Source organism: Microtus oregoni, unplaced genomic scaffold (assembly GCF_018167655.1).
Source record: "Microtus oregoni isolate MIOR12 unplaced genomic scaffold, Mior012 000005F_ref0000423, whole genome shotgun sequence".
NCBI classification, from domain to species: Eukaryota; Metazoa; Chordata; class Mammalia; order Rodentia; family Cricetidae; genus Microtus; species Microtus oregoni.
In genome coordinates, this window is record NW_024543064.1 from 460365 (window position 1) to 602273 (window position 141909).

A 141909-nucleotide genomic window follows, 5' to 3' on the forward strand; every position below is an offset into this window, starting at 1 on the left:
CTCGGGAGGCAGAGGCAAGCAGATCTCTGTGAGTTCGAGGCCAGCCTGGTCTACAAGAGCTAGTTCAGGACAGGCTCCAAAAGCTACAGAGAAGCCCTGTCTGGGGGCGGGGGGGAAGAAGGATGTTTGGTGGGTAGTGCTAAGACAGGATGGCCATTCTACCTCAAGAAGATATGGGCAAGCCAGGCAGTGGTGACGCATGCCTTCAATCACAGCATTTGGGAGGCAGAGGCAGGTGGATCTTTGTGAGGGTTCAAGGCCAGCCTGGTCTACAGAGCGAGTTTCAGGACAGCCAAGGCTACACAGAGAAACCTTGACTCAAAAAAAAAAAAAAAAAAAAAAGAACAGGTGGAGCAACCAGCCTCTCCTTGCTAGGCCCCTGAAAACAGTCACTAGAAGACCCTTCTTTCTGAAGGGCATGAGACACAGAGAAGGTAACTTCTACATAGCTAACACATAACAGCAAAGCTAGCATCACATTTGCAATTTGTTTTTTGGGGTTTTTTTTTGTTTTTGTTTTTTTTATTTTTCGAGACAGGGTTTCTCCGTAGCTTTTGGTTCCTGTCCTGGAACTAGCTCTTGTAGACCAGGCTGGCCTCGAACTCACAGAGATCCTCCTGTCTCTGCTTCCCGAGTGCTGGGATTAAAGGCGTGCGCCACCACCGCCCAGCTTGCAATTTGTTTTTTGAGATGGGGTTTCTTTGTATAGCCTTGGCTTTCCTACAGCTAGCTCTGTAGACCAGGCTGGCCTCAAACTCACAGAGATTTATTTGTCTGCCTCTGCCTCCCAAGTGCTGGGATTATAGTCTTAAATTTGCAATTCTTTTATGTCAGTTTCCAAATCTCTAGGGTTACAAGCATGTGCAGTACTATTCCTGGATACCTCCTATCCTCTTTAAAAAAATATATTGTTCGGGGGCTGGAGAGATGGTTCAGCAGTTAAAAGCCCTGCTTGCTCTTCCAGAAGTCATGAGTTCAATTCCCAGAAACCACATAGTAGCTCACAGCCATCTGTAATGAGGTCTGGTGTCCTCTTCTGGCTTACACGCATACATAAAAACAGAACACTGTATATATAATAAATAAATCTAAAAAAAATTATTGTTCTAAATTGGGCATGGTGGTGCACACCTTTAATTCCAGCACTCCGGAGGCAGAAGCAAGCAGATCTCTGCGAGTTCAAGCTAGCCTGGTCTACAAAGTAAGTTCCAGGATAGCCAGAGCTGTCACACAGAGAAACTCTGTCTTGAAAATAAAATAATAATAATTATTATTATTAACATAAAATATTGCCCTAGATGAGGTTGTGCATACCAGCAATCCCACTAGGCAGATAGAAACACAAAGATCAGGAGTTCAAGGGAACCCTCAATTACGTACCAACTTCTAGGTCTACTTGGGCTACATAGGAACCTGTCTACAAAAAAAGGGAAAGACTTCTTTGCCTGATTCAAAACTCATGGAAATATGTTTGCCTTGCTTTCCCCAGACACTTGGTATTGGTGAGTCACAGCGCATGTTTTGTTCCCACCTGGGACTAGGACACCCAGCATCGTGTCCTGCAAAGATAGCAGTGTTACCTCATAGTAGTTCAGGAGATGCACAAATCTGAGTGTGCCCAGAGAAATGGCAGTCAAGCATTACGTGGACTTCCTGAGAGAAGACAACTCTGGAGTACAGGATCACTAAAAGGTGAGTGTGGACAGTAGGACTAGGATAGAAAAGGGTCTTAGTGTGGGGCCAAGAAAACAGGGTTTGGGTAACAAGCTTCACTTGATTGACTCAGCCTTCAGAAAAAGCCCATTCCCAACCTGGCCAGGAAAGGCTCCAAAACTGCAGCAGAACCCTGTCTCAGAAAAAAAAAGGGGGAGGAAGGAAGGAAAGAAAAAGCCCATTCTTCCACTCACGCCTAACTGCAAACCTTCTTGGTGAGAGGGCGGGAACAGATATTTGTCGAAGGGAAAGGATCTGTAACTCATCTCATGCTAGGCAGGAAGATAACATGTTCACTACATAGCTATCTTGTAGATGCTGTAGTTATGTATAGTGACAGAAGCCCACTCAGTAGGCACAAGAGGTTAGTTGGCAAAAGGAAGGAGGGCCTTCAGGGTCTCTGTACAGGAAGAAAAAAGCTTCCTGCAGAAGACCAAACAGAAAAGGACAAAGCTTTGCCTGAAATGCCCCTGTGGGCCACAAGAGGGTACCAAAATTCTACTCTAAACAAGACAGAAGGTTCTAGGGGCCTCATGGTCCCTAGTACTTTTCCCACTCTTCCGAGACAGAAATAGAGTAGGATAGGGGTTTCTCAGGGGTTTTCTAAAAGACTTTTTATGAAGCTACACAGCTTCTTTCAAGACATTGACTAGAAGACAGGTCTCAAAAGTAAGGGCTGGGCCTGCAAGATGGCTCAAGAGGTATTCGTTGCCAAGTTTTACAACCTGAGTTTGATTCCTGGGACACATGTGCACAAAGGGAAGATTCAGCTCCTTCCTGCAAGTTGTTGTCTTCTTGCCTACACACACACACACACACACACACACGCAAACACACACATGTGCGTGCACAAATAAAGAGATAAGCAAATAAATAAATGTGGTTTTGATTTTTTTTTTTTTTTAAGATTTATTTTTGTGTGCATGTTCCCAAAGAAGCCAGAAGAGGTCACTGGCTCCTTACAGCTGGAGTCAAGGGCCTGCCCAAGTGGGTTCTGCTCAGGTCCTCTGGAAAACCACTGAGTCATTTCTCCAGTCTCTGCTTTTGTTGATGTTTTGGTTTCTCTTGATTTTTTTGTTTTGTTTGTTTGTTTGCTTTCAGACAGGGACTCTCTATGCAATCCAACCTGTCCTTGCCATTTAGACCAGATTGGCCTTGAAACCAGAGATCCTCTCACGTTTGCCCACAGAATGCTAAGACTAAAAGTACCAGATTGACTTCAAGACCCTGTACAGGCAAGGATATCTGCCTTTCTTTTTAAAATAGGTTTATGTAAATGTGTTTAATCCCAGCACTCAGGAGTCAGAGACAGGTGGATTTCTATGATTTTTGAGGTCAGTTTGGTCTACATAGCCAATTTCAGGCCAACCAAGGCTATACATAATGAGATCCTGTATCAAAAAAAATTTTTTTAATTAAGTTTTTAAAAATTACAATACATAATAAATTAAATAAAATAGTCTTACTAAGCTTAACACAGCATGTTTAAAGTATACGCTACTAGATTTTTACACAGGTATTCAGCTAAGATGTCAATCTCCCAGACAGCCAATAGCCTGTCACCCAGAGCTGATTTCTGCCCTAATGATTCTTCTCTCCCCTTCCCTCCCCTTAAGGCACCATTGCCAATTTTCTGTCACTATGAAGTGGGTCACCTTGTCCAGAATTTTATGTAAATGGAATCATACGTTGAGGTCATCTTTCTGGAATAAGCACTCTGTCATCAATGAAAGGAGAAGAGAGATGTACCCACCAGTAGACTGAAGCCGTGCTAGCTCCTGGAAAGTCTCCTATCAGTTTGCATTCACTCTTATTTTATAGTCTAAACCTGCAGCACAGGGCAAACAAGTAGGCAAAATTTCGTTTTGTTTCGTTTTTTGTTTGTTGTTGTTGTTTTGAGACAGGGTTATGTAGCTTTGGAGCCTGTCCTAGAACTTCCTCTGTAAACCAAGCTGGCCTCAAACTCACAGAGATCCACCTGCCTCTGCCTCCCAAGTACTGGAATTAAAGGCATGTGCCACCAATTGCCTGGCCAGCCACAAGCAAGATTTTACAGAAGCATACTGACGCCAGGTTGTTAAAGGCACAACAGTCTATTGCTTCGGCTGTTTCTTCAAGTCATTCTGTTCCAAGTGTCAAGTGAGGTCATTCTCGGCAAATACGCAGTACAGGCAGTGCTTTAAGTAAATCACTAGGTAAATCAGTAAGCTGGTAGCGGATAGCAGGTCTTTTATACCTTATTCTACTTCATATACAGTATATATGTGCTTGTACTGTGTGAAAGAGTAGGTAAATCAGTAAGCTGGTAGCGGATAGCAGGTCTTTTATACCTTATTCTACTTCATATACAGTATATATGTGTTTGTACTGTGTGAAAGAGTAGGTTTTGCTTGTTTTTAGGTTCGTCCACACTATTGCATTTATCAAAGTTGTTTTTGAGACAGGGTCTCACATTGTGGACAATAGCCTCAAACTCAAGGGAATCTTGCTGCCTCAGACTCTTGAGTTCTGAAATCACAAATGTGAACCCCTACAGTTGGTTTACATTTATCATGTTTAAAAATTGGGGACTAGTGTAGAGAGCTGCATGGAGCTGCACCTAAAAGATGGTGCGGGCTTCCACTCTCCGAGATCCCAAAAGTGCTCTCTAGGATAAACAACTCCTTATTTGGCTAAGGCCAGACCCTTGCGAACATCACCCACTGATCACAAGCTGCTTGCGTGAGTGTGGACCAATGAACGGCGCCCACGTGGCTATCTAGGGTTGGTAGCCAGGCCTACTTAAGGGCTGGGGGAGGTTTGCCCAGGGAGAGAGAGAGAGATTTCTTCGATTGTCAAAAGTCCTGAATAAAACTGCCTGTAAGAAGAGCTCCAGTGTCACGTCATCCTTGCTGGACGAGGCGGTCATGACAGACTAGGTATAATGGCCCAGCACTCAGAAGGCAGAGACAGGCAGATCTCTGTGATTTTTGAGGTCTGACTTGATCTACCTAACAAGTTCCAGGCCAGTCAGGGCTATACAGTGTCCCATATCTTTAAAAAAGAGTAAATAAAATTCTATAGTTCCTTTTTTATTATTATTTTATGTTAATTGGTGTTTTGCCTGCATTTGGGTCTGTGTGAGAGTGTCAGAAGCCTTGGAACTGGAGTTACAGACAGGTGTGAGCTGCCATGTGGGTATTGAACCTAGATTCTCTGGAAGAGCAGCAGAGCTCTTAACCACTGAGCCATCTCTCTAGCCCCAAATTCTATAGTTTCTAAAGAGAGGGTCTCAGGCTGGCGAATTCACAGAGATTTGCCTGCCTCTGCCTTCTGAATGCTGCGGTTAAATGTAGGTGTGCTACCATTATTCTGGCTCTATAGTTTCTAAAGAGAGAGTCTCAGGCTGGCGAATTCACAGAGATTTGCCTGCCTCTGCCTTCTAAATGCTGAGGTTAAATGTGGATGTGCTACCATTATTCTGGCTCTATAGTTTCTAAAGAGAGAGTCTCAGGCTGGCGAATTCACAGAGATTTGCCTGCCTCTGCCTTCTGAATGCTGAGGTTAAATGTGGGTGTGCTACCATTATTCTGGCTCTATAGTTTCTAAAGAGAGGGTCTCAGGCTGGCGAATTCACAGAGATTTGCCTGCCTCTGCCTTCTGAATGCTGAGGTTAAATGTGGGTGTGCTACCATTATTCTGGCTCTATAGTTTCTAAAGAGAGGGTCTCAGGCTGGCGAATTCACAGAGATTTGCCTGCCTCTGCCTTCTGAATGCTGCGGTTAAATGTGGGTGTGCAATTCTATAGTTTCTAAAGAGAGGGTCTCAGGCTGGCGAATTCACAGAGATTTGCCTGCCTCTGCCTTCTGAATGCTGCGGTTAAATGTGGGTGTGCAATTCTATAGTTTCTAAAGAGAGGGTCTCAGGCTGGCGAATTCACAGAGATTTGCCTGCCTCTGCCTTCTGAATGCTGCGGTTAAATGTAGGTGTGCTACCATTATTCTGGCTCTATAGTTTCTAAAGAGAGGGTCTCAGGCTGGCGAATTCACAGAGATTTGCCTGCCTCTGCCTTCTGAATGCTGCGGTTAAATGTGGGTGTGCTACCATTATTCTGGCTCTATAGTTTCTAAAGAGAGGGTCTCAGGCTGGCGAATTCACAGAGATTTGCCTGCCTCTGCCTTCTAAATGCTGCGGTTAAATGTGGGTGTGCTACCATTATTCTGGCTCTATAGTTTCTAAAGAGAGGGTCTCAGGCTGGCGAATTCACAGAGATTTGCCTGCCTCTGCCTTCTGAATGCTGCGGTTAAATGTGGATGTGCTACCATTATTCTGGCTCTATAGTTTCTAAAGAGAGAGTCTCAGGCTGGCGAATTCACAGAGATTTGCCTGCCTCTGCCTTCTGAATGCTGCGGTTAAATGTGGGTGTGCTACCATTATTCTGGCTCTATAGTTTCTAAAGAGAGGGTCTCAGGCTGGCGAATTCACAGAGATTTGCCTGCCTCTGCCTTCTGAATGCTGAGGTTAAATGTGGGTGTGCTACCATTATTCTGGCTCTATAGTTTCTAAAGAGAGGGTCTCAGGCTGGCGAATTCACAGAGATTTGCCTGCCTCTGCCTTCTAAATGCTGAGGTTAAATGTGGGTGTGCTACCATTATTCTGGCTCTATAGTTTCTAAAGAGAGGGTCTCAGGCTGGCGAATTCACAGAGATTTGCCTGCCTCTGCCTTCTGAATGCTGCGGTTAAATGTGGATGTGCTACCATTATTCTGGCTCTATAGTTTCTAAAGAGAGGGTCTCAGGCTGGCGAATTCACAGAGATTTGCCTGCCTCTGCCTTCTAAATGCTGCGGTTAAATGTGGGTGTGCTACCATTATTCTGGCTCTATAGTTTCTAAAGAGAGGGTCTCAGGCTGGCGAATTCACAGAGATTTGCCTGCCTCTGCCTTCTAAATGCTGCGGTTAAATGTGGGTGTGCTACCATTATTCTGGCTCTATAGTTTCTAAAGAGAGGGTCTCAGGCTGGCGAATTCACAGAGATTTGCCTGCCTCTGCCTTCTGAATGCTGCGGTTAAATGTGGATGTGCTACCATTATTCTGGCTCTATAGTTTCTAAAGAGAGAGTCTCAGGCTGGCGAATTCACAGAGATTTGCCTGCCTCTGCCTTCTGAATGCTGCGGTTAAATGTGGGTGTGCTACCATTATTCTGGCTCTATAGTTTCTAAAGAGAGGGTCTCAGGCTGGCGAATTCACAGAGATTTGCCTGCCTCTGCCTTCTGAATGCTGAGGTTAAATGTGGGTGTGCTACCATTATTCTGGCTCTATAGTTTCTAAAGAGAGGGTCTCAGGCTGGCGAATTCACAGAGATTTGCCTGCCTCTGCCTTCTAAATGCTGAGGTTAAATGTGGGTGTGCTACCATTATTCTGGCTCTATAGTTTCTAAAGAGAGGGTCTCAGGCTGGCGAATTCACAGAGATTTGCCTGCCTCTGCCTTCTGAATGCTGCGGTTAAATGTGGATGTGCTACCATTATTCTGGCTCTATAGTTTCTAAAGAGAGGGTCTCAGGCTGGCGAATTCACAGAGATTTGCCTGCCTCTGCCTTCTAAATGCTGCGGTTAAATGTGGGTGTGCTACCATTATTCTGGCTCTATAGTTTCTAAAGAGAGGGTCTCAGGCTGGCGAATTCACAGAGATTTGCCTGCCTCTGCCTTCTGAATGCTGCGGTTAAATGTGGGTGTGCTACCATTATTCTGGCTGGTCTTATGTCAGCTTGACACACAAACTGGAGTTATCTAAAAGGATGAAAACTGGATTGAGAAAATGCCTTCATTTCCTAATTAGTCATTGATCAGGGAGGGGCCAGCCCACATGGGTGGTTCCATCCTTGGCTGGTAGTCCTGGGTTCTATAGAAAAGGTTGTGCGCTTTCTCTGGCAGCACATATGCAAAAAAAGAAAAAGAAAAGGAAGGAAGGAAGGAAAGAAAGAAAAGGAAAAGGAAAAGAAAAAAAGAAAGCAGGTTGAACAAGCCAGCAAGCAGCTTGAGTAAACATTAAGAGGCGCCACCCCTGGCCTCTGCATCAGCTCCTGCCTCCAAGATCCTGCTCTATTTGAGCTCCTGTCCTGGCTTCCTTCAATGATGAAGCGCTGTGGAAGTGTAAGCTGAATAAACCCTTTCCCCCACAGCTTGTGTTTGGCCATGATGTTTTGTCACAGCAATGGAAACCCTGACTAAGATTTATTTATTATGTATACAGTGTTCTGCAGGTCAGAAGAGGGTATCAGATCTTATTACAGATGGTTGTGAGCCACCATGTGGTTGCTGGGAATTGAACTCAGGACCTCTGGAAGGGCAATTGGTGCTGTTAACCTCTGAGCCATCTCTCCAGCCCCATGCCCACAGTTTTTATGCTTATTTATTTTGTATGTATGTGTGGGCATGTACATGCCAGTGCATGCATGTGAATGGAAGTCAGAGGGAAACTCATGGGATTGGTTCCCTCTGACCATCTGGATGCCAGGGACGAAACTCAGGTCATCAGGCTTGGGGGCAATCATCCTTACCCACTGAGCTAACAAACTGGCTGTTGTGAGACAAAACTTTTCCTGGGGAGACACGACACACTTCTACTCACCCCAGATATGGAACCTGTGACAGACCAAAGTGCAGATACCACCAAAGTCCACCTTGGTGAATCAGTGAGTTTTATTGAGATCACTTACAGGAGCAGAAATGACTCAAAGACGTTAGCTGCATTAGCAAAGCCCACCCCCAGCATGAATGACAGCTCACAAAGCTAAGCACCTGGAGTATACTGCACACACAGCAGACAGCTCAACAATTTGGAGAGTGTCCTTTCCAGGTGCCTCAGATGACCTAAACCTCTTCCAAACAGCTTGGCTGACTTCTGCTTCTTCTCAGCAACTGGTTTGGTCTGAGAGACTTCTTTTGCAGCTCAGCTTGCTGAGCATCTTCTTTGCAGCTTGGCTCTACTACCTCTGAGGGGGACTCAACTTTAATTGCTTACTCTGGCCTAGTAAATCTGGTCAGTTTCAGGGACTTCCTAAAGCTATTTTGTGTAGACTGAGACTACACTTTTGTCTCCTGGCCACCCAGACCCGAATAATCTCACAGAAACTATATTAATTGCAACATTATTTGGCCAATGGCTCAGGCATATTCCTAGCTCTTACATCTTAAATTAAATTAACACATTTCTATTAATCTATATATTGCCGTGAGGTTGTGGCTTACTGGTAACGTTCTGGCACCTTTCTCCTTCAACAGCTACATGGCATTTTTTGACTCCACCTATTCTCTCTATATATCTCTTTTTGGATTTTCTGCCTGACTTTACTCTGCTAAGCCATTGGCCAAACAGCTTTATTCATCAGCCAATAAAAGAAACACAGATACAGGACATCCCACATCAATTTTTAGTTGTTTGCCTTCCTGTTTAAAAAGCTTCCCTGAACAACCAAGAATGTTTCAGTCTAGAAGCAAACATTTCACAATAGTGGCCCTCTCTTAAATGCTTCACTGCCTTTCGGTAATGTCACAGTCAGAGGGATAAAGCCAACACAGGTAAGAGACTACAGAACCCATTTCATACCTAAACTATAGCATTATATGTGTTTCACAAATTTTTTCCTAGTCTGTAGTTTATCTTTTCATTGTTTAAAATATCTTTTGGAAAGCAACTTTATTTATTTATTTATTTATTTATTTATTTATTTATTTGAGTCAAGATCCGCAACGTAGTCAAAGCCTCAGAACTGAGTGCGTCCTGCATCAGCCTCCTAAGAACTAGGATTACATATGCGTGCCATGAAATACAAGTGTTGTGGTGCACACCACTCTTAGAGCTTGGAGGTAGAGGCAGGAAGTGAAGGGGACTCCTACACAGCAGGGACTCCCTTCCAGACCACAGATAAAGCACAAACCACACCAAAACACCTGTTTTCACAGAGAGATCCTTTATTAAGCAGGAAAGAAAAGTTAAAGTGCCTGCTTTCTGACTCAGGCAGAAAATCAGCAGCAAATGATCTTGCGGGTAGAATTTTTAAGAGAAGAAGGGGAGATCTGTGTGAGAATGGGCTAGGATGTGGTGGTAAAGGAGATAGGGGACAAGGGAGAAGGAGATAGGGATAAGAAAAAGGGGAAAGGGGTATTTGTCCCAGAGGGACAAAGTACTGCCTCTGGATAGAGGGGAGACAAACGTGGTGAACAGGAAAATGGCAGTTCATAAAGGTAAAGGGGGAACCTCAAGCTAGGATGAGGTGTTTGATTTTAACTGGGCATCTTAATTAGGTGAGCCAAAGGGGGCTTCTGATGGCTAGACTTTAGTAGTCAGCCTCAGGAGGAAGAGGTGGCCAAATAAGGAAGTAGACCATTTGGCTAGCTTTAGGGATACTAATCTAACAGCTTTTAAGAGGGAATAGAGGAGAAGGATATAGCCTGCCTGAGGCATATGCTCTAGTAGGCTAGTGTCCAGAAAATTCAGAGCTACATAGTGAGACTCTGTCTCAAAAAGAAGGGCAATATAAACAAAAAATATGTGCCCCCACCCATAGCTGTAGCTCTTCTTCCTTCCTTCCTTCCTTCCTTCCTTCCTTCCTTCCTTCTGTTTGGTTTTGGTTTTGGTTTTGGTTTTGGTTTTGGTTTTGGTTTTAGAGACACAGTTTCACTATATAGCTCAGGCTAGCCTGGAACTCATTAAGTAGACTAGGTTTACAGAGATCCACCTGCCTCCACCTGCCAAGTGCTAGAATTAAAGGCATGTCCCAACACACCCAGCTAAATTCCTTTGCGGGGGGTGGACAGGGCCTCTCTACATAGTCGTGGCTGTCCTGAAGCTCACTATGTAGACCAGGCTGGCCTCAAACCCACAGATATCTTCCTGCCTCTGCCCCCCCAGTTGCTGGAATCAAAGGAGTATACCACCATACCTGGCTAAAACTCCTTTTTTGTTTGTTTGTTTGTTTTGGTATGGTTTTTTTGTTTGGAGGGTATTTTTTGTTTGTTTGTTTGTTTGTTGTTGTTGTATTTTTTTTTGAGTCAATGTTTCTCTGTGTAATCATCATGGCTGCCCTGGACCTCCTTTTGTAGACCAGACCAGGCTGGCCTTGAACTCTCAGAGATCCACCTGCCTCTGCCTCCTGAGTGCTGGGATTAAAGGATAAAGGAGTGTACCACAACTGCCCAGCCTGAAACTCCTTCTTCTTCTTTTTTGTTTTGTTTTGTTGTTGTTGTTTATTTGTTTGTTTGTTTGATATTTTTGTTTTTTGTTTTTCGAGACAGGGTTTCTCTGTAGCTTTGGAGCCCATCCTGGAACTAGCTCTTGTAGACCAGGCTGGCCTCGAACTCACAAAGATCCGCCTGCCTCTGCCTCCCAAGTGCTGAGATTAAAGGTGTGGGCCACCTGAAACTCCTTCTTTTAATGAAACCAGTACATCCACTCTCCTATTCTACAAGTGGTGAATGGTAAGTTTCCTGTTGACTCGGGTTTGTACTTCATCTTGTGAGTGCTTAGCAAGATGTGATGAGGATGAAGCATAGGACTTCAAGCTGTCACCCTCTCACCTGATGCTCAAACATCAGGCCCTCTGCTAACAGCAATCCAGAAAGTGCATCTGAACCTCCAACCGGGTGTTAAAGTCAGTCTGGATGCCACAGGCATCTCTGTGGTAGCCATAGATGCAGAAAGTGTTCGTCCTCCTATCATTAGCGGTCCCTCCATCTGTATTCTCTAATTATCTCAGATCCAGCCACTCTGACTTCTTTCACATCCCACGACCTCTGGGTGATCTTAGCCTGTAATCTAGCCTCAAGGACTATATTGGTGTGTACAACTTCTGCTCTTTACAGTTTCTGAATGAATTATATTGAAATTATTTTCATTGCTACATAACAAAAACTACCCAGCACTCGGGAGGCAGAGGCAGGCGGATCTCTGTGAGTTCGAGACCAGCCTGGTCTACAGAGCGAGTTCCAGGACAGGCTCCAAAGCCACAGAGAAACCCTGTCTCAAAAAAAAAAAAAAAAAAAAACTAAGTCGCTAAAAATGAAAAACACTTAGGATCTCACAGTTCCTGATTGGACCTATCAAGGAGTGGCCCAGCTGGCAGTTTTGTTGTTTGTTTTTGGGAACAGTGTTTCTCTCTTTTTTTTTTTTTTTGGTTTTTCGAGACAGGGTTTCTCTGTGGTTTTGGAGCCTGTCCTGGAACTAGCTCTTGTAGACCAGGCTGAACAGTGTTTCTCTTTAACTGCCATGGCTGTCCTGGAATTCACTTTGTAGACCAGTCTGGCCTGGAACCCACAGAGATCTGCCTGCCTCTTGTTATGGTTTTGGTCCCTTTAAGAGAGAAGCCACACCCATTCCTCTCCCCATTCGCTGAGGCAGGCTGATCTTCAGCTTCCGGCCTGAGCTCGCTCTCTTTTCCATCTTCCTCTCGGAGAGACAGCTTCGCTTCTGCCTCTCTCCCCACTTCTCTGCTTCCCCCTTCTCTCTCTCTCTCCCTCTCTCTCTGTTCCCCCTTCACCCTTCCTCCTCCATAACCCCCTGAATAAACATTCAACCTCACCCTGCATGTCGTGTCTATCCATGTTTCTGTCTTCTGCCCGCCCGCCATGTGTCTCCCTGCCTAGAACCAACCATTGCTCGGCGACCAGCACCCATCTCTGCCTGGGGCCCACTGCCTGCTGCCACATGGCCCACCACCACTGCTCTGGGACCAGCAGCCATTTCTGCCTGGGACTGGCTGCTCCCAGGGCCCACTGCCTGCCACCACATGGCCCGCCACCACCATTTGGGACTTACAGCATTTCAGCTGCCTACTGCCACGGGGATCTTGGAGCATTTTTAAGAAAGAACAACACCTCTGCCTCCCGAGCACTGGAATTAAAGGCCCAGCCTGGCTCAATTCTTACACAGAGTCTTTCAGGACAGGAAGACTTGGTATGGTTTCATCTTATATTCATTGTCATTGATATTGATAGGAGGCCTCTAGTTTGTTATGCTCTCTGTAAAAAGATTCTGGAATCAAAGGAGTAGTGTAGTAATAAGGGCGGTGGGGCTGCGTCCCCAGCACCCCAGCCGTCCGCACGGCTAGCTTATGCCCGAAATAACAACACACAAACTGTATTCATTTAAACACTGCTTGGCCCATTCTCTTCTAGGCTAATTCTCACATATTAATTTAGCCCATTTCTAATCATCTGTGTATGGCACCCCAAGGTGCGCTTACCAGGAAGATTCTAGCCTATGTCCATCCTGGGTCGGAGCTTCATCCGGGAGCGGGGCATGGCGTCTCTCTCAGGCGTCTGCTCCCGAGAGGAGAGCTGTGGAGTCTGAGCTCACTTCCTCTTCCTCCCAGCGTTCTGTTCTGTTTACTCCTCCCACCTATCCTCTAACCAATAAAATGGGCCAAGGCAGGTCCTTTATTAGCCAATGACCTTCCTCCATCAGAGTAGGTCACCCCTTTGTTACTGTGAGGTGTCTACCAGAGAGAACTACTAAAACACATGTTCAAGGCAATAGAAAGTCTTTATTAGCTGGCCGGCAACTACACTGGGTATTCAGGACCCCAGTGCACGCCCAACTAACTTACTTACTTACTTACTTACTTACTTACATCTCTCTCTCTCTCTCTCTCTCTTTCTCTCTCTCTCTGTAGACCAGGCTGACCTTGAACTCACAAAGATTTGTCTGCTTCTGCCTTCTGAGTGCTGGGACTGAAAGCACACCTGGCCCCAAATCTTTCTCAGATTGAGCTTTTAAGCACAAAAATCACATCGTGGGTTAACATACCTCAGTCAGAAGCCAAACTAGGGAAGTCAAAAGCCAAATTTAGTAGATTTAGGGACTCCAGCAGTTTCCCAAAACCTATGGACTTTGATGGGTGAGGTCTTTGTTTTCGTCTGTGACAGGTAGTAATGCCTACATGCTGGGTTTCATGACCTGAATGGTCCTTTCATCATGGCATCAGTTGTGCTAAGATCTGGAGACCTGTTACTACCATGCCCAGCATCAGCTGATCCCTCTGGTAAGGGTATCCTGAACAAACTACAGAGGACAAGAAGTAGGGCAGGAAGGTCAGGGTCTGGTTAGAATTAGCGCTCTTTCCAGAATTCTCTTCTGGAAGGGGGCTAATAAGACCAATATGACCTCCTAGGGCCCTCTCAGGTGATACTTTTCCCTCTAGCCACACAGAAAGTACTGCCCACAAGGACTGATCTCAGCAGGCCCTCACTTCCCCTTCCCTGTATATTTTTCTAAACTGAGCAGTTCCCTACCCCTCACGCAGACATTTCTTTTCTCCCATTACAGGGTTTTTCTGTGTAGCCCTGGCTGCCCTGGAACTCACTCTATCGACCAGGCTGGTCTAGAATCAGAGATCTGTCTACTTCTACCTCCCGGGTGCTGGGGTTAAAGACATGCACCACTATGGCCTGACTCGCACAAACTTTTCTTTTTTTTTTTTTTTTTTTTTTGGTTTTTCGAGACAGGGTTTCTCTGTGGTTTTGGAGCCTGTCCTGGAACTAGCTCTTGTAGACCAGGCTGGTCTCGAACTCACAGAGATCCGCCTGCCTCTGCCTCCCAAGTGCTGGGATTAAAGGCGTGCGCCACCACCGCCCGGCTTCGCACAAACTTTTCTGCCAATAATATCTTCCATTTAGTTCCTTAGTACCATTGTCCCCTTCGCTCAAGTCTAAAGGGTACAACACCTGTTCTACATGGTACCTGCTGTTCAGGATCACGGGCTCCAGCCCCTGGAAATTCAGGAAGATGGAAAGCAGTGGTGCAAACAGGGGTGACAAGACAAAGACTTACAGATTTCTCCCAGGTGTACAGTTCAGCACAAGAAGATCCAGAGACAGCCTTGGAGGAGTTGACAGATCAACCTGTTGTAGAGTTCCTTGCCTTACTTACTTCATGGTAGCCTAGATGCAGCTTCCATATGGCTCATAAGATACTCTGTGGGCTGAATTTGTGATGGGGCCATCCCCTTACACAAGGAAGTCACAGCACTCAGCATCAGCTCTGCAGGTGGAAGAGACACAGGCAGTAGAATGCTGAATTTGTGGAGTGAGGTGAGTGTCCAGTGAATTCTCTAGACTTGGTGCTTGGTCTCAGCAGTATCCAGAAGCCAGTGATCAAGATAATGCTCAGAGGAACCCAGTCTTCTTCCACTGAGTGTGCAGTACATTCTTGACATCTCAAGAGTATCTCCTGAGTCTAGGAATGAGGCGACCTTAACAGTGTGTCAAGCCGGGGATCCCCACCTGTGTTGCAGGCAGGGGAACTTAAGCTGGGAGAGGGGTAACTCAACCTGGCTAGAAGCTGGTATCTTTGTGCTTAACCATGAGAATAAATGGAATCCAAATGGCCAAAATTGTGGTTTCAAGGCAGATGAGGTCAGCCCTCTCCCAAGGGCAGCACAACTTAACACAGATCACCTTCCAGGGTCTAGAGAAGAGTGAGACAATAATTCTTCTTCTTCTTCTTCTTCTTCTTCTTCTTCTTCTTCTTCTTCTTCTTCTTCTTTTTTAAAGACAGGTCTCACTGTGTATCCCTGGCTGGCCTGGAATTCACTGACCTGAAACTCACTATGTAGACCAGGCTAACCTCAAAATCACAGTGATCCACCTGCCTCTGCTTCCCAAGTGTGGATTAAAGGCTTGTGCCACCATGTCCAGAAGCACCAGGATGAAGGAGATGGTCCAGTACTTGTTCTACGAGCAAGGAAAACTGAGTTCAAACCCCTAACATCCATATAAAAAGCCATACTTTACTGCACTGCCTAGAACCCTAGCCCAGGGATGGGGGACAGAGATTAACATTCTGAGAGTTTGCAGGCCAGCCACCCTAGCAAACATGACTATCCTTCAGTTCAAGGCAATAATCTAGAGAACCATAGAAGACATTCAATGTCATTCTCTGTCTTCCGCATGTGTGTCCATGGATACATTCTAGCATACTCACATGCGTAACACACACACACACTTTTTTTTCCTTTTTGGTTTTTCGAGACAGGGTTTCTCTGTGGTTTTGGAGCTTGTCCTGGAACTAGTTCTTGTAGACCAGGCTGGTCTCGAACTCACAGAGATCCGCCTGCCTCTGCCTCTCAAGTGCTGGGATTAAAGGCATGCGCCACCACCGCCTGGCTACTTTTTTTGTTTGTTTGTTTTCGAGACAGGGTTTCTCTGTGTATCTTTGACTGTCCTGGAACTCATTCTGTAGCCCAGGCTGGCCTCGAACTCATAGAGATCCTCCTGCCTCTGCCTCTTGAGTGCTGGGAATAAAGGCGTGCGTCACCATGACTGGCTCACACACTTTTGTTTAATTAGCAAAAAAATCCTCTCCCTGGTAATTTTCCCTCACAGAGACACATTCTGCAAAGCTTGGTGACTGTCATCTTCCTGGCTGCCCCTCTTGGGGCACCTATTATAGCTGAGGAGGTTGCACACTCTACCATCAAACAAGGCAAAGCCAACCCTGGAGTACCCGGGTACATCCATATATGCCCAAACAGTTAGTGGGGCTTGAGAAACAAACCGGGTCAGGGCTGCTGGAGCTAGGAAGTGGGAAGTGGTACGACTGAACCACACGGATCACAAGATGAAACAAAACAAAACCACACATGACTCTGTAAATATTCTTTGGTACAGTGTAAGCATCAAGCCTGAAGTCCCTGTCACACATGATCAATCCTGGCCCCGAGGATCTGTTCTGCAAGCAACAGGAGGTTACCGGAGTCAGCTCTAGTCAGTTTCCACAAGTACACCAAAGTAAGCAACACCGTGAGGGCCCCAGCTGGTGCCGGCAGGCCACCAGGTGGTCAAGTAAGTGGGGGCACACGCCGGCTGGGACACCCTCACAGCCGGTGAGGAAACAATTCATCTTGGAGAAGCACTCTTTGAAAACAGCCCAGTACTTGCCCAGAATCTCAGGGTGGGCGGAGTGCCGCTGCTACAGGGTCAGAAGCAGGAATCAGTTCCTGCAGTGGCGATCCTACACACCCCTCACTTACACACCTCTCACCTCCCACCTGTCACTGGGCCATGTAGGTTCTGCAGATGTCTCTGTCAGCCGTCTCTAGTTTTGTGTGCTGGGAGCTCTGGAGCAGGAACGCAGGATGGGAGGCAAGCCAGAGGTATCCTGCACTCTAGATCTTAGGATCTGAGGGCCACAATAAGTCTAGAGAACTGGTGCTTCATCCCAGCCCGGCTCACGTCTTTCCCATGCGCGTTCAGGATGATGGTCTGGAGCTGAACCAGGCTCGCGTTGATGCGCGCTAGTCGCCACTTCTCCACGACCAGCTTGGAGGTCTATTAGGTGGAGCAGCGGCTAAGTGTGGTGTTTAGTTTTCCCACGCTCAACCTTGCGGGTTTTAGGATGCGCTGTCCGACTCGTCTTGGGTCCACCTAGGGCTGGTCAGAGCTTCTGCGAGGGGTGAAGCAAGCGTTCGGCTTTCCTGGAATGTCCACCAGCATAATGCACCAGGCGGTCTAGTGAGCGCAGAGCTCGTGCACTCCTACAAACTTGAACCTGGAGCCTGTGCATTGAGGGCTTTAAAAAGGCAGTGGAGCGGCGGGGCCTGTGAATTCTACTTGGTTTCAGTTCCCACACTCCTCTCAGCCAATAGGAGGGCCAGGCTCTGGCCCGGCCTGTGGCCGGCCTCTCTGGCTGTTACGTGCAGCAGGCAACCCCTCAACCACCTCCCCACCCCTCCCCCTCCCCCCGCCTGACCAGTGACAAAGGTGAACCGGATGCCAAAGTCCACTACTGCAAGGGAAGAGCACCAAAAGGAGCCCTCTGGTTAGAGGGCACAGTAAGTGTGAGCCGGGTGGAAGCTCCTGGCTTACTTCCCTTCAGAGAGGAAGCACCCGGTGGATAAGGGATGCTATTCATGATGGCCTCATAGGAAATCTAGAAGGAAATTTCTCCAAAGGCTAGAAGACAAATTCTCAGGACTGTGAAGCCTGAATCCATTGTACCTCCTCCCGGTCCCACCCAAGGCTCCAGCAGTTTCAAGCCGGCCCCTTGTCTACTCAGCTGCAATGCTCATGTGCAAAGCAGTTTCCAACAAGGATTCTGAAACACAGACACTTAGGGACAAACATGGGTAGATGGACCAACACCAGCCACTGAGACTAGAGGGAGGTCAGCTGGTCCCTGTCAACTACCTGATAGATGACATCAGCTTATATAGCAGGGCAAGAGGAAGGACAACTTCATGTAACGTAAAGATAAAGATATCAGTGGTGACACAGACCAGGATGATGTCACGGAGCTAATGATATATTCTAGACTAGCCCACTACTAACTAAATCCAGCAAAGAACTTAAAAAAAAAAATGAGGGCAAGCTGGACATAGTTGCTCATGCCTTTAATCCCAGCCACTCAGGAGACACAGGCAAGCAGATCTCTGTAAGTCCGAAGCCAGCCTGGCCAATAGAGGGAGTTCTGGGACAGCCAGAGCTACATTGTGATACCCTGTCTCAAAACACCCACCTGAAAAAAAAAATTACAGCAAATTTATGTTTTTTATTTCCCAAAGGAGAATGAGAAAACAGGGCCATTATTATCTTCATGGTTGCTATTATTTTCATTCTGAATTACACTGCAGGACATACAGACATCACACACCTCAGGTTATGAATCACAGCATAGCCTGGCAGCTGCCTGCATGTATTCATCCAATGGAGGTGGCCTGAGACCACAGTGGACGCCAGACACCCTACTTCCGTCTCAAATTTGTCTTAGTAAATCAGAGAAAATAAGCGACTGGTTTGTTGGGCTAGAGAAAACGCCCTCTATTGGGTGGTTCCAAAGCCTTCACAATTGGTTCTTCAGAGGGAAGGAAGTTTTCAAGAGGCCAGGAAGAGGGAATGGCACTCCCAGAGCATTCTAGAAAGGGAATACAGTGAAGAAGGGAAAGGGTATTCTAGGGATTGCAGGACAGGGGTTTCTGGGCCCAGGATGGATCTGGGGAACCTTGAGGAGCTTTTCTGGATAATAGAGTAAGCCAGCAGTGCTGAAAAAGTATTCATTCACCTAGTGTGTGGGGTTGATGGCTGGAAGGTGGCCTCTAACCAATGACTGTTTCAGAATCCCTGAAAAGGACCATACTAGGTACCTTTCCAAAAGCTGCCTTTTTCTCTGAGGCCAATCCTAGTCTGGTCAATTCTGCTTCTCAGTACAGAAGACCTTATATGACCCCAGAGCTGAACCATACCTCGAAAGTCACTCCTTTCCACGACTGGAGATGCGTGGAGAACAGATGTCCAACACACCACACACACCACCACCCACTCATGCCTTGGGGTTTACAGCAAGGCTGGGCTGTCACGTTCTCAGCTGTGGGTTTATGCTAAGCCTTAGGAAGGGGTCTATGTGGAATCCTCCTGACCTCTGCCTAGCAGAGACTAGACAAGCAGGGAACAAAGAGGGAACCTCATCTTCTCTCTGGTTGCCCTACTGATGGTTAAGTTTAGCTTGTGAAATGGGTTGTCTTTGTTAGTATAGTAACTGGAAAGAAAAATAAGATCCTACTCCTTTAAAAATGTTTGATATTGGGCTGGGGAGATGGCTATGTGGGAAGTGACTGAAGAAGACACAACATTAATCTCTGATCTCCAGGTGTACGAGCACATGTATTCATACATCCATGTAAAATAAATACATAAACAAAATTTATATATCCGATTCTTTCTTCTAGACTCTAAGGGCACCTGCACTCACATATACACAAACATATACAAACCCCCATCCCATAGCCACATAGTTAAAAATAAACCTTAAAAAATAATCTGAGGACTAAGTATATAACTCAGTTGTTAGAGTACTTACTTAGCACGCACGAAGCTTTGGGTTCCATCCCCAAAAACTGGCACAGAAAACACACAACTGTTATCTCAGAATTTGGGCAGGAAAGACAGGAGGATCTTAAGGCCAGTTTCATAGTATCAATGCCTCTTTATGTACATAATAATGCCTTAATAAACTCTTCTAGGATAGAAATGTTTCCTACTAGCTGGGTGGTGGTGGTGGCTGTGGTGCACACCTTTAATCACAGCATTCAGGAGGCAGATCTCTGTGAGTTCGAGACCAGCCTGGTCGACAGAGCGAGTTCCGGACAGCCAGAGCAACAAAAAGAAACCCTGTCCTGAAAATAACAACATCAAGAACAATAAAATGCTTCCTATGAACAACCCCTGCCCCCGCCTGACACACTCTGATAAATATTGTCCTAAACTAATAACCAACAGTTATTGTCTTTGGGTAGCTCTGATTGCCACTACTTTGTGCAGTTTCTGAATTAATTATTGTGACATTTTCCAAGATGCTGATAAATGGAAAATAAGTTTTCTCTCATTAGTTCTTGTCACAACTTCTACGTGCCTTGTAAAGGACCTGAAATGCTGGATATTTAGGGAGTTTCAAAATGCACAGGCAGACCCTTGAGAGCCAGTCCCTTTCATTCCCAGCCAGAGTTTTCATTCAGTTTTGTTTTTTCCACTCATTTAAGGTATGCCTTGAGAAACGGAAACCGAAACAGAAAGCCGCTCTGACTTCCGGAGACTCCGCCTCTTGACACCCACAGCTCACACACTTAAAAGAGCTGACCCAGCCTCTGGCTATGCCAGGGAGCAGCCAGAAGCTGAGACAAGCATTAGTTCCTGCAAGGGGGCCTAGTGCTAAAATAAAGCCTACAGCCATGGTGAGTCCGATTTGGGACAGAGGCAGATGGGCTCGATTTTTGTTGACTTTCCTTCATTCCTTGATAGGATCTTCCAGAGGCAAAATAGTCACAATTTGAGCCATATTTGCTCAAAGATCACTACTTGGGAGGGACTAGATCCCTTAGGGCTTGACCCAGAAGGATATCTTGGTGGGTGAACTGAAACGTGATGGCTCTGGGAGGCTGGCCCTTTAGATGGGGGTGGGCTATGGGAACTGGTCCTGTGACCAGTGCTTTGAATGTAGTAACTCCCGGTACTGGTGCCAGATGAGACTCTAAACCAGTGCTTCTCAACCTGTGGGTTGAGACCCCATTGGGGTCAAATGACCCTTTCAAGAGGGGTTGCATTTAAGATATCCTGCATATCAGATATATCCATTATGATTCATAACAGTAGCAAAATTGGTTATGAGGTAGCAATGAAAATAATTTTATGGTTGGGGATTCCCAGAACATGACGAACTATATTAAAGGGTAGCAGCATCAGGAAGGTTGGGAACCACTGCTAAAACCGTGTGATTCCTGCAGACCTGGAACCTGAAGGTGAAGACGCTGAGTGAAGAGTTCCTGGTGTCCCTGACTGACTCCGCGACAGTGTCGGAACTGAAGAGGCAAATTGCTCGGAAGACTGGAGTGGCAGCTTTCCAGCAGCGCCTGGCCAACCAAAGTGGCAAGGTGCTGCAAGACAGTGGTACTCTCCTCAGCCAGGGCCTGGTCCCTGGCAGCACAGTCATGCTGTTGGTGCAGAATTGCAACAACCCTCTGAGCATCCTGGTGAAGAACGACAGGGGCCGCAGCACCATTTATGAGGTCCGGCTGACACAGACAGTAGCAGAGCTTAAGAGGGAGGTGTCCCAGAAGGAGCAAGTACAGGAAGACCAATTCTGGCTGAGCTTTGAAGGAAGACCCATGGAGGACAGAGAGCCCCTGGGGGAGTACGGCCTAAAGCCCCAGTGCACAGTGCTCATGAATTTGCGCCTGCGGGGAGGGGAATGCTATGCCTAAGGCCTCTATCCAGAGCCAATGTTGGTAATTAAAAGTGATCCAATGTAAAGTTCTGCCTCCTGTTTGCTTGTCCTCCTTCAGAAATGGCCAACTGTGGCTGCCCTTCTACAACCCCTGCTGAGGTCAAGTAAAAGAACCCAGGTCCATCCATTGTGACAGGCTTTGGGTTGCCAAGTTAGGGACAAGGATTTTGCAGTTAAAGCCTCCTAAGAGAATTACCTTCCAAACCCTTTGGGTAATTCATGCCTAGAGAACGACACTTTTTCTGGGACCCAGTTCTGAGGCTCAGCCGCTCAACAACTGGTCCCCATCTCTGTATCTGGCTCAGGGACAGGTCTGGGTAGGTCCTACCAGTAACCTAATAGGACTAGTTGCTCCCCAGATACCTTGGGAATAGTGAGGGAATGTTCTTGGACCTGCCTGGGTGGGCTGCAAAAGAGGAGGGTGAATTCTTCTGTGGGGGCTCCTAGTCCCCCCTGCACTAGTTCACAGAAGGGCAGGACAGGGCTTCACTCTCATTCCGTCAGTCACTTGCTGTTTAGGGCAGCAACTGCTGGCTAGTAAATACTCCTCTTCTGGGCTACAAAGAGGCCATAACTGGGAGGTACCTGGAACTGAGGGCTCACATGTAGAAAATCATATCTCAGATAGGAGGCACACAATTTGGAAACGTTTCATCCCCTTCCTGCCTGATATTTCTATCTCTTGTCTTTTCCTACTCTATCTACTTACTCAGGCTTTGAGGCAGCCTAAGGCACAGCAAGTCAGGACAAGTATCTCTATGGCCCTGGGGGCCTAACACTTTGAACCTTCAGACCTTTACAGAGAATTTAAGTGGAGACTCAGAAGCCCCCACTTCTGGTTGGAGTGACCCCAGATCTAACAATGCTGTTGTCCACTGTGTAGATGTGACCTCAAATCTTCACTGACCACCATCTTCCTTGAAGGCTGCCAGGGTCCTAGTGGTAGAGTCTTTCTCAGAAGGAAGAGCTTCTGCCACCCACACTTCACTCTGGCTTCTGGTTCAAAGGCCTGGGGCCCAGGCACAGTAATCCCAGTGTTGTGAAGACAAAGCAGTCTTCTCTTTTTCCTTCAACCTTCTGTAGATCCGGAGCTAGCTTGGCTCCTCTGGGCCTCAGTTTATACGGTGTACCTACCTAGCCAGGCCAACTTGGAGATACGCTGGTACCCGGGGATGGGGGGGCGGGGGGGGCGTGGTGGTGAGGGAGGCGGGGCCGCGGTAGGCTCCGCAGCAAGACAAGAGAAGGTAGCCACTGGTCGACAAGGGGCCACTGTCCTACCCAGCCAAGGCAGGTAGGCGGGTCTGAGCGGAATTCAGACCAGTCACAGCCGATCGGCCACCGGCAGGGGGCGTAGCCCTACTGGGCCACCTTAAAGCCTATAGAAGGCCCCATACTGCTGCGGGAGCTGTGAGCAATCCTGCTGCTTGACCAACCCAAGGGGAACCGGAGGTCCAGTTCCGGTAGCCTTTCCTATCCAGAGAGTCCGGCCGCTCCCGGCGCGCCCCTTGGAAGTCCCGGCACGTCGCTCCTAGATTATACATTAACCTGATTTCAGCTGCATTTCCTGGTGGAAGGACAGTTTGGGCGGATGGGGGGGAGGGGCGTCCGGCGCCCCACCTTCCCCTCCCCCCAGGGCGGCCCACCACCCACCCAGCCGGGGCCCCCGCCTCAGCTCGGCGCCGCAGTCTCCGGGCTTTGTTCGCTGCCCGCGCGGGTCGTAGGGAGCAGAGGCGGGCTGAGCTCCCAGGGGGAGGGGCGGTGCTGCTCAATTCCCGCCCCTGGCCCGCCCCCACGCCGTCCGCCCTCCCACCTCCTCCGCCTAGCTGCGGTCCAGTTCTGTCCTGCCCCCTGAACGGTCCTGCCCGCGCGCTCTCCCGGCCGCCTTCCGCCGTTCTCGGCTGCGCCATGGCCAGCCTGCGGCTGTGTTGCCCGGCCCCGCTGCTCCCACTGCTGTTGCTCATGGTGGTGGCCGAGCGCACCCTGCCCGGCGCCAGCGGGACGTGCCCGGAGCGCGCCTTGGAGCGGCGCGAGGAGGAGGCGAATGTGGTGCTCACCGGCACTGTGGAGGAGATCCTCAACGTGGACCCGGTGCAGCACACGTACTCGTGCAAGGTGGGCCCCGGCAAGACCCCACGAGACCCCAGCCCTCTGGAATCCCAGCCGGGGGCCCTTATCCCCGTGGTTTCCAGCCCCGAGGCCCGCCCTTCGCGTGCCGGCCGCCCTGCTGGGACCCCGGCCCCAAGCCGTGGAAACGAGACCGGAACGCTCCTGTAGCCCCAGCTTGAGCTCCCTTGGCTACAGCCAAGTCTGCGGGTGGGGCACCAGGTCCCGGAAAACTCTGCAGCTCAGGGCGAAAGTTACTGCGGGGCCGTTTTGGTTCTTCTCAAGGTGCCCAGGCCCCAGTTGCAGTAGTGGCTGCCCCCTCCCCCCTTGTCCAAAGCCCCTCTTGTGGGAAACAAGTGTACACCCTCGCTAAAGGGAAGATACAGGGTTTGGGGAGGTGTGTGTTGGGGACAGACTGTGATGAGGCCTCCACGAGGGAGAGAAGGGGTGGTCCGCGGAAAGGAAGGGGTGCGTCGTCTAATCCACAAGTCCGAGGAGTCTGCGTAAGGTGCTGCAGTGACTGGGTTTCGGTGGAGCAAGAACAGAGATGGGTTACGTCTGAGTCTCCCATGCACAAGGAGCAGGGGCAGGTGCCCCGTTCTCGCGGAAGACCTGGGTTTCCCTACCATACAGTAGAAGAGTCAGCTCTTATTCCACTAAAGCTGGATTTGAGAGCACCTTGGAATAGGTATGATGGGTACCCTCAGAACATCCGTTGCTGGTTCTCCTAGCTCCTCAAATCACTTCACTAGAAATAGGATTGTTCTTGCTCTTTGGGGATGGGAAGGACGGTGACTTCTTTCAGAGTAGCGTGTGTTCATGGGCTCCCCCGGCTGGGCCCCCTCCTCTCACTGCCAAGGCACTTTGCCAAGTCCCTGCAGGATTTTCCCGACTTCCTCCCCGCTGCTCCTGGGTGTGGCTGGGGTGGGGGAGGTGTGAAAACTGAGCTCCCCCCCCCATTTGAATTATCTCCCTCAATAGTTTACTGCGGGGAGGCTTGGGGGGTGGCAGGTAAATGAGGTTCTTCAAGTCCTGTAGGTGCTGCGGTTCTAAGGTGCCTAGCAGTAGCTAGGCAGGTGGACAGGTTGTCCATTGTCGTTTTGCTCCCTCCATTCCAGGAGCCTAAACCCCCACAGAACCTGAAAAAGGGACCCCTTCCTAGAATTCCTTTCCAAAAACTGTCTGGGCTCCTGGACTTGTCCTATGGGTGCTGCTGGCTACATACATCCTCCAGCCATGTCTGTCAGAGGGGGTGCCCTCAGGGCCCCAAAGAAGAAGGTGGAGGGTGGGGCCGACTTGCATTGCCCAAACTTGACTTTGTGGTTCAGAGCTGCCTTGGCTGTACAGACTCAGGCAGACTGTGGAGCAAAGAAGTGGGCCTTTACTTCCTGGGGGAGGTGTCAGCCCACACACAGGGTTGTGAAGATCCCAACTGGGATCTTACTCTTAAGTAAGTCCCTCCATCTGAAGTGTCTAGTCCTGAGTGGTAGTGAGCTAGCAGGTCTAGAATGTTGGTACTGTGTGCCAGACAAGCCCTGGCTGAGATGGACCCTTGTAGTTGGACTTGGGCCGGTTAGATCTGGGGTGGGAATATAGGTTAGGTGGTATACCTTCTTATGTGTCCTGTATCCAGTAGGTGTGTACTTCCCTGCAGCCTTGACTGAGGGGCTGACTCACAGAACTTTGAACATCTCTGCCCAAGGCTGGAGTCCACTGTGGACAATGGTTTGAGAAAGTGAGACCAGAAGAAGAGAAAGGGCTCAGGTGTCTAGTCTGGCACCCTGTCCCTATAGGACCAATACCTTTACCTCCCATGTCCATTCAGGTTCGAGTGTGGCGGTACTTGAAAGGCAAAGATGTGGTGGCCCAGGAGAGTCTGCTAGATGGTGGCAACAAGGTGGTGATTGGTGGCTTCGGAGACCCCCTTATCTGTGACAACCAGGTATCCACTGGGGACACTAGAATCTTTTTTGTGAACCCAGCACCACCCTACCTGTGGCCAGCCCACAAGAATGAACTGATGCTCAACTCCAGTCTTATGCGGATCACTTTGAGGAACCTGGAAGAGGTGGAGTTCTGTGTAGAAGGTGCGTGCAGGTGAGGGTGTACCTTTAAGAGCCAGTGGCTCGCTGATCGTGACAGAAATTTTATGGGATATTTGGGGGGGGCACACACTACAGAGGACAGCTTGCCATGGGCAGGAGAGTAACCATTCTGCTGCCTAGCTTTGATGATGTAATATTGCTCCTGGCTACATCTCTAGCTACACAGATTAGATACCCTAACTTCTGATATTAGCTGTCTTTGTTTGGTCTTGGAACCGTCAGCAAGCCGCTGCCCTGCAAAGAGACAGGTATCTCTGTTCTCTCAATTTTTCCTCAACACTCCACATTCCCCGTGAAAGGCCCTTTGCTATGAAACAAGCTGGGACCCACCTATCTTATCCTTATAGGAGTCCAAACTTCTATCTTGATCCATACATTTGAGTAAACCCCTGTGTGGGGATTTGGAAGGTGAAGGGCTGGCCTGTGTGTTCCAGAGACCCACAGTTTGTGGAAGAACAACTCTGTGGGGTTAGGCTGCCATCTTCTAGAAGGTGACTAGAATCACATGACCACCCAGGTCTCCCCTCTCTCCTCAGGACAGCCCCAATTGGTGACTGAGACCCTTGAAGGGAAATGTGGTAAAGAAGACTTTTTTCTCTCATTGCTACCACATCCTGTCTGTTCCCTCATGGCTGCCTGGAAAGGGATGTAGGACTGGGGACAGAAACTTCCTTCTCTCAGAGCCGTGGCAATGGTCATGACTTCTGGTCCTCTGATGTGATGTGATTTGCCAGCCCTGAAGACTTTCTGCTTTGATACTGTTTGGGCTCTTGAGAGATGTCTCTAGAATCCTGTCTCCTTGCTGGCCTGGGGTGTAAGAGGGGCAGGGCCAGAACTGAAAACCCTGTAGCCTCTCAGCCAGGTATGGCCAGCTCCTGGGCTCTTGCTGTGGGGACCCTATCTAGACAAGAACCAGAGATTCAAGCATTACTGTGGAAGTTTGTGTTTTGGGGAAATGGGGGGCAGGAAAGGCAGGGGGAGGATTTATATGTGAGGCCAAACGTAGATATGTCAACTTTGGGTTGAGTAGGGGGCTGAGAAGAATCAAGATCAAGAAGGTGAATTATTAATAGCTGGGTGGATCTAGTAGTCAGTAACTGAGGACTTCCCTGAGTTCAGAGGTAGGGAGAGGCAGAACAAGGTTTAGCATCTCACCAAAGCCAGCTATGCCCATGCTGCACACTCTGGTTTGTTGCTGGCAGAGCCCAGTGTAGAGCAGTACAGCTAGGAAGAAGAAGGCCTCCCTTCCTGTGCACTTGTATGTGGCTGACACTTAGGGATGCTTAGTGTGTGTGTGTGTGTGTGTGTGAAGGTGTGTGGAAGGTAGGGTGGGGCAGAGCAAGGAGCTTGGACACCACTGAAAGAAGCTTGGAATGGTGTCTTAAATCTGTCTTGGAAGCAGACCAGAGTGCAGTCGGATAAGTTGGGTGCTAAGACAATGTCAGAACTCCCAAAGAGCCATCCGTTAGGGTCTAGGATGAAAATGAGACAGCTTCTTGCCTACTCCTCCAAAACTGGGTCCATTTCCTGATCTGTTGGTGATGAGGCTTCTGAGCCTCATCCAAGGTTCTCATACTTAGAAACAAGCCCGTCCCTCCAATCTAACTTCCCAGTCTGCCTGCAGGTCCCCTACACCTGCACCATCCCACGCTGGGAACTGGGTGAAATCTGGGCCACTTCTGACTTCCTGTTCACTCTTGGAACACTCCCCCCCAGCCAGCCAGCACCTCCCCCACCCCCAGAAAGGCTCCTCTGGTCCTCTGCCTGGGAAGCCACATTCCTGGCATAACTGGGGCAGGTATGTGCCCCTCCCTTTGCATCACCTTTGGGCAAGAGTGGCTGCTGCTCCTGGAAAGGGACCTCTCACTCTGACAAAGCTAAGGGCACTGAGCATAGGCATACCCTGTCCTCACCCCGTCTCGAGAAGGTTGTTTGGCACCTCCCAGAGGCCTCCAGGAGAGACAAAAGCCTGGCTGGGGACCTACACTTCCCTATTAAAAGCCAGGAGCAGAGAAAGACAGTATTGTCTGTTCTAGCCAAAACCTGGCACAAGTACAGGGCAGGGGGCCCTGGTTGAGTGAGCCTGGCATCTGACCAGCCTGGCCCTTCTCAATTCTGAAACTGGGGTCTTGGTGACTCCCTTGTCCTGGGCCGGCCAGATTGGTTCTGCCCCCTAGGTCTCTGCTATCCAGGGTTCTCAGGAAGATACAGTAGAGGAGCTCTAGGTCCCAAGATAGTGGATAGGAGCAGTCTAACCAACTAAGGCTGGCTGCTGGTCCTGGGGTTGCCTAGGATATTACGAAGGACCCTAGACTGTTGGGAGGACTGCCCTCCAGGCCAGGCTTAGACTCCCGTTGCCACTTTTTTCCCCTCACCTCCCCCACATTCCTTTTGCTGAGGGGGGAGGTGGCCCTCCCTTTGGACTCCAGGTTCTCTACCACTCCACAGCCCCACCCACAGTCCTTTGAGGGCCCCTCCCCCAGGCATGTCCAGGCTGGAGGCTGCTAGAGCTGAAGGCTACTTGCTACCCCAACTGCCTTTTGCCCAGAGAGAAGGGCCTGCCCAGGTAGTTCCGGAAGGGCCTCCTCTCTTCCACGTCAGGGAGGTCTAGTAAGAAGTTGGCTGCAGGAATGGACTTGTCTCATCTTTGGACTCACTGAGGCAGCCTTGTGGGGGGTGGACTTTGCTTGCTGGAATCAGTGGGTGACAGTCAGGACACTATTGATTTCTGTGGAGATGGCCTCCCTTTGGGCAGGCAATAGGCAAGATGAAGCTGATGGAATTTACTCTTGGCTTTTTCCAGACTCATCCCTACCCAGAGAAAATGCCCACCCCCATCTCCCTTGTCAATTAGAAATGGGGAGGGGTGTTTTGAAACCATGTCTGTTACATGGATCTTTCTGGACAAAGCAAATTCTGTTCCTACCTGCTTGAGCCCCTTATAGCAATCCTGTGGGCATGGGACCCCCATTGCAGACCAGAGGAGTTGAGAGACCGGACACTGACCCAGGTCTAAGGCTACCCCCACCCCAGTTCAGGTCTGTGGTTACTCATTGGTTTCCTACAAGGTAAAGTAGGAGCGAATAGGATGGAGGTATTCAAAAAGGAGGTGGAGGATACACTGAGGACCACAGATTCAAGAGGGTCCTGGATCACTGATTGATAAGGACTCTGTTGTTTCCTATGCCTGGTTGCTATGCCCAAGAGGCTGAAGTCACATAATGGTAGAAAACAGCTATTTTTTTTTTTTCTCCTCCTGCAAGACTCAGGTTAGCTCTTTACCACAGGGTGGACATAGAATCCTAACCCGTTGAAGCCCTGGTAGACTGGACTAGGGACTACCACAACAGCTCATAGTAATTCTGCCCATCTGGGACAGTTACCAGCTAGAAGAGGGGTTCAGGAGGAGGCCACTGGAAGCTGAGACAGCTGGTGGGGGATCTGGGAATCAAGGGATCTCACCCCTCCCATCCTCTGCACAGGTCCTGAGAATTTCCTCTGAGGAAGACCCCCTGCAGGGGCAATTTACTAAGGAATAGAGGTGGCCCCTCCCAGGCCTGGAGGCAAGGAAGACAGGGATGTTCTGTCCTCACCAGGCTGTTTCCAACTGTGCGAACTTTATATACATATGTATGCCTAGGCCGGCGGCTGGGGGGTGGGGTGGTTTCACTATCTTGGTTTTTCTGGGTTTAGTCGAAGTGGTCAGGTGCTGTCCTGAAGTGCGTGTGAATCTCAACCTCTGCTTGCTATGGGTTCTGTTGGGTCCAGCTGTGCTGGAGGGCCAGGGTCACCTCTAGGAGTGGCTGATGTGTATTGTAAACATTTAAACTGAGGGATGGGGGCTGAGCGGTGGTTGCAAACGCCTTTAATCCCAGCACTTGGGAGGCAAAGGAAGGCTGATCTGGTCTACAAATTGAGTTCCAGGACAGCTAGGACTATTACACAGAGAAACCAACCTTGTCTTGAAAAATTAAAAAAAAAAAAATGAGGGATGTGTTTGGTGAGCTGCTGTGAGAACAGTAGATCAGGGAACTTTGTCTTTGACCTTTACAAGCCTGTCAGACCCTGAGGCTGACACAGCCAGCCCCTCTGACCTCTATCTGTTGCTAGCCTGAGGTAAGTTTGAGCGCCCTTGACCATTATGCCCTAAGTCCCAGAAAATGTAGGCTAGCATCTGCCTGTGCAGGTGCCTGTACCCACAACTGGAGGTTCCAGCATATATGGAGAAACAGAGCAGCACAGACACGATATTGGTAGAAGGGTTAAGATATCTATCCCCTACTCAGAAAAGGAAGCCGTCAGGTATAAGGATGTTTTTCATCATTAATTCCATCGGTTCCTTCTTGTACATGTCCAGTCACCATTTTACAACCATTCCCTATAGGGTTCATGGGGCATCTGCTTGGTGGCTTCCCAAGAATGAAAGGTGGTTGCTGCCACCTGGGAAAGAGTCGATAAATTGCCGTGAGTGTGAGGAAAGGAGAGTACCCACTACTCAGCCTGTCCCCTGGCTGAGAGAGCAAGCTAATCCCATTCCTTGCTGGCCTTCCTATCTGCTGATCCTAAGTTCCTTATTGCTTGTCCCAGCCTCCTTTCTCTCTGGATCTGTCTCTGCTTCTTCCTTCCTCCACTTCTAGTCCTCTATCCTCCCACTCCTTACTGCCTTTCCTTCTCATCCTCATTGGCTGCCCATCTAGAACTAAACCTGTACCCCTGGGCCGTAGGACCCCTGCTGTGTTGATCCCCTCTCCTGTCCACCACTAATCCAACTCAGCACAGCTGGAGTATTGAGCAGGGGGCAAAGTCTCCTGACTCACCAAGCACTGATCACATGTGGGAGTCACCTAGCTCCTTCCTTTTTCCTCCTGGAGATAGGTAGGGCCTGGCAAAGCTGGGCTTGGGCACAGCTAAGGAACAGGAGGGACAGCGTGACCGTTCCTACCCTCACTGCCTTTCTACCAGTGCCTGCTCAGCTGCCTGCTCTTGGTCATTCTGGAAAATTCCCAGGTCCGTGGTGGAATTTCTCAAATCTGAAAGGTTGAGGATCAGCGTTAAGGACTCTGTCCCAGTGACTGTGGCTCCACTCATTACCTAGTCAATGTGTAGGTTTCACTTCACCCATCTGACTTCATTTGAAACTGCCATGATGTCTTCCAGAAGCCAGACAGACACACCTAGCTTTCTCAGAGAGATAGAGATGAGTTGATTAGTTTGTCTGAACGGCCCTAGGTTGAGGAGCCTAGCTAGCCAAGGAGTAGAGAAGGGGCAGCTATCTGGCAGCATCTTGGCTACCCTAAAAGACAGCCCTATTTGTTAGGTTGGGAGCATATTCCTAACACTATTCCAAATTTTAATTTAATCCAAATACCCTGCAGAGCAGGATAACTGTCCAGGTGGGTGGCTGGGTGGGTACAGACAGATCTGACCTAGGCCTGAAGCTGGCAAGAGAAATTCTGGAGAAGCAGGGCCGAGTGCCTCTGTCCTGCTGTAAAGTGCTTATTTGTCTAAGGCTGAGGGGAGGAGAGAAGAGAGAAAAGACCAAACACCAGAGATCTAGGGCGGTACTGCCCTGCCTCACTGGGCAGCCAGAACTAATTCCATCAAGTACCTCTATTAACCTGAGCAATACATCCCGAGAACTCCTCACCACCAAAGAGAGTGTGAGCCTCACCCCGGCTGACCAGAGGTCAGAGGGTGGGGCATGTCTACTGGCTGGATGAGACCTGTGCGTTGGGGAATGAATGTGTGCTGAATGTCCGGATAGGCAGCTTTTTCCGTGGGCTCCTCTCTGCCAGCCAACTTCAAACTCTTTTTCTAACATTTTCTAAGGGAGTTGAAGGCTATCTAGGAAGGGCGAAGGGGTTATCTGCATGAGAATGGGACGAGTGAGCTAACCGCTGGACTCTGTACCCTCTCCAGGCCCCATCCCCCAACCTCCTCTGGTCCTGAGAAGTACCAGAGCATAGTGCCACACCCATTATGCCTGGGAATGAGGGACAAGCTTTGTGCTACACAAAGAATGTCTAGTGTGTATGTTGACAGGTGGGGGATGCCATTCCTGCATGCATGTTTGAGTGACTGCTGGAAGGCAGGAGTACTTAGTGTCTTGGCTCATATATGTGGTTTCATGTTGGTAGGGTGTTAGCCCAGAGGGGTAAGCCTGGATCAGCATCCTGTTCATTCCTGGGCATGAGACTGCTGGTTCAGTCTAGGCTGAATGATTTTGTCTAAAGATCCCAAAATAACTCCAGTAGCCTGTGCTCCCCTCCCCCCACTGGCCTAGAGCCTCAAAGGCTCTTTGTTTTTTGAAGGCATCCTGCCCCTGCAGGGGGCTCAGACACTGACTGGGGTTTGGTGGGGCCAGGCGGCCTGCCTAGTTCCCTTTCCCATGGCTAGGCCCAATAAACCTCAAGCCCCATTCCCGTGTTGCCCAGGACTGACTAGAGCCCCAGATGAGCACTGAAAAAATTATTGAGATCTCTTTAGTGGCAGATCTCAGGGTTTCTGCTTGGTGAAAGGGGGCAGGCAAAGATTACAGCAAATTTCCCAAGGTCACTTGAGGCTTCTTCTGCCAGCTCTTGCTGGAGTTCCTACTACTAGTAGGACCCAGCCCTCCAAGACCCTGGTTCCTGTGGTTGCTGCAGAGAGCACACTTGGGACATCCCAGGGCTGAAACATACCCAGCAGTGTCGTGTGGCCTGTTGGGCATTGATTGCCTAGGGTGCTTGTTCTCTGGCACTTTCTATGGGGCGGGGAAGCAAACCGAAGATGTGTATGGGCTGTACTGGGCTCTCCGATTCGAAGTTCCCCTGGCTTTCTAGGCCAAACCGGTACCCGGGGAGCTAGCATCACAGAGACTACCTCTGTGTCACTGGCCAAGGTCCAGTAGGAGCCAGAGCTCCCCTGTGGAGAGGGTGAGGCCGTCTGGGAGTGGAGTTTCCTTCAAGAGTTCATTAGAAGATTGAATTGGGGGCCACAAAGGATGGAAAACCTCTTATCATGGGTGACAAATGAATGACCCAGTGGAGGATCGCATTTTGTGCCTGGCCAGAGGATGGAAAGATACAGTTATCAACTGGGGTAGAGAAACCTGTCTGGCAAATCAAAAGGGTGTGGGCACAGTGGGAGTGCCAAGTGTCTGGCCAGGAGGGTCTTGGGAGAGATTTCAGCTGTAGGTAATATAGAAGTAGGGCCTTTTCCAGTCAACATGTGAATGAATGTAGGGTCTTAGTGCCCCAGGAAAGGCTGGTTGGCCGAAAAGTGGGACTTGCTGACAGCAGGTACAGGAGCCTGACTAGAGTTGTGAATACTGTGTTCCAGTTAGTGTAACCCAGGTGTTTGGCATGGGGGCTGTTGGTGTGATTTCAGCTGAGATGAAGACTTAGCAGGGGGAGCTATGTCAAGTGGGGATGGTGCAGAACCTGGGTACTCCCCAAGCTTGTGGATAGCTGGGGATCTTTTCCCACACAGGCCAGGAAAGGAGCTCCCTCATAGAACCTATCCCAAACCCTTTGCCCCACATGACCCTGCTGGAGTCTGCACAGTAGCTTGGGGATGGCAGGAATTCCACAGCCATTTGCATGGACTTATTTGCATGTTTTCTCATTGCTGGGGAGCTGAGTGAATGGGTGGCTTAAGATGTTACCTTCAATTACAAGGGGAAAGGTAGGTGGGATGATTTCTTTCTTTTTTTTAAAAAAGATATTTATTTATTTATTTTGTATACAATATCCTTTGTGCGTGTATGCCTGATCGCTAGAAGAGGGCACCAGACCTCATTACAGATGGTTGTGAGCCACCATGTGGTTGCTGGGAATTGAACTCAGGACCTTTGGAAGAGCAGGCAATGCTCTTAACCACTGAGCCATCTCTCCAGCCCCCGGTGGGATGATTTCTGAACCCATCACCTCACTCTCCAGCTTGTAACCCACCTGAGCACCTTACACGTCACTTGGGGGACCCCCGCCTCCATGAACAGGACAGAGCCTGCAGGATCAGAAACAACAGGCTTTAGCACAATGCATGCATAAACACAAGCAGACCTCTCAACCCAGCCAGGCATAAAGAGTGATAAGGGAGGACTGTCTCTGCCAGCACAGCAGCCTCAGCTGACCCTCCCACTTGGCTGCCTCCTGCCCACCTTCCTCTGTAACCGTCATGGGATGGGGGCTGAGCAACTGCCTCCTCTCCAGGCCCAGCCTCTGCTCCCCTATGAAAACACTTAGCGCTTTCCTACTTCTCCCTTGTTCTCCCGATTTCCAGACCCATTGCCCTCCCATCACTTGCCCCTCCCTTGGTCTCTGCCCTCTTACCACCACCACCACCACCACCATCAACCCTCTCCAAGCTTCTACCTCTACCCTAAGCTGCTCTGGCCCGTTTGTACATCTCGCATCCTGGTCTTAATCCACCCCAGCCTTTTTGCTCCCAACTGCGACTCCCTGTGGACGCTAAAGTCCCCAGAGACATCTTCCTTTGTCTCTGCTCACCGCCCCCGCCCCCTCGGCTTCCCTCGCCCCTCATTCACTGCCCCAACCCAGCGAGGACAAGAGCCGCCGCCGCCGCCGCCGCCACCGCCACCGCCGCTGCTGCCGCTGCTGCTGCCGCCGCCGCCGCCACCACCACTGCTACTGCTACTGGAGGTGGGCAGGCGCCTCCGTGATTCTTTATTCTCGCTTCAAAGCCAAGCGGTTGCTCCTCCCGCTGCTGCCATCGTGCTCCCGCCTCTGCTAGGCAGGAGCAGACAGGCCCTGCACCGGCACCCGTGGTCTCTGGGGCCTTCCCTGCATTTCAGACTCCAGAGGCTACAGAGGACAGCACTGGCTAGTGGGCGGAAGAATTGTAGCCAACAGGGGTTGCCTTGGCTCTCCATCTTCGTTTGCCTGCTTCTGAGCTCACATTTGGGATTTCTACTTGGAGAGAATTCTGCTTATCTCCCACCATGATCCTGGAGGGCTGGGGAGGGCCTGGTGCTCCCCCAGCCATAACTGGCTAAACTTTGAGATCACAGCTGCCGTCTGCTGCTCCAGGGCACCCAGCATGGGGGGAGTAGCTCCGAAGAGGCCTAAGGGCACTCCATAAGGACCCCCACACCCAGGAAGTGGGCTAGAGCTGTATCATGCCTCCTCTACCACTGGAACACAGACCCAGGCAGCAGCCTGGTGCTTCCCTGCTGGTTCGGTACTTCATGATCCCCTGCAACATCTGCTTGATCTTGTTGGCTACTTCCACGCTGGGCTTTGCAGTGCTACTTTTCCTCAGCAACTGTACGTGGCTGCTGGATGTACCCCTGTTCTGCTCACTGAGCCCCTCATCTCAGTTACCAAGGGTTTCAGGGCAGGCAGGGTCATATCAAATCCAGGGGTTGTTGCAGATGGGGTACCTTTTCCTTCTGGATACTGGATAGGTCACACTAAATTCCAGGGCCTCTTATAACCTAGTCTTAGACTTCTGATGGTGCAGACCTTCGACCTGAGTTGAAGAAAACTGTGGGAGTAGGCAAAGACGCAACAGTGCTGGGATTGGGAGTAGGGGCAAGAACTGGATTTACCCAGAGAAAGCAGGTGACTGTGAAGTTCAAGGGGCAGAGAAAAGTCCAGGGCCTTTCTGTCTGTTCTGCATTGGTCAGTGACCTTCTGAGCGTTGGTGATTATAACTAGAACCTTGAGGAGTGAGTGGGCACTGTACCTGCTCAAAGAAGCTTAACTTTTTTTTCCCCTTCTAGACAAACCTGGAACCCACTTCACAGCAGCGCCTCCTATGCCTCCTGATGGTGAGTAGCAGTGGTGGGGCAGGTGGTTGGCATACTGATAAAATGGGGGTGAAAATGGACAGGGTTGCCGGGATTAGGGCTGTCTTTTAGTGTGTACACCAGGTGTAACTGGAGCGGGAAGCTGGACAAGGGAACTTGGATCCCTTCCAGGGACTCCACGGGGGCCTTTAGGTGATGGCCAATACTCCTGAGCAGGGCCAGTCTTAGAACCTACGAGTGGAGGGATGATGTCAGAGGATTTGTGTGAGGTCTGGATGGAGCTCTGCTGAAGTCAGTCTGTTTGTGGAGGGATTCCTTTCCTTTGTCTTTTTTCCTATTCAGGAAAGGGTGGGGCTGGAAACAGAGAGAAGCACAGAAGGGAAAGTGGGTTGGGTAGTGGGGGGGAGGGCTCAGTAAAGCCAGTGACAGCTGGAAGGGCCTAGGTTTGCCCCTGGGGTGGGGGAGGAAGCGAATGGTGGAAGAGGCAGGCTGACCTTTCTTACGGCGTTGTGGGTTGGGGCCAGCCCTCCCAGAGGGGCTGCTAATACGTAGGCTTCTGTAACTAAGCTAATGATAAAGAGAAGAGGAATTGACCATGTTACAAAGAAAGCAGAGACTAGTAGGGATAGACTGTATCTCAGCTGGCCCAGCCTGGCTCCTTACTGCAAGTGGGGTACAGTTCCCAGCTCTGTCCTTGTTGCCTGCCACCCCATCAACTGTGCTGCCTGGGCACCCCACTAGTTTTTATTGAAATCATATGTCTGGTGTTATCTCATGTATGACAAAGCCGTGGTTCCTGGAGTTTTTGATTTGGGGTCAGCGGCTAAGACAGAATCTCTAAATAGCCCTGGCTGTCCTGGAACTCACTTTGTAGACCAGGCTAGCCTCATATTCATGGAGGTCTACCTGCCTATGCCTCTCAAGTCCTGGGATTAAAGGCACATGCTACCATGCCCAGCCATGGTTTCTCTTTTGACCAGAATATGGGTTATGGGAACATCAAGGAATTCTAGGATTGGGGTGTGGGTGTCATTCTGAGAATAGACCTGTTGTTCTCTTTCTAGGAAGCAGCCCTGGGTTACATAGATAGTCAGGGTCACTTCCTGGGTCTTGAGAGTAGTGGAGGTATCCTGGCGCTGGCAGGGCCTCCCTCCTTCTGTCCTATACTGGGAAGTCAGGGCTCTCTGGGGGCCTCAACCACATGTAAAACCAGGTAGGCAGTTTCCCTGGGAATGGGGAGCCCAGGCATCCAAAAGTTGGAACTTGATACAGCTGCAGGATATCAGAGGGTCTCTCCTCCCTTTTGATGGCCAAATGGGGAAAGGCCATCTATAAACAACTACCCTTTATTCCTTGAGTATATAGTGTTGGCAGACAATAGGCTTTGGGCCTAGTTGGCCAATGTTGGGGTATAATAGAAATGGAGTCTTGTAGTGAGTGATGGGTGCTTCTGACCTAATCCTGGTCTCTTCTTGTGGGCCCAAGTCTTAGTCCCTGACACCAGTGTCTTTCCTTGGGCTGCTCTCCCAAGATCTGGAAGCCCAGACTGGGTTGTGGTGTGGTGAGGCTGTGCCCCCAGGTGGGAAGTTATTATTAAGGCAATAGGACCACTGTGCGCTCTGTGACCTTCACTATTATTAGAGGTTGGTGGGTGAGTAAGCAGGCTGCCTGTTGAACTGGGAAGCAGGAGGAAGTGACTCTCACTTCTCCTCATTTTTAAAAGCGGACCACATCACTACCAGTGGGGAGGGCTGCTAGTAGGTAGAATGTGTCCTTCAGTATGGTGCATGAGGTTAGGTCTGAGTGTTATCGACTAGGGGCAAGAGGCCTAGCACTGTCTACATTCAAGATAGGGTCAGGAGGGACGAGATCTTCCTTCTTGGTGATTTCAGCTTCTTCTGAAAGCCCCAAACTGCCAGAGGTCTTCTTTCCCTTACATAAACTGCATTCCCCACAATGGTACGCGCAGGCCCCTTATTGATATCCAGCATTTACTTTGTACACTTTAGACACAGGCCATGGCTCATGGGCATCCATCTGTTCCATCTCCAACCTACCAAAGACTAGGAGCGAAGTTAAATTTACTCTCTACCACTGTGGTAGGAAGTGAATGCTTTGTCCTAGCGTCAGGATATGAACTCTACAGTGGTAGAGTGTGGAGTGAGGGAAACTGTTCTCCCATAAAGGAAAGTTCTAGGAGCCTTCCAGGTTGAGCATGTGCGTTGGCTTCTGTCAATTGTAGGATGTAGGTGCTTATGTGTTTGGGGTGAGATTAGCCATGTGAATAATTAAATACGGATCTTCCCATGAGATTTGGGCACAAACAGACTGTGATTCGAGGACTCGTGGGTGTGTGGACCTAGCAGTGACTTCTGGCCAGCCTGCCTCTGAATATCCTTCCTCTGGTCTAAACTCAGTATGCAGGGGAATGTTATGTGGCTTTGGTGCTGTATGTGAGCCCAGTGTCGAGGAACCAGGCCAGGCCTCCTGTGTGTGCAAGAAGAATGTCTGCCCCACTACTGTGGCTCCTGTGTGTGGCTCGGATGCTTCCACCTATAGCAATGAGTGTGAGCTACAGCGCGCACAGTGCAACCAGCAACGGCGCATTCGCCTGCTTCGCCAAGGACCATGCGGTAAGTGAGTGTGGGCGTGGGGGAGGGCAGTGGAAAATCAACATGACATCACCTGTAAACCCACAGGGTCCCGGAACCCCTGTGCCAATGTGACCTGCAGTTTCGGTAGTACCTGTGTACCCTCAGCCGATGGACAGACTGCCTCATGCCTGTGTCCCACTTCCTGCTTTGGGGCCCCTGATGGGACTGTGTGTGGCAGTGATGGTATTGACTACCGTAGTGAGTGCCAGCTGCTACGCCATGCTTGTGCCCGCCAGGAGCACATCTTCAAGAAGTTTGATGGCCCTTGTGGTAAGCAAAGCACTATGCATTGCTTCTCCCACACATGACTCTCCTATGTGCGCTGGTGACAGCCCCTCATTTCTACCTTCGGACCCTAGACCCCTGCCAGGGCAGCTTGTCAGACCCGAACCACATCTGTCGTGTGAACCCGCGTACACGGCTCCCAGAGATGCTTCTGCGGCCAGAGAGTTGCCCTGCCAAGCACACACCTATCTGTGGAGATGATGGAGTCACCTATGAAAATGACTGTGTCATGGGCCGTATTGGTGCAACCCGTGGCCTGCTCCTCCAGAAAGTACGCTCTGGCCAGTGCCAGACTCGAGGTTCGTGCTCCCAGGGGACTGATCCAGCCCTGCCACTGTGCCTCATTAGGGCTCACTCCTGCATACTCCATGTCCCTACTCACCATGTCAGGTGCCCGTGAGGACTCCGTACATAGTAGACAGCTGGCCGATGTGATCTCCTTTCCCGTTCCCAGACCAGTGCCCAGAGACCTGCCAGTTCAACTCTGTATGCCTGTCCCGCCGTGGCCGTCCTCACTGCTCCTGTGATCGTGTCATCTGTGATGGGGCTTACAGGCCCGTGTGTGCTCAGGATGGCCACACATATGACAATGACTGCTGGCGCCAACAGGCTGAGTGTCGGCAACAGCATGCCATTCCCCCCAAGCACCAGGGCCCGTGTGGTGAGCAACTTGGGATCCAGCTGGGAGTAGCTGGTCTTGCATCATTCCTTGTCCCAATCATACACCATTTCCATTCCTTGTCATGTACCTCCTGGAGTCCTGGGGGTCACTTGGGGGGGGGGTGGTTGCTGGCATGTGGAGGCTGTGAGGAGGGGAACCGGGGAACCTAAGAGATGGGACAAAGGCCGTGTGTACTTGGCCTTGCTACACCAGCAGGTCCTCTGGTCCATTATCATCAGTCTTGGGTGGGCAGGAGTGGATGTGGTGCTGGAGATTCCTTGTTCTGGGAACACAGTGCAGTCCCAAGCCTCGTAGATGTTGATTGTAATTTGGGATTTGAGGGACCAGTGGAGAGGGTAGAGGAAATTGGGCAGTGGCCCGCAGGTCCCATTGGGGCTGTGGGCTTCTATGGCCCTGCCTGCCTCTGCTGTCTGTCTTGGTCAGTCTTCTGTCCATCTTTCTTTCTGCATCTATCTCTTCTTGGTCCTTCCTTCCCTCTCGGCTCCGACTCTTGTGTCTTCCAGCCTGATCTGCTGGCAGGATGAGGTGACGCGCCTGCCCGCCAGGAGCCCACAGCCTGAGGTCTGCCCCCGGCGCGGCTGGGGGGAGTGGCTTGCTACTGCCTGGCCTTCTGGTCCTCAGAGCAAGTTGACAGACACCCTCTTCCCTGTGTAGTCTGTGATTGTGGGGTACAGGGTTTTCCCATCCATGGGGGAAAAGTTTCAACCCCATGTGCATGATATCCCAGGGCTGCTGGTGGTCCAGGGTCAGTGACCTGCAATGGACAGTCAGAAACTCATATGTCCCCATCCATCTCTGTTGTGTGTCTGTCCCTTTCTCTGCTGTGTCCTGTGCATCTAGGTCTTCCTCCACCATTCCCACCCTGAAGAGGGGCTGTTGCATGGGAGTGGGCTTTGTCCACATCTGGAGAAGAATGTGGACTGAGTACCACCTCCTCCCCAGACCAGACTCCATCCCCATGCCATGGAGTGCAGTGTGCATTTGGGGCAGTATGCACAGTGAAGAACGGGGAAGCTGTGTGCGAGTGCCAGCAGGTGTGTTCCGGTATCTATGATCCCGTGTGCGGCAGCGACAATGTCACTTACGGCAGCGTGTGCGAGCTGGAATCCATGGCCTGTGCCCTCAGGAGGGAAATCCGGGTGGCCCGCAGAGGACCCTGTGGTCAGTGGTGGGCAAGTGGGTTGGGTTGGGAAGAGGCTTTTGGTCAACGTGGTGATAGAGCTTCCTCCCCAGACCGATGCGGGCAGTGCCGTTTTGGATCCCTGTGCGAGATGGAGACTGGACGCTGTGTGTGCCCCTCTGAGTGTGTGGCCTCAGCCCAGCCTGTATGTGGTTCCGATGGACACACCTATGCTAGTGAATGTGAGCTGCATGTCCACGCCTGTACACACCAGATCAGCTTACATGTGGCCTCAGCCGGACACTGCCGTGAGTGGAGCCAGAAGGGATAAGCTCCCATGATTCCATCCATCAGGGACTCATGCTTACTCCTGTTTTTACCATCTCCTGTAGAGACCTGTGGAGACACAGTTTGTGCCTTTGGGGCTGTGTGCTCAGCTGGACAGTGTGTGTGTCCCCGTTGTGAGCACCCCCCACCCGGCCCTGTGTGCGGCAGTGATGGCGTCACCTACCCCAGTGCCTGTGAGCTACGAGAAGCTGCCTGTCAGCAGCAGGTACAAATAGAAGAGGCCCGTGCAGGGCCATGTGAGCAGGGTAAGCTCAGGTGACTAGTGTGAACCCCTAGACCTCAGTCTCTGATGGAGACCTCATAGGTGACTGCTCTTATTTCCTGCAGCTGAGTGTGGCTCAGGGGGCTCCGGTTCTGGGGAAGACAATGAGTGTGAGCAGGAGCTGTGCCGGCAGCGTGGTGGTATCTGGGATGAGGACTCGGAGGATGGGCCATGTGTCTGCGACTTCAGCTGCCAGAGTGTTCTTAGAAGCCCAGTGAGTAACACAGCTTTCCATGGCTCCAGGGTAGATGCACTGAGGAGAGGGTCAAGGCTGCCCTCATTGACCCCATTCCTCTAGGTGTGTGGCTCAGATGGGATCACCTATAACACTGAGTGTGACCTGAAGAAGGCCAGGTGTGAATCACAGCAAGAACTGTATGTTACTGCTCAGGGAGCCTGCCGTGGTGAGTAGCTGTGCCAAACACATTCGGCATGTAATGGCATGTTCTATGCATTTGTGCTTCTGTTTCACTGTGTGTACATGTTCTATGGTGCGTGACAGAGACTTAAGGCTATGGGCGTGCTCACGTTCTGTGGTGACTTGTATTATTCTTGTTGATGATGACGGTAGCTTTGTCTTTTGTTTTTTAATTATTTATTTATTTTGGTTTTCTTTTTGCTGTTGTTATTTATTTATTTATTTTGAGGCAGAGTCTCTCTACATAGATAGCCTTAGCTGTTCTGGAACTAGTTATGTAGACCAGGCTGGCCTTGAATTCATAGATCTGCCTGCTTTCTGCTCCTTGGATACTAGGATTAAAGGTGTGCACCAAACACTCATTTCTGTGAGCCAGATTAGGATTCTAAATGTGAGGCCACAGGGAATTAGAGGGTTACCACTAGGCACTTTCGCTCTTATAGAAAAGAGATTGAAGACAGGCTGGGAAGGGGAGTGCTTGCCTTTGAGATTTCTGAGTTCCAGACTAGCCTACAGAGTGAGTTCCAGGACAGCCAGGGCTACACAGAGAACTCCTGTGTTGAAATGGAGGGAGGAAGGGAGAGAGGGAGGGAGGGAGGGAGGGAGGGAGGGAGGGAGGGAAGGAAGGAAGGAGACTGTGCTGATTTATGTTTGTGCATATACACGTGTATATGCACAGGAATAAATAATGTTTTGAGGAATATAGTGAATGCGTATAAATGTGTCTTCATTTATGTGTACTCTTATATCTTTATTATGTGTTTGAGACTCCAGTAATGTATGTGTACATGGGGGTATGTATGTGGCTTCTTACGTTTTGTGGGTTTCAGGTTCTACATTTACTTAGTCTTTATATGTGATATGTGATTTCACCTATGACAGCCCCAGATTTTGGGTTCCCAGTGGGAACTGATGTCAAGAAGGATGACTCATGTGGCAGGAATCACTGAGACAAAATAATTGAGTTTAGGATAAACATCTAGCACATCAAATCTGAATTCTGTACACCTCTCCTCAGGTCCTACCTTGGCTCCACTGCTACCTATGGCCCTTCCCCACTGTGCCCAAACCCCCTATGGCTGCTGCCAAGACAATGTCACTGCTGCCCAGGGTGTAGGCTTCGCTGGCTGTCCCAGTGAGTACCTGAACCTGGTCTGACCATGGTCTGACAGAGCTGAACGTCTTCCCTGACCGGTGCTTTCTCCTCTTGTAGGCACCTGCCATTGCAACCCACATGGCTCCTACAGTGGTACCTGTGACCCAGCCACAGGCCAGTGCTCCTGCCGACCAGGTGTGGGAGGCCTCAGGTGTGATCGCTGTGAGCCTGGCTTCTGGAACTTCCGTGGCATTGTCACTGATGGTCACAGTGGTTGCACTCGTGAGTAACAGAGCCCCAAGCACTCCTGCCTGTCCACCCCATTGCTGCTCATATCTTGGCCTGACCAATACCTGGTAGGGCTCTGGGGCGGCAGGTGTGAGGGGGGCTACTAAACTGTAGATTCTTCCCTCTCACTGCCGCAGCCTGCAGCTGTGACCCTCGGGGTGCTGTGAGAGATGACTGTGAGCAGATGACTGGACTGTGTTCCTGTAGGCCTGGTGTGGCTGGTCCCAAGTGTGGGCAATGTCCAGATGGTCAAGCCCTGGGCCAGATTGGCTGTGAAGCAGGTGAGGACCAGGACTGGTGCTGACCCCAGGACTTCCTATGCTGAGGGTGGGAGTTCTTGAGTTGGAAGGGATCTTTTCTGCCTACTGCAGATTCCACGACACCTGTGACTTGTGTGGAGATGCACTGTGAGTTTGGTGCCTCCTGCGTAGAGGAGGCCGGGTTTGCCCACTGTGTCTGCCCAACCCTCACGTGCCCAGAGGCTAACTCTACCAAGGTAAGGACTGAAATATGTGGAGAGCGGTGGGGGTGAGGAGACCTTTCCCGAGCATCCTTTCCCTGCACCCCAGGTCTGTGGATCAGATGGTGTCACATATGGCAATGAGTGCCAGTTGAAAACTATTGCCTGTCGTCAGGGTCTGGACATCTTCACTCAGAGTCTTGGCCCGTGCCAGGGTAAGGACATGGAGCAACTACCTAGAACAAACCAGGACTTGACTGTCCTGACTCCAGCCCCTAACATCCCTCTGTTTACAGAGATCATTGCTCCTGAAACTCCCCCAGCGTCTGCATCTATGACTACCCCGAGTCATGTCCTGAGCCAGGCACTGCCATCCCCCAACAGCGACCTTCCTCTGGCTCCCAGTAGTACCACCCGTGATTGGCCCACCCCACTACCCACATCACGACCTCAGACCACAGTCAGCATCCCCAGGAGCACTCCATGGCCTGTGCTGACTGTGCCTCCATTAGCATCCACCGATGTAACCGGTCTCACCACATCAATCTTCAGTGAATCTGGCAGCGCCGATGGGAGTGGCGATGAGGAGCTGAGCGGAGATGAGGAGGCCAGTGGGGGCGGGTCTGGGGGTGAGCAGGGCCTCAGGGGCATGTGGGCAGGTCTGAGGGTGCTGTGGGGGTAGAGCCCACGAGTGGCTCCTACCCAGGGCCGTGCTTAGACTACATTTCCCCAGGACTCGAGCCCCCCGTGGGCAACATTGTGGTGACCCATGGGCCACCAATTGAGAGGGCTTCCTGCTACAATTCACCTTTGGGCTGCTGTTCAGATGGCAAGACACCCTCACTGGACTCAGAAGGCTCCAACTGTCCTGGTAAGTGGAGAACGGGGAAGGGGGTGAGCTTGGGATGGTGCAGACATACCAGGAGTACAGTCTTCATCTTGTGACAACAGGTTATAATATTCTGGCTTCAGCACTTGAGTGCGTGTGTGTGTGTGGGGGGGGGGTTGGAGATTTGGCACACATGTGCGTTCTGGTCTCAACCACTGACTATGAGATTATGCCAAGGACCCTATACCTAACCCATCTTTCTCCTTGCAAGCCAGCTTGGGGCGCCTGCTCCTAGGAATTGCCTGGTAACTGACACCAGCCCTACCCTGGGGTCCCCACTCACTAACCCCATGATCATCTGACTAACAACCCTGCTTTGTACCCCACATGGCTTGCTGTGGAGCTTGCTTCTGTGGCTGCCTAGGAGGCTAGATGGTATTGGCAGGGCCTCACTGCCCCTCCCCCACAGCTACCAAGGCATTCCAGGGAGTGCTGGAGCTTGAGGGGGTCGAGGGACAGGAGCTGTTCTACACACCTGAGATGGCTGACCCCAAGTCAGAGTTGTTTGGGGAGACCGCAAGGAGCATTGAAAGCACGGTATGAGGGTTTGTGGGGTATCCATTTAGGACAGACCCAGATGACTGACTGAACTGAATCGATCGTAATTGGGTTTAGACAGTACCTACTGCCCTCACCCATTACCTGTCCACAGCTGGACCACCTGTTCCGGAATTCAGATGTCAAGAAGGACTTCTGGAGTGTCCACCTACGGGACCTGGGGCCTGGCAAATTAGTCCGTGCCATTGTGGACGTTCACTTTGATCCTAGTAAGCCCCTGTTGACCTCATGGGAGGTGTTGGGTATGGGCTAAGTGGAGCCAGGCCATGCTCAGGGCCCTGTTCTTCTTAGCCACAGCCTTCCAGGCACCAGATGTGGGCCAGGCCCTGCTTCGACAGATCCAAGTATCCAGACCATGGGCCCTGGCAGTGAGGAGGCCTCTGCAAGATCACGTGCGGTTCCTAGACTTTGGTGAGTGCCTGTCCTGCCTTCTCTAGCCTCTGTACCTCAGTGTGCTCTTCACACCTACCTAACATTTATCCTTCCTGCAGACTGGTTTCCCACCTTCTTTACGGGAGCTGCCACGGCCAGAGCCACCACCGTGAGCCGACTGTTTGCTTCCGTCACCCCACGAGTTTACCCCAGTCACACCAGCTGGCCTGTTGGCAGAACCACAGCACCAGTAACCACACGCCGACCTCCTACAGTTGCCCCCAGCACTCACCGACCTCGGACCCCAGGCCCTCAACAGCCCCCACACAAGCCCTGTGATTCCCAACCTTGTCTCCATGGAGGCACCTGCCAGGACCAGGGTTCTGGCAAGGGCTTCACCTGCAGCTGCACTGCAGGCAGGGGTGGCACTGTCTGTGAGGAGGGTAAGGCTGCTCGATGCTGGAGGGCTCGGGGATTAGGCTAGAGGGTGAAGCCGAGTGTCAGGCGCTCCTCTAGCTCAGCTCTATCTGTTCCCTGCAGTACAATTCCCCTCTGTTCCTGCTTTCGAGGGCCACTCCTTCTTGGCCTTCCCCACCCTCCGGGCCTACCACACGCTGCGCCTGGCACTGGAATTCCGGGCGCTGGAGACTGAGGGACTGCTCCTCTACAATGGCAATGCACACGGCAAGGACTTCCTGGCTCTGGCTCTGCTGGATGGGCATGTACAGTTCAGGTGGGCATGGCTTCTGTAGGTGGCCGAGAGCAATTCAGACCTGAATCTACAGGGTGTGAAGTCTTGGGTGAAGTGACGTAGGCCTGGACCAACTTCCTAAGCACCTGTTCCCATGCCCAGGTTTGACACAGGCTCAGGGCCAGGAATATTAACCAGCTCAGTGCCAGTGGAACCAGGACGATGGCACCGCCTAGAATTGTCACGGCATTGGCGGCAGGGCACACTTTCTGTGGATGGCGAGACTCCTGTTGTGGGCGAAAGTCCCAGTGGCACTGATGGCCTCAACTTGGACACGTACCTCTATGTGGGTGGTGTCCCGGAAGAACAGGCTACCATGTGAGCAGGAATAGGCTGGGACTGACGGGGCCCCTGGTCTCTGGCTCTGGGTAACAGGAATGGGGTGGATTTTAGCTCTAACTTTGACCTCAACCCAGCCTCTGACCTTCCACCGGTTCCTGCTGTGTTATCTGTGGTAGCAAGCCTTTGACGGAACCTCTGAAGATGGCTACCCTTGACACTTGACCCTCACCCCTACCTCCTGATTCTGTCTTGTTTATGGAAATGACCACCCTGTGAACACAGTAGGCGTAGGGGCACCCCCGATCCCTAGCCCTAGTTTAGGGAGCGTGTTAGTATTACAGCTGATAATGAAAGGCTGCCTCTGACTCTGACCCCTCCTGGTGTCAGGGTGCTTGACCGGACCTCTGTGGGCATCGGCCTGAAAGGATGCATCCGTGTACTGGACATCAACAACCAGCAGCTAGAGCTTAGCAACTGGCAGGAAGCCGTGGTCTTAAGCTCGGGTGTGGGAGAATGTGGAGACCATCCCTGCTTGCCTAACCCCTGCCATGGAGGGGCTATGTGCCAGGCACTGGAGGCTGGCATGTTCCTCTGCCAGTGCCCACCTGACCGCTTTGGTGAGAACTAGCCTGGTACCTGGGCAGGTATCTAGGTGTTGTGGGAAGAGTCTCATGTTTCCCTGGAACCCCTACCCAATCTCCCTTCAGGCCCGACTTGTGCAGATGAAAAGAACCCCTGCCAGCCAAACCCATGCCACGGGGCAGCTCCCTGTCGTGTGCTTTCCAGGGGCGGGGCCAAGTGTGAGTGCCCCCTGGGACGCAGAGGTGCCTTCTGCCAGACGGGTAAGGTCAAGGAGATGCTGGGGAAAGATGACGGTCAATTCCTGGGTTGATTTGGGGTCAGGTGTACCATCCAGTTAGTAGGGAAACCAGAGCCTGCAATCCTGTCTGACATCTGTTTGGCCCTTTATAGTCCTGGAGACTGGTGCTGACTCCCGGCCCTTCCTGGCTGACTTTAGTGGCTTCTCCTACCTGGAACTAAAAGGCTTGCACACCTTCGAGAGAGACCTGGGGTTAGTAGGGCAGGAAGGTTAAGGGAAGGGAGCCAGCCTGATGAGGAGACAGTGATACCCTCTCACAACCCCACATGACCCCAGGGAGAAGATGGCGCTGGAGGTGGTGTTCTTGGCTCGTGGGGCCAGTGGCTTGCTCCTCTACAATGGGCAAAAGACAGATGGCAAGGGGGACTTTGTGTCCCTGGCCCTGCATAACCAGCACCTGGAGTTCCGCTATGACCTCGGCAAAGGGGCTGCGGTCATCAGGTGGGCCTATATATGGTAACTAGACTGGGCATTAGCCAAGGTTGTCTCTGAACCATCTGCATAGATCACAGGGAGGACCTAAAAGACTACCCTGAGGCTGGGATGTCAGTGTGTATATTAGGGATGTGAGCAGAGCCCAGAACCTATCCATACCTCTTTGCAGGAGCAAGGAGCCGATAGCCCTGGGCACCTGGATCAGGGTATCCCTGGAACGAAATGGCCGCAAGGGTGCCCTTCGAGTGGGTGATGGGCCCCGTGTGCTAGGGGAGTCTCCGGTGAGTATCCAGTGCATGAGGAAGGCCCAGATCTCCCACACCCTATCGCCACCACCTCCCTTCCTCCTCCCTCGGGGCTCGTAGCCCCCGATAGCCACGTCTCACATAACTGTTTTCTCTGTCTGCCCTGTGCTTCAATCTGTCTCCTTTCTGCCCCCACTGCTCTCTGGCTCTTGCTCTGCAACCCCCCCACCTGCTCTCCGGATGTCAGAAATCCCGCAAGGTACTGTTGGCCTCTTACCCAACTCACCATCTCTTGTACCCATTCCTAGAGTAGCACTTTCCCACTAAGATTCACGTCTGCCATTTCTGTGTGATTAATGCTGCCTCCTAGATAGTGAGGGGGTAGATGTGGGGCATCAAGAAAATGGGCGTATTGACCTGGGTCTTGGCCTACTCTGGCCCAGTGGGTGGATCATTTGTGACCTTTTACCCCATGCCTCCTATAGGTGCCTCATACCATGCTCAACCTCAAGGAGCCCCTCTATGTCGGAGGAGCTCCTGACTTCAGCAAGCTGGCCCGGGGAGCTGCAGTGTCTTCTGGCTTCGATGGAGCCATCCAGCTGGTATGGGGGCGAGTACCAGCCAGGGTTCTCCACGGTACAACAGAGGAGGGCCACTCTATATGTGGATTCTGTCCTGGGTGAGGGCTGTCTCATCAGAGAAAGGAGCAGATGTGATAGATAACGGCACTCCCTCTCCTCCTCAGGTGTCTCTAAGTGGCCACCAGCTGCTGACTCGGGAGCATGTATTGCAGGCCGTGGACGTCTCCCCTTTTACAGACCACCCTTGTACCCAGGCCTCGGGCAACCCCTGCCTTAATGGGGGTTCATGTATCCCGAGGGAAGCCACTTACGAATGCCTGTGTTCTGGGGGCTTCTCTGGGCTGCACTGCGAGAAGGGTGAGCACTGGCAGCCCAGGGCTGAGACGTGACATGGCCTGGAGATCTCATCTGAGGCCCATTTCATCCCATCTGTCTCCCAGGGCTAGTTGAGAAGTCAGTGGGGGACCTAGAAACGCTGGCCTTTGACGGGCGGACCTACGTCGAATACCTCAATGCCGTGACTGAGAGGTAACATGCAGTCAGGAGCCAGGCACTCTCTCTGCCCTCGGCTGTCTTGTCTGGTCCTGTTCGTGCATGCCATTCCGGGTAGAGGTGTTAGATTCTCCATACCCCTCTCAGCTCTGGCCAGGAGGGAAGGCCCAGGATCTACCCTACCCCCTTCATTCTCACTATCTCTGTCTCTTTGTTTGCAAGCGAGCTGACCAATGAGATTCCACCGTAAGTAGGCCCTTGGCTCCACTCATACCTTGGCACTCACTCATATCCATGCTTTGCTCCCAGCATTACAATCTTGAGCCCCAGTAAAGGTGGAATTTCTACCGTGGGTGGAAGATGGGGTTGGGGCCTGTTTATATACCGTCAGGCCCAGCTTCCTACCTTGGAAATGGTCAGTCCTCTTCCTAGGATATACCTGCCAAGGGCCATCACCTACAACGGAGGCTCCAGTGCAAGTGTGATTTTGTGCTTGTATATATATGTATACACGTTTCTATGTGTAGTTATGTACTTGGGTGTGTATCTAATTTGTGGGTATATATGTTTGTATTATATCTATATATGCCTGTATGTGCGTGCAACATGCAAATGTGAATGTGTGTGTAGATATGTACACATGTATGCAAATGTGGGTGGGGTGTGTGTGTGTGTGTGTGTGTGTGTGTGACAGACACGATCATATATGTGCTAGGGCATTTCCGCGACTGCTGCCATCAGAAGACCCTTCATGTCCATCCCATATCACCATTGCCTCTCTCCTTGAACTACCCACTAGGGCATGTGCCCAACATAAGTGTTACATAAGGGTCACTGCCAAAACCCTTTGTGGGAAAGGCCATTGATCCCCCTGGAGTCATGCTTGCTCTTCCTGTCACCTGCACATGTTGACAAAGGGGATTTTGGCCTGCATTCAGCCTGTCTTGTCTCCTGCTTACTGCTTCCCTCTCTTCCTGCTTCTAAGCCCTGAAACTCTGGATTCCGGGGCCCTTTTCAGGTAAGCACATGGCAGTACCTGAGAGACCCAGCACATTACCTTGCCATGTGCCTGCCTCTTGTCTGCCACCTCTCCGATCAACTTTGTCTAGTTGATCGTGTCTTCCCTCTCTCCTTTGTCTCACTGTTGGTGTTGCCCCCCTGCCCACCCAGCTTGCCTGGGTCTGATCACCAGCTTCTGATCTCCATGGTAGTAGCTCAAGCTTTTGTGCTGTAACAACACCCACACCTACCCCACCTCCATTACCTACCAATCACCCTCCTGGAAGCCTCTGACCCGTCCTTTCACTTTTCAGCGAGAAGGCCTTACAGAGCAACCACTTTGAACTGAGCTTGCGCACCGAGGCCACGCAGGGGCTGGTACTGTGGAGTGGCAAAGCCACAGAACGTGCGGACTATGTGGCTCTAGCCATTGTGGACGGATACCTGCAGCTAAGCTATGACTTAGGTTCCCAGCCAGTTGTGCTACGCTCCACCGTGAAGGTCAACACCAACCGATGGCTTCGAGTCAGGGCTCACAGGTCAGTGGAGCCCACTGAGAATAACAGCGGGTAGTGATACCCAGTCACTCATGGTCACTAGTAGCCTGACTAGTGAGAAGGGGAGGAGGGAGCTACAAACAGACACAGGAGAAGCAATCAACCACTGTCCCCTGGGAGCCTGGGAAAATATACATGTCATTTCCAGAGTGTGGTATCTACAAGGCATGTGATAGAGAAAATGTGGGGCCTGGGTCCTAGAGAACGGAGGGAGGGAGGGGGCTCTTAACAGCTTTGCCCCACCCATCCCCTAGGGAACAGAGGGAAGGTTCTCTTCAGGTGGGCAACGAGGCCCCTGTGACTGGCTCTTCCCCATTGGGTGCCACACAACTGGACACAGATGGAGCCCTGTGGCTTGGTGAGTGTTTGGAGGTGGCAGGGGAGGAGATACCCAAGGGTCTCCAACTATATAAAGGATAGACTATCCTAGAGCTGACACCCATATCAACCCCATCTGGATAACAGATGAGCTAGCCAGGGCAATGTAGCACCCTTTTCTGCGTTAACCCTGCAGATCTTAGGCCATAGGGATCTGTGTTCATGTGTGGCACCCCCACTTGTATTCAGGTGCTAGGGGGCCCCATATGTTGGCATCACTGCCTGCTAATCTACTGTCTGTCCTGTAGGAGGCCTCCAGAAGCTGCCTGTGGGACAGGCTCTCCCCAAGGCCTATGGCACAGGTTTTGTAGGCTGTCTGCGGGACGTGGTGGTAGGCCATCGCCAGCTACACCTACTGGAAGACGCTGTCACCAAACCAGAGCTGAGGCCCTGCCCCACTCCCTGAGCTACCAGAGCTCCCACTCTCCGTACTGTAATTATTTTTTTATTTTTGTAAACTTGTTGCTTTTTTTTTATATGATTTTCTTGCCTGCACGTTGGCCAGAAGGACTGCTGGCCTGGCTTCTTTTTCCGTCCAGGCAGCTGTGCTGCGGAAGCAAAAGTGGTGCTGAGGGACTCATACGTAGAGCCCAGGGCTTTGGAGGCAGCCTTAGGACACACTCCTCTGCCTAAGGTACCATGTCTCGGCCCCTTGCACTGTACGTACCTACCTGTCTGTTTGTATTGGTCTTTTGGGTCTCCTAGCCCATTGGCAAACCCTACTCCTGTGTTATTAATGCTTTATTGAATGAGAACTGTGTCCCTGAGCAGGAGGGGCTGTTGGAGCTGAAGAGGCCCTTCATTAGAGCAAGTACCACTGGACCTTTTGTCGGTTTCCACCTATGCTGCTCCCCCGCATGTGCCCAGGGCCAGCCTCATCTCAGGCTAGCCTGGACCCCTAGTGCTCCCTGTACCAATGCTGTGGTTTAGAAAAATTGTAATATCGGGGCGTCATTTTACTTCCACAAATGTGTCTGCCTGTCCCAGGGTGCTGGAAACAAGCCAAGCTCCGTCTAAGTTGTCTTGACTGGCTTTCGGTTTGCCCTACCCACCTACCCAGCCACTCTTGGACGTAGCCAACCTTTCCCCAAATACCAGGCCACTTAGGAGCCCCTAGGCAGGAATGAGTCACTGTGGGACGTTGACCTCCGTGCTTCCCTGCCTGAGCAGCCAGCTGCACCTGTCTCTCGAAGGACATCTAAGCCAGACTTCTAACCATATTCTTCAAGCCTTGATTTTACTTGGTTTCTGATGTGGAAGTATTGTCATTCCTGTTTTAACTCACACCAACCATTAATCGGTCCAATGTGAGGACAACCCTCATCTGAGTGACTTTTCTGCCCAGTGTCCAGCCAAGGGCATGTACGGGGGTAGCGGAGGTGGCTATAGAGCCAAAATTGCCTTAAACTGCAGCAACCATCTGTTTCTTCACTCCCTGTCCTTAATGTCCAACACAATCATGTTGGAAGAAAGACCAGACAGATCTGGGATGGGGCAGCCTGACCTTTTTCCTCCTGTGGTAGTCCAAGGCTGGAGGGAGCTGCATGGTATCTTGTTACTAACTCCAGTATGTGTCTATGTCAAATACCATAAAATAAAGTGTGAAAACTTTAAAATAGGGGCTGTGTTTGTACTTACTAGCCTGATGGAGAAAGTAGAACCTGAGCTGGGAGTCCATGGTTCCTTTTGGCTGAGGTGTCTTATGTGGTGAACACGCATACTTCTGGAAGCAGGAGGGGAATATGAAAGCTAACTAAAAAGCCACTGTCCTTGGGCAACAAGGCTACAGTGTGTCTCTCTGTGTGTGCATGTACCAATCTGATTATAAAGAAGGGAGCTAGTGGTTGCACTGAGGACAAAACCAGTCGGGATGAGAATACCTTGGTGGAAATATATGAGCTAGGCAGGCAGCCCCTTTATCTGGTTCAGATGTGTGTATGGTAGAAGACACTAACTAGGAAGTCCTGAGAAGGAAATTATAAACGATCATTGGCATCCCAAAAAAGACATAAGTAGGAACTCTTCAAAATGTTGAGGCTTCCCCTGAGAGCAAGAAGAAAAATGGTTGTACAGCTGGCCCGGCGGTTCATTAAACTTGTGACTTTAAAACTATGCTATTCTGGTTTTGTGTTACTGGGACACCCCTGTCTTAGTCCATGTTCTGTTGTTGTGAAAAGACATCATGACCATGGCAACCCTTGTTCGCCTGTCTCTTCACTCCGTAGACCCGGCTGGCCTCAAACTCAAAGCTTTGCCTTGTCCTGGGAATAAAGGCATGAACCACCACTGCCCAGTCTCTGCACCTCTTAGAGAAAGCAGAGGGGGCTGGCTTGCAGTTTCAGAGATTTAGTCCATTATCACCACAGCAGGTAGCATGGTGGCATGCAGGTGGACATGGTGCTGGAGAAGTACCTGAGAGTCCTGTGTCTGGATCCACAAGGAGCAGGAAGAGAGAGCCCTTGGTTTGGGCCACACCAGTCCTCAGTGCCACCCCTCATGACTGAGCACTCAACTGTATGAACTTGTGGGGCTGTTCTTATTCAAACCACCACTTAGTGAGGTGGGGTCCTCCATGGCAAGGTGGGGCGTGAGCAGGTTGGAAGGGGCATTTGAACCGTCTAAAGGGGGCTGGATGGGAGAACTTGAGACCCTGCAGAGAGCGGAAGAGTATATACCTATCCATAGCGTGTGGGAAATAAAGGAGACTAAAACGGAAAGCCAGCCTGGAAGACCAGGAGATGGGGGGTTGTCCAAGAAGTAATTTCTGTGGCTGGAAAACAAGGTTTCTCTATGGAACAGCCTGGCTGTCCTTCTACCTCTACTTCTCAAGTGCTGGAATTAAGGGTGTGTGCCACCACACCTGCCCCCCTCTGGGTGTTGGGAATTGAACCCAGGTTCTCTGAAGCAGCCACCACTTTTTTTTTTTTTGGTTCAATTCCCAGCAACCATATGGTGACTCACAACCATCTGTAATGAGGTCTGGTGCCCTCTTCTGACCTGAAGGCATACATACAGACAGAATATTCAGAATATTGTATACATAATAAATAAATATTTTTTAAAAAGAGAGAACAGCGTTTCTTTGTGTATCCCGTACTGTCCTGGAACTGGAACTCACTCTGTAGACTGGGCTGCTTCCAACTCAGATATCCACCTGCCTCTGCTTCCAGCTCCAGAGTACTGGGACTAAAGGCATGTGTTCTAAGAGAGAAAGATAAAATAACAGTGAACTTGCTCTCCGTGGCTGTGTGTGGATGTGGGATTTGAGGGTGGAAACAGAACAGTAGAATGTTAATAATTACAGAAGAAGGAGCCTCAAGCGTGAGGGGCAGGGGAAATCTATATTCATCAAGCTTACTGTGTAAGGAGGGTGCCCAGCAGGTTAAGGGCCATGCCAGATGTAGCGCCAAGCTGCTTCATCTTTCTTAAGTCTGGAAGCCTATATACATCCTTTATTCAAAAGTGGGGACCACATACCTTTAGTCCCAACTCTCCCGGAGGCAGAAGTAGGCAGATCTCAGTTGGTTCAAGGCCAGCCTGGTCTATAACATATCAAATTCCAGGCTAGCCAGGACTACATATTATAATGTCCTTGTCCCAAAAAAAGAGGGGGTTGGGTGCTGGGAGTTGGGAGGAAGTTGGAGAGATGGCATCCAACTTCCAACAGTTAAGAGCATTTGCACAGGACCAGGGCTCGGTTCCTAGCACCCACATGGTGGCTCCAGTTCCTGGGGATCATTGATGGCATCAGGTATGCTTATAGTGTACATGTGTACTTGCAGGCAAACATTCAAACACATAAACAGTAGGGCATAGTGATACATGCCTTTAATTCCAGCACTTTGGAGGCATAGGTAGAGCTTTTTGAGTTCAAAGCTAGCCTGGTCTATGTGGTAAGTTCCAGTACAGTTAGAACTACATAATGAGACCCTATTTAAAAACAAAAATAGGGGCTAGGTGGAAAGATCGATCAGTGATTAAGAGCACTTGCTGGTCTTCCAGAGGACTGGAGTCTGGTGCCCAGCACCCATATCAGAAGGCTCATAGCTGCCTGTAACTACAGTTCCAGGGGACATGTAGTAGCACCTACACATATGATATAAAATGTTCAAACTTATAAAAGTTCCGTCTCCAAATACCCAAAGTCTCTAAAACTCCAAAAACTCCCTATAAAACTCAAAAAAAAAAAAAACAAAAAAAAAACCCTCCCTTTAATGCCAGCACTCAGGAGAACATGGACATCCAAACATGGGTTTGACTCCTCCAAGAGGAATGGTGGTGCCTTTAGGATCATAGAAGGATGGAGATGTGATGAGAGTCCTACTGAATACTTTAGGTGACCCTGGAATGCATGGAATGAACATGGGTCCAGATGGTAAACCGTGGCCAAACCCAACAGATGCCAATTTAATACCATATTCTTTAGTGTCTCCTGGGAATCAGATAGGTCTTCTAGGATGCAGTACCTTCTGGGCCTAACAGGCCTAATTTTCCAATAGTCCCTGGGTGAGATGGGCCCATGGTGGATTAGGAGGAAAAGAGTCCAATCTCATGAATGACTCTTTAGGCTCAGGAGATATGGATGGTATTTCCAAGAATTATCCGAATAATATGAGTTTGAGTAACCCGCTGGGCACTCCAAGGCATGAAGCAAAATGGGGTGAGGAAATTTCTTAAATCATTTTCAGAGTAAGAGTTACTCCGCCAGCATGACATGAATGTGTAAGTTATTACCAAATTTCAAGAGAACCACCATAGTCAGCCCTTCACAGAACTACTACAGAAAGCTGCTCGTCAGTGTGGAGTTAAAAAGGGAATCTCAGTCACACCAAACCAACCTTTTGTGAAGAAAGCAGGTCCAAATGTGATTCAGTGGTGTAGTACATTAAAATTGTCCTACTCAGCGGCTGTTGGCTGAAGGAGCTCCCGCAACACCTCCCCCTTTTGTTTAAGTAAGAGAGTTCTAAACCTACTATGAAATTATATACAATAAGTACAGATATCCTATTCTAACTAGCTTAAGTCTTGTATAATAAATAACTTGGCCAAGTCATGAGAGGACTACATTTATATAGTCTTCAACCCCATCGAAGATCTGAGAAGGGAAATAATGTTACCTGAGTGCAATGTTACCTGAGGAAGTGCAATCAAACAACTTCCAAAACATGCAACAAATCACAGAGACAACTAGCTACCTGGGCAATCACCCAAAGTCATGTTTGCAGCGTTGAAGCAACCAACTTTGGCTAAGGCCTAACGTAACTGACATACCATTTTCAAAGGCAAGAAACTTTTCAAAACTATCTTACCCTGTCTTGGCAGGATATGACAGTCCTGTTTTATCTATTTACGGATACTCTGTATCTCTGTCAGTGGTTGAGGTATGGGTATTTCTTTGCCCAAAGGCCAGTTCTGCCAAAAAGAAAGGCTCCAGGTGGAGTGTCTTTGGTGCTCAACATTCTCTTGGGAGTAGATCAGTGTTGCCAGGAGCGATTGTGTCTCTCTACCACAGAACTCTAAGTTAGATTAAAGGCCATTTTCTACAGCTCTTTGAAGAGGTTGAAGATTATCTATGTATACTGAATATAATCTATATATATCTAAAGAACCTGATTAGTCTACTTATAAATGACAAACATAGATGACTATTGATCTATATAATTCTCAATACCTAACTTAAAGACTAAGACAATAAACAACTGTGCAATAAATGAGGACAATGACCTCCAAATGTAAACAATGTACAAATATACATTGCCATGATGGAGGAAGGTCATTGGCTAATAAAGGAACTGCCTTGGCCCATTTTATTGGTTAGAGGATAGGTGGGAGGAGTAAACAGAACAAAATGCTGGGAGGAAGAGGAAGTGAGCACAGAGTCTCGACAGCTTTCCTCTCGGGAGCAGACACCTGAGAGAGACGCCATGCTCCTGGCTCCTGGGCAGACGCACACTATGAAGCTCTGACCCAGGATGGACATAGGCTAGAATCTTCCTGGTAAGCGTACCTTGGGGTGCCATACACAGATGATTAGAAATGGGCTAAATTAATATGTGAGAATTAGCCTAGAAGAGAACGGGCCAAGCAGTGTTTAAATGAATACAGTTTGTGTGTTGTTATTTCGGGGCATAAACTAAGCTAGCCGTGCGGGCTGGGGTGCTGGGGACGCAGCCCCGCCGCCCTTAATACTACAGTTGGCGCCCCACGTGATGGACTAAACCCACTTAAAAAACCTGAGAAGGCTTAAAAATAAGGGAGAGAGAGTTTAACACAGATTTTTGCTGTTTGTTGGTGGCGTGCTGTAGAGAGATTTCCTGATTCGGCAACAGTAGCAGAAAAAACGCTGTGTCATTTTAAAACGCGACTTCCTGGGGCTGTGCCACCATTGCGATCTCTGTCTGGCTACTGCGGGAGACAGAGCTTTTGAATAGAGCATTTGGAGTAAAGTGCTACGATTTGTTTGATGGCAACTAGACTCGCTGTGTTCTCGGGTCTGCTCTGCTTGTTAGAGGCAAGCATGCGCTTTCTTCTAAGAGAAGCTTCCTGACTCAGCTTTAGCTGCAAAGCCTGCAGCTCATTAAGAGGTCCTGCCACGAAACACTTAAACGGTGTTGACGAAAAGCTGAACGCATGCTTTTCGGTTTTCAGCCGTAGCAGGAAAAAAGCTGCGCCGTTTAAAAAATGCCAGCTTTCTGGGCCATCCTGCCAGGGCAAACTCTGACTGTTTGAGGCAGGAGAGCCGGCTACCGAGAGAGGACTTGAGTGTTGTCTGTTGTAGCTCACTTGCTGGCAGGGACCTTGAAATGCCATACAGTTGTTGCAGTAAACATGGCTACAGCCTGTATATCCGCCATGAGGCTGGAAAGCTAAGGAATGGACTGGATCTAGCTGGCAAAGCCACGCCTTTAATCCTACCCATATTGCTCAGTAATTTACAGGCTCGTGTGGTCAGAAAAAGAGAGATATACAGTAAAGAGAGATTCAAAGACAAAGAAAATTTCTAAATGGTTTGAAGTGTGTTAAAAATATATGCAGACTAAAAGTTGAAGTTCTTAAAGTAAAAAACAAAAAAAAGGAAGAGAGTTGTTGTGTGTGGTAGCACACACCTTTAATCCCAGTGCCTAGAAGGCAGAGACAAACAGATCTCTGTGAGTTCAAGGTGTAGTAGTGTACACCTTTAATCCCGAATGCCTGGGAGGCAGAGACAGGCGGATCTCTGAGAGTTCAAAGACAGCCTGGTCTACAGAGTTACTTCAGGTCAAAGATACAGAGAACCTGTCTCAAAAAGCAAAGAGTTAAAAGTAAAAATAAACTAAATAGAGGTTAAAACAAAGCTGCACAAAGATGGAAAATACACAGAGAATTTTGATACTGTATGCTATTATGCTCTCTTTGAATTGTTTGGATGCTGAGGAAGGAGCAACAGCTGCTAAAAGATATTTACTTATAAATGCTGCTAAACTAATCCAACATAGATATTTTGAATTTGGATCTAAGGATATGATACTTTGGAAAGGAGTTTCTTATTTTGTTTTCACAGAGGATGAGACGCTGTTCATTTCTTCTATTCCAATTTGGTATGATGGACCACGTCCTCCTGAAGGGTTGGTGTGAACGCCTTCAAAAAATTGCTTCGTTCAACTGCCAACTGAGATGAAGCTAGCACACAGGTTATACCATGAAAGACCTAATTAACGACGCCCCCATTCAGCAGGAAGCAGTTTGGAGAGAAAAAACTGCGCCCATGTTCCCAAATATGGTTTATAAACGTTCTTTTACATTTAAAGGGGGATATGATATAGATATGAATAATTTGCATTAGTATAGATTTTGCTTTATTGATAGAGATTTACGGTCAATTTTGTTATATGTATATGTATTTCTGATCTTTATTAAGGTATTGTGATTGTGTAGTTCATTTAAAAATGTAATGTATATAGGTAGTTAATAGATAATCATAATAGTCAAGTTTGTAGTCATGTTAGTTAATATTTTCTAGATATATAGAGATATATTTTAGATAGACATTCTTCATGTCTTTCAAAAATTACAGAATAGGACATTTAATATTTTAATAACTGAGGACTTTTCATGACAATGAGACACTCTGCTCCTGGCAGCACCAATCTACTTCAAGAGGAAGATGGGCATCGAAGAGGATCCTTATGGAGTTTGATAGCCATTTGGGCAAGAAACTGCTCTTGCCTGGACTACTGCATAAACTGGACACAGAGAACCCGCAGAGAGAGGACTACTGAACTTGCCTAAGGTGAGATGATCTTTCAGGGTTCCTGATTCATGAAAGAGTCTGCGAGACATTCTGCAGGACACAACAGATAGTGACTGAACTGACTTTGAATTTTCCTGCTTTATGGAAATGTCTGCTGGATACCATGGGCCTGAAGGCTGAAGATGGATGCCCCAACAGTACAGAGGAACTTTGGGTGACTGTCCAGGCAGCGAGATGTCTCTGTCATTTCTAGAGTTTTAAAAGTTGCTTTTTTCTTGTTTGCTTAGGTAGTATTGTATCTTTCTGGAGTCTTTGATGGAGTTAAGAATAGTTAGTTATAGTTATAGTTTTCCTTAGTTATGATAAAGATTATTGTAACTTTTACTTGATAACTGTTTTGTTATATGTAATTTCGCTATGTTAAAGTTAAAGCCTTTTTTTTGTTTAAACAGAAAAAGGGGAAATGATGGAGGAAGGTCATTGGCTAATAAAGGAACTGCCTTGGCCCATTTTATTGGTTAGAGGATAGGTTTGAGGAGTAAACAGAACAAAATGCTGGGAGGAAGAGGAAGTGAGCTCAGAGTCTCGACAGCTTTCCTATCGGGAGCAGATGCCTGAGAGAGACGCCATGCTCCTGGTTCCTGGGCAGATGCACACTATGAAGCTCTGACCCAGGATGGACATAGGCTAGAATCTTCCTGGTAAGCGCACCTTGGGGTGCCATACACAGATGATTAGAAATGGGCTAAATTAATATGTGAGAATTAGCCTAGAAGAGAATGGGCCAAGCAGTGTTTAAATGAATACAGTTTGTGTGTTGTTATTTCGGGGCATAAGCTAAGCTAGCCGTGCGGGCTCGGGTGCTAGGGACGCAGCCCCGCCGCCCTTATTACTACATTGCCATATGGTAAATATATATCAATACATAAACAATATATAAGTATCTTAATCAGAGGTAGAAATGTACACTGCAATATGGTAAATATACATATATCAATACAATATATATATATATATCAATACACAAAAAATGTTTAAAACAGGTAGAAGCATGCATGCATACAATAGTCAATATAATTTAACTTTGTATCAATATACAAAAATCGATGGATGCCAATGTAATTGTCTAAAACAATAACTCACAAGTACCAATCTATCTATTATCCCATCATCCAATTATCCCTCTTTTTTTTTCCAAAAAGATCCCTAGGCTTGTAAAATTCCTCCCCCAACCCTCAACCATATACTAATTATAATCAACCCCTAAATGATGTCCCAAAACCCAAGGACAAACTTTAGTGGGAGAGGGGGCATTGTCCTCTAGAATTACTTCCAGCTATCATGGGGGTGACGTTCTTTCTGGGGGATCCTGTGAAAGTAAAATGATGGTTAAATTTCAAGATTAATGTCTGGTAAGATAGCAAATAGTCTCTGAGTATTTTGTGCAGGTCTGGCCAGAATGTTGTAAAAGATTTGCACCATTTCAGCTAACCAAGTTGGAACTGTCTTGTGCAGCTGGTACTCAAAACAGGTCTTGTAGTAGAGCTAGCAGTATCATGACGTCATATCAACCAGGTGGAATTGTTAAATTAGGGCTGGAGAGAAGAGGTTAAGAGCACTGGCTACTCTTCCAGAGATCCCTAATTCAGTTCTCAGCAACCACATAGTGGCTCACAATCATCTGTAGTGGGATCGATCTGATGCCCTCTGCTGGCATAAAGGCATACATGAAGATAGAGGACTCTTACATAAAATAAATAAATCTAAAAAAAAAGCATGTCCTAAACTGAACTGCAAATAATTTGTGTGTAATATGTGTGGGAAAGAAAATGTATCACATATGTAGACCTACATGCACATATACACATGTATGCATCAAGAGCATTGTAAGATGCTACATGACATGTTTGTTTGTTTTTTTTCAAGACAGGATCTCACTATGTAGCCTTGGTTGTCCTGGGACTCACTATGTAGACCAAATTGGCCTGCCTCTCTCTCCCAAGTGCTGAGATTAAAGGCACGAACCACTCACTATGCTTGGTGCCTGACTACATAATGTCTTAAGTAGAAGTAAGTTGGGAATTTTGCTCCATCCTTTTATTTCACTTTTCCATTTTGATTATTAAAGGTTGCTTCTGCAACTGGCTGAACTATTTTGTGCTGTGTATATCACTGCTTTATAGTTTTTTTTTTTTTTAAGACAGAGTTTCTCTGTATAGCTCTGGCTGTCCTGGAACTCATTCTATAGACAAGGATGGTTTCAAACTCAGAGATCCACTTGACTCTGCCTCCCAATTGCTGGGATTAAAGGCATATGCTACCACACGCAATTTATATGTCTTTTTTTTAGAATGGGGAAGGGGAGGGATGTTGGAGAGTGGGAGGGAAGTGGGAAGAGGGTAGGAAGTGGAAATTTTGATTCCTATTATTTATAAAGTAATAAAAAAATCAGAGAAAAAAATGTACTATACAGTGTTCTGCCTGCTTGCCAGAAGAGGGCACCAGATCTCATTAAAGATGGTTGTGAGCCACCACGTGACTGCTAGGAATTGAGTTCAGGACCTCCGAAAGAGCAACCAGTACTCTTAACCTCTGAGTCATCTCTCCAGCCCCAGCCATTCCTCCAGCCCCTTACAGATTTTTTTTTTTTTTTTTTTTTTTTTTTTTTTTTTTTTTTTTAGGATTTTTCGAGACAGGGTTTCTCCGTAGCTTTTTGGTTCCTGTCCTGGAACTAGCTCTTGTAGACCAGACTGCCCTCAAACTCACAGAGATCTGCCTGCCTCTGCCTCCCGAGTGTTGGGATTAAAGGCGTGTGCCACCACCGCCCGGCTCTTACAGATTATTTTTTAAAGTGAAGTCATGTTATGGTTTTGTAAATGTCTGTGATAATGGACAGGAATAAAGTCACTTACTTAAGAGCTTAAAAAATGAACAATTTCTATTATTCTCACTGCTTTTTATATATTGTTTAGCTGGCAACAATTGGTGAGAACCCCTCCTCCTAGTTGGCTCTCACCTGACAATCACCTGGGGGAATTCCCCAAAAGTGAGGCTTTTTGTCTTTCAGACTCCATGTCCCAACAATCCACCCACCCAACCCTTCATTTCTTAGGTCTAAGTGTCCTTCAGGCTCAGCCCTTCAGCCTCCGTGCCTTCTTGTCTTTTGGACTCACGGCCTTCCTCTCAGCACCCCAGTGAAGCACAATTAACAAAAACTCAGAGACAGATACTCGAGTTCAATCTCAAGGTCAGAGAAGCAAAACGGCCAACCACTGGCTCTTACCTCTACCTCAGTTGGAAATGGTGATCCTGTCTCCAAGAATCTCAGAATGAGACTGTGTCTGAGAGCTGTCTCCTCCTGCTTTATAATCCTCTCTAATTCTGGGGTTAAAGGCGAACATACACTGCTTAAATTCTATGGTAACTAGTATGGCTACTGGGATTAAATGTGTGTGTTACCACTGCTGACCAGTGGGGCTGTTTCACTCTCTGAACTTCAGGCAAGCTTTATTTATTAAAATACAAATGAAAGGCCACTACACCCTAGCCCTCATTTTTTTGGCTGACGAGCAGTAAAATGACTTGTGCCGTCATTATTGAAATCTTTCTATCTAACTCATGGGAAACAATTTTAAAGGTATCTTGACTTCAAAATTTTAGTTTAAGGATATGCTACTTTGGAGAAGTGGTTCCGCTTTTGCTTCCGCAGAAGAGGAAAACCTGCTGATTACTTCTAGACTATTATGGTTTGATGGAACAAGACCCCTGAAAGGTCTCCATGAACCTTAAAACTACTTCACCCAACAAATAGCAGGAAGAAGTTTGGAAAGAACTATGCCCCAATTCCCAAAATGATTGTTTATAAATGTTTAAAGGGGATTGATTAAAAAAAAGGGGTGTGTGTATGATATAATATAGGAATGAACACTTTACCTTGGTATGGACTTTGGTTTATTGACATAAATTTAAGATCAATTTTGTATATGTATATTTCTACTCTTATTTAAGGTATTATGTTTATACAGCTCATTTAAAAATATAATGTATAATTAAAAATACATATAATTAAAAATAGATAATTATAATAGTCAAACTTGTAGTCATATTAGATAGGTTTTCTAGATATACAGAGATATATTTCAGATGGATAGGTATTCTTCAAATCTTTCAAAGCCCTACAGAATATGGCATTTAAAAGGTTTCCAGAACTTAGACTTTTCTTGACAGTGAGACATGTCTGCTTCTGGCAGCACCAGTTCCTTCAGAGAGGTTGATGGGGATTGAAAAAACTCATTATGGAATTTGCCTTCAATATGACAAGGCTAGCTATTTTGCAAGAAACTGCTTGATGGTATGCTGTATGAACTGGACATGCAGGACACACAAAAAAGTGACTGCTGAACTTTCCAAAAGACGGTCCTTCAGGATTCCTGCTTCACACACTCACAAAAAAAAAAAAAACCAAAAAACCAAAAACACCCTGCCAGACATTCTACAGAAAACAGAAGAAAGAGAAAGAAGGAAAGAAAGAAACTGACGAACTTTGCCCAGTACAAGGCAAAACAGGTCTTCAAATTTCCTGCTTCACTGAAAAGTCTGCCAGATATTATGGGCCTGTAGGCTGAAGATGGATGATCCAATGTTACAGAAGAATTTTGGGTGACTGTCCAGGCAGCAAGAAGTCTCTGCCAATTGTAGAACTTTGGAAGTTGTTTACAATGCACTTCCTGTTTACTTAGATAATATTATATCCTTGTAGGGTCTTTGATGGAGTTAAGATAGTTATAGTTGGCTGGGCGGTGGGGGCGCACGCCTTTAATCCCAGCACTCGGGAGGCAGAGGCAGGCGGATCTCTGTGAGTTCGAGACCAGCTTGGTCTACAGAGCTAGTTCCAGGACAGGCACCAAAGCTAAAGAGGTCTCAAAAAACCAAAAAAAAAAAAAAAGATAGTTATAGTTAGTGTTCCTTAGTTATGATGAAAGATAAATTAAAATAAAGCTTTAAAGCTTTAGACTCACAAAGATAGGATAAATAGCAGAGTATTTTCCTTCATTTACCAAATATAAATAGACTAAATATTGTAACTATAATTCTTGCTTGATAAGTGTTTTGTTATATGTAATTTTGCTATGTTAAAGTTAAAACCTTTCTTTTTATTTAGACAGAAAAAAGGAGATTAATAGAAATAGGTTAAATTAAGATATAAGAGCTAGAAAAAATATGTACAAACCATTGGCCAAACAATGTTGTAACTAATACAGTTTCTGTGTGATTATTCGGGTCTGGGCAGTTGGGAAATGAAGGCGCAGTCTCTGCCTACACATAGGAAACAAGTCAGTAAGCGGCATTCCTCTGTGATCTGCTGTTCCTGCCACCAGGTTCCTGCCCTGACTTCCCTTCATAATGCACCATAATCTGTAAACTGAAATAAACCCTTTTCTCCCCAAGTTGCTTTTTGTCATGGTATTTGATCACAGAAAGGGAAGCCAAAATAAGTTCTCAACTCCAGACCTAGCTCTCCCCTCCTCCCATGTCCTTCCTGACCCAAATCAGCTTTGGTATCCTTTTTGTATTCAATAGTACAGATTCTCTCTGCCTGCATTGTGGGTGGAAGCAGTGGAAAGTGTTGTTCCTCAGAAGTCCCTAAGAGTGACTTTTCCCAAATAGAACTCAATGTTACCTATCTTGCCCTTTCTTTCCTTCCCTGGGAACCTAAAACACTTGGGGTCTCTGTCCCACTCCTAGAATTTCCTTGCTTCTCCTATTTGACTCTGGTCTTGAATCATCAGTCCCTCCAAGTGATCATTTCTGGCATAGCTCTTTGTCCACCCACGAGGGTCCCAGCAATCCGTGTTTCTCTTCCGTGAACTCCACAACCGAGCAGGCGGCTCCAGCATTGGTAGTAGTACCTCAGCGGGCTCCACTTTGGCTGGAAAAGTCCTGCGGGAGCCCGCTGACGTCCTGAAGATTCCTGGAGATGAGCCTGGTTCATAGCGGCGAGACAGAGTCAGAAGTAGTGTGTAGTGTATCTTAGATGTGTCCGGGGGATGGGCCACCGGGATCCATACAGGTCCAACAAGCCGCCAGTGGCCCTCATAGGACCAACAGCATCGTCTAATGTTCCGGTTGACTGCGGACGCAGCCACTTGAGCTGCACAGCACAATCCCCACTTCCACCCTACGAATCCACCTCCAGACTCACCTTTGCCAGTTGGCCACTTCCCCAAAGAGCCGCCTTCCTCTCTGGGTCCCGCCTCCTCCCAGACCCCACCCCTGCACTCCGCCTCTCCTTGCCTCCCTTTGGGACCCACTGAAACGCACCTCACCATTTAGGACACACCCAGGCTTGGACTGAGACATTGCCTTATGGAATAACGATACACAGTTGGTGGCGAGCAACGACCACCACCGCGGGCGCCGGCCACCGGTTCAAATTGAGGCTGCCTCAGGAAGGCTTGCGTCTTGACACGGCAGCGGCAACCGAAGACCAGAAGCTGAGACCGCGAGAACGGGTGGGGAGGGGAAGCGCCAGCGTGCAAAGGTGCACCGGCACCAGGTCCCTGCCTCAGAGTGAGCACTGGGAGGAGCCAGAGTATCTGAATGGCGGCTTGAGGTCAGCCACAGCCACCAACCTGAGTGGTACCTGCCGCCCGCAGCATCTTGGGTGCCTGGGGATCTCGACGGGGATCAGGACCGGGTACCATAATAACCTGGGCTCTACAGGTGGCTAGGGAAACCCGAGGTGCCATTTACTGCCTGACCATGACTGAAGCTGTGAAAAGCATCCCAGGAGCTGCTCCTCAATTCAGACAAGCCTGGGTGCCAGCCGTGGGAGGAGCATTTGGCGATCCCAGGGTCCTGGCCCGGTTCCAGGATTGTGATAAGTGACTACATGTGGATCTGTGTGTGCCACAGTTCCCGACATTGTGTAGTTCTGTGTGTGACCTTAGCGACAACGATAGGGATAGTCTGAGCCTGACTTGACCTGTCCTTTAACCTGGTCCGTGTGATGATTCAGCATTGTTTTGGTCACAGGGCATAAGGCTTGTGGAATGACAGCGCATGTGACATGTGAGATGCTCATGTGACCGTATGGAAATTCTCACATACCTGGCCCTCCCAGTGACATGAGTGTGACTCCACATGTGTGCATCACTATGGATGACAGGATGCAATGTCACTAGCCCATGGGACATGGAAGAACCTTTCCCCGTCACGGGTGGTCTGTGACTTTCTGGCATCTTCAGTAAAGTTCTCAGTTCTGTATCTACTGGCATTGGGGTCAGGGGTGTATTAGGATTCCCCTGCTCCCCGCAGCTGGATCCAGATTCTCTAGGACCTCTGTAAATCTCCTCTCTGCCCTAACCAAAAGCACAGCTGGTTAGAGGAGGAAGTAGCTGGACCTTGGTGTTAGAGGTGAGGAGGCTGAGACCTGCCCAAGCTGGAACTGGCCTGGGCTCTCCTGGTCATACTCAACCTTGTAGTACAGAATTTCTAGGGCTAATGGCAGAACCTGGGTGGCTGTGACCCTCATGACATTAAACTTTGCTGTTTCAGTATCCAGGCTTGCCCAAAGAAGGCTGGGGTCTGCTGGAAGGGTCCTGTGGTCTATAGGTTTTCGGATCACTACAGGTTCTCAGCTTCACGGTGTTGGGTAGCAGCCAAGTCAAGAGTTGTCCTTGCCCTTCTGAAGCCAGTAAGGATGAATGCTGGCTCCTGCCCCCTCCCAGCTTTGGTCCTACTGTGATCCAGTCAGGTCACCTGGGTGGAGGTTGGATTGTGGGAATATGGAGTGGGAGACTAACAGGACAAACCTGAATGGTGGGGGATGAAGAAGAGGTACACAGAGAAACAGTATTTATACAAAATAATTTATTTTGAAATGTACCGTTCATAATGGCCAGAGACAGAAGACACATCCCTGCTGTGAATGGGCAGAGGTGCCCTACCTTTCCACTGTCACTCTTATTAAGAGAACTAGCTGCTCAGCGTCCCCACTGAGTGGAAGGGTCCAGCCCTTCCCAAAGAAAGGAACTAGGAAAGACCCTGGTAAAATGTCTTGAGAAAGAAAGGAGCGGGGGAGGAAACTTCAGTCAGGGTATAAAATAAATAAATTTAATTAAAAATAGAAAGGATGGCAAACTTCTGCCTTTTGGGGACTTCGGTGTGTCCAGGAAGGTCCTGGGTTCCTTTCCCCATCTGTATGACAGGGTCAGAGGGCAGTTTCTGGAGCCCTTAGATGCCTGTATTTCTTTTATTTTTTTTTTAAATATTTATTTATTTATTATGTATACAATATTCTTTCTGCGTGTATGCCTGAAGGCCAGAAGAGGGCACCAGACCTCATTTCAGATGGCTGTGAGCCACCATGTGGTTGCTGGGAATTGAACTCAGGACCTTTGGAAGAGCAGGCAACGCTCTTAACCACTGAGCCATCTCTCCAGCCCGATGCCTGTATTTCTTAGAGGCTTTGAAGACCTTTTTCTTCCTATTGGCACCTAGCCCTAGAGAGTGAGGGACACATACATGTCCTTGGTTCTGGGAAACCAACTCCCAAAGCTGCTGTGTCCTTGACCTTGTTAGGTCAGGATCCATCCATGGAGCAAGCAGGACAGTTGGCCTGGACAAAGTGTTGATCCTATTTGTTAGCTAGGAGCCCAAAAAAGAGCGTGTCAGTAGTTGAAGTGACAGCAGCAGTGATTACAGATGGCCGGTTAATGCATCGCAGATTTCCAGTTTTGAATGCACAGTGCACAGGCCAGAGGACCACACAAAATAGCAACAGCAACAGCACAGAAACTAGTGCTACCTGACGCCAGTCTCCAAACCGTGTCCAGCAGCGGGCCAGCCAGCCTCGCCTGGGTTCAGGGGGGTCCTGGATAGGTGCAGGCAGTGTGGGTTCCGCTGGTTTGCTCAGGCCTACATCCACACACACAAAGTCACTGACCCCTTGGCCAGAAGTGGTGGACAAGGGGCGGCAACACAGTTTGGTGCCCTCAAGCCACACGGGCTCCTCTCTCTGCAAGTGCACCGGCATCTTGGCCTGCAGCTGACGGCTGGTACGTAGCGCAGGAGCCCCAGCAGCAGGTACAGTGGTGGGCTGCCGGCAGAATGGGCAGGGTACAGCTTCTCTGCCAGGACGGCCTGCAGGCTGGGCAGCTGCCAGCCTAGCCAAACACTCAAGGCAGAAGACATGAGTACAGGAGAGCTCCTTGGGTGTCTTGAAGATGTTGTCATAGCCTGAGAAGCAGATGGAACACTCCAGTGGGGAGGCCACCTTCTCTGAGCCAGGAGTACTGGGGGTCCTGGGGCTCCCAACTGGGACGGGCGACCTGGGGCTCCCAACTGGGCCGGGCGACCTGGGGCTTCCAACTGGGCCGGGCGACCTGGGGCTCCCAACTGGGCCGGGCGACCTGGGCACCGTGGCTGTGGAGCTGCTCTGGCGGTGAGCTGTATACCACACCCGCGGGCCTGATGACATGATTCTGAGCTGTGGAACAGAGACAGGCCGTCACGAGCTGCCCTTTTCCTGGAAAGTCAGTCTGTCACACCAACCTCTTCTCTTCCCCTGCATCAGACCCAAAGATTCCAATGAAGGACACTATCTACCTAAAGGCACCTCCAAAATCCCACCCACGGCCAATCTGTAACTTAGCCTGCTCCATTCATTACAAGGTCAACAATCCCATGGTATGCCAGGCATGAACAGTCTAGATGGGTTTCAATAGAGGCCATGTGCTAGGGATGGCCAACATGGTGGCTGGACACCTGTTGCCCATCCTTACCCATGTTGATGAGAGTGGCCCACTACGGCTACCATTTATGTCTATTCTCTACAAGGCTGAACCCATACCAAAGAACACTAACAGGTCCCATATGGAGAAGTCATCTCCAAAGTAGAATGACTTAGCTAGGGGCTTCTGTACCAGACTCAACTGGACACTGGGCCCTGGCAGGTTCATGAGCTACCTGTGGCTCTGGAACAAGGAGTGGGGGGTTGAACTTGGTCCCAGTGTGGGTCCCTGATTTGTATGGCAACGTCTGAGTTGCCAGCAGATATATAAGGATTCTGGGGTGGTTGGGAGAACACGTGGGCCCATAAAGCTCTGAGAAACAGAGGCCTGAGTTTCTAACAGCTGCAGCCTGGAATCTAGGGGTAGCTTGTTTGGTAGGGATAAGGACAAGTGCCAGAACCCAGAAACAAGTGCCAGGGGTTAAAAATGATCCTTAGTCAATGGCCAGAGGAATGAGGCTGCTTCAGACATGCCCACTCATACTCTTGTGCAGTCAGAGAGACGAACAGACAGACAGACAGACACAATCACCTGCCCTGTTCTGCCAATATCAGAATCATACAGATTCCTGTCCAGTGGGATGTGGAAGATTCAGGCCTTCTTTGATCCCTTCCCCTACTTCCCTGGGAGGAATGCTAGAAACACACTGACCTCCCCTGGACAAGACTGCCACTTCAGGAGCCACGGGCATCCTGATCACAGCACAAGCATTGGCCTTATAACCCATGGAGACCAGCAGTCATGGCAGAGATAACCCCTCTCCCTGCCTCACTGGTCAACCCTGAGTGGGTGAGTAAGTAAAACGGCTCAAGGATTGCTGAGTCATCACTGGGTCCACGTGAGTCATCTGACATCACTGTGACATCAGGAGGGCTCCAGCCTTCTGGCATTCGAAGTCACCACTTCCTGGAGGCAGCAGCGGCCTTGACAGGTCTGACAAAGTCTATCCTCCTCTGACCTGCGCTGTTCATATGATTGATTCCTTGGCACCAGGCCCCACCTTCCATAAAGGGGCCTCACCCCGAGACTGTATAGGTGAAAAGTTGAGCTGACCTTACCTGGTAGCCAGGAGTCAGCAGTTCCTGAGCATGATCCTCTTCCCTGGTCACAGCAAAGCTCTGCGCTTCTAGGTTGACTTGTTCCCCCTCCTTCAGGTCCGGCCCAGCCTCTGCTCCACCTGGCAGGTGTTCCTCCACAGGCCAGCAGCCAACAGCCTTCTGTGGTACCGGTCCAGCTGGAGCACCTCTTCTGTGTACGTGGGAATGGAAGGTACGATGTGTGTGTTCATCCAGGAGCTGGCTGACTGCGACAGGTGTGAATTCTCAGGCCATGAGCTTTGAAGCAGGTTTATTTATACCTTCTAGGTAACAGCAGCTGGGGGTGTGGCCCTGAACACGTTAGACATCAGAGATTGGCTGGTCTCTCCCTGGCAGGCCCAGAATGGGTGTGGAGCCAGAATAGGTCCAGGATCAGCACAGGCTGAGTCTTAGGGCTCAGGACCGAGAGTAGACGCTCATGTATTCAGATAAATCCCCTCTCCTTTGGAAAGCAAGTGTGCCCACCTGGTCCCAAGTGTACTCAGCAGGGACCCTTCACTGAGCCTAGCACACACTCAGACACACTCAATTTGCACTTTTCTGTCCCATCAATGTCCTGCCCTTTCTTCTCCCATCTCACCTATATTCTCACAATTGCTTCATGCAAAACCCTCATCTGCTGCTGCTCCAGCACTCTGCTGCCTTTGGGGAACTTGTCTTGGAGCCCAGGAATAGAGGTGAAAGGTCATGGCTAGGCCGGCCTGGGCAACAGCCTAGATGGTGGGTCAAGAATATTAGGGATGCTGGGAGGATGTGGTGCACACCTTTAGTCCTTTAAACTCAGAAGGTAGAGGCAGATGAAACTCTGTGAGTTCGAGGCCAGCTGGTTTACAGAGCTAGTTCCAGAACAGCCAAGGCTACACACACACACTGTCTCAAATAAACAAATAAATAAATAAATAGGAGCCCAGGTTGGCTACAATAGTTTGTGGGTACCTGCTTGTTCCAGACTTCAGGAAGGATCAGGTGTTCTTGGAAAGAGGGAATCTCAAGAAGCTTTGCCCAGGTGACACAGTAGAAGTATTGGTCAAAGAGTTGATGGACAAGGAGTGTCTAGGGATGGGGTAGGGAGTACCACACTGGAGTGGGATGAACTGGACGCTGTGAGCAGGAGCATAGGCAGTTCTTGGCCTGCTCCAGGGCCAATGAGCTGAGATGTTCTTGTTGACCAGATGCAATAACACCGGTGGTCTTTTCTCTTCTCCGCCCACTTTGGCCAGGCCAGTTCTTCCCTATCCCTGAGATTTAGTTGTCTTTTGACCAAGCACAATGAACTGTGGGGTCCTGAGATGGTAGCCCCCACATAGGATTGTGGGGAGGGTATGTTGCTGGGAGGGACCTCATGTGGATAGAAGGAATAGCTGTACTCAACTACCCAAAAGTACCCACTGACCACCCAATGGTCCAGATCCCCAAAGGCTGCCATAATTTTGCTCTTAGATATCTGTATGATCAAGGCCAACTCTGAAGGGAGCTAAGATATGGGGGATTGTGGGAACCTGGGGACAATGTCCTATCAGAGGAAGGGGGCCTGGGCATTGGAAGAATTGAGGTTCTCCTGCCTAATTCTTATGAGTACTAGTAATCAAAAATGGGGCCCAGGGAATTAGGGGCTCAAAGGAAAATGGAGGTCCAGAGAGGAGGTGGGTACCTAAGGAGGGTGTCCTTGAAGGGACCAGGACTGTAGAGGGCATGAGCTACTGAGGGCCCAGTCCACGTGTTCTGTGTAGAGTGTGACTCTGTGTCACAAGCTGCCTCTAGGAAGCTAGAGTCTCAGATGCTCTGGGAACAACCTTCAGAGGGCTCCTGGGAATATCCAAGCTCTGAGGTCACCAAGGCTCCCCAGTGAGCAGTCAATGTCCAGAGGCAAGTATGCTGTGAGACCTTAGGAATCTATTAGGCTTCTGCCAGGCCTAACCTCAGGGGAGTCAACTCCCTGCTGACAGAGGGACCAGGCTTTGGAGGCGCTCCAGCCAGTATAGGAAAAACTCAGACTACACTGTCAAGGGCAGTAAGTGGGGTCCATCTTGACCTGATCCTAACCTGCAGGCAAGTCAATGTGTGGGTGTGCACATCAAAATACCACCACCATTGAGTGTGTGCATGCATTTGTGTGAGCATGTGCCCATAAGGTTAACCTTATATCCTATCTTCTCACTCTGGGCCCCACAGCCCTAGGGGTTCCCTCTCTAGGAGAGGCTCTTATTGACCCCATCCTTGTACCAAAGTGGTCATAGCTTCTCAGTAGTACCCTAAACCTACCCTGATAACAGTCCTCACCACCACAGCTACCGACTTGGCTGCAAGTCCCTGATACACTGTTGGGAAACAAGATATGGCTAGGGTGCGAGGTCTTTTAAGACTAGGACTTTTTCTTTTAGGTTCTCAGTCTTAGGCCCACCCCTCATCTCTGCTAACCATTCTGCTGTTTTCCAAACAAGAGATATCAGAGGTTGGCTGCATATTCTCACTTGGTACTGGCTTCCCTATGGCCAGAATTCCTCCTAAGACCTCAGCTGCTGAGTAGAAACTGGTTTCCCCACAAGTAGGTGGAATTGGTGCTGAGATGGAACAGGCAGACTCTGGGGTAGGGGGTGCCATTTGGTTTGGCATTTTGCCCCATCTTTTAGGGCTGCATGTAGACCTGGTCTGTTTAGACATAAGGCAGCCTGACCAATGGTGTCCTTCTGTATCTCCAGCAGTGAAGACAAGGTCTCCAAAGACCTATCTGTGGCACCAGGGAGCCAGACTGGCAGCCACTTTCTCATTGCTGCCTTTCGTGGTTGCTGCCAACATCTCTTTCCAATTCTCATTAGAAATCCTTCGGGAGAACCCTAGGCTAAAGCACCCAACCTTGCTTTAGGCCCAGGGTATCAAGCTGCTAAAAAACAACAACAACAAAAAAAACCAAGCCAAACCAAAACAAAACAAAAAAGGATGCTGGGTGAGACTCCATCTTGTTGCTTATACTATTTCACACCCTTCCCCAGGGCAAGTTCTTTGGTTTCAGAACAAAGGATCTAGGTCTGGAAACCTACACCTTAGCCCGACAGGATCTTACTCCCCACACTTTTCTGAAATACAGCCAAGGGTAGAGGGATGATCATTTCAGGTTTCTGCAGATGTCTTGGGCCACAGCCCTCTAACCAGTGCATAAAGATAGCCACAGAAGTCACAAAGCAAGGGCAGTGTCTGAGTGTGACACTATGACCTCAGCAACTCATATAAAGGATTTAATTAGGACTTGTTTCAAAGGTTTAGTCCATTATCAGCGTGGCAACACACAGACAGACATGGTGCTGGAGAAGAAGTTGAGAGTTCTACATCCAGGTCCACAGGCAGCAGCAGGAAGAGAAAGTCACTGGACCTGTAGAGCTTTTGAAACCCAAAGCCCACCCCCAGTGACACACCTCCTCCAGCAAACTCACACTTCCTAATCCCTCTCAAGTAGTGCCTCTCCCTAAAGACTAAGCATTTAAGTATTTAAGTCCATGGGAGGCATTCTTATTCAAACAACCATAGGCAGGACGTCTAGATACTACGGTCTCATTCTGCACTCTTTAGTTCCTCTACTAGTCAGCAGACAGACATTTCCACATCTACGCACTGGCTTTGAGTGGAACCACTGAGCTGGACTCGGGTGGCCAGCACAGAGTCCTATTTTCCCAAAGGGTGCCCCCCACAAAGCCTAGTGATGTATTTGTAGTCTTTTTTTTTTTTTTCCTGGATTTTTGTTTGAGACAGGGTTTCTCTGTATAACCCTGATTATCCTGGAACTTGCTTTGTAGACCGGGCTGGCCTTGAACTCAAAAATTCACTTGCCTCTTCCTCCCAAGTGCTAGGATTAATGGTGTTTGCCACCACATCCAGCTGCATCTGTAGTTCTCTCTGAAGGGCCATCGATTGGCACCTTCTATCTCAAGTCCTAAGGAGCGGGGTAGTCACCTCATACAAGACAGTGTCCCGAACATGTAGAACAGGCCAAGGCCACATGTGGGGATGGATTGCTGTATTGCCTGTCCCAACAGGTAACAGGTGGCAGGTCCTGGACCCTGCTGAAGGGGTTCTCTTTGCCTTCCTGGTTCTGTCCCCTGAATATGGCAATGGGGCAGGTGTCCCACACACATTGAATAGATGACCAACCCCTGGATAGTAAGGCTAGAGAAGAGAATATCTAGTCTAGTTTAATTGGTCCAACTTTAAATCACTGCTGCTACCTTAGCCACTGGTTCAAGTCTGGGAAAGTAAGCTCACATCCCTGTTAATAAGATCAGATGTGGGCCAGATGGTGAAGATGTTAGACATCCTTGGGCCATAGAGGGAGGTGGCATTGGTTAACAGGGCACCTTCTTCCACAGGAGCATATGGCTAATGCTACCAGCCACAGGAGCAAAGACAGGACCGCTGGCCAGCATGCTCTCAACAAGCCCAGCGACACAAATGACCTGCAGGTGGCCAGATATGGGGGCCTCGTGGGTAAACATTTTGAGTATTCTGCCTGAAAGGTTTGGAGTCTGTCCCTGGGAGACTAGGTTCTGCTGGTCCCTAGAATCAGGAAACCCAGGACATTCAATTCTGCAACTCTCAGAAACATATGCCTCAGAGGTTAGCAGATAAATTATCAGGCCAACGCTGAAGCAACCTATCTCTGGTACCAGTTTCCAGGTTGTTTTCTCCACTCTCTGGACCTTGGTTTCATTCTTCTTAGCTTGATGGTGATGGAGAGAGTACTGTCTAACATGGGCTCCACTGGGTGGCCTCCAGATGTTTTGACCATTTGGATCGGCCTGTGTTGAAGCTGTTACAGATGCTGGAACTTTGCTGTGACTCCTGAGGGACCCAGACTCTTTATGACTTGTTCTTGAGTCCTCACGTCTCACAGATGGTTACTCCTGTTAAACCACGTAGTAAGGGTGGGACAGAAGATCTCATTACATAGAGGTTAGCTCTCCCTAGCAACTGTACATATCTGTCCCTGGGAGCCAACGCTGGCCTATCTTAAGCCCCAGGCCCTTTGTGTGTTGAGTTCACTGAAGGGGAACCTTGGGTCTCCAATGCTGTGCTGTGAAGTCTTAGTTGACCTCTGGGTCAGACGTTGCTGATGTGGGCCTCCACTGTGGAGAAGGCAGAAGGATCCCTGTTCTTGTCTGGGTGCTGCTCACGCCTGATGTATCTTGGCTTTCTCACTGAAATGGGGTTAGAAAAATAGGTAAAGTTCAGATCTTTGCCAGAACTATAGGCTCTCAGGAGCATAGTCAACAGTCACAGAGCACAAAGCCCATGTACGGAGTTTATTCTAGCAAGGGAGTGATGCCTACTAGGCTCCCTTGTGCAATGGTAGTGTCTTCTGACGGAGGCCCCCATGAGCTCAGCTGTTTCCTATCAAGACCCCAGAACTCCACACCCTGGTACCTGGGCCTAGATCAGAGCCCAGCTATTCCTTAAGACAGAAGCACAGACTGTATCTGCATTATTGCTCTACAGGGAGTTGGATGGCACTCTCTAAAGACAGGCTCACCCGAGTTTTGAAGTTTATGAACATAACCCTAACTTGAAAAAAGGTCTGTGCAGATGTGATTCTATTAGAATAGGCTTTGAATCCCATGACTATTATCCTCCTGAGAGGGAGAAAGAAACATGGATGAGCAAAGCCACAGGAGGTATGAGACACCAGGAATGAGACATGAAGGACTCCCTATCCACCAGGGACACACTTTTCTTGAAGTGGCTAGTGTGTGTCTTTTGCTGTGTGGTAGTGCAGGTCACTGGCAACACCTGTAAAGTACTCAGGGACAAGGCTGTATTGGAAAACTTGAGACAGGTACTAATTGGAACAAGGTAGGTCTGGCTTCATCAAGGAACTACTTTATCTTCAAAAGAGAGAAACACTCACTGGTTCTCCACTGTGGAGCAGTGACAGTGAAGACAATGAGTCTGCTCTGGGGCTTAGAGCTGTGCAACTATGGTCAGTCAACCTACCTGTGCTCGCGGCATCTCCTCCACAGTGGATTATAACTGCACTCAACCTACCTGTGCTCGCGGCACCTCCTGCACAGTGGATTATAACCCTATCTGTGCTTACGGCAACTCCTGCACAGTGGATTATAACTGCACTCAACCTACCTATGCTCACGGCATCTCCTGCACAGTGGATTATAACCCTATCTGTGCTTACGGCAACTCCTGCACAGTGGATTATAACTGCACTCAACCTACCTGTGCTCACGGCATCTCCTACACAGTAGATCATAACTGCACTCAACCTACCTGTGCTCACGGCATCTCCTACACAGTAGATCATAACTGCACTCAACCTACCTGTGCTCACGGCATCTCCTGCCCAGTGAATTCTAACCCTATCTATGCTCACAGCATCTCCCACACAGTGGATCATAACTGCACAGGCCTGGCAGGAAAAGGCTCAGGAACTGACATATTCCTTGCAGCTCTCAAGCAGAGCTAGACTTAGACATGACTATGGATGAAGCAGGGAACCTGGCCCTGTGCTGAGGAAGGGAGGCAACATGGAAACCATGTGTGTTGATGGGAAAAAAGAGGAGTAATGCCTGCTGAGCACCTGTCCTTGTCCCTGACTTATGGAACAGTCTACATAGAAAGTGTGAAGGCAGGTCAGGTCCCAGAAAGGGATATCTGGGGATAAAAACTATACAACAGGCTTTGAAGACTGGTCCACAGTAAGACCCTTCCACCCAACACCCTTAACAAGCTGCAGCCAGTACCTGAAGACTGTGGCAGGGGGACCATCGCAGCCTTGAAAAGAGAAAGGCAAAGTGAGACTTGAATGGCCTGACACAGGTACAAATAGCCCAGGTCGCTCAGCCTAGTAGAGTAGGTTACTTACTGTTTCACCAGGCTGCAGGACAGGGGCTGGGGAAGAAAACAACATGTCACTCTGCTGCCCAGCAGCTGCCGCAGCTCTGCGTGCCCTGAGCACCGGGAGCCTGGACAGCTGCTCACCATTTCTTACCCTAGAAGCTCTTATGCAGCAGGGCCCACCCTCATGTTCTCTATAAGAGCGTCCAGAGGCACTCTGTGGAGTCCCTGTGCCTGCTCTGTATCTGCTGGGGATCACCTACCTATGTCCTGAGTGGGGACAGGCTCTGGACAGTTCCCCTGAGGCTAGGCAAGTGGAAACTCAGTCACAGGAGGAAGTACCTCTGTCTCTCCTGTAGAAAACCTCAGGAAGTTTACTGGAGCGCTTGAGGTAGAAGAACCCAGCCACAGAGAGGATGAGGCCTGTGCTGATGAAGAGTGTCCCCAGGAAGAGGGAGGCTGCCACATGAGGACCCCCTGCAGGCAAACCAACAGCTGCCAGGAGAGCCTGGGTCTTGGGGGATGAATACCAGTACAGTGTTCCTTGCTTAACCCCTGGGGCCCACCATTCCCCAAACATACTTGAGCCCCGACTAGGGACCAGCCACATGTCAGAGCAAGGGCTCTGCACTCCTCCACAAGCCCAACACACCTCGCCACAGGACAAGGGACATCACAGTGCCCATTCTCTCCTGGACCAGGCTCATTCCTGTGCTCTCTCCATTAGACTGGCCCCAGCCTCCAGCCTTGGCAGCAGGTACTTCTGCTGCAGCTCAGTTTGGATACATGTAGTTGCCTCCTGCTCAGCTCCATTTGTTTGGGGTCAGGACATGCTAGGGGTTATTCACAGATCGGTGTAACTGCCAACTATGGCAAATATCTTTCTTTTTGTTTGTTTTTGAGATAGCATTTCTGTGTGTGACAGTCCTAGCTGTCCTGGAACTTGCTTTGTAGAACAGGCTGGCCTTGAACTCACAGAAATTCTCCTGCCTCTGCTTCCCAAGTGCTAGGATTCAAGGGGTGTACCACCATGGCCTGGCCTTGGTAAGTATCTTTCCTTTTTTTTTTTTTTTTTTTAGTTTTTAAAAATTAATTTATTTTTAAAAATAATCTTTTCTCATTTTACATATCTATTCCACTCCCATTCCTTCCCCTCCTCCTAATCCCCCACCTTCTCCCCACTGCACCTGCCATCCACTCTTCAGAGAGAGTAAGGCTTCCCATGGGGAGGCAACAAAGTCTGATACATTATTTTGAGGCAGGACCAAGGCCCTCCCCTCCATATTTAGGCTGAGCAAGGTATCCCTCAAAAAAGAATGGGCTACAAAAAGCCAGTTCAAGCAGTAGGGATAAATCCTGGTCCTGCTGCCAGTGACCATAAAGGCTGCCCCAACCACACACACAGAGGGCCTAGCTCAGTCCTATGCAGGTTCCCCCACTGTCAGTCCAGAGTCATTGAGCTCCCACTAGCTCGGTCAGCTGTTTCTATGGGTGTCCCCATCATGGTCTTGACCCCTTTGTTCATATTATCCTCTCTTGGACTGGTCTCCAAAAGCTTGGCCCAGTGCTTAGCTGTGGATCTCTGCATCTGCTTCCATCAGTTGCTGGATGAAGGTTCTATGATTCTTAAGGTAGTCATCAATCTGATTACAGGGGAAGGCCAGTTCAGGCATATTCTCCACTATTGCTTAGAAACAGACAAGATCTCCTGGGAAGTCTCTTTCTTACTGAGACAGACCCCATGGACCTTCCTCTGACTCATTAGCATTGTGCAATAGATGTGGCGATACCACCTCTACCCTAAACACCATTGTTCTGTGTCACTGACTTCAAGTGCAATTTCTGGTTGAGAGGAGAGATGGGTTCTAAGGCCCATAGGAAGAACTGAGCCCTCTCAGAATAGGACTCCAAGCCTAAGATCCAGCACTGTTGAAGGATGAGGGTCAGAGTGATATGTCCCTAAAATGACTGTGTTACCTAAGAAGAGGCAGACTTGAACTGGAGCTCGGTCCAGCTTCCTAACCTATGGGGCTCCTCTGCCTTGGGCGTATTCTCTTTACCAGCACCACCCCAGTCCCCTCTCTTGCTTGCCTGGCCACACTGATACTTCAGACATATTCTTCCACCCCTTACTCCCCAGGCCTTCATTTAAGGTGGGCTTGAGGACTCTGGAGATACAGGCATCAGGTAAATAGGGCTTATCCCTTCCTTGAAAACAGATCAGGAGGCATGATCTGTGTGTTTGCAATCTCGTCAGTGGCCTACATCCTATAAGAGCAAGATGGGATGGGCAATGCAATTCCTAGGGCACTGGTACCAATATCAGCTCTGATTAATGATGGGCCCCATCCCCAGTCCCAGGTCCTAATCAGAGGCACAGTTCTGGATTTATGAATTAAAAGACTTACCAAAATGTGGCTGTCCAGGTGTCCCTGAGCTTCTGTTCATAGGAAACTGCATGCCCCGGCCAGTAACTATGGGAGAGCAGAATTGAGGGGAGGCCTGGGCCATGCCAGGAACCCTACTGAGGCCTCACACATAGTCCGAAAGGGACAGCTGAGGTTAGAGATGAGAAAGTAGGGAGTGGGTCTCACCCACAGCTGTCCTCAGTGAACAGAACACTCAGGGAGGGATCCAAGGGGCTGCTCACTAACAGACAACATTCCTGGGCGAGGTGGGTACCGCCGTTGGAGAGGACAAGTACAGTGGTTCCCTTGGTTTCTCCCCAAATAGGACATGAGGACCCTTGTGAAGTATGGGGGAACTGGGGTAGATAGCTTGGAGAAGACATACGAATTCTGCACTCAGAGCCATTGTATTTCGGGAGGGTCCCGTTCCAGCAGCGGACACAGCTAGCACTCCCATCTGCATTCCAGTGCCTGTAGCAACCTGTACCAGTCAAAGTAAGTCAAGGTCATCTCACTGTCTTCTGTAAGCTTTTCTGTATTATGAACTGGTAATTTTCAACTCAAGAACATTAACATGATGTGGAAATCTGTAGGCACAGGCTCCAATTCCAGAAAAAGAAATAAATTCAACAGAAAGCATAGAGTTTTCAACCAAATTCATTTCTTTTCTGGATGCCTCAGGAGACTATTCAAAGTACTTAGCTAAAATGAATAGGTATCAGGTTAAGGTCCAGTCTTACCCACCAGAACCATTTCCTCCAGGATATATACACAGGATACTGCCAACATACCGCAGTGCGCCCTCACTTGGGCCTCTACATTGGGACGGGGGCACAAGGGCTTGTTTGTTGTCCCTGTGCTATTTCCCAGGGTCTCTGTAGCAGGAGATGTCTATCCAAATGTCTGTCCAAGATTGGCACTGACCAAAGCTACACCTTCATTCCAAGAGTGACCTAGCCTGTACTGGCCAGTGATTTGTGGACAGCTGTTTCTCCTCTGACAGGGCGTCCTGAAGGCCATTTTATACCTTTACTTCTAACATCCCCAACACAGAAGATGAGCAGACACGGCCCACCAATGTTGATGGGGTACTAGAAGACACAGCTTGATATTGGGCAGCATGCAGAGCTAAACCATGGGTCACTGGACCTTAATAATGAAGGTTATAATGTCTGATCTGAACAGATGGGTTGTGATGAGACAGAAGCCTTTCTGTGGTGGCAGAGATAGTATCAACAGCAATGGACAAACGGTCTAAGAAGGATATTAGCCCATTCCAATTCTACCAATGCTGTGGGCAAAGAAAATCACACAGGAACAAAGTCCAAATGCTCAGCTCTACTTGGGTGGAAGATTCCTGCTCAAACATGGAATCATAAGATGAGGAACAGGTCTCCTAAAGTGGCCTAACTTTATTCCTCTTATCAATTTAATACATAAGTAGATCTCAGGAGAGGCATGTATGTCTACTAAAGGCAAGACTAAGGAACATGGGGTCCTCAATACAAAACCCAGCACCAAGAGTAAGATTCTCAACATGTATAGTGGTGCATGTCTTCAATTCCAGCTCTTGGGAGACAAAGGCAGGTGGATCTCTAGGAGATCCAGGCCAACAAGACTACATAGGGAGAACTTGTCTCAAAACAAAACAAAACAAAAAGAGTGAGATTCTCCCCAGAATCATCCTTTACTACTTTCCTGTGTTGAGATATAACTGACTCTATTGTGGGCTAATGCTGGGTTGTTCAATTACATGCACAGAAAGAGGGTGACCAGAAAGTCATGTGGAGCCCTGAAGGCCTATGGGGCTTCCTATGTCTTCCCACACAAACTTAGTTATCTCCATCCCTCTACCTGTGCCCAGAGCCACCTTATTCCAGCCCCTCTGTGACTAGCATTACCTTAGCATAGTAGCCTGCACCCACTGAGCCATCTCTGGGCAATTTGTAGCCCCATGAGACGCCTGGTCCCAGGCTCTCCTGTTAATGTGAAGGAATCCAGAAAAGTTCAACTTCCAGAACTTTAGGTTAGAAGGCTGATTGATGAAGGCTGTTTGGCATCTGCGTTGGTTTGCAAGAAAATGGCTCCCATAGGAAATGGTACTATTAGAAAGTGTGGCTTTGTTAGAGTAGGTGTGACCTTGTTGGAAAAAGAGTGGGCTTTGAGGTCTCCTATGTTCAAGTTACCCCCAGTGTGGCACACACGGTTCACTTCCTGCTGCCTGCAGATTAAGATGTAGAACTCTCAGTAGTTTCTCCAGCACCATGTCTGCTTATATGCTGCCATGACCCTCATGATAATCAACTAGACCTCTGAAACTGTAAGTCAGCCCCAATTAAATGTTTTCCTTTAAAAGAGTTGCTGTGGTCAGTGTCTCTTCACAGCAACAGAAATCCTAAGACGGCATCCTCAGATTTTCTCTGCTCACCACAGAACAACACCTTCCTTCCCTTGTTACTACACTCATCCTTGGTCCTCATCTCCCCTCTAATCTCAACATCTTGTCCGTGTCCTCCTTCCACAAACCTGTCAATGTTTTAGGGTACTTGCTTTTCTGAGCAGTCTCTCTGGGTTTATGTAGTCTTGAGTGTAGACAGGCACCAAGGAGTACCTCTTGACAAATCAAGTGACAGCTGAGTCAATCTAGTCACCCCCCTCAAGACTGACAAACTTTTCATCACAATCATTTCTTGCCTCAGGACAGGCAAAGACAGTGGGTGGCCCTGACATCATCTTACTTGGGTCTTCCTCTCCCAGAGGCCCCTATTTGCCTTCTCTCACCAGCCCCAACCTCTGTTAGCTGCCTCCAGGAGGCACTGCCTTCCTAGCCTCCAGGAACTTTTTGTGGGACAGGGACCTGACCTTTGCCATGCTGATACTGGGGATGGACTACCCTCTGTGGTGGGGTCATCCTGTGCTCTGAGGCTCGTGAACAGCACCCTGGCCTCATCTCCAGATGCTAGAAGCTTCAATTCATTTGCAGCTGTGATGGACAAAAACGCCTCCAAACATTGCTAGATATCCCAGAGTCAAGATTCCCCACGACGTGCTGGTGAGACGACCCAGCAGTTAAGTGCCCTTTTTTCTTGAAGAAGACCTGGATTTGGTTCCATAAAGATCTGATGCCCTCTTCTGGCCCCCGAGGGTACCAGGTGTGCATGTGGTGCACATGCACACCTAAAGGCAAACATTCACACATAAAATAAAAATAAATAAATCTTAAAAAGGCGGGGGGGGGGTACCTCCAGAGCTTTTAAGTCCTGAAAGTGCTATCCTGGCTTAGTTTTATTCTGAACCCTGTGCCTCCTCCTCTGAACCTCTCTCTCCCTGTGCCTCAGCCCTTCATAGAGCAGTCCCCACAGGGTCCTGCCTATACCAGACAAGGGTGTGGTTAGGTTGCTCAAGAAGGAAATCCAGGGAGGCCTCGTTTGAGCAACGCCACAGCCTGTGCTGCCCAAGTTCCTCCATTCCCTCAGCTGTCTTGAGACACTGAGGAAGGATGATTGGGTGGTGATTAGTCTGCTATTTACTTGTAACAATGACGCTTACCTGGGCCACATAGGCCTGTGCCCGGGCAAGTAGCATTGAAGTCTACCACATCCATACAACACTCGGGTTGCTGGGCCTAGAGGAGAGACATTAGTGAGACAGGTTGGTGAGTGCCTCGCTCATGCCAAGAACAGCACTGGTCATAGCAGGTCTTAGCTTTCTCGCTACCCATAGCTCCTAAACTCTCTAGGGGCAAGTGACATCCCTTTAGCAAGTGAGTACTTCTACCCCACTCCTACTGCAGCCTGTGTTGAAAGAGCACAGGGAAGATTCCAGCCCTCAACATGGAGACCAAACCTGGAAGTTACTGGGCAGACTTGGATTTTTCTACAAACACCTAGACTCCACGCCTGTCACAGCGCATGAGTCACCATCCAACAGGTCCTTCTCCCACTGTGCAGAGCCTGTGACCAGTGAATATCTGGTGACTGAATAAGCTATCAAATATAAGGCTAGAATCTGGCTAGGTGTGACCAACACCAACTACCCAGTCTCCCAAAGGCCAGGAAGGGTAAGACCTAATGATGAATTCATGTGAATTGGCCTGGGGCCTGGGCCTCAGACAGCCTGGCATGGTGTGGCACAGAACAAACTGCCCTAAACTAGAATACTTTTGACACTGGAGAGAGCTCAAAGGAAGTCTTTTGGCTATCTCATAAGGCCCTGACAGAGTACTGCCCTCCTTATAGTGAAAGGGTAGGGACAAGAATCTGAACAGCAGCCTAGCTAGATCCCTAGTTAGTGACCTTCTGTCCAATAACACTTCCTTAGAAATATCCCTCTTCCTTAAACCCTAACATAAATATATAGGTGCCCTTATTTCTTTATAGAAACACGCAAGAAATTTAAAAGTTATATTATGTTTGCCTTTTCTCTATTTTTAATTTCTAAATTTTATTTATTATTTTTGCTTTGAGACAGGGTTTCATTATGTAGCTTTGGCTGGCCTGGAACTCCCTGTGTAGGCCAGGATGGCCTGAAACTTATAGATATCACTTGTCTCTGCCTATCAAGTACTGGTCTACAGAAAGAGTTCCAGAACAGCCAGGGCTACACAGAGAAACCTTGCCTCAAAAACATAAATAAAAAAAAACCCTCGGGGCTGGAGAGATGGCTCAGAGGTTAAGAACACTGGCTTTTCTTCCAGAGGTCCTGAGTTCAATTCCCAGCAACCACATGATGGCTCATAACCATCTGTAATGAGGTCTGGTGCCCTCTTCTGGCATAGATGTATGTATACATAATAAAAATAATTAAAAAAAAAAAACCCTCACAACTGTACTGCCTCAGTCTCCTGTGGGATAGGATTACAAGTTTGTGGGTTTTCCTGTGATCTGAATTTAGTTAACAGGAGTGTCTAAAGGATAACAGGATATAACATGATGAATAAAAATCTACAACAGATATTGGGGTTCAAGATGAAGATTAGAAAAGCAAAACTGCCAAGCCACGAGTGAAGTCTCACTTCTACCAAGGCTGGGCGACTGCAGAATGAGCCCTGAGCCTCTGTCTCCTCCTGTCTTATATTCCCCTCTAGTGCTGGGATTAAAGGCGTGTGACTCCCTAGTACTGGGACACCTGGATTTGTTTCTGCATTGGTCTTGTGTAGCCCAGGGTGGCCTGGAACTCACAGAGATTCATCTGCCTCCATCTCCCAAATCCTGGGGTTAAAGGTGTGAGATACCAATGCCTGGCTCTAGTGACTTAGTTTTACTTTCTAATCTTTCATTACCCGTGGCCAAGTTAGTAAGGGATTCCCCATACATCACCCCATCTTGCCTGGCTTGGAGAGAATAATGGCAGATACCAAAGCTCAGCCCACTGGAGTGTGACTGTCTTTGTTTGACTACTTCTGGTGGGAGCCAGGATGCCTGACAATGCGTGCCTACCAGTCATTAGCTCCTGAGCGAGCAACAGCTGAGCAGGTAGCTCTGGAGGGTGGCTCTGCAGAGACTCTAGGTCAGCTATAGCAATAGGTAGGTATGGCAGAGAAACTTCTAGAAGTCATAACACAACAGGTGATGGGCAGTATAGTCATTCCAACACTAGCAGTGGACTCCAACGGGATTCTACCAGGGTCAGGCTAACATCAGTGAACCCGAAGTTCAAAGACCGATGTTTTTATGGGATGAGAATCTATTGCCTCTGAGGAGGCTTCAACTTGCCATGGGGCACGGGATCACCTACCTTGCTTTCTGTGGACTTGCTCATGCATCCTCCCATCAGGAGGCCAGCCAAGAGCATGAGACACTGCAGGGTCATGCTGGGAAGCTGACAGGGAGACCTGTAAGACAGAACAGGGCTCAGGGAGGAGGTGCTGGTAAGGGTGGGTGGAACTAAGAGGGAGATAACCGCGCAATGGAAGGGCTTTAATGGAAAGAGCAGGGCAGCCTTTCAGGGACGCAGTGATGCAGTCAAAGCACCCTTACCTACTCCTCCAGGGTGAGAACTGCAGACATCAGCTCCTCTCTACCTGGGGATCAGTTGTTAGCATAGCTAGGACTATGAAGAGCTCACAGTTGTACACTGCTACAGTCTTAAGGCTTAAAACTCAGGAATCAAGGCAGGTGGGCAGAGCCTTGATTGAGATGGATGACCTGGTATTCCTTCCAGTGATATGCTGTCAGGATTCTTTTTTTTTAATATTTATTTATTTATTATGTATACAATATTCTGTCAGTGTGTATGCCTGCAGGCCAGAAGACCCCATTACAGATGTTTGTGAGCCACCATGTGGTTGCTGGGAATTGAACTCAGGATCTTTGGAAGAGCAGGCAATGCTCTTAACCTCTGAGCCATCTCTCCAGCCCCCTGCTGTCAGGATTCTGAAAGCAAGATTTCCCACCATGCATCACTGCCCTAGTGAAGCCCTAATCACATCTTAAGCACTACTAACAAGATTCGGTTTCCTTGTGTGTGGCTGGGGATTGGGGTGGACATGGGTTCATTGGGAATTTTCAGTGATACAGTGTTCCACCTTTCTGAACTTGGGGAAACAAGAGGATATAAAGTCATGGTCCAGAGTAATACCCAAACTTAAAAATGTATATAGTCACAAGCCAGGGATGGTGGCATGCACCTTTAATCTGAGCACTCAGGAGGTAGAGGCAGGTGAATCTCTCAGTTCCAGACAGCCAGGAATACACTGAGAAACCCTGTCTCAAAAAAACAAAAACCAACCGAACAAAAAATACTAAGAATAATAACAAGAGGAAGGATCCAGAGTAGAAAAAGGAGAAAAATATTGCAACGAGATTTAAACCTTAGAACACCTGGTGCCTGAAAACTGCCAACTTAGTGCTTATTATGTCTTATTTTTAATATAGAGGAAAACATACCACAGAGCCTTGAGGCAATATCATGTGCACAGTTCTTAATAACTTTTTCCTGTTTTGGGAATAAGGGTTTCTGGTATCCTGATTGACTTTGAACTCGATCTGTATCAATACTACCTTTTTTCTCTAAAAAACTTGAAAAAAAATTATGCATGTGTGTTTATCTGCCTACCAAGAACATGCCTGACACCTGCAGAGTCAGAAAAGGACATCAGATCTACTGGAACTAGAGTTACAGATTATAACAGTTACAGTTATAAGCTGCCATGTGGGTGCCGGGAATAGAACACAGGTCAGTGCTCTTAACTGCTGAGCCACCTCTCCATCTCTCTCATCTCCTCGTGCCTCTACCACAGAGGGGTGTGATTACAGATGGGCAACATTGGCTGGGGACTAAACCCAAGGCTTTGTGTACACTAGGTAAGCAGTCTATCAACCGAGCTACATCCCCATTCCTTTTAATTTTTCAAATATTATTTTATGTATATGAGTGTTTTAACTATATGTATACATGCACATCACATGTGTGCTTGATGCCTGCAGAGATATCAGATCCCTGAAACTGGAGTTATAGACAATTGTGAACTGGCATGTGATTGTTAGAAACCCAACCTGGGTCCTTTGCTTAACCACGAAGCCTCTCCCTGAAATCCCCTTTATAACAAACTTATGTTAACCCATAAAGTGGTACTTGTAAATCAATCAAATCAATCAAAGTCCAAAATAAGATTTGAAGAATATTTTTTGCCGTAAGGATTACCTCTTAAAAAACAAAAGAAAGTTAGCTAAGTGTGGCAGATTTCTTGTGAGTTTGAGGACAATTTGGTCTACCTAGTGAGTTCCAGGTCAACCAGAACTACACAGTGAGACCCTATCTCAAAAAACAAAACCAGGCCTGGAGAGATACTGGCTGCATTTCCAGAGAACCTGGGTTCAATTTCTATCACCCACATGGCAGCTGTCTGTAACTCCAATTCCAGGGGGTCTGACATCCTCTTCTGGCCTCTGAGGGCACTGTATGCATGTGGAGCATAGATACACATGAAGGCAAAACGTCCAAACACATAAAATGAAAAAAAAAATCTTTAAAGAAAAATCATTATCTCTTAAGAGACTAAGGATGTATCTCAGCTGGTAAAGCACTTGCAAGAGTGGCAATAACAGGTGTGATGGGACTGATGGAGGAAGGTCATTGGCTAATAAAGGAACTGCCCTGGCCCATTTTATTGGTTAGAGGATAGGTGGGAGGAGTAAACAGAACAAAATGCTGGGAGGAAGAGGAAGTGAGCTCAGAGACTTGACCGCTTTCCTCTCAGGAGCAGACGCCTGAGAGAGACGCCATGCTCCTGTGATCCAAACACCGAGGAGCTGGAGACAAGAGGACCAAAAGCAGTATAGCTACATAGTAAATTCAAGACCAGTCTGAGATACCATGAGGTCCTGTCTCAAGTAACAGCAACAACAAAAATAAATAAATATGTGTGTTACCTCTATGCAGACGTTTTACTTAGCAGAGGCCACTGCAGCACTGAAATGGCAGGCAAGCTGGGCATCTCCAGTTCTGGTACAAGAGTAGCCGGAGCTTCACTTCCAGGTAGACTCTCTGAGAAAACACAGGGAAGCTTCAGTTTGAGGTTAAAAATGAGGACCTACACTCTTTGGCCTAGAGTCAGTAGGAAACCCCACTTGAGACCTAGGAAGGGATCATGTGGGTTACATGACCCATGGGGATGAAGGTTCAGGATGACATAGGCCCCAATCCTATCAGGAGGGAAAGTGGGAGCCTGTACAATAATTCACTTTATACTGGATTTAAGCCGGGACTATCGAGAAAATGATCACATTATAGGGGGGAGAGGTAGTGCTTAGGCCTGCAGGAGTCACCTGTGAAGCCTGATCCTGAGCCTTTCTGGCACTCATTATTAGTATATGCTTTTGTTTCAGTACTTCACGCTGAGTTTCAAAATACATTCTGGGCTTGACTTAACTTCTCTAAGGTGTGAAATCTTCTTAGAGACATATTCATATCATATTCTCAACTACAGGATGCAATCAAATGTCAACTTTTCTGTGAATTTAAGGTTTGCTCACCAAAGGCCGTATTTCTCTGTCCTGGAAGAAAACTCCATCTGCTCATTGTGAGACAAGCATTCCCTAGACCCAGGTCAAGTAGAAAGATGCCAAAGTCCAACATTCAATTAACACTGGCATTTGCTGCTTGGTCAATTGAAGCATAATTTGCACACAATAAATAACATCCATTTAAAGTAAACAAGTCAGTGAGTTCTGGAAACCCTATGAGGCCATCACTACACCACACCCCCCCCCCCATTATCAAAGCCTTCCGTGAGCCCCCTACAACCTTCAGTCCTAGGCAGTCAAGCTGGCCTTGTCGTCTATAATTTCATAAAAATAGAACATACTGGTTCCTTTCATTCAGCACCAAGAATCTTTAGATGCAATGTGCTCTGTGTGTTCTGTGCATTACGATGTTATTGTTATGTGGCTATACCTCATTTCCTTCACCTATCACCTGCTGACAGGTTCCTAGCTATTCCTATTATTCTGGAAATCACAGGTCCTTGAGCACACACTATGTGAACCTGTATTTCTATTTCTCATAGGTAAAAACAAGGAATTTGTATTGGATCAGAGGTGTGTTTAATCTGTCAAACTTTTTTCCATATAGTGGTCCCTCTTTACTTTCCCACAAGCAGAGCAGAAGAATCAAAGGCTTTGTATCCTCACCAATATTTGATATTGGTGGGCACATAGTGGTATCTCATTATCAGCATTTCCCTGCCCAGTCATGGTTTGCATCTTTTCATGTCACATGTCAAAAGTCACCACTGAAGTATCTTTTCACATCTGTTTTAATTGTATTGTCTTCCAATTACTAAGACACGGTAGTTGGGTAGTTGTTTAACATGTACTTATTTATTCACTTTGTGTGTGCGTGTATGCGTGTGTATGCACAGGTATACACACAGGCCATAAAACACAACCTACAGCATGCATGTGGAAACCAGAAAACAACAGTCACTTCTCTTCTTTCACCATGTGGGTTCCAGAGATCAAATTCAGGTTGGCAGCCTTAGCTGTAAGACCCTTCACCTACTGAGCCATCCCATTAGCTCAGTAGTTCTGTACATAATTTTAAATTTTGGTTATTTTCATATGTGCATATATATACTTGCTATGACATCATGGAAGTCAGAGGAAACTTGTGGGAGTCAGTTCTCATCTTTCACTATGTGGGTCCTGAGAACTAAACTCAGCTTTGTGAGGCCTGGTGGCGCCTTTAGCTGAGGATTTCATTGGTACTTATTCTTTCCTGTTGTATGTGGTGTATATACGTGCCGAGAGGCTATGAAGGCCAGCAGTCCACACCGTCTTCTTTAATCCTCCACCTCATTTTTGAACTTCAATGAACAGATAATAGCTGCTGCTGAGAGACACTGGATTGTGGAAAAGACTGCTAAATTAAACCAACCTATATATTTTAAGACTGTCTTGAGTTCTGTAGAAGCAGGTGGTGAGGCAAAGGTAGGCAGATTCCTGTGAGTTCAAGGCCAGCCTGGTGTATGGAGCCAAGTTCCAGGACAGGAAACAAGAAGTTATGGTTCTCTTCCAAGTTAACAGAGATCAGATTTGACTGGGGTGACCTCCTGAGGATCTTGGCTACAGACATGAGGGAAAGGTCAAAAAAGACTACAGGACAGGTGACATATATGCTGATCCCTCTGAAACTGGGCGAGACATGATAAATCCTGTTGGCTACAGAGTCCTCATAACAGTCTGGTTATACAGTCCAAATGGACTTATAAAGTTGACTGATGTCTTTTACCTGTTCAAACATAAAAATCATCTTTAGCTGATGTGTGCACACCACACATTCCATACCTGTGTTAATGTAGATATGTATGCTACCTTTAAATGCTTATATGTTTTCAGAACAAAAGGATCAGTCAGATATGAAGACAAGTAGCCCAATGATCCAGCCTCTCAGAATGCCTCAGTAAAAGTTTCCTCAAAAACCTACACCCAGAACAACTTGGAAGCTGCCAGCTGAGATGGTCCAGCCTCAGACTACTCCAGGTAAGACTTCAGAGAAGCTCTGCCTTTTCTCATCTCACAGAGACTAAAAGAAAAGTAATACGGCTAGCTTTCCCAGGATTTGGCAGTTATCCTAATTTTCTAAGGGTCCCCTAGAGATGCCATCACCCCCAGAAAACAGGAAGCAGTCTAGAGAACCTGACGCCCACATTCCCAAGAAATGGTGTTGAAGGAAGACCGCTTGTCCCCTGCTGCTCAGCCTCAAAATAACAACACAGAAACTGTATCAATTAAATCATTGCTTGGCCCAAAATGGAGTGGGTCATTTGTGGTCATTTGGTGGGTTATGGATGTCTGTTATTGTTTAGGGGGATTGGTTACAAATTATTATTGGTCAAGTCAGAAAAAAAAAACCCAAACAAATGAAGGATAATAGATTCAGAACTCTCTTTCTGAAGAGAAAAAAGGGAGATATAAAAATGATAGGATAAAAGAGTAGATTATTGAATCTACTTTCAAACTCAAAAATTTTACTGTTGTAATAGGGGTGGCGGGGCTGCGTCCCCAGCACCCCAGCCGCCCGCACGGCTAGCTTTACCCGAAATAACAACACACAAACTGTATTCATTTAAACACTGCTTGGCCCTTTTAGCTCTAGCCCTTACTGGCTAATTCTGATATCCCGATCAACCCATCTCTAATAATCTGTGGGCACCGGTCTTACCGGGAAGATTCTAGCCTATGTCCATCCTGGGTCAGAGCTTCATGGCGTGTGTCTGCCTGGGAGCGGGGCATGGCGTCTCTCTATGAGGCGTCTGCTCCCGAGAGGAGAGCTGTGGAGTCTGAGCTCACTTCCTCTTCCTCCCAGCATTCTGTCCTGTTTACTCCTCCCACCTATCTTCTAACCAATAAAATGGGCCAAGGCAGTTCCTTTATTAGCCAATGACCTTCCTCCATCATTTCCCCTTTTTCTGTTTAAACAAAAAAAAAGGCTTTAACTTTAACATAGCAAAATTACATATAACAAAACAGTTATCAAGTAAAAGTTACAACAATCTTTATCATAACTAAGGAAAACTATAACTAACTATTCTTAACTCCGTCAAAGACTCCAGAAAGATACAATACTACCTAAGCAAACAAGAAAAAAGCAACTTTTAAAACTCTAGAAATGACAGAGACATCTCGCTGCCTGGACAGTCACCCAAAGTTCCTCTGTACCGTTGGGGCATCCATCTTCAGCCTTCAGGCCCATGGTATCCAGCAGACATTTCAATAAAGCAGGAAAATTCAAAGTCAGTTCAGTCACTATCTGTTGTGTCCTGCAGAATGTCTCGCAGACTCTTTCATGAATCAGGAACCCCGAAACACCATCTCACCTTTAGGCAAGTTTAGTAGTCCTCTCTCTGTGGGTTCTCTGTGTCCAGTTTTTGCAATAGTCCAGGTAAGAACATTTTCTCGCCCATAAGGATCCTCTTCGATGCCCATCTTCCTCTTGAAGTAGATTGGTGCTGCCAGGAGCAGAGTGTCTCATTGTCATGAAAAGTCCTCAGTTATTAAAACATTAAATGTCCTATTCTGTAATCTTTGAAAGACATGAAGAATGTCTATCTAAAATATATCTACGCACATCTAGAAAATATTAACTAACATGACTACAAACTTGACTATTACGATTATCTATTAACTACCTATATACATTACATTTTTAAATGAACTACACAATCACAATACCTTAATCAATATCAGAAATACATATACATATAACAAAATTGACCTTAAATCGCTATCAATAAAGCAAAATCTATACTAATGCAAATTATTCATATCTATATCATATCCCCCTTTAAATGTAAAAGAACATTTATAAACAATATTTGGGAATATGGGCGAAGTTATTTCTCTCCAAACTGCTTCCTGCTGAATGGGGGCATCATTAATTAGGTCTTTCATGGTATAACCTGTGTGCTAGTTTCATCTCAGTTGGCAGTTGAGCAAAGCAATTTTCTGAGAATGTTCACAGCAACTTTTCGGGAGGTCGTGGTCTATCATACCAAATTGGGATAGAAGAAATCCACAGGGTCTGGTCCTCTGTGAAAACAAAATAAGAAACTCCTTTCCAAAGCATCATGTCCTTAGATCCAAATTTCAATGTCAAGGCATCAAAATATCTATGTTGGATTAGTTCATCAGCATTTATAAACAAATATCTTTTAGCAGCTGTTGCTCCTTCCTCAGCATTCAAACAATTCAAAGAGAGCATAATAGCATACAGTATCAAAAGTCTCTGTGTATTTTCCATCTTTGTGCAGCTTTGTTTTAACCTCTAATTTGTTTATTTTTACTTTTAACTCTTTGCTTTTTGAGACAGGTTCTCTGTATCTTTGACCTGAAGTAACTCTGTAGACCAGGCTGTCTTTGAACTCTCAGAGATCCGCCTGTCTCTGCCTCCCAGGCATTCGGGATTAAAGGTGTACACTACTACACCTTGAACTCACAGAGATCTGTTTGTCTCTGCCTTCTAGGCACTGGGATTAAAGGCATGTGCTACCACACCTTGAAGTCACAGAGGTCAATCTCCCTCTGCCTTCCAAGTGTTGGGATTAAAGGTGTGTACTACCACACACAACAACTCTCTTCCTTTTTTTTTTGTTTTTTACTTTAAGAACTTCAACTTTTAGTCTGCATATATTTTTAACACACTGTAAACCATTTAAAAATTTTCTTTGTCTTTGAATCTCTCTTTACTCTATATCTCTCCTTTTCTGACCACATGAGTCTTTAATTTACCAAGCAATCTCAGTAGGACTAAAGGCGTGGCTTTGCCGGCTAGATGTAGTCCATTCCTTAGCTTTCCAGCCTCATGGCTGAGGTACTGGTTGTAGCCATGTTTACTGCACAACTCTATGGCATTTAAAGGTCCCTGCCAGCAAGCGAGCTTCAGCAGCCTGTGCTTGCAAACCGCACGAACCGCCTGCGTAAAAGAGTCAGAGTTTGCCCTGGCAGGACAGCCCAGAAAGCCAGCATTTTTAAACGGCGCAGCTTTTTTCCTGCTACGGCTGAAAACCGAAAAGCATGCGTTCAGCTTTTTGTCAACACCGTTTAAGTGTTTTGTGGCAGGACCTCTTAATGAGCTGCAGGCTTTGCAGCTAAAGCTGAATCAGGAAGCCTCTCTTAGATGAGGCGCTTGCTTGCCTCTGGCAAGCAGAGTAGACCCAAGAAATTGTTGCTACCATGTCGGGCGCCATTTGTAGTAATAAGAGCGGCGAGGCTGCATCCCCAGCACCCCGGCTGCCCACATGGCTAGCTTATGCCCCGAAATAACAACACACAAACTGTATTCATTTAAACACTGCTTGGCCCTTTAGCTCTAGCCCTTACTGGCTAATTCTGATATCCCGATCAACCCATCTCTAATAATCTGTGAGCACCGGTCTTACCGGGAAGATTCTAGCCTATGTCCATCCTGGGTCGGAGCTTCATAGCGTGTGTCTGCCTGGGAGCGGGGCATGGCGTCTCTCTCTGAGGCGTCTGCTCCCGAGAGGAGAGCTGTGGAGTCTGAGCTCACTCCTCTTCCTCCCAGCATTTTGTCCTGTTTACTCCTCCCACCTATCTTCTAACCAATAAAATGGGCCAAGGCAGTTCCTTTATTAGCCAATGACCTTCCTCCATCATTTTACATACATATGGATTTTTGTATACTGATACAAATTTAAGGCTATTTTTGTTAGAATATATTATGTATGTTTCTACTCTAATTTAAGGTATTAAACCTATGATGCTCATTTTTAAATGTAATATAAAGTTCTAGTTGTTAAAGGCTATTATTAGAAACTGTCTAAGATAATTAAGAAATGTAGGTTAGTAGTCATTTATAACAATCAAATTTGTGGCCATGTTAGATATGTTTTCAAGGTCAAACATATATTTTAGATAGACAGGTGGTCTTCAAACATTTCAAAGACTGATGTGGGATTCCCCTCTGTATGCTTTGAATATGTTTTATTGCCACTGGTTATTAAACCAACGGCTTAGTAAAGACGGGCAGGAAATCCAAACAGAGATATAGAAAGAAAGTAGGTGGAGTCAGGGAGACACCATGTAGCTGCTGAAGGAGAAAGACACCAGATGCCAGCCAGCCTCATGGTGATACACAGATTATTAGAAATGGGCTAACTTAAGATGTAAGAGTTAACTAGAAATATGCATGTTATTGGCCAAACGGTGTTGTAATTAATATAGTTTCTGTGCTATTATTTGGGTCTGGGAGGCTGGGAAACAAGTGAGCAGTCTCTGCCTATAAGAGACCTACAAAATATGGTATTTAGGAAGTTATAATGACATAAGGCTTTTCACGACAATGAGACAAGTCTATTCCTGGCAACACCAATCTACTTCAGAGAAGATAATTGGTATCAAAGAAAATCCAAATGGAGTTTGTTTTCAATGCGGCAAAGTTAGGCACTGGGCAAGAAACTGTTCGTGCCTCGACTGCTGACAGTATGCTGTCCAAACTGGACAAGCAGGACACAAACGGTGACTGCCAAACTTTCCCAAGACAAGGTAGGACAGTCCTTCAGAATTCCTGCTTTGCAAAAGTCTGTCATATATTTTAGGCCTGTAGGCTGCAGATGGTTGCCCCAGTGTTGCAGAGGAAACTTGGGTGACTGTCCAGGCAGCCAAATTTCTCTGCTGCTTCTATAGTTTTGGAAGTTGTTTGCTCTGTACTTCCTGTTTACTCAGGTAATATATCCTTCTCAGCTCTCTGATGGGGTTTAAGACTAATAGTTATAGTTAGTTTTCCTTGTTACTAAATTCAGAAAAGAAACTCACAAAAGAGGTGTAAGGTTTGTAAGGTTGAGAGACATAAAAACTTAAACTGTTTATCTAAAAAAGATGTTTTAAGGTCTAAAAAGATAGTTTTAGGATGGTGATACAAGTTATGATAGAAAGTGGTTTAGGAATGAAATTTTGGATTCATCAAGATAGGATAGATAATAGAGTATTTTCTTCGAAATTGCCAAATACAAATGGACTGGACTTTGTAAATATAATTATTACCTGAAAATTATTATACATAGTTTTACTGTGTTAGAGTTACATCATTCCTTTTTATTAGACAAAAGGGGGAAGTGTTGTGAAGATGTGTCTTTGCCAAGGCATCTTTTGATTGATTTAATAAAGAGCTGAATGGCCTATAGCTAGGCAGGAAGAGTTTAGGTAGGACTTCAGGGGACAGAGAAGACTCTGGGAAGAAGAGAGGTGGAGTCACCAGCCATATGCAGGGGAAACAGGATGTGTAGGAGAGGTAACACCCACAAGTCACATGGCAGGATGTAGATGAATAGAAATGGGTTAATTTAAGTTATAAGAACTAGTTAGAAACAAGCATAAACTATAGACAAAGCTTTCATAATTAATAATAAGTCTCTGTGTCTTTATCAGTGAGTTTGTGGCTCAAAGGAAAGTTTGACTACACCCTTCCCCCATGGTTGATTAGGCACCACCTCCCTTTTCCCTGGTAACACTAGAAAAAAAGGTATCCTAACTGTCCCTCCTCAGGCATCCAGGTCAAAAGAACAGAATACATCCGGCCCGGGTTCGTGACATAACATAGTGACATATGCCAAAGATTGAAATGTCAAATACTATTCTACCCTTAAAAGGTAGTTTAAGCCAGGGGTAGTGGCACACACCTTTAATCTTCATACTTGGGAGGCAGAGGCAGGAAGATCTCTGTGAGTTCAAGGCCAGCCTGGTCTACATGATGAGATCTTGTCTCAATAAAAAGGTACATAAATAAGTATGCAAAAAGGTAATTTATGCAAAAAGAACTGTGAGTAGGTCTGCTCAGTCCTAAATAAGACATCTATTTCAAACCCTCCCCTCCCTAAGGCTCAGGGAAGACTGTGGAAAGCTGGAGGGTGGAGAATAATGTAAATTGCTATCTTCTGGACATGACATAACCATTGCACACATGAACTCACCATAACTATGGTTATTTGTGCAATATCAAGTCAACAACAAGATCAGTTAACATCCCAACAGACAGTGTTAACTGAACTCAGTGAACTCACAAAAATAAAAAATTACCAAGAGTGGTGGTACAGGCATTTGATCCCACTCTGGGGACAGAGGTAGGTGGGTTTCTGAGTTTGAGAACAGGGTTAGGGTTAGGGTACCTGCAGAGGGCCAGAGGCTGCCAGATGCCCTGGAACCGGAGTTACAGAAGGTTGTAGGCACCATGTAGGTGTTGAAAACTCATCCTTGGTCCTCTGCAAGGACGCTAATACTCTAAGTTGCTGAACCATCTCTCCAGCACAGTTTAAGATTTATTTTTAATTATGTAATTATATGTATGTATATTTACAAACATAAATGCAGGTGCCAGAGAAGGCCAGAAGGAGTTGGATTCTCTAAGTTACAGGTGGTGTGAGCACCTGGATATGGAAGTAGAACTCACATTTTCTTGCTAATTATTTGCTCTTAACCACTAAGCCATTTTTCCAGCCCCTAAGCAACGCTCATTATCATCACTATTATTATTATTATCTTGGTTTTTCAAGGCGGGGTTTTCTGAGTAACCCTGGCTGTCTTGGGGCCTGGAACTCAAGAGATTTGCCTGCCTCTGCCTCTGCCTCCTGACTGCTGGGATTAAGTGTGCCACCACTGCCTGGTAGCAGTGTTCTTTAAATGAGTTATCCTATAGATCCATAGATCCAAATTAACATGGAAAACAGATGCCAGCCTGTTCTGAGAGGTGTTGTGACAGACGCTGCCAGTGGACAAGATGAGCTCAAGTTGCATTGAGGAAGACTAGTAAGGCCAGGATATGTAAATTAATAAAAGAAACTATCTGTATAATCCAGATCAATATTCCTTCTACAAGCGTCAGGGTTAAAAAAAAATACTCAAATTATTGTGTGGTTCTTATCAAGTGCACCCACAATCAAACTATTCTTGTGACCTGAATCAACCTGGGGAAGCCAAGCCAATAATTTCTGCAGGATTTATGATAGAGAAAAAGCAGGGGCTGAACAGCAAGAGCCTAAAATGAGAGAGACCCTAGATTCAACTCCCCACACCACCTACACCACCAAGGTGGTTAAAAAACTAGAACAGAAACGACCTCCGTTCTGCCTTTTCTGTACACTGTGGTAATACTAAGAAACACCACCAACAAGATTATGGGCCAATAGAAGCCGACTGATCCGAAGTTTGAGGCTGGCAGGGGCTACATGGTCAGTCCCTGTCTCAAAACAACAAAAACAAAATACAGGGCCAAGTTTGATACCTTTAAATTAAAGAGGCCTACAAAGTTGAGAATTCACTAATAGAGCTGCGGGTAGAAACTGCAAGGCCCAAAAGCCGAAACGAGGTGGTAATATACTGGGACGCACAGCAAAGTCCTCAACTTAGTCCCACAGCTCCCAAGTCCTGCTCCGCTCCCTCTCAACCTCCCCTCCCTCTATCTGTCCATTAGCGCAACCACCACGCTCCGCTCGCGGCTCCTCCCCTGCCGCCGCATCACTGGCAAAATGGCAGCGAGGCAGGGTGGGCACTGCCCCGCCGGGCCTTGGGCGACTTCTGGAGTCTGAGCTACCCTAGCCCCGCGGCCTTTATCGCGTCGTAGCAGCCAACACCTCGGTCAGACCTGGGCCCTCACTCACCATACACCGGGCGGATTCCTCTTTCATACCCGCCGCCTCGCGAAGGCCCCGCGAGCGCCCCCTGGGACTTGTAGTCTCTGGCCCAACCCCCCGCCCAGGCGTCGGCGGTGTCGCTCTGGACAAAAAAACTACAACTCCTAGCGGCCCCCACCCCCGAGGCGTTCATCCGGGATTCTCTCCAGGCAGCTGGGTTGGGCTTGGAGCACTGATTGAGAAATGTAGACTGGGGGTAGGGGGTGTCGGTAGGTTGTGGGGTGACACACGAAACCACAACTATATTCCCCAATGTCCCTAGCTGCGGCCAATCAGAGCCTAGTCTGGCTCTAGGCCATTGGGTAGGAGTTGTGACCACTGAGTACCTTGCCAACTCTCCCTAGAGAATCTGAAAAGATATCATATCTTCCACGGTAGCTTTTGAAACGTTTAACTGGCCTTAGTTTGTGATTGAGATGGGTCAAATGTAGGGGAAAAGGGCCAGTCAAAGAAACACACCCCAACCCTGAAACCAGAGCCAGTGAAAGAAACACACCCTAGCAAAGAAACTAGAGCCAAAAGATTAAAAAGGGGCCAGTGAAACCAGAACCAAAGAAACGCACTCTGCCCCTGACCAACTCAGCACAGCAACCAACCATGAGCAGGAAACCCCCAGAAGGAAAAATAGCCAATCCCAGAACACGAAATCCAGCCAGTCTCTAAATTTGTTCAAGCTCAGGGATTGAAATCAACCAATCTCCACCCTAAAAATCTTCGAAAGACTCTGTCCCTAAGAAGCCCTATATAAGCCGTGTTCCTGTTTAGTTCACTGCTCCCCTTTTCCACTCTGGTAGGGGCAGCCACTCTCTGGATTCCTCCCTACCAATAAATCTCTTGAATAAGGTTTGGGTGAGGACACCTAGCAGAATTTCAATGAGGCAACCCTCCCCTCCTGAACAGAGTTGTTGCATTGGGGAAACCTTTCCCTGGAGCAGAACTATAAGCTGCTGCACTTAAAGTGACTTTGTGGTATTCTTTGGCTCCTGTTTGCTATAATACTTTTGCATTCAAGCTGCAACACTTACACCAGATGCATTTCAAACTCACTCAAAACATATGATTTGATTGGCTTAGCCCCATTTCAAAGTGAACACTTACGATGTTCAAATTAAGCTTTTTGTTAAAAAAAAAAAAATCTGGGTTTTCTAATTTACCTTGGGTGTCTGCTCAGAGATTTGGACTCAGTGGGAAGCTACACCCACACCGAGCTAAGCACGGAGCAGCTGAGGTCACTGCGTGGAACACTTAGGAGTCTGTCTCTGGGCTACCTGATCTCCGGTCTCTCCAACTTTCCAAGCCTCAGGCATCTGGACTTCTTAACAGAAGCCATCCTAAGACTCCTTGACCGTGCCACCTTGACACAGGAGAAGGAGGTGTGCTTTTTGCGGTCCATCAGACTCTGAAGTGGAGTTGGATCACTAGGCAGTACCTGGGGAGGGCACAGGGGCGTACACCAGGGCTGTGTTCTGAATAAAGGTTGGGAGTGTCAGGCTTTGCTCTGTGCCTGCGTTGAGACTGGTTTTTCACCCTGTTCTGGAGCTGCTTCCAGCGCAACCTCGCTGCCAAGCCCTAGCTCTCCACTAGGCCTCCCTCACTTCCTGGATACTGACGTGACCTCAGTTCCTCTGATCTGGTAGAGCCGGTCAGACAACTCAGCATTCTTTGTGCAACCTCTGTTTACTTTTCCCTGGAAATCTAGTCTGAGGCTCGGCAGCTATACGGATTCAGAGAGTTAGAGCTGCTGGCCTTCTTGGCCATCTGCAGTGACCACTGTGGCACAGGGTGATGGGACTGTGGTAAAATGGGCTGTATTCTTCCCAGATGAGTGGCATCAGGACGGCATAATTTCTGCTTTTGTTGCTCTGGATTCTTCCTCTGGGCTACCTCTAGTATTTCTTACAAATATTTGAAAAGGACAGATGTCCTTGAAAGGGTTGTACGTGTCCGCTCACCAGAGACTTGACTCCTTTGAGAGCTGGTATACTAATGAGGGGAGGAGACATTGGTCACTAGCGTACATCCTCCCACAATTCCGCCATCCCTTCACTCTGGGATTATTTGATGGGCCAGCCCCTCTGAAGAAAACATTCTCAAAGTTGAAGGTTTTTGTAAAATCTGGGCTTTCTACATTATCCTCGGTGTCTGCTCAGAGACTTGGACTCACAGTGGCTCAGTTTTCCCCGCTGACCTCTGTCTGTTGCCATCCAGCATGCATCCTATGATTGATTGTACTTGCTGTCTCAGTATTCTTTTCTTTTTCCGAGACAGGGTTTCTCTGTAGCTTTGGAACCTGTCCTGGAACTCACTCTGTAGACCAGGCCTCAAACTCACAGAGATTCACCTGTCTGTGCCTCCTCTTGAACGCAGGGATTAAAGGCATGAGCCACCACATCTTGGCTTCTGTCTCAGTATTTTTGTCCAAGGTTAAAATATCAAAAATTTTCTATGAAAATAGAGCTCTGGCCGGGCGGTGGTGGCACACGCCTTTAATCCCAGCACTCAGGAGGCAGAGGCAGGCGGATCTCTGTGAGTTCGAGACCAGCCTGGTCTAAAAGAGCTAGTTCCAGGACAGGCACCAAAGCTACAGAGAAACCCTGTCTCGAAAAACCAAAAAAAAAAAAAAAAAAAAAAAAATAGAGCTCTGGTCTTAGAAAAGGGTGTCATTCACCTGAGTTTTCAGTTTCTAGGTGCCTCCAGGACTTCTGTGGCAGCTGGTGATGTCTTTTGTCTCCATGAATCATCCAACATGGTATGTAGGGGTTAAGTTTGGGGGAGACTAGTGGAAGAGGCAAGTGCTATGTGAAAGAACTATAAAGGGTCATGAGGATTGTGATTCTGCAGTGTGTGTGTGACTTTTCAAGACAGGGTTGCTCTGTATAATAGCCTTGGCTGTCCTGGAACCAGTTCTGTAGATCAGGCTGGTCTGCAGCTCTCAGAGATCTGCCTGGATTAAAGGTGTGAGTGCCACACCCAGTGTGGGTCTGCACTTTCATTAAGGCCATGCTTTTTCCTTTGCTCAGTAGCTACTTCTGTTCTCAGGAGTGCTTTTCCTTTCTTAAAAAACGACCTCTATTTCTAACCATGTATGCCCAGACCAGTTCTTTGCCTTTGGTTTTACAAGCGCCTTAACACTTACCTGGGTGCTCTGAAATTCGGACCTGTACCTACAATACTGTCATCCCTAGAATACAATGGGTTGCATATCAACATGTTTCTTTCTTTTTTTTTTATTTATTATATTATGTGTATAGCATTCCTTCCACGTGTGCCTGCAAGCCAGAAGGGGGCACCAGGTCTCATTATAGATGGTTGTAAGCCACCATGTGGTTGCTGGGAATTGAACTCAGGACCTCTGGAAGAGCAGTCAGTGCTCTTAACCTCTGAGCCATCTCTCCAGCCCCCTCAACATGTTTCTTGATGTCACAGGGTGATGATTTTGTTTTGTGTGTGTAATGTTTTGAATTTTGATTGCTGGGATATCAAGAATATACCACAAACCCATGACTTGGATGTTTTGTTTTGTTTTTGTTTTTAGACTATTTGTTTCAGCACACCCTGGGAACAAAACCAGGATGCTTAGGAGGCTGGTGAAGACCAGGAAAAGTCTATCTAAATGTCTCAAATAACCAAACAACTTTGGGCCCCTCAATTGCTGCCTCTGATCTCTGTCCCTTAACTCATGTTTCAAAGCAGAATTTTCATCAGATAAAGAGCTCCTTCTATCCTGTTTGTTGTAGAGTTTTATTTGCTGTGTGTTTGTTTATCTAAACACACAAGTGAACACAAATAGCATGCCAAAGAGCATGCAGCTATCAAGGACAATTTATAGAAGTCAATTCTCCCCTTCTATCTTATGGGTCCAGGGATGCAAACCCAGGTCATCAGGCTTGGTGTCGGATCTTTATCTACTGAGCTATCTTGCCAGCCTTGTGTGGTTTTTCTCTTTTTGTCCACCCAGAGAATCATGTTAATTTTCTAATGTGAAGTTAGCCTTCTTTTCTGTGTAAAGTCCTACATGACAATAAACTGTTACCTTTTAATGTATTGCTATATAAATTTTGCTAAAACTTTCCCAAGTATTGCTATTTTGTTAAAGTTTTGTTTTGTATTTATTTATGACATAACGATCTATAGATTTATTTTCTCATAAAGTCTGTCTAGTTTGTGACTGGGGCGATGTTGCCTGGCCATGTACAATGAGTTGGAAGGTAATGCTGACTCTTTGACTTTCTGGACGGGGTAACAAAGGATTGGTAGAAGCCAGGCATGGTGGTACCTGTCTTTAACCCTAGCCCTGGGTTCTATAAGAAAGTAGGCTGAGTAGTCATGGTGAGCAAGCTTGTAAGCACACCTCTGCATGGCCTCTACGTAGCTCTTGACTCCAGGGTCCTACCCTGTTTTAGTTCCTGTACTGACTGCCTTCACTGACAAACAGTGATAGGGAAGTTATGGTGGTTTGAATGTAGCTGGCCACCATAGAGGACTTGTGGCTTTGTTTTTTTTTTTAATTTATTTATTTATTAAAGATTTCTGTCTCTTCCCCGCCACCGCCTCCCATTTCCCTCCCCCTCCCCCAATCAAGTCCCCCTCTCTCCTCAGCCCGAAGAGCAATCAGGGTTCCCTGCCCTGTGGAAAGTCCAAGGAACCCCCACCTCCATCCAGTTCTAGTAAGGTGAGCATCCAAACTGCCTAGGCTCCTACAAAGCCAGTACGTGCAGTAGGATCAGAAACCCATTGCCATTGTTCTTGAGTTCTCAGTAGTCCTCATTGTCCGCTATGTTCAGCGAGTCCGGTTTTATCCCAGGCTTTTTCAGACCCAGGCCAGCTGGCCTTGGTGAGTTCCCAATAGAACATCCCCATTGTCTCAGTGTGTGGGTGCACCCCTCGCGGTCCTGAGTTCCTTGCTATTGCTCTCTCTCCTTCTGCTCCTGATTTGGACCTTGAGATTTCTGTCCGGTGCTCCAATGTGGGTCTTTGTCTCTGTCTCCTTTCATCGCCTGATGAAGGTTAATATTCAGGAGGATGCCTGACTTGTGGCTTTGTTGTAGTGGGTATGGCCTTGTTGGAGAAAGTGTGTCACTATGGGGCAGGCTTTGAAGACTCATAAGCTCAGGATACTGCCGAGTGTCTCAGTTGACTTCCTGTTGCTGGCAAAGGTGAAGGACTCTCAGGCACCACCATGTCTGCCTCTACGTTACCATGCTCTGCATCGTGATGATAATGGACTGAACCTCGGAAACTCTAAGCCAGTCACCCCAATTAAATATTCTCTTTATAAGAGTTGTTGACCAGGCATTGTGGCATACACCTCTAATCTCAGCACTTGGGAGGCAGAGGTAGGCAGATCTCTATAAGTTCATCTACAGAGTGAGTTCTAGGACAGCCAAAACTGTTTCACAGAGAAATGCAGCATTAAAAAAAAAAAGTTGCTGAGGTTTGCTGAGGTCATGGTATCTCTTCACAGCAATAAAGACAGAAATTGGTATCAGGGACTGAGGTATTTTTGTGACAAGTCTGAGAGGGCTTTTGTTCGAAGGAATATGGACTTTGGAACTGTGGATTAAAAAGCAATTGAATGCTTTAAATGCTAATAGGAGCATGGAAGACATGGGGCTGAATGTGGTTTGATGAATTGTGGGAGCCTTACTCAAGAAATTTCAGAGGAGAAGAAATTTAGTATTTTGCCTAGCGATTTTTCTTGTGATATTTTGATAAAGAAAGTAGTTGCCTTTTGCTATTGTCCAAAGAGTCTGCCTGAGGCTAAAGCGAAGAGTTTTGGATTAATTCTGTTGACAGAAGAACTCTCAAAACAGCCTAGTATAGACTGTGTCCTGTGGTTACTAGTGTTCATGCTTATAAAAATTTATAATGAAAAGGTGTAAACGGAGGCTGTATTTCATTCGTCCCGGTCTCCCAAACCCCAAAAAATCATACAGAAACTATATTAATTAAACACTGTTTGGTCTATTAGCTCAGACTTCTTATTAACTAACTCTTCCATCTTAAATTAACCCATTTCTATTAATCTGAATATTGCCACAAGGCTGTGGCTTACAGGAAAGACGCCAGGTCCTTCTCCTTCAGCAGCTGCATGGCATGTCCTTGACTCTGCCTACTTTCTCTATGTATTTGTTCTAGCCTGGCTTATTCTGCCCTGACATAGGCTGAAGCAACTTCTTTATTAACCAATGGTAATAAAACATATTCATAGCATACAGAGGTGAATCCCACATCAGCACTGAATATGTAGATTGCTTTTGGTAAGATTGCCATTTTTACTATGTTACTTCTACCTACTCAAGAGCATGAGAGATCTTTCCATTTTCTGGTATCTTCTTCAATTTCTTTCTTCAAAGATTTAAAGTTCTTGTCATACAGGTCTTCCACTTGTTTGGTTAGAGTTACTCCAAGATATTTTAGTTTGGGTGGAGGTGTCACTTTCTGGCAGCCATATATCCAGAGTCTGGAATGTTAGGGTGGAAGTTCTATCCCCAGTCCCCTCCCCTGGGAGTTGTCTTAGTCCAGACTCCACCACCGAAAAAGCCTACCAAATGATGACCCCCTCCCCAGAGATGCTCACGACCACTCCCACAGGGTATTTAAACTGCCCCCCAGTTTAAATAAAAAACACGTGGTTTTCCCGTCTTCCTTCCCCGGCTCCTCTCTGGAGGCTGGAGAGCCACCCAGGAACATTGGTATTCATTAAGCCTGGGTTTTTTTCTAGTTGAGTTTGATTTCGCCTGATTCGTATTATTGAGTTGGTGGAGAGGCCTATCAAGGTGCAGAAACTTTTCAATTTTATATTATTTGTGGCTATTATAAAGGGTGCTATTTCTCTGATTTTTTTCTCAGCACATTTTACCTTCTGTATAAAGGAGGGTTACTGTTTTTTTTTTAATCTTGTATTCTGCTACATTACTGAAGGTGTTTATGAGTTGTAGGAGTTCCTTGGTAGAATTTTTGGGGTCACTTACATAAACTATCATATCATCAGCAAATAGTGAGAGTTTGACTTCTTTTTCAATTTGTATCCCCTTGATCTCCTTTTGTTGTCTTATTGCTCTAGCTAGGACCACAAGAACTATATTGAATAGATATGGAAAGAGTGGACAACCTTGTCTTGTTCCCGATTTCAGCAGGATTGCTTTGAGTTTCTTTCCATTCAGTTTGATGTTGGCTGTTGGCTTGTTGTATTTTGCCTTTATTATGCTTAGGTATGTTCCTTGTATCCCTGCTCTCTCCAAGACCTTTATCATGAAGGGATGTTATATTTTGTCAAAGGCTTTTTGAGCAGCTAATGAGATGACCATGTGGGGTTTTCTTCAGTTTGTTTATATGGTGGATTACATTGACAGATTTTCATATGTTGAACCATCCCTGCATCTCTGGGATGAAGACTACTTGGTCATGGTAGGTAATTTTTCTGATGTGTTCTTGGATTTGGTTTGCCAGTATTTTACTGAGTATTTTTGCATCAGTGTTCATGAGTGAGATTGATCTGTAATTCTCTTTCTTAGTAATGTCAGACTTGCTTTTAACTAGCTCTAATAATTTAAATTAACCCATTTCTATTAATATACGTGCTGCCACGTGGCTCATGGCTTATTACCTCATCTCCTACATGTCATTTTTCTTCCACATCTCCTCAAGACTGCCTTCTTCTTCCCAGCATTCTCTCTGCCCCCAAAATCCTGCCGAGCTATTGGCCATTTAGTTTTTTATTAAACCAGTCACAGTGACATATTCACTACTTTCTGCCATGTGGCTCATTATCTCTCCTCAGAAAGCTGATAGTGGACACGCATTCTAGCTTGGTGACTTTTGCACTCTGTGTGCCTGAGACCACACTGGTTCCTCATCCAGACTCTTATAAACTTGTTTTTCTCAGTCAGTCTATAGAACCTATCTTTATAAAAGGTATCACATCTACTGTATAAAGCGTTTCAGTGCAGTCACACTTGATATTTACATAGCTTTCTTTGTTCCTCAAGGAGTTTTATCTATGCTTTATTGTGCACATGCGATTAATCTAATTTTTACCAGGAAAGTTTTCACCAAATTGTGCTGTGCTTCAATACGGCTTTAATAAGCTAGTTGGAGTTAGACTCCAATTGAATCAACACTGGCTACTTAGTCATGCTGAACCAAACTGCCTTCTTGCCTTCCACAGATCATTGCTGAATAAAAATGAGAACATGATCACTCCAAGGTATAGTTGAGGAGGTTTTTATTGTAAATATGAAGGAGAGAACAGCTAGAAGCATCTAGAAGAGTCCAGACTCAACCTGGCCATGAGAAGAGAGGAAGTGGGGGAGAGAGCAAGAGAGAAAAGAAGAGGAGAGAGGGCAAGTAGACCAAGGAAGCAGTCAAGGCCCAAGAAAGTGCTTAGTCAAAATGGCGGGTTTATATAGGAATAAACTGGGGGAAGGGAAGTGTAGCTCCCTGGGTGGAAACGTTGGGATAGAGGGCAGGATGGAAGAGCTGAGAGGAGCCATAGGCACTGAGTAAACCTTGTCTGTGGTTTCTCTAGGGCCTGACATTCTAACCTTTTTGTTAATGATGATTCATAAATTAATCATCATTAATTTATTGTAATTTCTTCTGTAACTGCTTCTTAGCTCATACTGGGGTGTCACTGTTGGAGGTGGCAGGATGGCTGGAATGTTGGTCAAAACTGTGAATGGAGAGAAGCGCAGGCTGAGAAACTCCTGTTTCACCTGCTGCCCGGGTTCTGCAGAGCCAGCTGGGGCTCCTGTAGACCAGGTTAGCCTTGAACCCACAGATATCCACCTACCTCTGCCTCCAGAGTGCTGGGATTAAAAGTACCCTGCTTTTTGTTATAAATTTTAAACTAATTTTTTGTTACAGATTTTACAGATTCTTTAACTACACTTAATGAATTTATAAATTCTGAGATAGTGTTTACACGGTAGTCTTAAAAGATTTCTAGAGACCAGAGTGCAGAGAGAGGTAGAGAAGAGTGGAAAGTAGAAAAAGCTTAGAGATAAGAGAGTTTTGGGAGGGCAGAGCAGAGAAAGTTTAGATATAAGGGGTTTGGGATCATTCGTTTGTGCAGAAGCTTTTCACCATAAAAGAGAATCTGAAAATCCAGTTGCCATCAATACATTGGGCTGTATTGAGGCCACGTCATTTACAGTAACCTAGTGAGGATTTAATGAAATCTCTGAGTCCAAGAGAAACTGAGTCCAAGGAGCAAAAGAGAAGAGTCACCAAATGAACTCCGGAAGACAGATGGTTCCAATTAGCTCCTAGAAGAAACTGAGAGACAGAGAGTTGTGTTGCCATGGACAAGGGTTGAAAGCAGGACCACCACCCAAGGAAGGATTCCAGCATCTTACAGGCCCGGGGGGGGGGGCGTAGAGAAGCTGCAAGACTGAAGCTCTTAGGGGGAGACAAAGAAGGAGCTAAGACAGCAAGTGTAGTGGTAACAAGAACTTCAATCTGGGCCATCCCAGTGGACTGAAAGACTTGTCAGAGAGAAATATTCCAAATCACAGAAAAGGGGCTTCCCTTTCCACATGATAGGGACCCAGGAGGGTAAGAGGAGCTTCCTGGCACATTGGTGTGCCCTTAAAGTCACAGATAGAATTGATTCTTAAGTCTCTATTCCTCCCAAAGGCTGGGTGGCCCAAAATGCATTGTGGGAGTTTGTAGGCTCAGATGTGTTGAACTGTTTAGGAAGGATTATGAGGTGTGGCCTTATTGGAGGAGGTGTGTCACTGGAGGTGGGCTTTGAGGTTTCAAAAACCCATGACATTTCTGTCAGAGACCCAAAATTTCAAGACAGATGGCTAACCATGGTGCCTATTCATCTACGAAAGTGTCTACTTGGCGTCTAGATTCACTTGACATCTGTGGCTCCACCCAGCCCTTCTCATCCCATCCACTACTCTAAACCTCTACAGGCCAGGGGCTGGGCTTTGTTTGCCTTTCCTCAACTTCTCATTCCTATATAAACTTGCCATTTTGGCCTCAGAAACACAGAGCTCCTCCTGTCTCTGCCTCCCACGAGCTGGGATCAAAGGTGCATGCCACCACCATCCAGCTAATTAGATTTATTTGTTGTTGTTGTTTTGTTTTGCTTTGGTTTCTCAAGACAAGATTTCTCTGTGTAAGCTTTGGCTGTCCCAGAACTCACTCTGTAGACCAGGTTAGCCTGGAAGACACTGAGACGTGCCTGCAGCAGCAAGAACAGGTATGGAAGTGAGACAAAGGAGCATGTTGCTGCTGAGTAGAGTCAGTCTTCTGGCTGCCCAGAGGCTCAGGTTAACAACTAACCCACCTTGTATGCCACCACCTGCGCGGCTCACAGGCCTGGCCTGTGACACGGAGCCACAGCTACTGCTGATGTTTATGCTGCTCACCCTGTTGGGGAAGGAGAGCACAGGGTGTTGGTGCTACCCTCAGGCTGCAAGCATGATGGTCGTGTTCAAGGTACTGGCAGGGCATCTGGCACCAAGGGCAAGGTGATGCACAGCAGCCAGGAGCTCGACCGGGTCCTGCCCCCAGACATGCTGTCCAACTGTGTGTTCATCCTGACTCTGAACAACAAGACATCCTAGATGAAAAATAGTTAATTTTCTGATTAAGCTTCCCTGAAAGACTTCTGTGTTCCATGCTGCTGCTGGAGGCCATGTTGATTTTTGTAGTCTATGATGCCACCAAAGACCCTGTTAAGGTCCATAATCAGGGCTACCACAAGAGACCACGTTGATGTTCATGGTTCGTGCTGCCCTGCCACTGGAGAACATGTTGTCGTCAGTGATCCATACTGCTACCTGGGACCAGGTTGATGCCTGTGGTCTGGGCTGCCACCAGAAACCATTGAAAGTTCACGACTGGTTCTGACTCCAGCTGCTATGAGCAAGGAAGCTTCTTTTGCAGTTGTATCAATGACCACAGACTCATGACTGAGAGTGAGAGACATTGAAAACTTCTACTGTAAGAAGAAAGTAAACTGAAGCCATTTTGGACAGAACTTCCATTTTGAATAGGGGTCAAATAAAGTTTAAGTTCCCAAGACCTCCCCAGACCTCCCTGGGTAGCTGACATCCCTGACATCCTGGTTGACAAGTTGAGACACGAATGCTAGGCAAGTTGCCTAGCCACAACTGAGTAAACCAGCCAAAGAGGACAAGAAAAGTGTACCACAAGGAAACCTTCCTAGGTAAGTACCCTATTCCTGATACCTGATTGGTAAAAAAAAAAAAATAAAGCTGTAACCTGGCACAGGTGTTTGTGGTTTTTCTGTTTAAATGCTTTCTGAAATGAACATCCTGAGACACAGTCAGCTCCCTAGTCTGTCTTGCCGCCCCTGACTGGTAAGTTTTTGCTGCCCAAATAAAGATCTTGTTTTGTGTGAATTCTTGTGCCTGCTTGGGTTGGTTGATTTGAAGCTTTGGACCCCAAAACACCATGAAAAAGCCCCCTCCTCACCAAAAAAAAAATATAGTCCAGATGGGAAGCTATTGAAGAGAGTCCTTAAAAACTATGATAAAGATTCTGAAGTACAACTCTTAACAGCTGATGGCTCCTGGCAGATTGAGAGGGGTGGAGAAATGGGGAAGGACTCAGTTTTCTTTAAGGGACTGGTCATTGGGAGTTTGACCATGCTCAAACGAGTACATGAGCAGCACAAATTAGACTTGGTTTTGTTTGTTTGCTTCTTTATTTGTTTGTTGTGGTTGATGCCAAGGAGGGAGGGTGGACCTGGAAGGAATGGGATGTGTGATCAGTGTATATCATATGAAATCCCCAAATAATTGATAAAAATATTATGTTGGGGGGAAAATGACAGCTGGAAAAAAGGTAATCTTAATTTTCTATAGCACGTTCTATGTGATTCAACTCTTGTTTAGGAAAATAGATGTTTTTAAATAGCAACCATGTGGCTCTCCTCCATCTTGGCTAATGGCCTCATGAGGATGGTAGCAACCATGTGACTGGTAACCACCTTTACTAAGTTTAAAAACAAAGTACATGTGCCGGATGGTGCTGGCACATGCCTTTAATCCCAGCACTTGGGAGACAGAAACAGACAGATTTCCAAGCTCAAGGCCAGCCTGGTCTACAAGGTGTGTTCCAGGACAGTCAGGGCTATGCAGAGAAACCCTATGTAGAAAAAAAAATCAGAACGTTCCCAGTCTTTCTATGGACTGTACTTATGGTTCGAAGTTTTATTTTGATGCTAAAGAATCTTCAGTTCAGATTTTTAAGACAAACTTAGTATGTATAAAAATCCTAATCTTATGGAAGCTACTAACTTGTAAATTCCTAAAGATATTTAAAATAAAATTATTTAATGTTCTCAGAACCACACTCATAGTCATGATAAGTACAAATGTAATTCATTTACAATGATAAGCTTTACTTAGCCTCTGTTTCATGTTTACGGTTAAGCCTAAAGCAAGTAACTTTAAAAAAATAAGTAAAGTTTTTTTGCTCTTGTACACTGTAAAGATTTGTCACTCATATTGATTTAATAAAATGCTGATTGACCAGTAGTCAGGCAGGAAGCATAGGCAGGGCAAGCAGATAAGGAGAACTCAGGGAAGAGAAAAAGCTTAGAATTATGGATAAATTTAAGTTATAAGAGCTAGTTAGTAATAAGCCTGAGCAATAGGCCAAATAGTTTATAATTAATACAAGCCACTGTGTGTCTATTTGGGACTGAATGGCCACAGGACTGGGAGGGACAGAAACTTCTGTCTACATCACTGCCTATTTCTGAGGTTAGTATCTCTGTCTCTCCCTCACTGTCTCTAACTTCTGTGCCTGTCTATCTCTCTCTCTGTGTTCCTCCCTCCTTCTTACCCCCCACCCCTTGCCTCTGTATACTTCCACACTGCAATTACCAGGACCATGAGCCTGGAACTTTCAAATATACATCCAAGGTAAAAATTTTCCCCTAAACTCCTATTTTTTAAAAAAAAATATTTATTTATTATGTATACAATATTCTGTCTGTTTGTATGCCTGCAGGCCAGAAGAGGGCACCAGACCCCATTACAGATGGTTGTGAGCCACCATGTGGTTGCTGGGAAATGAACTCATGACCTTTGGAAGAGCAGGCAATGCTCTTAACCACTGAGCCATCTCTCCAGCCCTCCCTTAAACTCCTTAACTTTACAATCTATCCCTATTCTATGTCTGTCCCAGCAAATTTCCAATTAACAGCAGACTCAAAACTGCTCGAAAACTGCCTGTGATGTACCAGCCCCAGATGTTCCTTCAGAACTTGCCTCCCAGAATGCTCCAAAGCAGCCTACACTTCACTAGCCTCAGATAGCCCTGTAACCTGGGCAATGTGAAAAAAAAAGCCCTCATCTTGAACTCCTTTCTCGCTTCCCAGCCTCTGACCAATATTCTAACCTTCCTGGGCCACTGACAATGATCCCCTAATTTCAAGTAAGAAGCAGTTACAGAAGAGAATATATCACCCCTTATCATCAACAAATGTCAGGTCCTGAAGAAACTCATTATGAATGACTAACTATGGCGGCTATTAGCATACCAATGTGTCTGCTTGACCCAAGTTCATTCAGTACCTGTGGCTTCTTTCAGTTCTTCTCATCCCACCCCCTAACCTAAATCTCTCCAGCTCAGGGGCTTTGCTTCCCTCTCCCAACTTCCCTTCCCTATAGAAACATACATTTAAGCTACGCACTCTCTTGTTTCTTTACTCTTAGTCACCTTTCTTGCCCCCCCCCACCCCCCGCCATGGCCTAGTTCAGTCTGCTGGCCATGTTCAGCCTACTGCTTTCTCTCCCTGTTCTGAACTCTTCCAGATGCCTTTGATTGTACTCTCATATCTACAATAAAAGCCTTCTCAGCCATACCTAAGACCAGTCATGTCCTCATTTTCATTCAATTCTCAGTTGTGTGCACTCTCTCTCTCCTCTCTTTGCCTCCCAATTGTTGTCTCAACATGTAAACTCTTGACTATGGCTCTAGTGCCATGCCTGCCTGTCTGCTTCCAAGCTCCATCCTATGAAATTATAAGCAACTCAATTAAATATTTTATTTTATATTCCCTCATTGTGTGTCTTCACAGCAATGGAAAAATAACTAAGACAGCCATCATCACAGATTTAGCATGCCCTCTAAAATTCTACCAAAAGCGCATGTGCATGCCCTGTTCAAGAGAGAAATTGACCCAGTTTGTTTAATAGGCGTCCTATGGCAGAATGGGGATGGGGACACAAATATATGTTATAATATTGGAGTCATTTCTAATGGTATAAGTCTTGGTTCCCCACAGGAGAAGGAGGAAGGCATCAAAACTGATAGGAATAAATTAGTTTAGTCTCGTTAATGGTAAAATACCTCAGTGGTCCTGATAAGGAGTTAGAATGCTAACAGAGCCTGATTAAAGTAAATTAGATTTTTTTGTGTGTTTTAGTGCATTTTGGTAGGATTAACACCAAGGGATTAGTCTACACTGAGAAGGGAAGAACAGAAACACAACAACTACAAAGGTAACAGTGAATACAGTGAGGAGATTAGAGAAAGTCATGAGTAAATGTGTATGCTCACATGGGTATAGCATGCTGAGGACACCCAAGCCCTCAGAACCATGGAACAATGAATAAAGCCATTATCTATATGGGACACACTCAAGAGAAATAGCAATGTTTTTCTTGGGAGTCAGAGTATGAGTGTTTACGGGTGATTTACCAGTGTATGCAAAGATTAGTAACTGAAGCTTCCTCCTCGGGGTGTTTATAGCCTAAGACTGCTTGCATATAGAGACCTATTGAGACAATTAACCCCTCCCAGGGTTAATTAATCCGGGTAAGTCTACTTCAATGATTTATTAAGATATAAAAGGGGGAAATACACTCACGAATACAGGATATGGTAAACCCAGTTGCAGAGTCCTTGGAAATCAGGGGACCCATCAAAGGCTGCTTCATACCACCTGACTCAGTCTCTACCACCTAGGAGAGAGAGCGACCCTCTCCCTCTTTCCTCTTAAGAGGTCACATTGTAGACTAGGAGCACCACCTCTATCAGGCCAAATAGCCCAAGGCCATGGGCAGAGCGAATACCCATTACACCTCCCTCTCTGCTATACCAAATAAACAATCTGAAGTTCCAGGTTATGGTGGTAGTGTAGCAGCATTAGAGAATTCCACCCAATCCCAACTCACTGTATGTGTATCAGTCCTTTCTTCATTGCCCTTTGCCAGAGTTCCAGGACCCGAGCTGCTCAAGATTTGGTAAATACAAAAGTATACAAAAGCAGGCTAGGGACGTCCCTGGAGGAAAGGTCAGGATGACACATCAAAGGATACCTGTTTGTCTTTCTAATACCAATGTTAGAGTCAGCTACGTTCTGTGTTTCCCATCAGTTTCAGTCAGTTTCTGTAGGGATCTTTTGTCAGTGGGTGCCCTCTTGGCTCAAGTATAGTGTGTTCAGCCTCTTGATGGTGAGCAGAATTGAGTTTCTCTTCTCTCCAAGTGGCATTAGCTTGTCTAGCATCTGGCTAATTCAGGATGTTCTTCTGTACGCTGCAAATACGTGTCGTTTTTATTGGTTGATGAATAAAGCTCCTTTGTCCTATGACAGGGCAGAATATAGCTAGGTGGAAAAGGCAAACTGAATACATGGAGAAAGAAGGTGGAGTAAGGGAGATGCCAGCAACCACCAGAGAAGCAAGATGTGAGGTAACAAGCCACAAACCTCGTGGTAAAATATAAAATAATAAAAAATTGGTTAATATAAAAGTAAGAGCTACTTAGTAATAAGCCTGATGCATCAGTCAAACTTTTATAATTAATATAAGCCTCTAAGTGTTTATTCAGGAACTGGCGGGTGGGAGAGAAACCTCCAGTTACACCTGGCAGTCTATCCATTTGATCCCCCATTTCCATGATCCTACTAGGTATCCAGGAAGGTCAAAATTAAAAAGAAAATAATTGGGAAAAGAGGATCAGGACATGTGACTAAATGCTTGTGATGTTAGAAATTCTAGGAATGTAATGACCCCCTGAAGGTTCAAGGGCACCAGAAAGTTTGATAGGTGCTGTTATTTTGGTTTATGCCGTGTAGTGATTTAACCAAGACAGTAGTAAAGACATATAGTTATTGACATATATTTTGTTTTGATTTTTCAAGACTGGGTTTCTCTGAGTATCCCTGGCTGTCCTGGAACTCACTCTGTAGACCAGGCTGGCCTCAGACTCAGAGATCCGCCTGCCTCTGCCTCCTGAGTGCTGGGATGAAAGGTGTGTGCCTCCACTGCCCATCTGGTTATTGACATCTTAATGATGTCACAAAGCAAAATGGTGAGCAAACTGTATAGCTGTCTCCGTCTTGATGATGTCACCAGACAAGATGTCAACAAAGGAAAATGGTTACCTTTTGCTTTTGGTTACTTTTTGCTTATGATGAACTCAGCTCTATGATAAAAATGAGCCTATTCTCTATCAGGACACAAGTCCCTGGGAGATCCATGCGTCTTGTTGATTAAATATGCACAGTTATTCCCTTTTCTTTAAAAAGAAAAAGATGCTGAGTTATGTTAGAATGGAGATAGTGCCTATAACTTAGGCAAATAGGCTTGAAAAGTAAAGAAACAGGGAAAAAAAGTTCATGGTTTCAAACCAAGAAAGATGAGTTCATATGTCTTACCACAAATTTTAGTTGTGAAATCCAAGCAGTGTATATGGATCCTGTTTTGACTGCCCCTCAGTTCCTGGAAACAAGCTATTGCTGAGAAAGGGAACTCAGGAAAGCCAAAGGAATGGGAGAGCCGGGTGGTGGCAGAACATACCAACATAGTGCCAGCACTGGGGAGGCAGAAGCAGGTGGATCTTTGTGAGTTCTGGGCCGGCGCCAGCCAGAACTACACAGAGAGACCTTGGCTCAAAAAACCAAAAAAAAAAAAAGAAAGAAGGAAAAAAAAGAAGGAAGGGGGGAGGGAGGGAGGGAGGGAGGGAGGAAAAGAAAAAAAGAAAGGGAGGGAGGGAGAGAGGGAGGGAGGGAGAGAGAGGAAGAAAAGAAAGAAAGAAAGAAAAAGAAAGAAAAAAAGGAAAAGAGAAAGAAAAAGAGAAAAAGAAAGAGGGAGATGTATCTACCACCCATAGGTGGCGCTGTTGCTCTGGCAGCACGTGTATAAACTAGGAAAGAGGCCAATGGTTACATTGGCACCATTTTGTCCCACCTGAGAGAGATGAGTTGAAATCAGAAGGATCTGTGAATACTGAACAGGGTGGGGAAGTCTCCGGGCCTGCCAGAGGAGGTGCTTACTCCCTGTCTAGGAGAATAGCTCTTTCTACCTAAATTGTTTCCCATTTTGATTTTGTGAGAGTTAAACTATCAGTAAGTATCTCAACCCCTATTACCCCAGAATGGAGGTTTCTTGCCCTCTGATTTTCAGTCCATCTCCAATCAGTTCCCTCGTGAGACAGTGCTTCTTAGCAACAGGTTTATCAGAAGTCACCAAGGATACCTCCAGAGCTCTGGGTCAGGACTACACATTGGCTTTGTGACCGTGACACTTTTTCACTAGAGTAACTTGCCACTCTTTGTCTTTACTACCTGGTCTCCATGGTATCTTCTTGGTCCTTCCCACATTGCCAAGAAACTTTCTATCCTGGGATCCTTTCCAAGCTCCCAGATTGTTATAAAGAATAAATAATCTTAGTGTCTCTCAAAGGAGCCCATGAACAAGGCAAACGTAACCCAGCACGGTCATCTCTGTGCACCAGAGCCACGCCAGGCTAATGAGCTCTGTAAGAATCATCGAATATGAGTCTCTTCTATAAAACTCGTGTTTAGAAAAAGGAATTAAAAATCTTTATCTCGCCTACTTTGTAAGACTTTACGAAAATGTTTTCATTCTCCCCACCCAGCAAACCTTTGCTTACACAAAGGGGCACTGCTCCATTCTAGGAATTTGGTGACCTCGAACAGTGACCTTTTTCTCCCAGGAGCAGCGATCCCTTTCCCCTTTCTCCATTTCCTGGGCACCAGTTCTTTCCAGGCTAGCCAACTGAATAAACCTGTAAGTTCCAACTCCAGCCAATGGAGGGAGAAGAGACACAATCATCATCTAAGTTAGAATAAAAGTCAAACGCACCTCCCGATTCCTGTCCTGATGTGTGTTTACTCTCTCTGAATGCACCCTCTTGATCAGGAGTAAAGTCTGCGTTGTCCAGACTTCAGATAGAATGGCAGTCTCTCTCTTTGTGACCCAGAACTTATTTCTAAAAAGCACACACAGTCAAGATGGCCCGTGTCTTCCATCCCTAACATAGGTGCTGACTATGTCTCATCCCATAAACTGGAAGAGAGAAACTACATGTCTAATTTGACATGACTGGCTAATCAGTGTGACAGAGGAGACTCAAGCAATGTGTGTCTCTGTCAAGCTAACAACCAAGGGAGGATTTAAAAAAAGGTTTCTCATAAATATCATTGCCATTTAGAGATGTACATTAAGAAAATGACATCTTGCCACACCAATCAGAAGGGATAAAATTAAAAACAATTGCTCCTGTCGCCAAGGATGTCCACATGTTGCTGATGGGGTATGACAGTGTGTTGTCCTGGAAAACTGACAACCCCTTCTTGAACATACACTTACTACATGGTCCGTAACCATGTCCTAAAAGAATGAAAACTGCCAGGCTGTGGTGGTGCACACTTTTAATCCCAGCACTTGGGAGGCAGAGGCAGGCAGATCTTAGTGAGTTTGAGCCTGGTCTATAAAGCGAGTTCCAGGACAACCAGGGCTACATAGAGAAACCCTGTCTTGAAAAAACAAAGCAAAAATTAAAAAAAAGAAAAGAAAGAAAATTTACTTCCCACAAACCCCTGCATGGTGTTTATAGCAGTTTTATTTGTATGAACCTAAACCTGAAGACATTCACAGTGTCCTTTGATTGGGGCAATCACTGGAGATCATCATAGCATAAAAGTGAAGCAGTCATCCATATCTGCTATGATTTGAATGCTGCCTTGTACCAAACATCCCTGAAATGTTAGACAATGGAAGTGGAGTAAATGGTGGGGAAGGGATGGTGGCAGGGGAGGGAAGAGCGCCCTTCATGGTGGCAGAACCGTGTTTCTCAATTCACAAGTGAAGCCTGCTCTTAAACCTTCCTGAGAATGGAGGAGGTTTCATAGCAGGAGCTTGCAGCCAGGCTCTCCAATCCTTAGGCAGGAATCCACGATGGTGATGGGGAACGGAAAGTTGCTCTGATAAATACTCAGTTTGAAGTAAACTTACTTCTGAGGTGAGGGATCCTGGCACCAGGAAATCTGTTAAATACAGACTCTGAGTAGGGTGCCATCAGTATCTGTGAAAGGGGGAAAGTTACTGCAAAATACCGGGAACGGAGCAAAGAGGTTCTAACATTACCTTCTTACAGTGTTCTCCTGTATGGAGAGGTGACATAAAGCATATTGATGTCACATCAGTTTCTGGGTCTTAATTGAACTCTGCAAGATTTGCCATCGTGGGGTCCATAGCTCAGCAAACATCCGAGGAGCTGTCTGATTCAACCGGTTTGACTTCTATCCTTCTCCCTACATTGATGTTGTTTGTAGGGTGGGATTATACGGCCCATATTCCCACTTTTATGGCAATCAGAATCTGAGCAACCTGGCAAGGCACAATTTGTACCTACCACACAGAAGGTGGTCGCCTAGCTTTTTGGTAGTGAGACAACCTAACATCCTAAACAAGCGGTCAGAATGCTAATGTCGTTCTGATCCTTCTATTGTAATTTAGAAGGTAGCCTGGGGAAGAGGATTTTTTCAGTCTACGTGACAAAATAGGCATAGATAGGAAGACTGGGACCTAAGTCATTCTCCCTGGTACCTAGGAAACAGAATGAACTACCCTCTCAGTTTACATTTTGATATAAAAGCTGTTTGGAGAATAAATGCGGGTGATTTTGAGGGTGTGAATTCAGGATTTCATGAAGGATCCCTGAAACTCTCTCCCAATATGGTCGTGTGAACTGTGCCTCAATTATTCCCACACCTCCACTCTGGTACGAGAAGTGATTTTTGTCGGAGCTGGTCCCCGACAGTTGTTTAGACAGAATTTATAGTCTTGGAATATATACCACATCGAAGAGAGGGACAGGCAAGGCTGGAGAGAAGGTTCAAGGATTAAGAGCATGGACAGCTCTTCTAGAGGACCAGACTTTGATTCCTAGTATATTCCTAGTATAGCAGTGGCTCACAATTGCTCAGAATTTCAGCTCCAGGGAATCTGAAGTCTCTGACCTCCTTGAGCACCTGAGCTCATGTGCACATCACATACACAGGCACACATGATAAAAATAACACGAGAACCTTTAAAAAGAAGGACATCCAAGGCAGACCTCCTGACAACTCTATGAACTCTTCTGAATGCTGCATAACTGCCCCAGCTGAGTGACCGGCCAGTTTGGCAGTTTTCTTGGGGGTCCTTGGAGACAGCAGCGAGCTCACTGTGTTGTGTCATATCAGGAAGGGAGGTCCCTGGGGTAGGCATGCCCAGGCTTGCTGGCTCTGTGTATCTCACAAGGAAACAATTATCCTCATGTTGTTCCCAGGGGCTTGTTCTTCCTGGTCCTCACTGAATCCTTGATCCTGTTTCCAGGACAAGGTTGTGTAGCTTCCTGGGAAGGTGCCTCAGGGTTGACCTGGTAGGCTGAAGCTGATGGTACCTAGGGCCCTATAGAGCACAAGGAGCCCTTGGCCCATCCCTAGCACTTCCCAACTATATGCAAGTCTGAAGCACCTTGTCCACCCCTGCCCCCCTCACCAGCAAAGCTCAGAAGCCCCACCACACACATGGGAGGAATGAACAGGTAAGAATCCTCAGTGTCTTTCCCAAACAGCTGGAGCTGAGGGAGGCTCAGTTAACAGGCTACATAATCCATGTAACAGAAGGAGGCCCTAATTGCTGTGTTTACCTTCCACCTTCTCTAACCAGGCCCTAGGCTGGTGGCTATACACTTGAACATCTTGTGTGGAATCCTTTGAGGGAGGGCACAGAAGGAAGCAGGCTAAGAAGGCTGAGATAACTAACAAGCCCTCCTCCTGCAGGCCAGACTGTCCTACAAACTACATATGCCACCAATTGGTAGCCAGCAGGGCTAGGTGGGGGTGAGAGCATCTCTAAATGGCACCTGCTTTGCAGATAGGGATAAGGGATACACCTCAGCCTCAGCCAGAGCTGAGTGGACTTGAGATAGATACGGTCTTTCTGGATAGATGCTGTATGTTACAAATAAGGTAGACTGTACAAAATGGATAATTAGCACAGGTCTGGGAGGGAAGGGATTTGGGGCACTGTATAAAAGGGGGTGTCAGCCTTTTAGCCACTCTTTTTAGGCTCCATGAATCCCACTAACCCTCAAGGCCAACCAAAACAATCAGCATGACTAGCACCTCAGAGCTAGAGGAGCTTGGTCATACATACATGTCTCCGCTCCCATGAGAGTTGGCACAGTTGTTGTCAGCAAGGCTCAGCTGCCACTGGATGGCCTCACTCTCATGGTGGGTTGAGAGGATTGCTCATGGTTGCCTCTGGACTCCACTGGTTAGAGACAGGACTCTGCTCACCCAGCTTTTGCTATGGGGCCTACACAGGGCCTATCCTTCTCTTTGGCTTAAGATGGGCTTTGCACCCCAGTTGGAAACAGGCCATGGGGCAGAAGTCAGAACATCTGGGAGCAATGGATTCCTGAGCTGCCCTGCACGTGGCATCCCTCCCCAGCAGCTGTCCACCAAGACTAGGCCAACACTGTCAGTTACGTTGCTGTTCCAGTGTTACCCACTTGGAGTAAAGAAGAAATGGCAGATTTCCAGGAGGTTCTTAGGGTCTGAACATCGACCCCACCCACCCTCTACAACAAAAGAACATGGAGGTACCTGAGGGTTGGTGCCAAGGCTGTCTCAACCCCTGGGCCAAGTTGGCTTTGGAGGAAAAGCAGAAAGGGAACCTGTCACGGTCTCTTCTTATCTTCTTCTTTCAGAACACCAGTGATGTGGGATTCCTGTCTGTATGCTGTGAATATGTTTTATTACCAATAGTAAAGAAGTTGTTTTGGTTTATGGCAGGGCAGAATATAGCAAGGCGGGAAATGCAAGCAGAAATACAGGAGGAAAGAAGGCGGAGTCAGAGAGACACCTTGTAGCTACCCGATAAGCAAGATGTGAGGTAACAACCCACGAGCCTTGTGGTAGAATATAAAATAATAGAAATGGGTTGATTTAAGATATAAGAGAAGGCTAGGAATACGCCTGAGCCATTGACCAGACAGTGTTGTAATCAATATAGTTTCTGTGCGATTATTCAGGTCTGGGCAGCTGGGAAGCTAAAGCTCAATCTGCATTCGCACACCATCTCATACAGCCTCAAATTATGGCTTTCTGGCATCCCCAAACCTTATCAGCCTCCCAGAGCACAACCTCCAGACTTCTGGAGTCACATTTACCTCTTCTTATTGTTCATACAATACACTGCTGAGTGTGTTGGTGCGTGCCTATAATCTAGCACTTGGGAGACAAAGGCAGGATCTGGAATTCAAGTTCGTCATCAACTACAAAGGGAGTTCTACACAAGAGTTCCAGTCACAAATGAAAACAAGGCATAGAAACGCATTCCTTTAATCCTAGTACTCTGGAGGCAGAGATAGGGGAATCTCTGTGAGTTCCAGGAAAACCAAGGCCACCTAGTGAGCATGCCAGCTCAAAAGACAAAACAAAACAAAATTCTACAATGTTCAAAGGAGGAGACTTCTTTAGTGCCTGCAGGGCTTTTCTGAGAGCACGAGGCTCTGCTCTGCCCTCAAGAACTCAAATCAGGCCAGCCAGTGGTGGCACACGTCTTTAATCCCAGCACTCCTGAGGCAGAGACAGGTGGAGAACACTTTGTGTACCATGATCATTTTTTACCCCACCCCCACTCCAGACCTGGAAGTCCTGTTTTTTCTGTGACTTATGCAGGCCGTCCATCACTGATGTGTGTCACTCTGAAATATATAGATAGCTTGTGTTTGCTGTAATATAAGCTATAAGTCACCGGGCTTTGGTGCTGAGAGGATGTGATTTAAATGAAATAAGTCATAAATATATTAAATAAATGTAAAACTTTTTTTTTTTTTTTTTTTTTTTTTTTTTTTTTTTTTTTTGATTTTCGAGACAGGGTTTCTCGGAAGTTTTTGGTGCCTGTCCTGGAACTAGCTCTTGTAGACCAGGCTGGCCTCGAACTCACAGAGATCCGCCTGCCTCTGCCTCCCGAGTGCTGGGATTAAAGGCGTGCGCCACCACAGCCCGGCAAATGTAAAACTTTTATAAAAATTAAGTGAAATTATTTGAAAAGATCAAGTGAAAGCAGGCTTGGTGGCACACACCTTTAATTCCAGCATTCAAGAGGCAGAGGCAGGTAGATTTTTGTGAGTTTGAGGTCACCCTGGTCTACATAGTGAGTTCCAGTACAGCCAGAGCTATGTCTCAAAAAAATGAACAAATAAATACATAAATAAAAAGAAAGAAAAGGCTAGATGAAGATAACAAGTGCCACAATTTGAAACAGTACTGGTGGTGGGTGCATGGGCCTCCCGTATCTTCCCTGTAGTCTCCCCAGGATCCACAACAGTGGGTACGTGCTGTACATTTGTGTATTTAAGTTAAAACAAAATGTGAACCTTTTCAAAAGTCCTCTGACTTTATACTATTAATCAAACAACTGTTAGTCCATCAGCAAACACAGACAAACCCATAAATAGGATGATTGGCTTCCAGGAAAAAAGCCAAAGTAAGCAAAGCTGGTGGGCTAGGATCCTGATCAGCAGCTGTCCTAAATCCAGGACAGTCAATTATGGCAGCACCCCTAGGTTTTCCTTCCCCACACCCTCACATCTACCCAGAGGCCCCCTAAATACACTTGATGGTTTGCTTTTGGACAAACACAAAAGCAACAGGCAGGCAGCACATACAAGATTGGGTGATGGAAATCCTGCAGCTTCATCTTGGGATGTGTGTGTGCGTGTTACTAGAGACTGAACTGGGGCTTCAAGCAATCACTCTACCATTAAAGAATATCTTCACCATACTGTTTTGTTTTTTAATTACATTTATTGATTGATTGGTTAGTTGTGTACTTATGCACACATGTGCATGTGCACCAGCATAGCTTATTAGTAGAGGAGAACTTACAGGAGTTGGTTCACTCCTTATACCATGTGAGTTCTGAGAATTGAACTCAGGTCATCAGGTCTGGTGAGGTAAGCACCTTTACTCCACTAAGCCACCTCACTGGTCCCCCACCCTGTTTTTGCCTTCTATTTTGGTAGATATTAAACATTTGATTCTCCTGCCTCAGTCTCCCACGTAATTGGGATTACAGGCCTGTACCACCAGTCTTAGCTATATTGGGTATTGTTTTTCTAGGATGGCTTTCTCTGAATAGCCAGTCCTTACAGGTAGGCCAGCAGTAAGGTTCATGCAGCCAGATGTTATCATGTTTATAATCCCAACCCTTGGGAAGTGGAAGAAGGAAGATCAGGAGGTCAAGTACAGCCTTAGCTACAAAGCAAGTTCCAGATCAGCCTAGCCTACGTAAGAGCCTGTCTTTAAACAACAACAACAACAAAAATCCATGAAAGGAACATGTTTGAAGACCTACTACCATTGACTTTTGGGATTATGGCAACCCTGTCCCCATATAGTCCATCCTCCAGTTACATTGGGGGCTCCACGGGTTCATAAGTTATAGAACAGAAATGATAACTATATGTTTCCAGCTATTAGGTTTAGAGATACTTGTTATACAGCAGTAGCTGATGAAGGAGCCCATGTGAATTTAGGGTAAAGGGACTAATATGGCTTCTGTCCCATGAACCTTTCCCCCTGGTTTACCTTGGTGATCTCTGATGTCTACGATGGCCTCCCATGCACCCTGCATTTCTCAAGGTTCCCCTGGCCTTCATCCTTCCTTTGGGGACTCATGGATCTAGGTTCCATGTCCAGACAGATTGGTTCTGCCTTCTGGAGTCTTTGTGCCTGGTGTCAGGAACATAAGCTACTTCAAAGCCCAGAGAAGTGCAAGTTAGGTCAGCTTTCTACCATGCTGCCTCAGCCCTGAGCCTCTGTGGTGCTGCCACAGAACCCTTCAACTTTAGGCCCATTTAATACGCAACCCTGAGCACCAAGTCCCACCCTGTGCAAATATTTATTTGGCAAATAATGGCTCACCAGGATGAAGGCCACAGCCAGAGCAGCACAGAAGTTAACTAGTGCCAGACTGTACCAGGAAGGGTTTGTGAGCAGGAAGGAGAAGAAAGCTGAAGACGGCAAGGAGTGGGTGTCTGAGCTCTCTCAACCACAGAGCGAGCTGAGATGGGCCTCGGTGTTGTAGGGATATGAAGCAAAGATGTCTCTTTGTACAAAGGACATGGGAACCCCAGGTTCTAGAGGTTGAGCTGGTGGCTCAGACCAGCACAGGATAGATCCCAAGGTCCCTTTCATCTGCCAGCTTGGTCTCTGTGTTCTGATGGGGAGATAATGGGAGGATAGACCATTAAGGAGCTCAGAATGGTACTGTCAGTGTGTGAGAGCTATGATGTGGAAAGATGCCTGAGGGTAGCTTGTAGGAACATAGGTGGGGAGCCTTGGCTCAGAGTTATCAGGCACTAGAAGTTCCTTTTTTTTTTTTTTTTTTTTTAAGTTTTTCGAGACAGGGTTTCTCTGTGGTTTTGGAGCCTGTCCTGGAACCAGGCTGGTCTCGAACTCACAAAGATCCGCCTGCCTCTGCCTCCCAAGTGCTGGGATTAAAGGCGTGCGCCACCACCGCCCGGCTAGAAGTTCCTTTTTTATTATTTTTATTTATTAATTATGTTTTTATAATCCAACTGCTGTTTCCCATCCTTCCTCTCCTCCCAGTTACTCCACCCACTTCCCCTCTGCCCCACCAGTTGGTGGTAACTGTAGGAGCTCAGTCTATAGGCTCCCTTCAGAAGTGGATCCTATGGCCAGGCATTAGAGCATACTCATGTAAGCCCCACGCTCAGGAGGCAGTGGCAGCAGGATTGAGACAAGTTCAAATTCAGCCTGGTCTACGTAGGGAGTTCCAGGCCAGACAGAGATGCGCTGTGAGAGATTGTCTCAACCTCCATTCCCTAATCCTTCTAACCTCCACCCTACCCCCTGCCAAAAGTGAACCCTAGAATTTGGAATACTGTGAAATGTGATGTGTCTACCTCAGATTTTCCTGCAGGTCTTGAAGGGTCTGTAGTAATCAAGATAAATCCTTAAAGTGTGCTGAAGTCAGGAAGGGGACTTCCTCTGAGCACATCTGAATACCCATTCTCTGACCCCAGAGGAGTGACTAGTGGAACCAGGCCATCACGTGTAGTGTTTTTAGACACTCTGGGGCTGTCTGGAATGATTAATATTCAGCTTTGGCAAGAGCCTGAATTTAATAAAAATCGGTGTCTCTTCCTCTCCCCTGCATTTCCCAGGGGCAAGAAGTCAACCAAGCCTGAGACTCAAAATACCCTTGATTTATGCTCTGACCTTGAGCCCACCCTTGACGGTCTAGAAATCTGGATAGCACAGTTTAGGAGGGGGTTGAGACCTATCAGGGTATACAGCCTGAGGCAGTGGACACTAGCTCCAATCTGACCCAAGCTCTTCCCAAAGTCAGAAGGAAGCATAACTCCAGATATGGAAGGACCTATTTCCAACAATGGTCTCTCCCTGATAGAGAAACCCCCAATTCACTGGTGCTAATGGGAAGTATATCTGCTTTCTGGTAAGCAAGAATCTGTCTACAGGTATTCCTGGTTTCTTAAGCACATGCAGTTCCAAGACACCTACTGTCAGCTTGGGGATGTGGGAGAGCAGAATACTGGCCACCCTCCCTGCAAAATTTATTAGGTAGACATTGAGCACTGTTGTGCAGCTAAAATAGACCTTTACTGCCCTGAGTTCAGAGAAAACGGCAGTAGTCGAAGGGACTTCTGCTTGAAAACCAAGGAGAAACACCATAGAGGTATAAGTGTGGCCATCATCAGCTCCGAAAGTTGGGCTATGACCTTATCCTTGGATTTGGGATGAGGTATTTACCCAGAAGCCAACATAAGCAAACTTTCACCCAGAGGTTAAACAGTCTGGTAAATATGTTAACAGGATAGTGGGAGAATCTACCCAACTTGAATATGAAGAGTAGAAGGGAATATTTAACCCTATATTTATTTCTGCCAATACACAGAACAAGGTTGGCAGGGAACCTACAGACGAATCCCTTTCACTCCGGGGAGAGAAGCAGCTACCCCATAAGCCCTGTAGTTTTTTTGAAATTTCAGAAACTCAGAGTGCCTTACAGGCCTTGAGGCCTTCTCCAGCCTGCCAGCCTATGCTTTGTGCCTGAGCCTCACACTTTGGTGCTTAGCTGCTAAACTTGTAAGTGGGCTGGGGCCTCATGGAGAGAGACACCTGGTGGTGGCTGACTTGGGGCCTTTGGATTCCAGCCGGTTCAGACCTCTGGTTGATCCTAACTTCCCAGCACATCATACAACCTGAGTCAAAAGTCAGACAGCACCCTCTGCAAAGGACTAGAGTTAGACTTGGCCAAGCAGCTTCTGGCCTTAGTGGTCTCCTTTGTTGTTATTGTTGCTATTGTGTTTTAAGATAAGGTCTTTCTGTTTAGCCTTAGCTGTTCTGGAACTAATTATGTAGACCAAATTGGCCTCGAACTCACAGATATCCATCTGCTTCTGCTTTCCGAGTGCTGGGATTAAAGGTGTGCATCACTTGTCCAGTTCCTGGGAGTCTTATTTATGAGAGGCTGGTGGAGTGCATCAAAGAGACATGGCTGCATATATGCACCAAGCTCGCATATATACACAGGCACACGTATGTGTTCATAAGCAAACATATGATGCGGGATTCCCCTCTGTATGCTGTGAATGTTTTATTACCATTGGTTAATAAAGAAGCTGTTTCATCAATGGCTTAGAGTAAAGCCAGGCAGGAAATCTGAACAGAAATATATAGAGAGAGTAGGCGGAATCAAAGAGACGCCATGTAGCTGCCGAAGGAGGACACGCTGGAACCTTACTGGTAGGCCACAGCCTCATGGCAATACACAGATTAATAGACATGAGCTAATTTAAGATATAAGAGTTAGTTAATTGAGCGGCCAGGAAACAAATGAGCAGCCTCTGCTTACAAACATAGACTCATGCACATACATATACGTATGTACACCTAGCACACACATTGACACAGACAAGCATGTACACAGATACACATAGACACATAGGTATACATGTGTAGATAGACACTTAGGCACACACAGGTATAAATGTGTGCACACACATGACTAGTGCATTCACCTTTATAGCACCCTCCCCTGCTATTTTCATGGGTTCTTGCTGCCACACATGTGGGTGTCTGTCCAACCTCAGCGTCCTCTAGGGCTGAAGACACCTCCCAGGTGATGCTGCCTCTTTTGACTGTTTGTACATCTGAAGTCGTTGTAACAGAGGGATGGTCCCAGCTACACAGGACAGAGATCTGGGCCTACGTCTACCAGTACCCAATCCCCCTCCTGTTCTTTGGCTCGGGACAATATATGACCAGTCCAGGACACAGTTGGCACTGCTATACCAAGTGGAAGGACAGTCGTCCTTAGAGACATGGTGTGTCTTTGGCCTTCTCTGACCTCCCTTCTTGCTGGCTATGCTCAGACACTGCCTAGAGCAGCACAGCTTCTCTATAACCCTGTTTGCTGACCCTACTTCTTGTTCCTTCCAGACCTGGGCAGTTCATCCTCCCAGATCTTATCCTAGCTCTTTTAACAAGGTCCAGCTTCTCTCCCTAGATTGATACTTGCCCTTTGGTGTAACACCAATATACCTAATACCAACCTGCTTCTGGAATTAGCAACCAGCCCCTAATGGTATTTATGCCAGAGATAGGCCCCCTCTGTCCTTCCCTCTCCCAGAGCTCAGCAGCATTCATAAGGAGATACAGGTTTGTGAACTGGGTGGTAACATACATTCATTCCATTTGCTTCATAGTTTTTTGTTTTTGGTTTTTTTTTGATTTTTCAAGACAGGGTTGTAGCCCTGGCTCTCCTAAAACTTGCTTTCTGCGCCAGGATGGCCTAGAACTCACAGAGACCCACCTGTCTCTGCCTCCTGAGTCCTGGAATTAAAGGTGTGTGCCACCACCCACCACCTGGCTGGTTTATACTTTTTATCTGTCTGCCATGGTAGCACATGGGCACCAGGAAGTAATTTTTCTTCACAAATTAACCTTGTAGCTGCTTCTCTCTATTAGTGCTAGTGTCCCAAAGTCCAGCTTTCTAGAGGAACTCACCAGCAGGAACTTTCGGTGAGCCTCTGAGTTCCAAAATATTTAAATTCTTTAGATATTTTATGGATCACATAAACAGAGTTTTCCTCATGTTTCCTGCTGGAGCTATGTTTCTTTCCCCTGGGTAATCGTTGTTTTTCTGAAAAGCTACCTTTCTTCACACACCCAGATTCTCATTTCTGAGACTCATATAAGCATTTTGTTTGTTTGTCTGTCTGTCTGTTTGTTTGAGATGGGATCTCACTATGTAGCCCTGGCTGTCTGGAAACTCACTATGTAGACCAGGCTGGCTTCAAACTCACAAGAGATCCGCTTGCCTCTGCTTCCCCAGTTCTGAGAATGAAGGTGTGTGCTACTATGCCCAGCTGCTGTAAGCATTTTATTTTATTTATTCATTCGTTTGTTTGTTTGTTTATTGGTTTTTTGAGACAGGGTTTCTCTGTGTAGCCCTGGCTGTCCTGGAACTCACTCTGTAGACCAGATTGGCCTCGAACTCAGAAATTTGCCTGCCTCTGCCTCCCAAGTGCTCCTAAGTGCGTGTGTCATCACTGACCGGCAGCATTTTAAAGTATTGTCTTTTATTTAATTATATGTGCATGTTCATGTTTGTGCCAATGTGTATGCATGTAGTGTGTGTATACCCCAACACTCATATGGCTGTCAGAGGACAATCTCAGGAGTCAGGTCTCTCTTTCCATCATGTATGTTAGTATTCAGGCATCTGCACTGGCCTGCCCCTGGGGTCCTGACAGGATGCGTCCTCAGCTGTAGTCACTAAGAGCACCTCCTGTGCACATTTGCTATGTTCCCTTGTTTGCCTTGCCCACCTCCCGTCTCTCTCTCTCTCTTTCTCTTACACCACTCTTGTTCCCTGGGACTTGTCTTTGCCCCTTCTCTCTCCTCTTCCAATAAACCTCCTATGTGAGTCTTGTTGCGTCGTGTAACTTCTCTTCGCAGAGTTTTTTAAATCACAACAATATGGGCCCTGTGACTGATTCCAGTCCTCAGGTTTGGGCTGCAGGTGCCTTTATAGGCTGAGCCGTTTTAAAGAGCCAATAGACTCTCATTTCACAAATAGTATCTCCCATGGTCACCATGCAGACTACACTTCAGTAGCCCCTTAAGTTCCTAGGGTTTCTTGATAACTGAGGAAAGGGTTTACTTGGCTTATACTTCAGCACTGCTGTTCATCACCGAAGGAAGTCAGGACAGGAACTCAAATAGGGCAGGATCCTGGAGTCAGGAGCTGATGCAGAGGCCATGGAGAGAAGCTGCTTACTGGCTTGTTTCCCCTGGCCCACTCAACCCACTTTCTTAGAGAACGCAGAGCCATCTGCCCAGGATGTCACCACCCACCATGGGCAGGGCCCTCTCTCAATGATCACCAAATGAGAAAATGCCCTACAGGTGGATCTCATCAAGACATTTTCTCAACTGAGGTTCCTTCCTCTCTGATGACTCTAATTTGTGTCAAGTTGACACACAAAACCATCCAGTACATAATGAAAGAATATCTCAATAACTTAGTGAAGAAAATTTGATCATCTCACCCAATGCAGAAAATGCTTTGACTAGGGACTATAGAGAAATGGCTCTGTGGTTAAAAGTGTATACTGCTTTTGCAGAGGACCAAAGTTTGATTTCCAGCACCTATATTGAACAGCTCACAACTGTCTATAATTTCAGCCCCAGGGTGTCCAATTCCTCTGGGCTCTGAGGGCACCAACACTCACATGCACATACCAATACACAGACACATAAGAATAAAAATAAATTTCAAAAAAAATATGAATAGCTTTTGAACCAGATTAGGGTGTGAGTTAGTTGGTAGAGTGCTTGCCTAATACGCAGGAAGCCCTGGACTCTGTCTGTCCCAGCAGCATATAAACCTGGCATGATAACGGACTGTGACCCTAGCACTCTGGAGATGTAGAGAGGACGAATAAGGAGTTCAAAGCCAAAATGTGTTACATGAGATCATGTCCAAAAAAAGGAGGAGATGGAGGAGAACAGAAAGCACATTTTAAGTAAACCATAGATAGAAGAAAAGTTTACTAATATTAAGGTAAAGTTTACGAACTAAGCCCCATAGCACCCTAACGCATTCAAATAAATTCAGTGCATTTTCTTGAAAGTCTGGACCAGGTCCAGGGTCCCCACACACATCAGCGGTTGCTGCTGAACACAGCACTGCGTGCTCCTGCCCACACAACAGGACAGAAAAACACATGAGAGGTATGAGGATCGTAAGTACATGCATGATATATTTACTGCTATTCACATAAGACAGATTCCTCTTTCTAGAGAAATCATATAGTTGATGAGGAAGCTATTATATAAAGGTTGCTGTAAAGAAGACCTACATGGCCTGGCAGTGCAGCTTAAAATGTGTGCTTGGCACATGCAAGGTTCTGGATTTAATATTTATAACCAAAAACAAAGAAACAAACAAAACCCTGCAACAATTAAAAACAATAGAACAAATTTACAAAAATCAAATTATTACTTTGAGCCGGGCGGTGGTGGCGCACGCCTTTAATCCCAGCACTTGGGAGGCAGAGGCAGGCAGATCTCTGAGTTCGAGGCCAGCCTGGTCTACAAGAGATAGTTCCAGGACAGGAACCAAAAGCTACAGAGAAACCCTGTCTCGAAAAATCCAAAAAAAAAAAAAAATTACTTTGAAAAACATCGTGTAAAATGAAATGGGACCAACACAAAAGGGGTTGATTCTATGATCCACAGGCATGAGGTCTCTAGAGGAATACTCAGTGTAGGGGTCCCCAGTGATAATGGTTGCACAAGAGGTGAGTGTGCTTAAGGCTGTGCTTAAAATATCTACTAAAATAGTTTAAACTGAAGGAGGGGAAAAAGTTTAAATTGTACATTCTTTTTATATATAATTTACCATGATGAAAAACTCCAGTATTAAAGAAGCCAAGCGTACTGCTAGGTGTGATAGTGCATGGTTTCAATCCCAGCCCTCTGGAGGCAGAGCGGGGGGGGGGGGGGGGGGGGGGGGGGGGGGTGGATCTCCGTGTAGAGACCAGTCTCTTTACATAGTGAGTTCCACACCAGCTGGTTCTACACAGTAAGACCCCGTCTCAAAGAAGAGGAGGAGGAGGAGGAGGAGGAGGAAGAAGAAGAAGAAGAAGAAGAAGGAAGAAGCCACTTCAAGACATAAAATGTAAAAAAAAAAAGACATAAAATGTTCCACAGTGTGATTCCATTTATATGTCTAGACCAGGTAAATCAGTACAAAGTCTCCTTTGGTATGGTAACATTGTAACATATTCATAGATATGAATAATTTGCATTGGTGTAAATCTTTATTTATTGATACAAGTTTAAGGTCAATTTTGTTTTAGTGATAGATGTAGTGGTGGCTCCCAGGCTGGCGAATGCAGTAAACACCACTGAAATGTGCACTTTAAAATAGTTAGTTTTGGGCTGGAGAGATGGCTCAGTGGTTAAGAGCGTTGCCTGCTCTTCCAAAGGGCCTGAGTTCAGTTCCCAGCAACCACATGGTGGCTCACAACCATCCATAATGGGGTCTGGTGCCCTCTTCTGGCCTGCAAGCATACACACAGACAGAACACTGTATACATAATAAATAAATAAAAAGTATTTAAAAAAATAAAAATAAAATAAAATAGTTAGTTTTATGTAAATTTCACATCCTCTTTTTTAGAATTTATTTTTTTGAGACAAGGGCTTATTCTGTATCCCAGGCTGGCCTTAGATTTTATGTCCTTGGCTTCAGCCTCTTAAACGCAGGGATTACAGGCCTATGCCACCAAACTCAACCTTACCTCAATTTTTTAATAGAAAAAAAACCACAATAATAAAAATGGATAGTATCATTCAATGTCAGCATTAAACAATTAAAAATAGAATTCTCAGTAGAATGAATACTTTAAAGTATCTATCTAATATTTAACTTTCGTGAGTACATATCACATCTATCCAAATCTTTAAAACAAGGCGTCTCCAGTCTCTGGAAATATGAAATACCATTAGAAACCTAGATCCTACAACTCAGTGTGACATCCACAGAATTACTCAAAACTGCATTTGGAATTTTTCAGGAACTAAATAAACTTGCCCTAAAAAATTACAAACTTATGAAATAAGAAGGTGTAAATAAAGCCAGTTATGGTGCATACACCTTTATTCTAGCACTTGGGAGGCAGAGGCAGGACATGATAGAAGCGGAGAACTATCTACATTCTGCAAATTGTCCTCTGACCTCCACATGCACATCATGGCACACACATACTAAAATACACACGCACACGCAAATACACATACACACATGCACACGCACGTGCACACACACACTAAATCAATATAATAAAAATAATTTAAATGTGATTGAAGTTGGCTGTCTACGACCAATGAGAGTTCCACAATTCCATAGAAAAGAGGAAAAACTAGCAAGAGGTCGCGAGGGCATTTTCATGAAAGGGTGCCCCTGAACTTGGAACTGTCATGAATAGAGGCCCAGAATCAGTCGTTGGAGACATGAAAATAAAAGGCCGATAAAGGCTTAGATCACCCATCAATTGGTAAGGCCAAGCACTGTTGCTTGTCTGGGCTGTGGGGATCATGAGCAATGTAGGCAGGAGAGTCTGAGAGACACAACATAACAGGTCAAGCGCCCCTGCAAAACCTTATACTAGACAGTGTCCCAGCACATGAGTTGGCAGTAACTCAGAGGTCATACGGGTGCTAAGTGAGCAAGGGGAAGATGGAAGGGAAACAGGGTTAGTGTCCACACCTAAAGCGATCCTTGTTGGCAGTCCACAGGGAACAGAGCACAGGAGTACCAGAGCAGGCAAGCAAACCCCCTCCCAAGGTAGAACAAAGACTATCTGAGAACCCCTGGCACGTTTCCCAGAGGGACCCTACCCATGGACTACTTCTCCATGCAAGTGGCCACAGGGACCACGGCAGCCACATGCAGTCTCCTACTTGTCTAGCTGCAAAGTCCTGAGGTCATCATAACCTTTAGACTCCCACCAGGGCACAACAAGAGGAGCTCAGACTGATAGACGGCTCAGAGCCTTAGAGGGTGGGTAAGGCATGGCCTGGAGGCCCAATACAAGCCTGAACATTGGATAAAAAGGGAACTAACCTTCCTGGAGTAGACCCTTGAGTGCCCACTACTGAGACTGAATGTAGTGGCTGTAAAAGTTGGCTAAGGAGTGCAGAGTGGTTCTCGACAAGGCAAGTTCTGTAATACAAAGATCTTTAAAAGTCGCAGGATATCTCACGGGGTTAGGGGCCAAATAGGGTGAGTGACCACACAACCAGTAGTGCATGCAGAAATGTGTGGAGGAGGGTGTTTCCACTCCTACCAGGAAACACAAACCTATCCTGGAAAAGGGAGTTGTCCCCTACCCCCACAGTGTTCTCAGTTTTTCTTCAAGGAGAGCTGCTGCCCTTGAATCGAAAGCGGTCAGGGTTCAGCAGCCAGGGCTAGATACCAGCAGGACGTGTAAGCCCCCAGGACTGCTTTCTTCTGATCTTTTTCTATTCATTTTGCTGTTTCTTCAAGACAGGCTTTCTTCATTATTACAAGTCTCCACTTCTCAATGAAAGCCCCTTGGCATTCCTGTGTCAATGAACATTATACACAAACCCTGTTTTTTCTCAGAGCAGAAGTTAAAAATTATTCAACGCAAAATTCCTGGGCCGTGGAGCAGCAGTTGTACCAGGCAAAGGTTTCCACCACATTCCGTCGGGCCAGGCTGTGATAAGACAGCCCCGCTAGCCCACAAGGCACCTGAATCCCCAAGGACCAGGTAGGACTGAGACTCCACTGGAGTCTGTGGGAGAACTGGGAACAATAATCTGTGGATTGTAGTAACTTCTGTGCTCCCGAACGGTACCAAGGCCCTGCCCTGAAAGCTTTTCTTCCTGGCCCTGTTTGTAGATGTCAGTGTGGTCCGATGTCGGGGGGTGTTTTCCAGGGCATGGACTCAAGTCCATGTGAGCAGAGGTTCCTTCTGCAGAGGGCAATGGGGTCTTCTAGAAAGCTACAGTCACTTCCAGTGTGATTTAGGAGTGGGGATGAAGATCAGACTGTGATCTTGGATTATTTGGAAAGAGCCTGGCTATTTGGACAGTAAAGGATTATGTCTCTCTCACTCAAAGCCATGGCCTGAGAAAGTTTCATAGAAAAACCATGAAGTAATTCTTTAGTTCCTAGGAGAAGTTAGAGGTCTTGAAACACTTGAGGTTTGTTTTATGGATCTTAAACTTCCCGTGAGAAAAGACGGTTGTGAAGATCCTCACCTGGTCCAATAGCATCCAGCCTCTATCTGGTACCCAGAGGGGAGTGCTTATGATCTATCTACTCCACTAACCAGGTCACACACGTACTTAACCTGGCCTTTAATCACAGGATCTGTGGAAAGCTAGGGTAAGATTGGGCGTCCCACGTTTTCTCTATTAAAGTCGAAATTCAGACTAGCAGGGATCCAAAAGTCCAGGGTATTTCAAGAGTGGACGGCTCTTGGCCTCACATGCAAGGCTTCTGGGCACTGTGCCAGGAAGGTGGCATAGGGAGGCCAATGAACATGGGAAATTGAACCTCGTGAGCATACACCATAATGGGGAAACCCAGACAATATCAGCTAACAAGACAAGGTGAAGTGTAGAATGTGCAGCGTTCATTGTTAAAGAGTGGGGAAGGCGATTTAGAGACGCATCCCCAGAAAAAAGAACAGTTGTTCTCGGCCAAGTTTCAGCAGGCCAAAGTCAGAGGTTATGGAAGCATTATTTCACTACTCTCGGGCCTCAGAGAGTTCACCAAAATAACTTTTACTTTCATTTTCTATTAGTATTATATGTGAATGTTGCTTGAGACAAAAATTCTGTAAGACTTAGACAAACACTTTCTCAGCCACACCCTATGCCTACCACAACTTTAGTGGGATTCACCGCCGCTTGCTCTGACAGGAGTAAAAGGTGCTACCCACTGACGTCAGCTGGGTGGGAGCGTGTTTGCCTTTCTCTTACCTCCTGTCTTGGCACCGAACACTTGGGTTTTCTATCTTTCCCATACTTATTCTAGGAGTTCAGTTAAACGGTTTTGTGACAACGAGATCTGCATTCAAGGGGCCTTTGGCTCCTGATACTTGTTCTAACCTGAACCCTTGTGCTATTTCCCATAGGGTTAATAATTGCCTTTCTCTTCCTTGCTTGCTTAGTTTTAGTTTTCTCTGATCGAATTACTAATTCGTCTGCGCTGGGCCTTTCTGGGGAGAATTTCAGCCTGATCCTCCTGTGCCTGGGGTGGGGTTGGCACCCTCAGATGGCCTCAGAGCTTCATCTTGAGGAACCCCCTTCCCTCCCTCGTCAGACTCCCTCAATCTGGAGCTCACATTTCTTGCGTTGTTCTTTGTCAAAGTGCCACAAAGTCCTTCTGTAATAAGGATATCTTCCTGTAGAAGTAAGATATAGGAAAAGTGTGGCTTTGAGGGTGCTATTCCATAATCTTTTTTTTTTTTTTTTTTTTTTTTTTGGTTTTTCGAGACAGGGTTTCTCTGTGGCTTTGGAGCCTGTCCTGGAACTAGGTCTTGTAGACCAGGCTGGCCTCGAATTCACAGAGATTCACCTGCCTCTGCCTCCCAAGTGCTGGGATTAAAGGCGTGCACCTCCACCGCCCGGCTACTATTCCATAATCTTATTAGGATGATAGCTGTGCTGGGCCATCTGTGGCTGTGAACATTCTCCTGGTGTTCTCCAGGTCCTCTGTGGACACAGGCAATGACATTTTAATCCCTGGTTTTTAAATGAAACTTGGTTTTTGTTTTTTCCTCTGGAGTTTCTGGGGACTTTTCTTTTGTCGATATGGTTCTGACATTTCACAAATATGAACCTTCACATGGGTTAACTCTCTCCTCCCTTCTGCTAGGTGCCCAGCGGCTCCTCCAGTTTGTAATTCCCCATGCTCAGTTTCAGGTGTTTGTATTTTCTTGGTTGTTATTTGCTCTTATTTTTTAAACATTTATTTGTTTGTTTATTTGTGAGTGCATATGTACGGGCATGCATGTAAAGAGTGAAGGACCCTGTAGAGTATGTTCTTTCCTTCCACCATACGTGTCCCAGAGATTAAATTCAGATTGTCAGTCTTGGTGCCAGATGACTTATCTGGTGAGCCATCTTGCCAGCTCTGTCTGTTGGGGAGTGGGGCACCAAGTCTCACAAAGCCCAGGCTGGCCTTGAATTGAATACATAGCCAAGACTAGTCTTGAATTTGTGATCCTCCTGTCTACCTCCCAAATGCTGGAATGATAGGCTCACAGCACCACACCTGGCCTAGAGGGGTTTCCCTCTAGGAAACAGAGGGCCAATCTACCCCAAGGTTGTGAACCTTTGGTATCAGGGCCGATCCTATTAAGAGGAGCCCAGAATGCCTCATTTCACTTTTGTTGTGTCTGCTGACCAAAAGGAGAAGGAGCAAAGCAGTTTTTGCTGGAGATTCTGCTCAGGAAGGCCATCTGGTTTATCAGCCAAGAGTTGAGTGTTTGTAGACCTCAGTGTAGACCTTGGCTCCACCAGGAGCTCCCACAGTTGTCCTAGTAAGATTTTCCAGGTCGGGTAAAGGTGGCCAGGCACCATGAGACCATGAGGACATCCCATAGGAAGATGAGTGAGTGCCTTCAGCATTGGTTGGGTATGTCTTAGCTGGAACTGCCGTAACAGAACACCATACACTGGGGACTTAAGGAATAGTAGGTTGTTTCCTCATAGTCCTGGGAGCTACGAGCTGAGACCAAGACAGGGCTGTTTTCTAGGCCTCTCTTCCTGGTACATTTTCAAGTGTATGCACATGGTTTTCTTTTCTGTACCTGCCTTTCTGTGGTGTTTGTGTGGATGTTCCAATCTCTCTGAGGATCCCATTCAGACTAGCCAAGGGCTTCTCTGAGACCTCATCCTCCAACACACTCACATTCAGAGGTCCTGGAGCTGTGGCTAGGGCTGGTCAGTCTGCTAACCCTGATGTATTCTTCCCAATAGGCATTTTCTCATGGATGGATGTCACCTTTCCTGGCTGACCACTTCGAGACACCTGTCCAGCCTTATAGAGATCTATCTCCTCCAGCGTCCTTAGCTTTCCTGGGAAAGGAAGTCACCTCCAATCTTACATTTTAATATTTCACTTCCTCCTTCGTATGATTAAGCTATGGCCTTGAACCCAGCTACACAAAGTAGCCTGGCTGGCAGGGGTGTATGTGTGCTAAACCTTCTTTCCAAAGATAGCAAGAGCTTTGGTGCACACACACAACTCAATCTATTAATAGTTAGCTCCTTAGTTCCTATCTGGCCTGGATGTGGCAAATTTCTTGGGGTTTGCCCCTGTGGATGGGGAAAGGCGTATCCTAGAAGGTAGAATCTTGTTTTTGTTTTATGTGTCACCCAGGCTGGCTTGTAACTCACAATGTATACCAGGTTGTTTTGGAACTCACAGAAATCTATCCGTCTCTGCAACTGGAGCTAAAGGTGTGAGCTACTGCCCCACGTTGTCTTTCTTGGAAAAGGTATTTAATTAACCTGTTCCACTTACTGAGTACTTGACACTGATGTCAGGGAAACTAAAATGTTCTTCCAAGAAACAATGCAAATAGTATAATGTGTGAAATGCCAGCGTCTCCTGCCCCCCCTGCCCTCCTTTCCAAGGTCCCAACTATTTATCTCTTCATCCCCACCCCGCTGAGCACAGAAGAGCAGACCTTGGCACTGTGCCCCTTCAAACTACCTTCTGTTGTCCTGTGAGGACAATGGATTTGTCCCTCAGACACCGGAAGAGACGACCTTAAAGGGCATAACCACATAGCCCTTCAGCAGGTGCAATGCCTTCTAGGGGTCGCTTGTGTGCTGGTCTAGTATTATAGTCCCCACAAAGCCTCAGTATAGCTATGTAACAAAGAAACTAGAACTCCATGAAGGATCCTAGCAGAAATAAATTTCTTACAGCCAAAAGCCACGTGGAACAGATACAGGAAAGACCCCAGGGTCCCCCACAGGTGCCTAAAACCAGACCACATAGAGTACTTGAAGGGAAGGAAACATCCAAAGAGGGCCTCTTGAGAGGCAGTGTTCTGACAGAACCAGCTCCAGGAAGGAATGTTAGAGCTGGATGGTGAATGAAGGCAAGGTGAAGGGAGCATTGGGTGGGAAGGGGTTTTCTGAGACTTAGGAGAACAGGATGGAGGGTGGGAGTCTGCTTTACTAGTCTATGGTTGGCGATAACTGTAGCTGGAACCTTTACTGCAGAACTTTTAGCTGATCAGTTTAACAGAAGCCTTCTCTCTGAATGAGTCCCTGAAGCCCCGAGGCCTTGGGTCATCCAGGAGTCTGAGCCCAGGTCAGAGAGCAGGTTATTCCTATCTAGTCACTGCTACCTTGGATTCTTCTCCTGCCTCATCCTTACCTAGCCCTAGGTTATCTGAGAAGCCCCTAGATCCTCCTGCTCTTGTCACCGGGGGTCCAGTCACATGCTAGCTACCACCTTTCCCAGGATCTATCCATGCACATTCTTGCTCAGTGGTCTTGATTGACTGTGATTCTTCCTTCATAAATGTTGGAGGAGGCCGCTTATTGGTTCCTGGCTGCCCAGCCCCAAAATAATCACACAGAAACTATGTTATTTAAAACACTGCTTGGCCCATTAGCTCTAGCTTCTTATGGGCTAACTCTTACATCTTAATTTAACCCATTTCTATTAATCTGTGTATTGCCATGTGGCTGTGGCTTACTGGCTAAAGTTCCGGCATCTGTGTCCAGCAGGGCCACATGGCTTCTCTCTGACTCTGCCCTTCTTTCAGCATTACAGTCTGTCTTCCCCGCCTACCTAAGATCTGCCTTGCTACAGGTCCAAAGCAGTTTCATTATTCATTAATCGTAATCACAGCATACAGAGGGAAATCCCACATCACATAAAGGCCTGAACAAGTTTGTGTGGGTACAATGCCCTGAATTCTGTGTCTTTCTGTTCCTTGTTCCATGTTATTACCCTGGGTCACCTTGCTACATCTCCAGCTCCCTCCAAATCAGCAGCAGCAAGGTAGCATATGAAGCTACCATCCACTCATAGAGAAGACACCCATGACATAGGTTCCCATAAGGCCCTGCAGGAAGCCAGATGGTGGTGGTGCAAGCCTTTAATCCTAGCACTTGGAAGGCATAGACAGGCAGATCTCTATGAGTTCAAGGTCAGCCTGGTCTACAAAACAAGTTCCAGGACAGGCTCCAAAACTACAGAGAAACCCTGTCTTAAGGGGAAAAAATACCCAGGAGGAAGTGACTGGCTTTTTGGAGTTCTTCTTAAATCAATGGCTTCATTCCCCTGACTGACCTGTATCTTATCTTCAAATGACTTCCGTCTCTATTACTTGATACCATCAAGTCATCTACTTGGTGGTCCTCCCTCCCAAAGTGGGTGTCCCCACAAGAGCCTCTACCCTCCCAAGGTCACTTTCTCTCCCCCTGACTGTTCTGCTAAGTAGGCCAGAGGTTGCTGGCATTCTGAGGTGCTAAGTGCTTTGGACCTGGATTACATACACACATACACATATATCCATTTAGGAGGTCTTACCACCTCCCCAGGGAGTAGGGGTCAGGGTGGTCCCAAAAGTGCTGACAGATCACAGATTTCCACAGTGCAGGTTCTTATACTAGGCTCTTCTTGATCGGACACTGTCGATGTCTCATGCGTCTGAGCCTTCTGGAATTCTAACCGTGAAATGTGGGGTTATTGGTTATTTTTCATCCCTATCCATACCTTTTCTGTTGGCAGCTTTCATCCAGGTAACACTGCACAAGGAACAGATTTCTCAAAGCCCTGGCTTCTAGAAATTTGGGGCTTATATTAAAAAAAAAATCCTATCCTTTTGTTGTTGTTTTTTGTTTCATTTTATTTCGGCATTGCTAGGGATTGAGCCCAGTGCGAGGCAAGCATTCTACCATAACCCTGGCCCTCAGTTTTTGAATTTTGAAATTAAAAATGATTTCCTCCATCCAGGGGTCTGAGCCCAGGTCAGAGAGCGGGTCCTAGTGTTGTGTATGTGGCCTCTGGCTGCCTGATGATGCTGATGCCCGATACAGAGAGCCAGCAAGGCCAAAGGGAGCCAGTTGTCCACCAGTCTCAGCACCTTGGGGGACCCGTGGGGGTGAGGGGCTGCTCAACCCTCTGCCTGTGGTGTAGAGCAGGTTTCAAAGGGTGAGCAAACTCTAAGAATCCTAGTGGGGTAGACTGCTTGCAGACTCATGAGGGACTTAGCCAGGATGTCTGTCCAATGACCTTGTCTTGGGGAGACCCTCAAAGTTCACACCAGAAGGATAGGCTAGGGCTGATGGGTTTTAGGAGAAAGCAGAAGCTACCGTGTGCAAGGTCAGAGAGCATGGGAGGGCAAGGATATTCTGACTGAAGGGGAGAAGGGTTTTAAAAGTCTGGAACTAAGCGGAGAATCTATCTGCAACCAAGTACCTGATGGCTCAGCTCATCCTGTCACTCTTTGGACAGAAAAACGGAAAAAAAAAAACACCAAGGTGGGTGGGTGGGGATGGAGGGCAGGCTGAGCAGTGAGCAGGTGGTCTCCCAGGCCCTCGCCGGGTCTGAAAGTAAGAGACTAATGAAAGTGGCCCCAGGACTGGAAGGGGGCGGGGCTGGTTGATACACACAGAAACCTGCCCGAAAAAGTAGGGTCTTGAGTAATGAATATTAAAATTCTCTAAGGTGAGAGCGGCAAAGAGCGCCAGTTGTTGGGTCAGGCGCCTGCGTGGCTGAAGGATCTGGCCACTCCCCGGGGTGGATTCTTATTTTGGTTGCACTCACTCAATCCAGTTCGCCTTCATTTGTCCGAGTTAATTGGACACAGGTGGGGATCTCAAGCAAACAAAGGCGCGGTCTCCTGGCTACGGAACCCTTACTCGCTGGCGCGGGCAGAAGCTGGTTAGCAGCCAGGAGACAGTCTAGAAACCCACCAGTGCTCGGCCAAGACTTGGCCACTCCCCATCTGTGGAGACCCCACAACCCTGTGCACAACAGTGAAAGAGCAGGCAATTGAGCGTGGGGCCGGAAGGGGTAGGGTGGCTAGCGGCTCCGGGCCTCCTTATTCGGTCATGGTGCACCTGTTCAAGCCTCCCTAGCCCCGCCCAATCCTCGGTTTGCTGCTGATAATGGGTGGGGGTGCTCGGGAGCGCGGTCGCCTTCCGCTCCTCTGAATTTAGTTCGAGTTGGCTGGGAGCCACCTTCGCAGGAGGAAACCAGAAACGCCAGGTGCGCCCGACAAGACTGCCCCGCCTGCGGGGCCATGGGCTGGTCTCTGTTAGGGGCCAGCCCTGGAGGGAGGGGCCGCGTTCTCTCTGGTGCACAGTGACCCTCACAAAGGTCTTCAGAGCTTGTGGCCCTGTTGGGAAAGAATAGAGACTAGCTAGGGGTCTTGGATTCCCGGCAGAAACAAGTGGCTGCCCTCCCGGAATTTGGAAACCATGCAAGACCCTCTGTTGGTTCTGAAGTCACCTCAACCCTAGGAGCAGTTACTGGGCACAGTCACCAGTGGACTAACCCTTGCTACACTCTGGTTCCCAAGGGTACAGCCCTCCCAGCTTCTCAGACAGTCGGTCTGGTCGACTACTGAGCTATTGTGGGGACTCCCCAAACAGAGGAAAAGGTTTGGGGGTGTCTTCAACCCCACTTCACCTATCTCATGGCACACCCTTAGAGTGGTACCGCCTGTTTCTGCCACCCTTCAGGAGTGAGAGTCGCCCCAACTAGCTCCTGACCTGAAGAAAGGAGGGGCTCATGATGGGGGTCCCTGCCCTCAAGGGAACAGAAAGGCAGGCTCCCTTTTCTGGGGACTCCTCCTGTCCTTTTCCTGTTCTGGGCATTAGCCACCGGGTTCTTCCTGCACATGTTCACAGAACACAAGTACACTTGCATACATAATCATACATACTCAGACATAAACACCCTCCCTATGGCGAGTGTGTACGTGATCTGCAGTCTGAGTCAAGTGATATCACTTTAAAAACTCTCTGTCTCAGCACAGGTTCTCACAACTCACTTCCTGGTGCACCCTCCTTTGTGGGCTTTCTGCCTCCTGCTGGCCTAGGGCAAAGTCCTTGGAGCTCAGGAAAGGGCTAGGACAGCCACACAAACAAAAATCCAGGGGACAAGACTTTGTTTTCCTGTGATCCCTACAGGTCTGAGGGCCTCTTGGCCTGCCACTGACCTGTTCCAGTTGGAGGATTTGCCAATGTTTTCTTATTTCACCAGCTCTGCTTTCTCTAACATGAGCTGGCAGGCTAGTGGAAACCCCTGGCAAGGCCCCATTCCTCCAGGAAACCCTCCAAGATTGCTTTCTGTATACCCAGGCAGCGAATATTAGCAATTTTATTCATTCCTGAGGACACAGAACTAGAGCAGGGATAGGAAATGGAGTGGGAGGTCAGCAAGAAGCTGCTGGAGGCCTTGGACATAAATGCTGCAGCTGTGCATGTAGGAAGCCCTTTCCAGCCAGCCAGGGCTACTCAGAGAAACCCTGTGTTGGGGAGAGGAGGAAGCTGGGGGAGCCCTTCCAGGAACACAGAGAGGGTGGCCTCCTTACCTATAGCCAGCTCTCTGATATGTAGGTGTGGTTTCCAGGGTCTATGGAATGTGGAAAACTTTGCAGCAATTCAAAGGAAGATCTTTTATCCTAACAGACTGTGTTCTCCCTGAGCCCTGGTTGGAATGGCTGTGTCCTTCTGGGTGCACAGGAACCCTCCCAAAGATCTTCAGAGCGTGTGACCCTGTTGGGGACCGATAGAGACTAGCTAGGGGCCTTGGATCCCCAGCAGGAGCAAGGGAAAACCTTCCCGGAATTTAGAACAAGCATCTGTTGGTTCTGAAGTCATCTCAACCCTAGGAGCAATTTCTGGGCATAGGGTGGTGCTTTACCAGTAGACTCCCCCTCATTTCATGGTGGCTCCCATGGGTGGGGCCCAAAACCCTCCCAGCTTACTGTTTAGTTGGCTTGATCAGATCACTGAACTATATAGTAGGGACTCCCAGGCAGAGGAAAAGGCATCTAGTTCTGGGCTTT

At 47.3% G+C, this 141909-nt stretch overlaps 4 protein-coding genes across 15 annotated transcripts; 2 read left to right on the plus strand and 2 right to left on the minus strand.

Annotated features, from left to right (window-relative positions):
• The first annotated feature begins 20350 nt into the window (after window positions 1-20350).
• On the plus strand, window positions 20351-21444 carry LOC121448909 (ubiquitin-like protein ISG15). The gene is made up of 2 exons (XM_041653178.1): window positions 20351-20412; window positions 20962-21444. Exons 1-2 carry the CDS (start codon window positions 20410-20412, stop codon window positions 21436-21438), a joined length of 480 nt encoding a protein of 159 aa, XP_041509112.1. The 5' UTR covers window positions 20351-20409; the 3' UTR covers window positions 21439-21444.
• A 1513-nt stretch (window positions 21445-22957) lies between these two features.
• LOC121448070 (agrin) lies at window positions 22958-52546 on the plus strand. 11 transcript variants are annotated; one of them, XM_041651705.1, is made up of 39 exons: window positions 22958-23573; window positions 25390-25651; window positions 35394-35441; window positions 37838-38053; window positions 38120-38344; window positions 38434-38658; window positions 38814-39020; window positions 39984-40202; window positions 40275-40469; window positions 40554-40754; window positions 40837-40985; window positions 41070-41175; window positions 42208-42324; window positions 42403-42567; window positions 42711-42854; window positions 42945-43069; window positions 43143-43248; window positions 43330-43662; window positions 43767-43904; window positions 44332-44459; window positions 44575-44689; window positions 44772-44891; window positions 44972-45295; window positions 45369-45585; window positions 45706-45921; window positions 46273-46502; window positions 46593-46727; window positions 46858-46957; window positions 47042-47206; window positions 47370-47481; window positions 47693-47704; window positions 47931-48047; window positions 48191-48383; window positions 48467-48554; window positions 48741-48764; window positions 49504-49536; window positions 49832-50056; window positions 50329-50432; window positions 50701-52546. In XM_041651705.1, the coding sequence occupies exons 1-39, from the start codon at window positions 23367-23369 to the stop codon at window positions 50856-50858; spliced, it is 6204 nt and encodes a 2067-aa protein (XP_041507639.1). In that variant the 5' UTR covers window positions 22958-23366; the 3' UTR covers window positions 50859-52546. The 11 variants fall into 11 exon arrangements, with proteins under 11 accessions (XP_041507639.1, XP_041507644.1, XP_041507643.1 ...); XM_041651708.1 differs by having other exon boundaries at window positions 23266-23573; window positions 45393-45585; XM_041651710.1 differs by lacking the exon at window positions 49504-49536.
• A 14512-nt stretch (window positions 52547-67058) lies between these two features.
• On the minus strand, window positions 67059-70906 carry LOC121448646 (RING finger protein 223-like). Of its 2 annotated transcripts, XM_041652808.1 has the most exons (3): window positions 69535-70906; window positions 68096-68172; window positions 67059-68014 (listed from the first exon to the last, which is right to left on the minus strand). In XM_041652808.1, the coding sequence occupies exons 2-3, from the start codon at window positions 68161-68163 to the stop codon at window positions 67321-67323; spliced, it is 762 nt and encodes a 253-aa protein (XP_041508742.1). In that variant the 5' UTR covers window positions 68164-68172; window positions 69535-70906; the 3' UTR covers window positions 67059-67320. The 2 variants fall into 2 exon arrangements, with proteins under 2 accessions (XP_041508742.1, XP_041508741.1); XM_041652807.1 differs by having other exon boundaries at window positions 67059-68172.
• A 1535-nt stretch (window positions 70907-72441) lies between these two features.
• Window positions 72442-97496, minus strand: LOC121448275 (uncharacterized protein C1orf159-like). The gene is made up of 10 exons (XM_041652149.1): window positions 97426-97496; window positions 87188-87302; window positions 84552-84648; window positions 82365-82440; window positions 79201-79296; window positions 78816-78881; window positions 76750-76884; window positions 76436-76461; window positions 76314-76344; window positions 72442-74759 (listed from the first exon to the last, which is right to left on the minus strand). Exons 3-10 carry the CDS (start codon window positions 84624-84626, stop codon window positions 74662-74664), a joined length of 603 nt encoding a protein of 200 aa, XP_041508083.1. The 5' UTR covers window positions 84627-84648; window positions 87188-87302; window positions 97426-97496; the 3' UTR covers window positions 72442-74661.
• Between the last annotated feature and the right edge of the window lie 44413 nt (window positions 97497-141909).

What these genes read in the sequence shown, in the direction of transcription:
- LOC121448070 (XM_041651705.1), top strand. Translation starts at nt 23,367, where the DNA reads ATGGCCAGCCTGCGGCTGTGTTGCCCGGCCCCGCTGCTCCCACTGCTG. An exon ending in GGACGTTCACTTTGATCCTA is followed by an intron (nt 44,690 to 44,771) that starts GTAAGCCCCTGT and finishes TGTTCTTCTTAG; the next exon opens with CCACAGCCTTCCAGGCACCA. An exon ending in CCGGAAGAACAGGCTACCAT is followed by an intron (nt 45,922 to 46,272) that starts GTGAGCAGGAAT and finishes TCCTGGTGTCAG; the next exon opens with GGTGCTTGACCGGACCTCTG.
- LOC121448646 (XM_041652807.1), bottom strand. Translation starts at nt 68,163, where the DNA reads ATGTCATCAGGCCCGCGGGTGTGGTATACAGCTCACCGCCAGAGCAGC.
- LOC121448275 (XM_041652149.1), bottom strand. Translation starts at nt 84,626, where the DNA reads ATGACCCTGCAGTGTCTCATGCTCTTGGCTGGCCTCCTGATGGGAGGA. An exon ending in TTTCTACAGGAGAGACAGAG is followed by an intron (nt 76,462 to 76,749) that starts GTACTTCCTCCT and finishes TTTCTTCCCCAG; the next exon opens with CCCCTGTCCTGCAGCCTGGT. An exon ending in CCCCCTGCCACAGTCTTCAG is followed by an intron (nt 74,760 to 76,313) that starts GTACTGGCTGCA and finishes ACCCCATTTCAG; the next exon opens with TGAGAAAGCCAAGATACATC.